This window comes from Anastrepha obliqua, chromosome 5 (genome assembly GCF_027943255.1).
Source record: "Anastrepha obliqua isolate idAnaObli1 chromosome 5, idAnaObli1_1.0, whole genome shotgun sequence".
NCBI classification, from domain to species: domain Eukaryota; kingdom Metazoa; phylum Arthropoda; class Insecta; order Diptera; family Tephritidae; genus Anastrepha; species Anastrepha obliqua.
This window is the reverse complement of record NC_072896.1, coordinates 40796711-40939726: the sequence shown is the minus strand read 5'-3', so window position 1 is coordinate 40939726 and position 143016 is coordinate 40796711. Positions and strand designations below refer to the sequence as shown.

Below are 143016 nucleotides of genomic sequence, written 5' to 3'. Positions count from 1 at the left end.
CCGGTTATTTTTTGAAAATGGTTTCCATTTACTACTTTTCGGAGCGATGTCATTGGAAACTCCTTAATTTGAAGAGCAACACACCGGCGAGACAGAAATAGACGGTTTTGTAACGTGATAGTGCGGTTATCAAAAAATCATATTATGATTATTGTCATCTTTCATCTTCCTCCAATGAAGGTGCACGCTCAAAATTCTACGCTGAAATATAAAAATTCTATTGTAAAAAAATTTTTGGTTGCGCCTCAGAAATAAAAATAAATATGTATGTATGTATGTATGTACGTAAATAGACATAAAAAAGAGCCAAAACAACAACAAAATCAACGGTCATAATAACAATGGCAACAACAACGTCAACTGCCACCAGACAGCAGCAGCTATAATACAAACAGCCGCAAAAATAATGCTAACAAATACAAAGAGGCGAGGCTTGTAGCATCTGCACATTTTCTGGTTCTGGCACTGCCACTACTGTCACTTTACCTTCCCACTTGCCAACCGTCGTCGCATTAATACTCGTACTCCCGCTTACGTTGTTGTTGATGTTCGTTCGTTCGATTACTCCAAGTGGCTGGCAGTGAAACGACTGACTGGCTAGCTGACATTCTGGTCGTCTGTCATCTCTAACGACCGTCAACGACGGCGACGACGTGCTCCCGAATACCCCAAAGCGTGCAGCATACGAGATTATCGTGCGGCTGTTGATGGCCGTGCGCTTGTGTATACACTTGTCGTTACTGCCGTGGTTGCTGATGTTGGCTTGAGTGTGTGTTAAAGTATGTACGACTTACAGTTTACGTGTATGTTCGCAACGCCTGACGAAGGCGACTAATTGGGTGTGGATGCGGGTGCTTAAATTGGTTATGGATTGGGGTGAGAAAAGCTTGACGGCAGCAGGTCGTCAGTTGGTCGCATACACACAGGAACAAATAAGTACATACATTATCAACAGCAGCACGTAGAACCTTGTGGTGGCAACCAAGGACGCGCGGGTTGAGCTGCCATTTGGCAAGCCACAGTTGTTGCCAACACCAAGAGGTTTGCACTCCGAGCCCACCAACTCCTACGTGAGTAACTACGACTATTTTTTTGCGGTGGTGATGTCGATGTTGATATTACTATTGCTGCATTGTTGTTGATGTTGCTCTTGTTTTTATGGCTGCCACTGCTGCTACCGGCTACCCACTGCCATTTGGGATTTGCGTTGTGCTTATGCATGGACTGTTTTGCTTTTCGTTGCTTCTTTTTGCTGAACTTTTATTCCATTTATGTGCCCCTTCGCTCTACTTCAACCCGACTGTCTACTGCACACAGACTCAGTGGTTTCTACGTACTTGTTGGAGTTGGAGCACGTAACTGCTGCTGTTGTCGGCGTTATGGCGCTATGTGGCGTACAAAAAAAATCAAAAAATCACTTGGTACACATTTATTGAGCAGTGTGGGATAACAACACCACAGCAATGCTTCGGGGTATATCCGAACAAAAAAAAAAACCAAGGAATAAAGAAACAACTTGCAGGAAAAGGAAAATAATAATAAATAAAAAAAACAACAATGGAGAATGCGACTTTCGAATTGTGGCGAATGCTATAGCAGGTGCTGGAAACGCGCAGTTTGCCTGTCAGCCACGAAATTGCTGTGGGCGATTGTGGAGCAAAGTGGAAGTGGTGGTGTATTCAAAAGTTAGAAACTTCACATCAAGCGTACCATCTTCTTTTAAACATACATATGCACATAAGTATGTGTGTATATATTTGGGAGCTTAAGCGAGTATGTGTGGCATAGAATTAGTCGGCCTCCATTAAACTTTTATTCTACTTGTGAAGCTTACCTTCAAAGGATTTGGAGACCTTGATTTTTTTCATGACTTCTGCATTTGTTAACTAATTATTATATCACATTAATGCCGGCGTTGTGCTAAACTGCACGAGTTTAGCATTTTATTTCATCCCATCTATGTACTGTAAATTCCAAACAAAGCTGAAAGCTGCAAAAACTCTATCACCACCAGAAGCTGTTATCCGCTACTGGGTGGTTTTTATTGAACCGCTATTGTGGTTAATTACTTTTATGGCGAAACTATTCCTATTCCATGGACACTATCAACTATAAGCAGGGTACACTTACATGTTTTCTAGAATTAGATACCCCAACAATGGGGTAGCTCCTTATTAAGATGGTACCAGAGGAGTTGAGTAACGCAATATTTTTTGACTATTGTATTCATTTGATTGGAGGCCAAATTAATGCAATAATTTTTTGTTAGTCATGAACTACAAAAGTTAGTCTGTCTTTATTTTTTTAGCCATAACTGAGAAGTCATCAATTTATTGCAATCACAAACTTATTGCAATTTTATTTTTTGTTTTTGTTGGGGAAAAATTTGGGAATCATTACTAAATACAGATTTATAAAAAAAAATACCATGAAATACAGTATACCATATATGATGGCAATCACATGCAGTGTCAATATATTAGTTTGAGGAAAAAGAATTCCATTATTTTTACGTAAAATGTTTCGTTTTAAGGGCGATACTACGACTACTAACATGCCGGTCAACTTCAATTATTTCTGTAATTTTATCGACATTATCGACATTTCCTTTAACATCAAAAATGACTGAACGGAATCGGCGAAACCGAAATTGCACGTAATTACAAGGTCCGGTACTCGAAGTGTAACCATAAATTTAGTTTGGAAAATTATTTTATTATTTTGCTCGGTGTGACCACCTTTTGCTTTGACTACGACCTTGGGACGGTCCAGAAACGAATCGCAAGTTTCTCCAATGTGACTTGCAGGTATGATATTTTGGTCTATTCGCGGACAATGGCTTCTTTCAGCGCCTCGAGTCTGGTGAATCTTTTATGGTACAAATAGAATAATCCATCGGATTCGCATTTGGTGAATTTGAGAGCCATTGTGTGAACGTTATGAAGCTCGAAACGTTGTTTTTTAGCCATTCTTGGTTCACTCTAGCTTTCGTGAGACGGTCCTGTTGAAACGTCCATGGTCTGCCACCGAAATGTTTGTCTGTCCACGGCTTCAAAGCAACCTCCATAATACTTTCCCGATGATATTTCGCATTTACCTTAACGACAGGCTCGATGAAAACGATTGGAGAGCGCCCATCTGCAGTTACAGCGGTCCAAACCATTACCTGTGGCGGGAGGGTCTTTTGATGACCACCTCCATGCCATTTCGCAATGCTACCAGTATCATTTCAACGAGTAATGGTGCGACAAACAAAAACTTTATTTACTTTATGGTACTCGAGTTCACGAGCTCGAGCTGCACAGGCATCAGCTGCGCGAGCGGTCTGATGTTGGTTACACTTCGAGTACCGCACCTTATAGATGTTACAGTATTGGGACCATAAGCACCATTCTCAATTTTTTGCAGCCTGGTTTACATTTTCGCCTTTATCAAAGAAAAACTGTAAAATGTATCGATTTGTCTCTTTGTTGACTTCCATTGTTAACACCCTGTAACTCATAACTAAATGGAACAAACAAAAAACAGCAAAATAATTTTTTTAGTGTGAAATTCCATCTTGAACTCTAAGTTTTTTTATCGATACTTTAAACGATGTTGATCATTACAGCCATGTACCTAGAAAATAATGGATTTCTTTTTCTCCAAACTAATTTATGCCGCAAATCCACGGTAATGGTTAAGTTAAAAATACAAATAATTAAGTAGCATTCATGAAATAACATAATTCTACAATATTATTCAACGGTTTAAATCGGCCCTTTTTCAATTTTTACTTCCTTACTACCTTTTCGGAGAGAGGACAAACTTATGCCCCTTTTTCCCTTACTTCCTAATTGCATCATGGATTGAGTAGCATCCGAAATCAGTTGTCAAACTTCGCAAAACATTTTATTATTGAATCATGATCAACGCTATAGTTTGAACTTTCGTTCTGAACATGTGTCTAATTTGCAAAACCGTAGTAAATAGCAAAACGAAACAACCAGAGACAACTAATTGCAGATTGGAAAGTGCATTAACTCATCATTTAAAATATAAGTATTGGGTTGGGGAATAAGTTCATAACGTTTTCATATATTCTTTTATTTTACACGGATTTGTTTACTGTTTGGCAAAAGACAAACCTGCTCTTACTTGCTTTTCATCGAGGTCAAATAGCTACCGTCGCCGAAGCACCACGGGATATTTGCAACGTTTATGAAGAAGATGTCGTAAATGGTTTGCAAAGTTCAAAAATGGCAACTTTGACGGGGATGACACGTCGCGCAGCGGAGTTCGCCGAAGAACGTCTCAAATCACATTTGAAGGACAACGGTCGCCGAACCAGTCGTGAATTGGCGGAAAAAATGAACTGCAATCATAAAACGATTCTCAATCACCTTCATTCATTGGTATTTACCGAAAAATTGGGAGCCTGCGTGCCTCCCTGTCTCCTGCTCAACGAAAAAAAACAAAGAAAGTCACCTTCAAATTGCTTCTCAGCATCTCGCCCGTCATCGAGCAACACGGTCATAAAAAGCGCTTTTTGTATCGAATCGTCACGGAAGATGATAAATGGTGCCTTTACATCAATATGAAGGAAAGATAGGAGTGGGTGGCATTAGAAGGTCATAATATTTGTTTAGTGGGACTGAGAGGACATGATGCACTGGGAAATGCTCTAAAAAAATGCCGCGGTCAACAAGGAGCTCTACATTACCCAGCTACAACGCGTGAATGAGGCTGTTCGACTGAAAAGACCTGATCGACATGGTTAAACCATACTCCTTCACCAGGCCCCATTTTGCACAAGTTGTCAAAACGATACTCCAAGAGCTCGAATGGGAAGTCCTTAACCATTCGCCGTATTCTCCGGACCTTGCAACGACAGATTACCATCTTTTCCGCTCCCTGTAAAACCATACGCAGGGCGTTACCTTCCATAACGAAGAGGTCTTTAAAAATTTTCGGCGGAACGGCATCAACAAATTGGTCGAGAGGTGGGAAGAGGTTGTAAACAGCAACGGCGAGTATATAATTGATTAACTTATTGATATAATTAATGTTTTTTGTTTAAATAAAAGTCTTCGGTAGAACGCTACGAATTTATTCCCAACTCAATACTTATGTAACAAAACGTATATTCAATAAGATTCTTTATTTATTTTAACTATTTTCTAAATTAGTTGACAAAAAATATTATATTTAGTAGTAGTATTTATGCGAAATTGCAGCCGATTTAAAGCCATTTTTTTCATTTCTAAAAACTAGGGACTTTTGAGTTCATGCATTTTCGAAGAACATTTGTGGTATTACGTTTCTTTGTCATACCCTACGTAATAATATACTTTGATTTTTAACAGACTTCCAGATGTGTGAGATGTGCAATTCACCTTTACAATTTTCAGCTACAGTCGAACATCTTTTTTCATTTGCTCCACAATTAAATACTCCTCGTCGTCGAACGCTTTCTGACAAAATTTTGAAAAATATTGCTCGAAGTAAAATAGGCGCTTGTATTAGTTTTTACCTACTTTATTACATATCTTTCATTTGAAAGAGAATCAATTAAGTACGACTCTGAAGAAAATTCAGACGATGTAAAATAAATCAGCAATTCGTTGATTTGTTAATTATCACAACCTAAAAAAGCTTTTAAATATGCAAGTATGTAAAATAAATGCTGCTAAATACTTGAGGTATAATATAGTTTATAAGTCTTTTAATTTTTATTAAGGGGGAAGTCTACTGTGAATTTTTCAAAAAATCGATTTTTTTTTTATTATATTAGCTTAAAAAATACTTTGAACCCTCTTAAATAAGGTGCAATATGTGTTACAGCTGGCTAAATTTTTCTTCGTTGAAATTTCGACCTTTTCCCGAAGCGCTCCAAAGCGCGTACCTGCGGCACATGAAACTTTAAACGCATTTTTCTCGAAACTAAGTTTTTGTATACGGTGTACACGATATCTCGAGTTCTGATAAATGAATCAGCTTAAAAATTTAATTATATTAATAGGACTATGAATAAGTTCGTGCGGTTTTTTTCGAAATTTGAAACTTTATTGACGTAAAATGGTTACAAATTTAATATTCAAAGTATTGTCCATCGCTTACTACTACTTTTTCCCATCTTTCTGGCAATTCACGGATTCCCTTTGTGAAAAATTCGGTCGGTTTTGCCGCAATCCACGAATCGATCCATTTTTTGACTTCATCGTAATTACGGAAGTGCTGGTCAGCCAGGCCATGTTGCATCGATCGGAAGAGATAGTAATCGGATGGCGCAAGGTCTGGACTATACGGCGGGTGGGGTAGGACATCCCATTTGAGCGTTTCTAAGTATGTTTTGACCACTTGTGCAACATGTGGCCGAGCATTGTCATGTTGCAAAATAACTTTGTCGTGTCTATCGGCGTATTGCGGCCGTTTTTCTCGTAGTGCTCGGCTCAAACGCATCAATTGTCGTCGGTAGACATCCCCCGTAATCGTTTCATTCGGTTTCAGTAGCTCATAATACACAACACCCGTCTGGTCCCACCAGATACACAGCATAACCTTCAGGCCATGAATATTCTGCGCCGACGTCGATGTTGAAGCATGGCCAGGGTATCCATACGTTGCCCGACGTTTTGGATTGTCGTAGTGGACCCACTTTTCATCGCCAGTCACAATTCGATGCAAAAAACCCTTTCTTTTGTGCCGTTGAAGCAGTTGTTCGCATGCCATAAAACGGCGTTCAACGTCTCTTGGCTTCAATTCATACGGCACCCAATGGCCTACCTTTCGGATCATTCCCATGGCTTTTAAACGTTTGGAAATGGTTGATTGATCAACTCCCAAAGTTTTTGCAACCTCTTCTTGCGTTTGAGCCGGATCTTGATCGAGCAATTCCTCCAATTCGGTATCCATGAACTTTGGCGGCGCACCCTCGCGTTCTTCGTCTTCCAAGCCAAAATCACCACTTTTAAAGCGTGCAAACCACTTCTGGCACGTTCGCTCAGCTAGAGCATGCTCACCATAAACTTCCACCAAGATACGATGACTTTCGGCTGCTTTTTTCTTCATATTAAAATAATGAAGAAGAATTCCCCGCAAAAACACATTATTTGGCACGAAATTCGACATTTTCAAGTGTGGTAAAAATATTGTTGTTTACGCTTCAAATAAAAAACTTATACTGACGTTTGTGCCTTACGACAGTAGCTCTCCAATGAATGTTCGGAAATGTGGATCGATGGAATAATAATCAAGTTACGCCATCTGTTGTAAAACCGCACGAACTTATTCATAGTCCTATTATATATTCTCTGTAATAGTGTCTCTCGTCTGACATAGGATTTTTTTGATATCGTTATTTGTTAAATTGTTATAAACAATAGTAACATCAATTTTAGGCAAAAAAAAAAGAAAAAAATTTCAAGAATTTTTTTTCAACGCCAAAATTTTTTATCGACATAATCCTAATAGGACTATCGATAAGTTCGTGCGGTTTTACAACAGATGGCGTAACTTGATTATTATTCCATCGATCCACATTTCCAAACATTCATTGGAGAGCTACTGTCGTAAGGCACAAACGTCAGTATAAGTTTTTTATTTGAAGCGTAAACAACAATATTTTTACCACACTTGAAAATGTCGAATTTCGTGCCAAATAATGTGTTTTTGCGGGGAATTCTTCTTCATTATTTTAATATGAAGAAAAAAGCAGCCGAAAGTCATCGTATCTTGGTGGAAGTTTATGGTGAGCATGCTCTAGCTGAGCGAACGTGCCAGAAGTGGTTTGCACGCTTTAAAAGTGGTGATTTTGGCTTGGAAGACGAAGAACGCGAGGGTACGCCGCCAAAGTTCATGGATACCGAATTGGAGGAATTGCTCGATCAAGATCCGGCTCAAACGCAAGAAGAGGTTGCAAAAACTTTGGGAGTTGATCAATCAACCATTTCCAAACGTTTAAAAGCCATGGGAATGATCCGAAAGGTAGGCCATTGGGTGCCGTATGAATTGCAGCCAAGAGACGTTGAACGCCGTTTTATGGCATGCGAACAACTGCTTCAACGGCACAAAAGAAAGGGTTTTTTGCATCGAATTGTGACTGGCGATGAAAAGTGGGTCCATTACGACAATCCAAAACGTCGGGCAACGTATGGATACCCTGGCCATGCTTCAACATCGACGTCGGCGCAGAATATTCATGGCCTGAAGGTTATGCTGTGTATCTGGTGGGACCAGCTGAGTGTTGTGTATTATGAGCTACTGAAACCGAATGAAACGATTACGGGGGATGTCTACCGACGACAATTGATGCGTTTGAGCCGAGCACTGCGAGAAAAACGGCCGCAATACGCCGATAGACACGACAAAGTTATTTTGCAACATGACAATGCTCGGCCACATGTTGCACAAGTGGTCAAAACATACTTAGAAACGCTCAAATGGGATGTCCTACCCCACCCGCCGTATAGTCCAGACCTTGCGCCATCCGATTACTATCTCTTCCGATCGATGCAACATGGCCTGGCTGACCAGCACTTCCGTAATTACGATGAAGTCAAAAAATGGATCGATTCGTGGATTGCGGCAAAACCGACCGAATTTTTCACAAAGGGAATCCGTGAATTGCCAGAAAGATGGGAAAAAGTAGTAGTAAGCGATGGACAATACTTTGAATATTAAATTTGTAACCATTTTACGTCAATAAAGTTTCAAATTTCGAAAAAAAACCGCACGAACTTAATCATAGTCCATTACGTCAGACGAGAGTCAATACTATGTATATGATAGCAATATTTTGTTTTTTTGTTTTAGATCACCGAAACGTAAGATTTCATGTACACCGTTTAGGCACCTAAGAAAAGCGGACCTGCGCTTGCAGAAGTGCCACAGCGGCCATTTTGAATATTTTGACTTAAAATTTTTTTTTTCAAAAACTTAAATATATAATAAAGATAAGAGTTTAAATAGATTTTATGTACGAGCAATATTTTGTTAGAAATAAAATCCGGAAAATAAGCCTGTTTTTTTCCTTGTCACAGTAGACTTCCCCCTTAATAAAATATTATATCATATCTTGTGGCAAAGTATACCAAATAACTGCTTACAAATATCGTTATTCACTTATGACTGCAAAAGGCTTACCACTCATGAATAATGACTACAATTCTACAGTCTTTATGCAAAAAAAGTAACTGACTACTAGTACAGGCTGCCGTAGCCGAATGGGTTGATACATGATTACCATTCGAAATTCACAGAGCGAACGTTGGTTCGATTCTCAGTGAAATCAAAATTAATAAAAACATTTTTCTAGTAGCGGTCGCCCCTCGGCAGGCGATGGCAAACCTCCGAGTGTATTTCTGCCATGAAAAAGCTCCTCATAAAAATATCTGCCGTTAGGAGTCGGCTTGAAACTGTAGGTCCCTCCATTTGTGGAACAACATCAAGACGCACACCACAAATAGGAGGAGCTCGGCCTTGTTGATGAATACTAGCGCTTAATATAAAGGAAAGTTTACTTTTACTTTTAATAAACCTTCTTGAGCAAATTATTTAGATAATACCCTTTATATAAATACAAATTCAGCTAATTATATACACAAATATTGTATTTGTATCACACCATGAAATAATTCATACGCACATGCAAAATACTGACGGTAAGATGAGAAAATATGCAACTCAAAAAGCGCATCTTCTGTTATCTTATTTCGCCTATCACCAAATGATGTCACTTTACGCTCATGAGCAAACGCCATCCATAATTCTCTTGATTACGCTCAGCTACATTAACTAACCAAAAACAAGATATGTAAATATGAATGAATTGCTGAATATGGATTTTTACAAGGAAAAACAATAAATTATTTGTTAGCTTTTTTCTATTAGATTGAGTACAAATTAGAAATTTGTATTGAGAAATTTAAAAATATTTTCACATTATTGACATGACCTTTGACATTTAATTTTTAAACATCTATTATTCCGTTATGTAAGTTATCTTTCTAGCATATACTTAAATATAGAAGAATAAAAGTAGGTTACGCAATTTGATAACAAATTCAATTGACGGTGGCTCATAGTTTATTTCGTCTGCTCATTTATTTCAAAGAAAATGTATGACACTTTTTGCATAAGTTTTATATTTGTCCGCCGTACCCAAATGGGTTGGCGCGTGACTACTTTTCGGAACTACACAGGCTAGAAACTCCATGCACGGAACACCAGTTGGTAGGGAATGTTTTTTCCAATAGCGGCCGCCTCTCGGTAGACAATGCCAAACCTCCGCATATATTTCTATCATGAAAAAGCTGCTCATAAAAACCATCTCCCATTTGGGGGCAGCGGTAAAGACGTACGCCTCAGCTCGACCAAACACCCAAAAAAACTGTGTAATCATCAATTATTTAAAATTTAAGTACATTATAGTCTTTAGAATTGTATTTAATTATTTATTTCATAATTTTTATTGCTGCATTTAACATGTACCTACACATCCGTATTTAACTTTTATTAAATACAAACTTCTCGCCCAACAACGTTAATCAATTAATTTTTCAATTCACTTGTTAATTAAAAAAAAAACAATTAACCTACTTATCTTTACGGAATTCAGCTACAAGCCTTAGAAAATACTGTTTATATGCCCACATCAAAGCTACTTAGCCGATTTTTCACATTCCGATACAATAGTCAGTGTTAAGAGAATAATGATTACAGTTATACTTATTTTTGCCAGCACTACTGGTCAAAATACGGTCCCGGATTTTAGGTACATTTTCTAATAAAATGGAAACATGATTTTAGAACATGACTATATGATAATATTTTCAATTAAAAGCAAATGAAATATTACGAAATAGGTATCAAATAGCGATACCAATCCCGGGATCCTGGTAATTTTCAACTCCCGGGAATCCTGGAATTAGCTAGTATTAATCCCGGGTTTACTTTTAAAGATCCCGGAATTCCGGGATCAAATTCTTCTGCAAATGTTGGCATCCCTAGCACCAAAAAAGGGTTTGAGAAAGCTTTATCAGAAAAATTCTTTCAAAATGATTTAAGGGTTTTTCCAACAGTTCACAATTTCCTGGGTTGTGATTTAGTTTAAATTAAGTCAGGATATTAACTTTGAGTTATATTGCCCGCAGGCAGCACTTAGTGCACTAAGCAAAATTGTACTTTGCTGGATTCCGAGTCACTCTGGAATAAAAGATAATGACATTGCTGATGAACTCGCTTTGGCGGGATCGGAAGTAGATTTTCACGGCGCAGAACCGTACTGTGGTATCAACTGGGCCGAAGCTAAAAGTTACATTTTACGAGAAAATAGAGAAATGATTTTACAACATGATTATATTAACATGAAATATTACGGCCGTTGGCCACACTCCAGATAAAAAATTATTAAATATATATATAAGTAGTTTATGAATATGTAGAATATTAATAAATCAAAATAAAAACTTAGAACAATTTAGTTTGATACTAGGCAGTACTCTGTTAATATCACATTTAATTTGTTTGCATAAATAAGTATCGAAGGGCAGCAAGAACGAAACGTTATATGTATATTAAAATTCAAATATGTTCCGAGGAGTAAAAGCAGATAGAATCAATCTTAAGATATTTGCTAAAAACATATCTATTCTTAAAGGCTGTGTATGAAATCAAATACGAGTATGTACATATGTATATACGTATATATGGCGCGTACACCCTTTCATGTGTTTGGCCGAGCTCCTCCTCCTATTTGTGGCGTGTGTCTTGATGTTGTTCTACAAATTAAGGGACCTACAGTTTCAAGTCGACTCCGAAGGCCGATATTTTTTTATGAGCAGCTTTTTCATGGAGGTTTGCCATTGTCTGCCGAGTGGAAACCGATATTAAAAAACATTTTGGTCTTTCACCGAGATTCGAACCTACGTTCTCTGTGAATTCCGAATGGTAGTCAACCACCAACCCATATTACATATGTAATACATACTTCCATATTGGCAGTTTCAACAAGTGCAGTCATCAAACATTACCGAAAAATATATAAAAAAAGAAAAAGAAAACCGAGCAATCGTTTATCAAAAATTATACATGAATTTACTCACTTAAGGGGTTATATACCTACCTTGTGTTGGACTAAAAAATCGAAAAAATTTTTATGGCATATTCTAGAAGTACATCATCTTAAAAATATACATTCAAAAAATCATAAAGTTCGGAGCACCAGAACGAAAGATACAGACCGTGGAACCGCGCGACCTTTCTTGGAACGAGGCTTAAATGAAGTGCACGCAAAACTTTAGACGCTATTATCTCGAAGTCGTGTTTTTTGAAAATTACCGTCGCGGTGATCATTATTTATCACAAACTATTTGACCGATTTGCATAAACTTTTTATTTTAATTATTGGAATTAATTTTTTTTTTTAATTTTACAACCCCTCAAAATCGTTTTTTTGGTGCAAAGCGGTTTTCATATCGAGAAAATTTTTTTTGGGTAAATAAACCGTTCAGATTCACTAAAAAAAATTTTTTTACAATAATCATTTAATTTTTTTGATTTCAGTTGAGCTGCTCATGCGCTACCGTGGTCACCAAAAGCCTCTTCTAAAACACGGCGTTTCGGGGGAGGGGTGATATCAACAATAAATAATAACATTTTTAAAAATAAAAACACCAAAATGTTTTCTTCGAGAGTTACCCTTCAGTGTCATATATGCCTCATTTGAATAAAAGTTCTAAAACATATTTTTAAAAAATTATGGCAATTGTCCATTTTTTCAGGCGACCACGCTTACATGACATTATCCTTGTCATGAAATTTTCCATAACCGAATTGAAAAGTGGCTGCCCTATGTCCTCGATAGCCTCACGAATTCCGTTTTTGAGGTCTCGAATTGACCCTGGGCTGTTGGCGTGGACCTTCTCTTTCACGTGGCCCCAAAGAAAAAAGTCACAAGGTGTTAAATCACAAGATCTCGGTGGCCAATTGTGATCCCCTCTTCGAGAGATAACACGGTCCGGAAACGTTTCCCGTAAAAGATCAATGGTTTCGTTGATTGTGTGGCACGTAGCTCCGTCTTATTGAAAATAAACGTTGTCCAGATCAATACCATCCAATTCCGGCCATAAAAAATCGTTATTCATCTCTCGATAGCCTTTTATAACAGGTGGCGCAAAATTAATCAATTATGGAAAGATTTATAATATTTGCAAATATCGTCCTACGGCAATCATATTTGACACTTGTGAGCTAGACAGCTGAGCATACAAACAGACAAGCAATGGAGCACGTAAGGGTCAAAATAAAGATTTCCGTCATTCAAAATAATTTTTTTTTAGTAAAAAGTTGAATGGTTAATTTTGCGCCACCCGATTAATTTTGCGCCACCCGTTATATTTAAATAACACCTCTTATTGGAAAACCCTTTAGATAACGACTTAAGCTTCCAGATAGCTTCCTAAAATTTAATTTTCTATATATTATATTTATGGACCTTTTAAAAAGGATCTTCGAACAGGACGAAAATTGATTTCGAAAAAGGTGAGCAACGGAGGTTAAATGTATTTGTCACACATGTTCACAGGTACTAACCGGTAAAAGCGCAAAACGTAAATTTATATCTATCAACTATCTCCCTTTGATTGCTAAATCCCTTAATTTTTTAAATTGGCACTTCAAAATTATTATCCACTCAACCAAACAGTCATCAAAGCAAAAATACATTTTATGGAGAATGTTTATGCTGCTACAACAATGACAACAACAAAAGATTCGAATTTTTACAAAAACAAAAAAAAATTATTCCTATAATTAAACAAACATATTCGTAAAAACAAAAATGTATTATTTTATGTTGTGGATGTTGTTGTTTTAGCAGCAAAAACATTCCCCATACATGTATGGGGAGTGCTGCTGGAGTGACATCCTTCACCGAAAATAGAGTAAATCCGGGTCGTTCCGTTAACGTAGAACCGGTGCCGGGGGAATGACATTATTTTATGTATTTTAATTTACTTTTTTTCAGTTAGCAATAAATGAATACTCTTTTTTACTATTTTAGTAAATTTTACACTTTTAAACGAGTTTTTATTTCAGTTTTTGTTCTGAGAATCGTTAATTGATCGTTTATTGAAATATTTCGCGTTTTCTTTCAACTATTTTTTTTAAGCTTGCGATTATGTAATATGGCAGCCGCCGTAGCCGAATGGGTTGGTGCGTGATTACCATTCGGAATTCACAGAGAGAACGTAGGTTCGAATCTCGGTGAAACACCAAAATTAAGAAAAAGTGTTTTCTAATAGCGGTCGCCCCTCGGCAGGCAATGGCAAGCCTCCGAGTGTATTTCTGTCATGAAAAAGCTCCTCATAAAAATATCTGCCGTTCGGAGTCGGTGTCACACCACAAATAGGAGGAGGAGCTCGACCAAACAGCCAAAAAGGGTGTACGCGCCAATTGTATATAATATATATAATATATTATGTAATTAGTCTGTAAAAGACTTAATATTAATGAAATTAATATTTCTTAACTTAATAGCAAAATTTCTAGCATCTTAAGAAATTTAGTATAGTTAAGGACCCTTAACAAACCTTTCAGATAAACGACACTAAACTAAAAGAGGAGGTAGTAGATGAGCTCTGCCATCTCGGAAGCGACATCAACAAAAATGGCGGCTCTGCAGCCGACATTCGGTGTCGAATATCTAACACTAGTAGAAGCAGAAGCGCTAAGAGCAGGCCGCACTTGGCGACAAATCGAATTCTTAGCTTTTAAAAAAGCACTCTACTTACTGTATTGCTGTTCTCGAATTCCGTATTTCGTTCCTCCAAACTTGAGTCCTTCCATCCGATTTAAAAATGTCGAACTAACGCTCATCGCAAAAAATAACGTTATACCAGAAATCAAGTGGCTTATTTCTATATTCCTTTATGATATCTACCTTGTTATTTTTATTGAATTTGCTGACGAGTGGTTTCCTTCCAGCCATTCGCGAGCTATACCCGGCACGTTTCAAGGCCCTGCGAACTTCTTTATTAATCTCTTCATGAACTTATACTACCACTTGCGTTAATGTGATTCTATTTTATTTCTCTTGTAATATGGTGTTCATCACCGAGGTCAGTTTGCGACGCCTTCCAGTATTAATACAGTAGGTTCTGTTTTTATGCGGTAGATACGTTCCGCAAGAAACAGCATAAAAAAGAAACAGCATAAAAAAAGCTACTAGTTCTATAGTAAAACTATAGATACGTTTCAAATGCTAAAACCGCATAAATCTGAAATAATCGCATAAAAAAGGGCACTAGTCCCATATTATTACTATAGATACGTTCCATAGACCGCATGAATCTGAAATAATTAAATAAAATCGCTTAAACAAAATATTGTATCTTTGAAAATTATATCTTTATATATCTTCCATACTTGTAGGGTTAGCATTTCTGATGTAATCTGTGATGAGTTTTTGCTTAGCTGGTTTAGAATCTTGTTTATATGTACAATTCCCGATAGGTCGACATGCATTTTGTAATTTAAAAAAAAACCGCACTATTTCAAAACCGCATAAAAAAAAGCCGCATAAAAACAGAACCTACTGTATTTGTTTCCCCTTTAAAACCCTCTATTGTGCTATAAATAATAAAACGAGTTTAATTCACCGTTTAACCAATTTCTGCAGATGATTTGCCTCATTATGCATATGCAAAGATATTTTTCTTTTAGCTTCAGTTGTGCCTGCTTGTTTCCAACCCATAAAGTACTAATACCGCGAAAGCAAGACTTGAAATGACCTAATAACAACAACTTATTCGATGGTTGCTTTGCTAGAAAAATGAAATCAGTTAAAATTTAAAATTCATAGTTCGTGTGAATAATTTTGTCCCTTAAAAATTTTTCTTTCATGGAGCAAAGTTTTGTTAAGATTATGTTAATTTTAAATAAGGGAAATTTATTGTTTTGAATTTTCTTAAAGTATAATATCTTAAAAATATTGTGTGAGAATTTGAAGTGAATCCGACAAATACTTTTCAAGTTATTCAACAATTAACAAATGGTGATCGGGCGCTCCGAAGCGTTCGAGAGCAAGTAGCTAGCAGCACACTCATATGAAAGTGGCAGATAAGCGCGCTAACGATAACACTCGAGAAGGTAGAATGCTACGTAGGCAACATCAAATCCTATGGCCCAGGAATGTAAGTAGTTAGATAATTCGCATTCTCTAACTCTACATAAATCGATATCAAAACTTTAAATGCGGTTTTCTCAAAACTATGTTTTCTGAACTGGTGATCACTGTGACTTAAAAACCGCTTGGTAGACTTCAATATAAACTGCTTTTGCAAAACATAAAATACTCGTGCCTGATCGAAGGATTTTTTTTCAAAAATTTTGATTTTTTTTAACAATTAATTGTCGGTTTTTTCTCGAAAATCTGACATTTTTTTCCTGAGGCCGCCATATTGTTAATTTGCTTTGATCAACGAGGTCCACACCAACAGCGATAACTTTTACAATTATTAGTTGTTTTTTTAAATCTTGCTAAAGTCAAGTCGAAACGTGATTTATTAATGCTATGTTTTTATTTTTGTAAAATAAAGCAATTAACTAGCAAAAAATGTTATTGAAAATCATAATTTTTTCGGACCTCTGGCTACCCTAACCCCTAATACATTAAATATGTGGATTTTTCTTAGAATAACAATTTTAATTACATTAATATTTTCTCAAGATGCAGCTTATTGAATGAAAAATTAGTTGCTGTGTGAATAATTTTGTCCGTGTGTGTATTCTTAGAAATAGTCACACTTGTGCTTCTTGTAAATGTATGTCACACTTCGCCAACAAAATAACACGGTTAGTGCAAACAACTACACGGACATACACACAAAAGGTCGTATTTTATAGTAAAAATCAAATGGGCACTAATTACTTAAGGTCGTAGTGATTGCACGCATTAATTATTAACAATTATTGCATTTAGTCCCAAAAAAGAACTAAATCAAGTTAGACCTTGTGGAGATTACATAAGGTATAATTGCATTACTATACCTGATTGATATCCCCTACCCCACATCTATGATTTAACTCTTTACTTAAAGAACTAAATTTTTTTTTACAAATTGATATTGTTTACACATACCAAGCAACTACCCATGAATTTGTTTATATCGATGAAATTCAACTAAACATGGTATTTAAAAGACTAGAAAAATCAAATGTAAAGTAGGTTTAATAATGCATTTTCGGAAAAAAAGTTATATTTTCGCAGTTATGAGGTTTTAAGCAAAGGAATCGAACGAATTGCAACAATAATAAATTTCGGAAAACCACTTTCAATAATTTACAAAATTCTTTAGATACGATAAATAATTTCCAAATATACTTTAAAATGTTAGTAGCATATCTTGATGTGTTAAAATGTTAACATTCGTAACTACAAATAAACTTAAGCAATCAAATTGGACAGAAAGACAACTACTGCTTCTGAGAACGCGAAAAAACTTCATGCACAAATCACGTTACTCACTAAGATGAAGTTATACTCATATGTAAAAATAACCTAAACTACCGTTTTTAAATTTGTTGTCTGTCTATATATCCGGACTAGTCTCCGAAGCCGCTTAACTGATTTTTTTCCCCAAAAGTGTGTGCAAATAGACTCCACTTACTTTAATGGGGTTGAAGTTTCTGAACCAAAATTTAGTTCCAATGTTATTAAATGCTTTTACAATCTACTCTAAAATGGTAAAGAAACCCTGAAAATTGAGCTACCAAATAAGGAGCCGATATTCATTTTGCAATTTGCACAGCGTCAGGCTACGATCCGTATAATATGCAAATACCAGTAATATTCAATGCAATTAAAATATATTTAATTTTCCAGGAACGAAACAAAATCTGTTAATTTTAAAAGCAGATCTTCAGAACTAGCTTTAAATTCTGCTGTAGGTTCAGGCTTTTTAGGAATAACGACTGCTTTTTGGTCTCCATTTTCGAATTTCCAGTCCAGCGCCAGACATCTTTGCCTCAATTCGTCTTTTGATAACTGAGTCATTTGCATTAGCTCTTGCTCGAAAATGGATATATAAGCTTGACCTACTAAAGACAGCACATCTCGTCGCACTCGCTCTAAAAATATAATTGAGTATGAAATCGTATAAACTTCAAATTAGTTGAAAAAATAATACCAAAAAGATCGTTCATTATTTGCTTGATATTACTCGACCACGGATAATCCATTTGTTTGAAAAATTCGTGAGAATTATTAACTATAAGCGTACACATGACTATATTCAACCTTTGCAATTCGTTGTTGTCTTTCTTCAATGCTTGCGGTATTCGTTTCCATAAAAATTTTGCATCGGATCTATAAATGAATATAAATATTTTTTGCATTAACAAATTTACGAAACACTTACAGTTTATCCTGATAAAGGTAAGCTGCCAGCAGCTGCGCATAGGATTCCGCATCGATGCTTGTCTGTTGAGTAAAGAACACACTTTTTAGAGTTAACAAAACAACTTAAAATGTTTAATGGTATAATTTAAATACCGTACAAACTATTTCAAGCAAATTATAAACGAAACAGAAAAAAACGTCAATAAAATCTTTCTCTGCCGTAATTAATTCCTGTCAAATTCTAAGACTTTTGGAACATTACGCCTTTTATCTAACGGATTCCGGCAAAGGGAATGTTTTGTTAGCCCTCAACTTCTTTTATAATGACGCCAAAGCCATTTTTGTTATTTGGCAAAGCCCTTATTCCTTGATACCAATCATGTATCCTCCAAATGGCTATAGAATAACCCAGACCTTTCTTATTACTTGTAATGCAATAATTGTTTCAATGACGAAATACCGCCGGTTGTTTGATATCTTATTTTTAATTAAACTCATTTTTAATGCATATTATACGTACACTTAACTCCTCCAATTCGAGTTTCTGCATTAAATCACTATATTTACGTTCCTGCATCTCAAAGGACAAACAAACTGTATTTATAAAACTGGTGAACTAGCAATAAAGAAAAACAAATTCGAATAGGGGTATTCATACCGAACTCGGTAAATTTGCAGCTGGGCCAACATGAATTTATACCAGGTGATTTCGCTAGAGCAACAACTACATTTACATGCAGCAAAGAAGTAGGACGCTTTACCATACAAACCGGAAAAACAAACCAGCAGCTATATCAAACCCAATTTTTTAGATTTGGCTTCAATTGAGCAACCGGGAATCAAATACAAAATATTATCCTTTTGTAACAACTCCGAATACCACATAAACTTAATTAAAGTATTTTTAGGCAATATGTCTGAGCGACTGTAACTGTCAGTTTTCCGACATTTACGTAATTGCAGCTGTCTGTCGAATTCACAGTATTTAATTCACTATTTAAAATTACGTTCCTTGAAATCAAAACAAAGCAAACCTAGATGCTTTTCTATCTGAGCGTCAGATGAAAGTTGAAGTATTCCTATAAAGAATACGTCAGCTAGAAGAAAAAATGAAGGTAGTATTATAATATTCAAGTTGATTACAACGGTGCTAAAATGTTTATTTAAATTAATGATGGCATCAAAAGTCAATTTTAAGCATCTTAAAACGTTAATATCTTTACTACCGACACTTTGAAAACCCATCAAATCCAGTCCATTCTGTACCATGTGTGCATTCATTTTTAAAGTATAATTGTGAAACTCCTGTTCAATTAAAAATTGCTTCGTGTACTCGGTATACACAACTTTCAACTTCAACAAATCGCTTGTGAAAGTTAAATCATTTATTTGGCCTTTTCCTGAACTCGATATGAAAACCCTAATTGCAAATTTGCTAAAGATATCGATAAATCGATTACGTCATCATTTCATTATTAAAAGTCTACGATATTGTACGTAAAATATCAAATAATAATAGTGTACACCAAGAATGATTGAATACTCAATTGCACCTTCCGAGTTCGCCGTAGAGTAGTAACAAGAGTAGGCGAAAGCTATGGAAAGAACCAAACACAAGAAATTATTCACACATGCACATACTTTCTTGCCACGGCATCTTCCGCATAAAAATACAAACAAACTGAGCTTGGAGGCTTTATATTAATTAATGCTCTCACAATTTAACACTTTGCTTTTTGTTTTCATTAGTTTGATTAGTTTAAATCTCACAAATCACAATATTACCAAGCCACTCACTGAATTTTTACAACATGTACTTTTGTTTGTTTTGTATTGCGAGGACAGTTGACGTAAGTCTTGTCAAAATCACGAAAAATAATGTAATTGTTTTTTAATGGCGCCACCTTAGATACTCAGTTCGCTTTGAGTGTACACAGCTTTGGAGGCGCTGTTTTTCTACTTTCAATGTGCAGGAGAGCAAGGAAACATTAAGCTACCTTTTATGTTCATGTTGATCACCGTGTTTATATTGGTAATTGTAGAGTTTACCCACCAAAATGGAATTTACCGACCAAATCATTTTCATTAAACACGTAAAATTTGGGTGCACTGTTATAATCTTGACAATATATTATTGCAAATTCATAAATTATAACAATTACATGCAGTGTAGTTAATAGTAATGGATTTTGGAAAATATATGTGTGAACTATGCGGCGAGGAACAACATGAATGAAGAACACAAAAATATCATCGTCATCAAATTAATTTAAAGAATTCATGAGCTCGACAATAGTGGCCTTTAAAGAAATTGTTAGGGATCGAACGAGTTATAACCTCGTCAAAATGAGTCCGTTCCGTCCAATGCTCAAACGAGCTCAATTGATATAGTACACAATTAACATTGTAGTAAAGTAACTCCACATTTACACATTCTAATAAATGTGTCTTGATATCTGTCAGATTTTTGTTTTGACTTTGCTCCGTTCTCTCAGGCGGGCTCCATTTAATTTTCAAAAAGGCATCATTGCACACGGAAATGACACGGTAAAATGAAAATTGAGTTGTTAAGCTTTAAAATAACGGCTGATATTAAGTCAGTGATGGCGAGAAACTTAGAAAGAAAAATATGATTTAACAGTGGAATTCACGGTTTAAACTTGATATTTTTGTTTTGACAGAACTTTATGAATGTAATCTATAGATTTGGGGTAATGTGATAAAGGATTGAAATTAAATACAGCAGGTTTTTGGAGTTACCACAAAAATGATAGGGAAACAGATTACGCCTTCTGAATTCGCCGTGTCGTAAGAGCGGATTAATAAACAAGCAAAAAGAAGAAGAGTTTTAGCCGACTCCGAACGGCAGATATTTTTTATGAGGAGCTTTTCATGGCAGAAATATTCGCTTTAATGTCGTCTAGTTTGCGGAAATCGACAATTTTGGATAGTTAAATTTGTTTCATCAATTTTTTTATAAATCGCGAACATCCAGCATGGATACGTCGACCAAGAAAAAGAAATATATTGGTAGTCTTACTTATCAAGCACCCAGCCGGTAGTTGACTGGCATTTTGATCGCAATTGGTCTGTATATCTAACTGTTTAACCGGCGGCTCTAAGATGTTATATTGTGCGTAAAAAGTCTGCAGTGTGTTTGAGCCCTAAGAATATATCGATAACAAAGACGAGTATTTCATTATGCACACTTATATTCGGAATCCGACCCTTCTTCGGGTTTACATCAAACGTAAAATATCATAAGAATTCACAGGTAGAAAATTTATCTGTGAAAGTCATTAAAAAATTTGAGATTAACTAATAGATATTCTTTCATAAGAAATCAATAATAGTTATTCGCGTCTTATATTTTGTGGGTCATTATAACATAATATACTTTAACCACTCGAACTTTGTATTTGAGAAAAAATGGCAGCAAGCGACAAGTCTGTCGATGACTCCCTTTACCCGATCGCTGTACTAATCGATGAGTTGAAAAATGAGGATGTCCAGGTTTGTAAACTGCGATGATTAATCAAGTTTCACATTATAAAATTATTTTTATTTGATTTAGTTACGGTTAAACTCGATTAAAAAATTGTCGACAATAGCACTTGCGCTGGGAGAGGAGCGTACACGTTCTGAGCTAATTCCATTTTTGACCGAAACAATTTATGACGAAGATGAAGTACTTTTAGCATTGGCTGATCAACTTGGCAATTTTACAAGTAACTGTTGCATTTCTCACTTATTATCTTGCTCATTAGTATTTCTTTTTTAGGTTTGGTAGGTGGGCCAGAATATGCCATGTACTTGATACCACCCCTTGAGAGCTTAGCAACAGTTGAAGAAACTGTGGTTCGCGACAAAGCAGTAGAATCCTTACGTACAGTAGCAGCAGAGCATAGCGCTCAAGATTTAGAAATCCATGTGGTACCAACATTGCAACGTTTGGTTTCTGGTGACTGGTTCACTTCACGTACTTCGGCCTGTGGACTCTTCTCGGTTTGCTATCCGAGAGTGTCTCAACCTGTGAAAGCCGAACTGCGTGCAAATTTCCGTAAGTTGTGTCAGGATGAAACACCAATGGTTCGACGTGCTGCTGCAAGCAAATTGGGTGAATTCGCTAAAGTGGTGGAAATAGAATATCTGAAGTCAGATTTGATTCCGAATTTTGTGCAATTAGCACAAGACGATCAGGCAAGTATTTAATGATAAGTAATGCATAATTATTACTAACAAATTTTTTTCGCTAAAGGACTCCGTTCGTTTGTTGGCAGTAGAAGCCTGTGTTAGCATTGCCCAATTGCTACCTCAAGAGGATGTGGAACATGTAAATAAACAAACTATAACTAATCATACTGTTGTTATGTTTCCAATAATATAATTTTTAATGTTTATAGTTGGTTTTGCCAACACTACGACAGTGTGCTAGCGATTCTTCTTGGCGTGTGCGGTATATGGTTGCTGAAAAATTTGTTGAATTGCAAAAGGCCGTTGGCCCGGAAATAACCCGTGTCGATTTAGTACCCGCTTTTCAGGTGCGTAGAATTACTATTTCTTAGTATCTAAATTAACTATCAAAAATTACTACAAAAAACGATTAAAATTTTCATAACAAGATTATTGTATAATAAACATCGCATTAATGTATACAAATAACCTAAGAATACATTCTAATTATTTTATCTTATTGGTTTAATTTTATTTCGTAGTATTTACTAAAGGACGCTGAAGCTGAAGTACGTGCAGCAGTTGCCACAAAGGTAAAGGACTTTTGCGCCAATCTAGACAAAACCAATCAAGTTCAGATTATTATGACTTCAATATTGCCATATGTGCGCGATTTAGTGTCTGATCCTAACCCTCACGTAAAATCAGCCTTGGCATCGGTTATTATGGGGTTAAGTCCTATGTTGGGCGCATACAATACTGTTGAACATCTTTTACCCTTATTCCTCACACAACTAAAGGATGAATGTCCTGAGGTTAGGTTGAATATAATTTCAAACCTAGACTGTGTTAACGACGTCATTGGTATCCAGCAACTCTCGCAGGTAATGCATAGTTCATATTGTTGATCTTTTTTTAATCTAATCAAGTTTTTTCTATATTAGTCGTTATTGCCAGCTATTGTGGAACTAGCTGAAGACTCTAAATGGCGTGTGCGTTTGGCTATTATTGAATATATGCCCGCCTTGGCAGGCCAATTGGGCCAAGAATTCTTCGATCAAAAACTTCGTGGCTTATGTATGGGATGGTTGAATGATCATGTGTACGCTATTCGGGAGGCGGCTACATTGAATATGAAAAAACTAGTTGAGCAGTTTGGTGCCCAATGGGCCGAACAAGCCATTATTCCTATGATTTTGGTTATGTCGCGCAATAAAAACTACTTGCATCGTAATTATATGATTCATTATTTAATACAATTTACTGATATATTTTATTTATTAGGTATGACGTGCCTGTTTTGTCTAAACATGCTTGCCGAAGTTTGTGGCACAGATATCACTACAAAATTGCTTCTACCAACAGTGCTCCTATTGGCGACAGATCCTGTAGCAAATGTTCGATTTAATGTTGCTAAAACTCTACAGAAGATATCTCCGTTTCTTGAGGCTAGTGTTATCGACTCCCAAGTAAAACCAACACTTGAGAAACTAAATGCTGATCCTGATGTTGACGTAAAACATTTCGCTTCAGAAGCCATTGCGGGTATCGCTGCAGGTAAATAATTGTCCACATACAACATTTAGCAATGAAATTCATATTATTAATGAGTTATTCATGATTTTCTACAACACCTAGAAATGGAATTAGACATTTTTAGATCGGTTATCCCGCCAGTTGAGGGCAAAGCGAACTCTGCGTCCTTAATGGCAAAATTGGCTGTTCAGCCGCCTCCAGAAAGTATTACTGAGGAAAATGCATTTAACTGTTAGTTGAGTGAAATTCAGTTCAATTATACCTTGATTATATATGTAATTCTATTACATATTCGTTCCCCGGAATGAATAACATATATCATTCTATTTGTGAACATATTCTCATTTGAAATATTGCAATCAGTCTTGCAATTACGATTTAGTTGTTTTGTGTAGTGCACTGTCTCCCAGTTGCGTATGTGTGAATTATTGTTCAGGCCAATTCATTATTGGATTTTTGAATTCTGTAGTAAAGGAATTCGCAAATGGATTTGCAAAAAACGTTAATGTGGTATTAAATAATATTACATATATTCAAATATACAATTCATTTGCGTAAAACACTTTGGAATTCGTAAAATTTTAATTGAAATATTTCTATTTCATAAAATATCGCGTTAGAATCATAAGCAGTTATGTAAGTTATAACAATATAGTGGGTATAATGCTTATTCCACGATTATCTGCGTTGTCATATACATTTCTAATCAAAATACACGTATATCTGTTTATATGTATAGTAATAGTAATGGGCATGGTAAAATTTTCACTACATTACAAATCATTAAATATGTCTCCCGAACTATGTCTAGTTTTTTTTTAAATGTGTACGTTTTTATAAATGTCTGTTTTAATGTTGTTTGTTTCTTTTTTCTATTTGCAGCGTAATCACTTAAAATTCAACATTTTCATTTCAACTTTTTTATCATTTTTTTAATTTAGCCGAAGTAAAAAATGGCAAGGATTAAATATTAATGGCTCAAAATGATCAATAAAGAACTTAAAACATCATCTTCAAGTCAACAAACATTAAGAGCTGGCTATTTGAAAAAATTGCAGATTATTACTGTGCAAAGCAAATGATAAGAACATAACATAATTTAAGCATTACATCAAATTAAAAGTAGATACACGGATTGCACATGCTCTTGATTGTTTAATATATATAAAAATAAATCATCAGTTGTAAGGAGTAGTTCACTCGAGTGCATACAATAATACAAATAAAATTAACTATACCTTGATGCTACTTTTTTCATGTATTATTTTGTAATGATTGCGCACATTTTTCAGATAAATTTTTCAAGAATCCATATCCATGCAAATAAAATATTTGTCAAGGCAAGAGCCCAATTGATAGAAAAAAGTTTTTCTATTACAATTGCAACTGGATATGCAATGGCAAGTCTCCGAATATATTTCTGATTTTCGGAGGCACACCACAAATTGAAGGAGGAGCTCGGCCAAACTTCAGGAAAATTTGTGCGCGCCAATAAGATATATACATATATCTTCTATGATACTTCTTGATTGGCCGAGTTTAATAAAACGCGCCAGTCGTTTCTTTCTCGTGTTAACCGGCGCCAATTGGACACACCAAGTGAAGCTAAGTCCAACGCAAGAGAGGTATTCCTCTTCCTCTGCCATCACCAATTGGCAAATATTTTTTATGAGAAGCCCTTTCATGGCAGAAATACACTCGGAGGTTTGCCATACTCTGCCGAGGGGCGACCGCTATCAGAAAAAACTTTTTCTTAATTTTGGGTTTCGCCGCGATTGGAACCAACGTTCTCTTTGAACTTCGAATGATAGTCACGCACCTACCCATTCGTCTACGGTGTCCGCCGAGAAAAACGCATTTAAAGTTTTTCTATCGATTCCGGAACGCCCGAGCGCCCTTTGTTAATTGTTGAATAACTCGAAAAGTATTTGTTGGATTCACTTCAAATTTTCACACAATATTTTTAATACATTATACTTTAAGAAAATGCAAAAAAATTTAATTTCTTGAAAATTCTGACTACCCGTAACTCCTTAAGGGGGGACCCTCATTTATCGGGTCAAAAAAATCGATTTTTTGGAAATAATTTTAATCTATTCTACAACTATTTAAGAATATACTTTCAAAATTTCAAGTCGATATCTGTATTTTTGAAGGAGTGACAAAATTTTTAACAGGACGCGACGGGTGGCCTGATCGCCTGTATCCAAAACTTTAAACGCGTTTTTCTCGAAACATCATTTTTCGATTTTGTGTACACAATTGAGAACGCTGTATTGAACCAATCAGGCTTTACAATAGCTCATTTTAAAGATAATTAAATTGTTTTCAATGTGACACTAAGTGTTTTTTTAAAAAAAAAGATTTTCATATTTTTTTGTAATTTTAAAGTCAATTTTTATGCATGAAAAATCACTTTTAACATAAAACTGGGTAAAAAATATCAATTTCGACATTTTTTTTTTAAATCAAAATGTCACATCGAAGGTATTATCCTAAAGTTTTAAAAAAAATTTGGTTTTTTTATTTCAGAAAAAAATTCAGAGCGCTAGAATGTACACAGATAGAATGAGGTGCCATGGACGAGGTGTATATTTCCATACTTAAAATGTTTTTTTTTCTTCTCCGAAAATTTTTGTAGACAGTCAAGACATTTATTAAAGTACTTTATGAATTACAAAACGTTTGAAGTTATTTTACCTGAGAAAAAAATTCCCAAAAATGATGCATTTTTCGACCGTCTAAATGAGGGTCCCCCCTTAAAAACTCCAAAAATCTCCCCTTTGGTTAATTTTTTGGCAGATTTGAGCGATGAACGAAATGGATAGAGTGAGTAAACTCTTTTTGACAACTCAACTAAAAAACTAAAATTCCGAATATTCTATTAATAAAAATCTAAATTTTTCGCTTGATAAACTCTTAAATTAACGACGGGCAAAATTTGATGCTAAAAAGTTGTATCAACAAATCAGAGGTAATATTTACATATATAAATATATGTACATATAGTACATATTATTGTTGTGTAGTCAATAGCACCTATCACTTTTGGGAAACGGAATTAACGGTAAGATCTGCAAAAGATGATAAATTCTATAATTATGTATCTTTTCATATTGTAAAAAGCTTGCTTTTGATTTACTGTACGCATGTCTCCGGCTGATTTGGGAATTTCACGTACTTGGCCATTATATTGTCAACTCCGCTCAAGCGTCTGCTAATGATGTTTTGTGACACATTTACCAAAAATTTTTGTCCCACTGACCCCTGGTAGCTTCCTGAAAAGAATATGAATATTTGCCGCCCTTTCTCACAGGATATCCTCGAAAACATTGGTACAAACTTCTCGCCTGAAAGAATCCGTGACCTTCTCAAGGATATGCGCCTTGCGAATCTGTTGCAATACCGCGCGAATATATTTGTAACGCACTCTTGGTTATGCTAAAGAACAAAAAATATAATAAAAATTGAAGCCACATTTGTTTTTACTATTTATCACTTTTCTCTATTAATATACATATATACAGTGACTTAAACGCTTAATAGCGCACTTACTGTTCAACCTTACAACAGAATTTAGGAAATTTAAAATACATAATTAATTTTCCAAAAAAGCATTTGTCATTTATTTAAAGTCTTCTCCATCACATTCACATAAATAAATTATTTACATTCAACATTTTTATACTCTAACTAAGCGTGGGTGCGACAGGGTGGGCAGAATTGCCATTTTTGACGGATATTTGGCATATTTGCCAAATATGCGGATTTTAGTGGTAGCGAAAGTTGGAATCCCGCTGCTGGTCTGATTAATAGCGTAACATAGTCACCTATGCTATCCCCAGCTTTATATCATTCAGCCACTATCGCCTCGATAGCCATAATAGCCGCTGGTGGCAACTGGAAGGATACACAACTTGCCAGATATATCACAACGACAAGGTGGCCATCAGCTTCAACGGTTGCACTTCGTCGGACGCAAAGAGATGCGCGAGCTATTTCAGCCGACTTTTCACACTGCATCCTCCGGCCGACAGAACCAAGCGTCGTGCCTCCAGACAGCTGCACAAGCTGACGAAGGATAGTGCGGCACTTACTTTCTTCAGTGATGAGGTTCAGGGGGCCATCAACAAATCAAAGCCCTGACGGACTTAATATACTGATGCTGAAGCACCTGGGACCATTGGGAGTAGGATTTCTCACTAGGGTCTTCAATCTGTCCTTAGCCATTCTCATTACCCCTGACAAGTGGAAACCATGGAGAGTGGTCCCACTACTGAAACCCGCCAACCAAAGGGAATCTTTTCGCCCTATAACTCTCCTTTCCCCAGTAGTGAAGACACTTGAAGCCCTCCTACTCCCACTCTTCCCGAAACACCTGGCCCCAGCCCCACATCAGCATGATTTCCGATGAGTGCATAGCACCACCACTGCGCTCACCGTCATAAACGCCCCCCTGAGAGAGGACTGTCCTAGTAGCGTTGGACCTAAAAAAGGCTTTCGATACAGTCAGCCATGCCACGCTACTAGATGACATCTTAGAGTTTACACTCCCGCCAGGGCTGAAGAGGTGGTCGGCCAACTATCTGAGCGGTCGTCACTCGTCAGTGATTTTTTGTGACCAAACAGAGAAAGATCAGGCAAGGTGTTCTGCAGGGTGGTGTCCTTTCCCTCTTGCTGTTCAACTTCTATGTCTCGAAACTCCCGCAGCCACCAGAGGGAGTCCCCCTGGTCTCATACGCTGACGACTGCACGATAATGGCGTCGGGCAATGACATCGATACCCTGTGCTCCAAAGTGAACAACTACCTCACCGAACTTTCTCGCTTTTTTACTGCGAGGAATCTCCAACTTTCCCCCACTAAGTCCACGGCGACCCTCTTTACCACCTGGACAAAGGAGATCAAACTGCCTCTCAAGGTAAAAGTCGATGACACACCTATTCCGACGGTAAACAATTCCAAACTTTTGGGTGTAACCGTTGACAGTTTGCTCTCCTTCTCTGCGCACACAACTGCAATTGCCACTAGAGTCCAAAATCGCAACAAGGTCCTCAAATCGCTTGCCGGCAGCACTTGGGGCAAAGACAAAGAATTGTTGCTATCAATATTTATGGCAATTGGCCGGCCGGTTTTAAACTATGCTGCGTCTGTGTGGTCGCTTGGAACCAGTGGCACGCAGTGGATAAAGCTTCAGACATGCAAAACACTGCCATTCGGACAGCGACGGGTGCCTTCTGATATCTCCCCTTCAACACCTTCACAATGAGGCACAGATGCTCCCTGTAATGGAGCACAACAAACTGCTCAGAAATCAGTTCCTTGCAGACACCTGCTTGAGCCAGAGCCGCCTCCCAGGCACGTCAGGAGACACCTATTCAACTACGCCGACGAGATCCAGGACAAAACCAACAGACATCTACTGGACCAGACAGTGTTTAGACAGTCATTAAACGGCATTCACCGGGAGACTGTTACCACCTTATTAAGCTCCCGACCATCGAATGCCGTAATCGGAGACCAACCACCGCGTAACACTGGCAAAATTACGTTCTGGATATTGTAACAGGTTAAACTGCTACCTATCCAGAATTGACCCCGACATACAAAACATACATATGTCCGACATGTGAAGGCACTCCGCACGACACTAACCACCTTTTCACAACCCCCTTAAAACCTACTCATGTAACACCCCTCTCCCTCTGGACCCAACCTGTCGAAACAGCATGTTTCCTGGGCTTACCTTTAGGTGAGCCAGACGAAGACGACTGGTGATATACCCTACACTGACGGGGCTTGTACAATATTACTGCTACAACAACAACAACAACTTGCTAGACAATAGTGCGACACTTACTTTTACCTACGATGATGTTGAGGGGCCCAATAGGGAAAACCTCCAAATACATGGAGGTTGATGCCGAAAAACATAGGCCCAGTGGGAGTAGCTTGTTTCACCAAGTCCTTCAAGAGTGTTCCAACAACTGAAATCCATCAACCAAACGAATCAATCACATGTTCTCTCTCCTTTCCTCAGTAGTGCAGACATTTGACCGACCCCAGCTACACTTCAACATGGCTTTTGTAAAGCGCACAGTATCACCATTGCATTTAACACCATGATAACCAAGATAAGCCGTAAACTTAACCAAAGCCGCCTCGATAAGAGAGCAGTACTAGTAGTGTTGGATTCGTCCAAGGCTTTCGTCACAATTAGTCCTGCTAACATAGTTGATATTGAACAATTCATTGTTGGCAGTGATTTTCACGATCAAATCTCCAAACAGAGGAGGACAAAGCGAAGGATTTTGCAAGATGGTGTACTTTTCCCTTGCTTTTCAACTTCTATTTTGAAGTCCCTTGTTCGATATTAGCGTACGGCGATGACGTCGGCGGCTTGTGTTCGAAAGTAAACGGTTATCCCGCCAACCTTTCTGGCTTCTTCATAGCTTCTTTTTTCCTTTTGGATGAAACAGCAAATTATAGAAAAAGGTTTTTCTAATAGCGATCGCGCCTCCGAGTTTTTTTTTTATTACAATAATTTCAAAATATAATTTATTTATTGAGTCAAAGATTGTAATTTATACTGCTACAAAAAAAAAACAACATTACAATTGTTTTAACGTTAGCCCTGCTAGCTGCGCTACTGACGATACATGTGAGTTAATTAGTAATGGTGGCGTTTTAGATGATCTTCTAGTGCAGATCCTCTTTAAACTCATCTGAAGCTGAGTGGATTACGTTAATCCGTTTTAGGTTTGGAACCGAGTGGATGGCAATATTGCGAGTAGTATTAGGTCAACTGTATCTTCTAGTTTCAGGCTGCTTGGAATTTCTAGCAAGGTGCTGTGCAGTCTTTCGACTTTACCGTTTGAAATGCTGTCTATGCCGCTTCCGAACAACAGATAGTTTCTGTTTTGTTTTTTTCGTTAACGAGCTTTTCATGGCAGATATACACTCGGAGGCACTACTGGAACTTGTTAATACGAATTCTATTATTTCATTAATGGTTCACTCACTCTGCACATCCCCCCACATTGACGGAATCTCGGCAATAAATAAGAAATCGCTTATTTTTTACAATTAAATAAATACATTTACGAAAGATTTTTAGGAATTGTTAATTGTTCGTTCGCCGTTAAGATGAATCTATACAAGGTGTTAACACTAGAGCAACAACAACACTTACAGACATACTTATATTTTGTTTTTGAAATTCCGTACTTGATTTGCCATGATTTAATCAAAATGTAAACAAATGAACAAAGCAACAACAAAGAAGCAGGTCACATTGACATTCAAAATACCAAATTGCAGAGGTTCCCAAATGCCCAAAGACGTCGCAAGATGGCATATACATACATATAAAGTAAGTATAAATGAAGGAAAACCTTCATATCAAATATGCCTAACAGGAAATTCCAAAAAGGTTGCGATCCAAGTAGCTTCTATTGTTGCTCCTGTTCATCACAACTACTAACAATTCTTTAGAAAAAATTAATACTCAATAAACGGCTGAAGGGAAAAGGAACTGAAATATAAGAAACTACATATGTACATACATATGCATGCTGAGAAAAACAGCCTGATCTTTCTCATTGATGACGCTGCAATAATACGAATTCAAATTCTATCATTTTTAAGAGCTCTATTTAAATTACAAATAAAAACATTATAATTCGTCCTATAACACGAAGGTGTCGATGTTTTCTTTTAGAAGCGCGTCGCAACTTGGTAACCCCTGCAAAACATAAACTAGCTTCTCTAAGCTGGGTCAAAGATCTGCATTTTTGACCTTATAACATTTTTTATACACATACTTTCATATATACAAACGCAAATGTATTCATAAATATATAAATATAAGTGTTTATTAATTACAACTTCTCTGAATATTTTTGGATCGTTCAGCTTGAGAAAGGTAGCGGCCCGTCCATACGTATGCGTTTGCAAATTTGAAGCGTAGGTACGTATACATATGTATGTATGAATCTGTTGAGTGAGTGTTTCGCAGCGAGAGAAGGCAACTACTCGCGATAAACAGAATACGAAAGTGGAGCTTATCTAGCAAATGTACTTATACGAGTATGCATAGTAGAAGCACATACATATGTACATACATGTATACATTAGTGCGGTTCATACACGTGGGATTTTTATGGCACATTAATATTTACTGAATTGTCTAGCTGCTGAAAGTATTTTAACGTAGGCGGTAAATCATTTTCTTCTTACCCCGGTAGACAGTAGTGGCCTCTATGGTTTGTAGCCTGACTTAGAATAACTTGGAGAATACGCTGCAATCCCTGGAAATCCCTATCTGGCCCTTTATCATACATAGCGCGAACTTTGTTAAAGATTCCCGCCAAATGTTCTACTATATAACCAACCATTCGCTTGCCTTTCTACCATGAACACTAGGTACGATTTTACATATACTGTATCGAGAAATAATACTATATCGAGAAATATGTTCACCTTAATGTATGTATATACAATGTACATAGATGTGCAAACACATGATTAAAGCTATGTATGTAAAAACGTTTACGTTCTCTGAAGAGAGCTCCCTGTATGGAGCAACAAACTCTCGTCGGCATTTTGCGCTCATTCCACATAATACAATACGATCAATGTTTACACAAGACCGCGATCGGAAATATTTGTTTAGTTAAGCGTGGATATTCGGCTAAACAAGTGTTGTGGTACAAATTTGTGTAGCGCATTTTCAAGTGAGTAGTGTTCATTTTCACTGAATTTGTTGTTTGCGAAATCGGTATCGAAACACTTTGAAGCTACATTGTGCAATTAAGTATACTTACATACATACTATGTATGTATATATTTAAGTGTTTACTTCTGTCGCATGCATTTAAAAGCATATTTATGGAAATTAATATAACTTTTTATTCATATCATGATAAACACAACTTTGATTTTACATATGACAATTGGGGCTGGGTTTAATAAAATGCTGCATAAGCAATTTTAGGCAAAGTGTAATGATGTCTTTAATACGACTTAGTGGACATGTTAAGGAGAGGTTCCTAAACAACTTTAGCCTTCAAAATGTCTTTAGCAACTTAAATACAGTTTGGCACATTATACTATATTTTCTTCTAAACTTCAATTCAATTCATAAATATTCAAAATATTTCAATGAATATTAATTTGAAATGCCTTTAACAAAATCATCATTTTCCAATTTTAAACGAGAATAAAACAATTCATTGTAACTGCCAATAATATCGTGTTGCCAGAAGGCTGCAAATGAAAGTAAAAATACGAAGTGAAGCATTTCAGTTAAGTGATGGAGATCGAGGTTAAAGCGCCTCCATACTACACACGTACAAATGACGTTTTAATTTATGACGGTACGTTATTGAAACGCGGGCGAAGACCCCTACGTGGAAAGGAGTTCTACGCAAAAGTTTGTACTGTGCACAGAGCGTAACCTGGTAGGATTGATGAGGCTTACTTCTTCAAGCGCCCAAACGGCAAGCATTCAAAGCATCAAAGATACTGCGGACTCACCCTGCTAGTCAACGACTCTGTAAAATTGGCTAGGTATCCTTGTTCGTTTTGTGAGAAATATTACGAATTTTCCAATGAAACTCACAGGAGATATTGATTTAGTACTTATTTTGCTAAAACTAGCACCAACACTATTCAGTTATTAATAATTTTTAAGTTATTTGTTTGTAAAATTTGTATTTTACCTTCACCGAATTTTAATATAATAAGTGAACTTGTCACATTTATTTTAATCATTATTACAACAAACACGTTTCTAAATTTTTTTTGTTTTTATATAGCGTAAATTAATATATAATTTAAATTGCATTTTTAAGTTTCAAACTGCAGATATGCCAGTCAAATTAACAATAAATAAAAAGCATGGCTGAAATGGAGTACTACAAGAAGCAAAGAAAACAATGTGAATGCGAATGAAAACATAGGAACATAATTTCCACACACTCTTTAGAATAATGAGGGGATTTTCGCTTACGGCGCTACTTATTAAAAAAAAAATATATGTATATATATACATATATGTATCAAATATTAATAATATAGTGAAAATCGCGTGATTTTTTATTCCAAATTTTCGACTGCAACGATTTTTTTTAAATAATCATATAGTGAAAATTTGGAAAAAAATCGCGCGATATCTATAATATATATGTGCATAGGCCAATATAATATAGAAATAAATCATAAAATTTCTTATCTTCTAAAGTGTTTTATATTGTTTATTTTTAAGATGGCAGCACTTCAGCTTGTTGAAATAAACAATATAGGAGAATTGTTGTTCAATTTTACAAATTTTGAAATCAAATAACTTAAAAACTATACCTCCTAATGGTGAGGTTTTCACTTTTAGAATGTAACCCTTATAACCCTTTTTTTTAAATCAAAAAAATTAAAAGTACCTGTATACGAACTTTGTTCTTTTCACGTGTGTGCCAGCACTAACTTTTCACTAAATTACACAACCTTAATAGCAAATTGTTAAAAAACTATAAATCTCCGGAAGGTGCGATTTTCAATTTTATGACTTTGATACACCCCCCTACCCCCCTATACTTTTTTTTCAAAGCGTGCGGTGTTATTCCACTCATTCCCGGCAACTGAACTAATAGTTCATTTAATTACTTTACATGCATACATACATACGGATAAGCATGCATATATGAATGTACATACATATATACAATACTTAATAGTTGGCAAAAAGTGTAGTTAAACTTTAAATCTGAACAAAGTTCACCGTTTTAGAAAACAAAATATAGTTTCAGTTAATGAAGACCGGTGAAAAAACACACTGTTTTATACATGCATATGTATGTACAATGTACACCTAAGTGCTTTAGACTAGTCAAAATACAAGTTTCTACAATTCTTTTTTTGGCTTCACTAAACAGGGTAAACTTTACTATTGTATATGGAATTCATTGCTGAAGCTACCTTGGCTGGCTTCGTAGTAGTTCGAATATATACACACTACCTAATTTTCCGTAACAAATAAATCGACCGATATTCACATTAAGGACCTGAACCATTACTTGGCTACCTACTAAAAGAATGTAGCGGGATTGTTGTTGTTGTAGCACTATTACTTTACCCTGTCAGTGTAGTGTAAATTACCGGTCGTCTCCGTCTAGCTCATCTAACGTTAAGCCCAGGGAACTTGCTGTTTCGACAGGATGAGGCGTGTGAAAAGGTGGTTAGTGTCGTGCGGGGTGCCTTCACATGCCGGACATATCATACAAACATACATATGTTTAGCATAATGTAGCGGCGTCAAATCCATTGCTACCAATTGGCGCCACTAACAAAATTAGCAACTCGGTAATGCCGAGTTTGCGGGCAAAACCAAAGTTTTTCCAATTTCAGGCAACAAAAATACAGTATCTCGGTTTAGTTGCGCTGAGCTTTAACCAAAATGAGGCCATGAGAAGCAAGAATAAGTTGTACGGATTTCACAAAAAATATGGTAAATTTTCAAATTTCGCGGGCTACGTACATTCGACTTTCGATTATTATTTTATTATGTTGGTAACTCGTCCCGAAGATAACATACTCTGTTAGCAATATGTTTAGCAATATAGCATGTTTAGTTTGTTTGTGAGAGGCATAAATAAGACAAGTGTTTTGCCATTTTCTGCTTTCGAAAAGTACTGCTATCGGTGAGAGTACTCTGAGTCCAAAAAGAAATGTTTACAAGTGGTACAAGCTAGAAGGTCCAGAAGATGTGAATGACGACGCTCGCTCTGGGCACCCAAGAACATCAACAACAGATGAAAATGTTGAGAAAGTGAAGAAAATTGTTATGGAGAATCGTCGAATCACAATTAGAGAAGTCGACATATCGGTTGGCTCATGCCATGATATCTTTTCGGAAATTTTGTGCATGAAGCGTGTGGCAGCGAAGTTCGTTCCAAAATTGCTGATTTTTTACCAAAAACAACGTCGTTCAGGGATTTTTGATTAGTTATGACATCGAAACCAAAGCCCAATTGTCCCAATGGAAGAGTCCAGGAGGGCCAAGAGTCGATAGCAGAAAATCGCCGAACACGTAAAACACTTGCCTTATTTATGTCTCTCACAAGCAATCTAAACATAAAAAAATTATAATCGAAACGGAATGTACGTTGCATGCGAAATTTGGAAATTCACCTTATTTTTGAACTAACCTCGTATATATGTAAATATAAATGCAGAGATCAGAACATAGTTCCTATTTAAAATGTATTATATGTACATAAGTTTGCTCTCAATTCAATTTCGTGGAGAAGGGACTATCAGGGAGCTGCATCTAAAAGCACCTGAAAGCAATGAAATTGTAATATATGGCCATTTTTTTTGACATAGACTTAAATTTACAACGCTATTTAAAGTTGCTGAAAAGCGATTTAACCCAACATTACGTTTGTTCACATCGATTTAATTTTTTACTACACTGTTAATGACGCTGCCACTTTTTATATTGGAAATATTTGAAGTTTATGCATATTAATCCTAGAACTTCCTATTATCGGCTTTGTGAGTATTATATGACTCTTGGTATTTCGCCTGGATACAAATACATATGCAACACGTTATTAAAATTTATGTTACATACTACTGTGGGCGAAAAGTAAGGTGAATTTGGTTGTAAAATGAAAGATCTTTATTTATTCTTGTAAATCAATTTCATCCCCTTCAAAATAATCCCCTCTCGATGAAATACACTTATACCAACGATTTTTCCAATCTCCGAAACATGCCAAATAGTCCATTTCCGGTATAGCCATCAGCACCTTCTTCGATTCAGCTTTTATCTCCTCAATCGACTCGAAACGCGTTCCCCGGAGTGGTCTCTTGAGTTTTGGGAATAGCCAGAAGTCACATGGAACCAAGTCAGGCGAATACGGTGGTTGCGGAACGATATGCGTGGAATTTTTGGCGAAATGGTCACGAAGAACGAGTGCAGTGTGAGACGGTGCATTATCGTGATGCAAAAACCAAGAGTTGTTGGCCCATAATTCTGGTCCTTTTAGACGAATTGCTCCACGTAAACGACGCATAACGCTCAAATAATATTCCTTATTAACAGTTTGGCCAGGTGGAAGGAATTCACAGTGCACCACACCACGAAAATCGAAAAAAACTGTCATCATGACCTTTATTTTTGAACGACTTTGACGTGCTCTTTTCGGTCTGGCCTCGCCTTTAGCACGATATTCGCTTGATTGGTCGGTTGTTTCAGGGTCGTAAGCATAAATCCAAGTCTCATCTCATTCCGCAAACAAAATTTGATGGCACTTCTCTGTTCAATCAAATCAGACATTGTAAAAATCGAAAAATGCACTCTTGGTCGTTTGGTAAACACAAGCGTAAATATATTACTGATAATGACATTCACATGAAAGTTGGCCCAGATGTTATTAACAGTGCTGCCAACTCACGAAAAAAATAACTAGAGCGAAATTTTAATCCCGCGAAGTTTGACAAATAAATTCACCTTACTTTTTGCCCACAGTAGTATAAAATTGGTGCCTCCAGAATGTATCATTTGCCAGTTGTTAATTGGGTCAGTGAAGGTAGTGTCAGATATAGCCGTGAAGAAAACGTTATCGTGAAAAGAGTGCAACACCTTTCCGACTCTTAAAACAAGTTCGGACAATAAATATCCGCCGAGTAATTTAGGTTGCGCAACTTTGACATCTAGCTTGTTTTTTGCATCGTCCACGGCATTTCCGCGTAGAACACCTTCCAGCGTAGGCAGCCTGTGGCCGGCGCTATCTGAAGTATTTTTGTTTATATGTCATTTTCGAACAATAAATAAATAATAACTTCATCTACTATAACCATTGTCAGCGGATATTAAATAGGGCATTGTCTAATAAGAATGCATCTAATCTATAAAAATCATTAAGATAGAGAAACCAAATATCACCTCCTACGCAATTGTCCCACGCTGTGGGCAAGACTTTCCGTTAGCGAGTATATAACTATACCTCGTAAAACTGGTATAACTCAGTATTTTACAAACAAATGTAACTTTGGGCAGCTCTATTCCAGCGCTGCCGAGAAATGCTTATTTATACTAGTTGCTTCATGTATTCACCACTTGCTAACGCTTGTCGAAAAGAAGAGGCCTTGTTTTGCATTATGAGCATGGTGGTTAAAAAAATCACCAAAACCACGTTTTTAAACCAAAAAAATAATTATGCAATATATTACATACGCATATACATACTACGTGCAACAACTTGTAAGGTAAACCAAAATATTTACCATATGTGGCCAATCATCACATTGTTACTTTTTATATGTAATTTGTAAATGTTACAATATATTAAGTTAGTAAACGACAAGAAAAACTGAAATGCAAATAAAATTTAAAAAAAGGGAAATTGAAAAACTGAATATGACATATTTTATTTCAAATCAATGCATCTAATATTTGCATTCTTCGGCTTTCGCCTGCCATGCCATTTGAGTTCTCATTCAATGGTTCCGACGAAATCTCTGCTTCGAAAACCATTTCACCATTTTCAGTATCATATGCTTTACATTTTTTACAAATATTGCACAAATTACAGTAAATGTTGATAACGCTAGTCACTTTCACTATGTACAGAATTTCGAGGTGTGACCAATATCAGACCGTTAAGGGGTGAAATGAGCGGGAAGAATTTTGCCATCGAATACCCGGTGACCTGGGTACCGGTGTATATTTTCGCTTGTCTAATACTATAAAAAAAAGTATTAGTCCGGCGGATTACAATCTCATTCCAACAATATTTCCGTCATTATTATCATATTTAGTTCTCCAGCTCTTAAAATAACACCCAATTTATATTGGAAACTCTTATCTAACCAACCTTTCTAATAAAAATGGTTAATAATAAAATCCTATAAAGAGATAATCTCAGATTATTTAATTTTCAAATATGCAAAGGAACACACAATCGTACGAGTATGTATGCGCGAACTAAGTCCGCTTATTTAAATGCCTTAAATAATGTGCATATACATATGTTATAAACTAATAAATGCTAAAAAACGTTTGCGTATACAATTATGCATTTGACAGTTCCAGATAAAAGACAATAAAAAGAGCTGATTACAATGTTGTATATGTATGTGTTTTCCCATCCAAAAGAGTTCATATTCTGTTATAAATATATACTTATTTTTTATTTTATTGGTGAAATTGAGGAAATGTACCGAAATGATATTATATACTACATCGCTTTTTTCTATGATATAGGATGAGCTCTGAGACCAACTTCTTTGGCCCGGACCCCGTTCTGCAACTCACTTCTGCAGCTATCAAAGCCACGATTAACAAACGAGTTACCTCAAGCCACATGCGAGCTTGGCAGGCTGAGAGACGCTGCAGATGAACTAAACTGATGTTACCTGTCATGTCCGACCGACTGTCGCAGATCCTCCTATCATTAAGAAGGTAGACATCTCAGACGAGTGCCCAGCATGTGAAGAAGGGGATGAGACGGCGGACCACTTTCTGTACGTCTGCCTGGCCTTCGCAGATTTCTTCGGAGGTTGGGCAGATTTAAAGAAAAATTAAAAATGGGACCCGAGAGCAGTGCAATGGACTTAATGTTGTTTGAGTGGTGTACTTGCTAGTTTGTTCCGACAAAAAAAAAAACACTGCAGCTGTCTAGTTCACAAGTGTCAAATATTAGTTTGGGCAAAAGAAATCCATTATTTTCGGAAAGCATCTCGGAAAGTATCGATCAAACAATTTAAAATTTGCAATTTTGGTTTCATCGAATTGACATTTTTGATATTAAAGATACATTTAAGAAAGTAGGTCCATTGTCACTTTCGATCGATTAACCACCTAAACAGGGCCTCGAATCATCAACATCAGTGAATTGATGAATGAAAAAAGAAAGAAAGACATTATATGCTATCAAACCTCCTAGCAGAGATCTTTCGATAACGTGTTGTGAAAGTTGATTTCTTTTAATGAAAAGAAAATCGGACTGCTTATTTGCTCAAATGACTTTACTTTAAAGTTATGAACCCTGTACATTTAAGAAAATTAATCATCTTAGAAACTCAGTTTACCCATATAGGGTCGTAATAAAAATATCTTCATACCTGTATAGGGTTGGGGAAAAAGAAATGTCGTATTTGTGATCGAAATTTGACGCTTTATTTAACGTACTTAGAATTATCCAGTTCAAGTCAAATATACCACGTTTTGTTCGCAAACTTCTTGCCATTTAGAAGGCAACTTCATTATCCCCCCCTTTATAAACCTTTCACCGGGATTCGAACCAACGTTCTCTCTCTGAATTCCGAATGGTACTCACGCACAAACCCATTCGGCTACGGCGGCCGCCTGGATTTATGTTAGGGAATATAAAAATCATATTATTTCAACATCGACATTAGAAGAAATAACCAAAATTGATCGAGCTTTCTTTTTCTTTTTTTGGGATATAAGTTTGAAGTCATACTCATAACCATATACATACTTATACATATATACATCATCATTCTCCCTACAAAGTAATCGGTTCTGTTTTTTCGGTATTTTCAAATCGGTCCAGTTCACATAAATCCCAATATTTTGGTGGAAGCTTTAAAATATAATAAATTTCATAATACCACAATTTTGTTTTTGTTTTGCGACTTACCCTAATGTACATAATTGCATTAATTCTAATGTACATAATTGCATTAATTCCTACACGTAAAATTTTTCAATACATATTTTTTATTATAAATACCTATCATTTTTGTTTACAAATATGGGAGCATACATTGTATTATAATAATAAATCTTATGGTATATTTCTTCTTGATACGCAGAATGCATGCATAAACACAGTATTTACCTGTCGATTTTTTTCTATTAATGACGCCCGTTGCACACCTGCTAAAATCATATTAAACAGATGTAATAAAATATACAAAAACAACGCATTGACATTTCTTAACTTAAGTTAAGTCTGTATTATGATTATTGTTATTTAAATTTACGAAAGTGGAAGTGAATAGGCCACACACTGCGAAAAAATTTAACGGAAGTCTGTCGACAAGCTCTTGATTGGAACCACCTAAGACTGCATGGAGAAAATTGCTACAAAAAGAAGTCGATGGATGCGGGAAATCGTAGAACGGAGTGAAATTTCTAGCCAAAAGTAGGATCAGGTGGAAATGCTTTATTAAGGCCCTATGCTCCAATGGGATATAAAGGAAATTTTCATGTGTAACCTGTAACTTCATATTTACATAAAAACAAACAAAAATTTTAAATGTTTGTAAATTTTTTCAATATAAAAAATTTCACCAATTCTCAGTTTTCTCCATTTTTTCGGGATGCGATATTATGGTGAAGAAATAAAAATGGTCAAATTTTTATAATTTATGGTTCGTGGAAAACATAATTGAAAGTAGTTTATTTTCATAAAAACACTTTACATAAATAAGTCGTTTAAAATGCTACTCAAAATAAAAAATAAAACTTTTTTAACAAATAAATAAATATAAGGTTTACCTGTAACTAGACGTGAAAAATTGGTTCTTCGGCCCTGTGTTCAGTATCAGAGTATCAATTCAATATTACCAGCATACATTATCATTACTTGACTGGATCTACAGTTTGATGTACATACAGTGGCTCACATAAATATTTTGCATAGTCTCTTGCATGTACAAATTTCAAATTCTTTATGTATTATATATACACAGGGTTTGATTGAAAAGTAATGAGCCTTATTTTTTTTAAGCAGTTTTATTAAACCTTTGGGAATACGCTGACTTCTTGGGCGGAAGTAAGGATGGGAAGGTTTTGGGGGTTAAGGAATGAATTCTTTTTTTGGCGATTGTGCATGATGTTTATGTTTTTTTTAGAAACTAGGAAAATAGGTAAGTTTGGAGTGCGAGGACCGTGCTTTACGTGGGATTCGAACCCACAACCTCTGGGATGGCAGGCTAGTACACTTACGCTAGACTACCGAGGCCGCGTCTAGTGAATTAGATTGGTTATTGTTATTGTAAGAGAAGCCCTGTCAGTGCAGAGTATATTATAGGTCGTCTTCGTCAGGCTCATCTAAAGGTAGGCTCAGGAAACTTGTTGTTTCGACAGGTTGGGTCCAGAGGGAGAGGGGTGTTAGATGAGTGGGTTTTAAAGGGCATGTGAAAAAGTGGTTAGTGCCGCACATAAGTTTGGTATGTCGGGGTCAATTCTGGATAGGCTTTAGCTGCTACAATATCCAGAACGTAATTGTGCCAGTGTTACGCGGGTCTTACGGGGAAGCTGGAAGCTCTTCATCAGCAATGGTTGGTGTTTGGACTCTGATTACAGCATTCACTGGACGGGAGCTTATGAAGGTGGTAAAAGTCTCAGGGTGAATGTCGTTTAATGTCTGTCTAAACACTGTCTGGTCTAGTAGGTGTATGTTTGTTTTGGATCTCGTCAGCGTAGTATAGTAGGTGTCTCCTGACGTGCCCGGGAGTCGGCTCTGGCTCAAACAGGTGTCTGCAAGGGTGAATCCTCCGATAGCACCCTAACAGGAACTGCTTGATGAGCAGTTTGTTATGCTCCTCAACAAGTAGCATTTTGCCCTCGTTGTGAAAGTGTTGTATTGGGGACATCAGAAGGCTGCCCATCGCTGTCTGTAGTACTGGCGCAGCATAGTTTAGAACCGGCCGGCCAATTGCCATAAATGTTGATAGCAACAATTCTTTGTCTTTGCCCCAAGTACTGCCGGCAAGCGATTTAAGGACCTTGTTGCGATTTCGGACTTTAGTGACAATTGCGGTTGTGTGCGCAGAGAAGGAGAGCAAACTGTCGAAGGTTACACAAACAATTTTGGGATTATTTACAGGTGGAATTGGTGTGTCATCAACTTTTACCTTGAGAGGGAATTTGATCTCCTTTGTCCAGGTGGTAAAGAGGGTCGCCGTGGACTTAGTGGGGGAAAGTTGGAGATTCCTCGCAGTGAAAAAGCGAGAAAGGTCGGTGAGGTAGTTGTTCACTTTGGAGCACAGGGTATTGATGTCATTGCCCGAGGCCATTATCGTGCAGTCGTCAGCGTATGAGGCCAGCGAGACTCCTTCTGGTGGCTGGGGGAGTTTCGAGTTATAGAAGTTGAACAGCAAGAGGGAGAGGACACCACCCTGCGGAACACCTTGCCTAATCTTCCTCTGTTTAAATGTTGGTCACGAAAAATCACTGACGAGTGACGACCGCTCAGATAGTTGGCGGACCACTTCTTCAGCCTGGGGGGAGTGTCGACTGATAAATGTCATCTAGTAGCGTGGAATGGCTGACTGTGTCGAAAGCCTTCTTCAGGTCCAACGCTACTAGGACAGTCCTCTCGCAGGGGCGGTTTTGGTTATGCCCGCGGTTTATCTGGGCGTTTATGACGGTGAGTGCAGTGGTGGTGCTATGTACCTATGGGGGCTTGGGCCAGATTTTTCGTGAATCATAATTTGACCTTGAAAACATGGCACATTTCTGGCGCGCTGTTCAAAATTAAGAGAATATAGAAAAGGTTTTTTCGATTGAGAAAGGCACATACTTTTTTTATTAGGACCTTTTCTAATATTAGAATAAGTGATTATCAAATTTTGTATATTTTACTTTTATTTGCAATAAATACCACTATATTTATATACCACTACTGGACAAAAGCAAAATACTTCTGTAAGAAATAAAATCTGTTTTTTTTGCGTGTTGTTTAGTTTATACGAAAATAAGGTATTTTTTATTTTTGCTGAATTATTTATGTAGTTTTTTAACCTTCAATTTTAATAACTTGTGAAATAACTTATAAAAAAATACAAAAATGTAAATATTTACTTAATAATCATCTTCAAATTTAAAATATTTATGAATGTGGGGCCCTGTATGGATTTTTTTCCCCCAAACTAAGGCTTTTTCTCGCAAAAATCAAAATTATTGTAGTTTCCCGAAAGAAGGCGCCAAAAAATAATATTTATTTTTATTATGAGTATAATTCATCTAAATATTAAATGAACCATTTTGATTATGGCTAATATAAAACTACTTGCATGCTATAAATATATTTTAAGTTCTAAACTTTTGTTTTTTATTTTTTTTCAGCCAACATGTTTAAAGGTGTCAAAATAAAGTCAAGTAAGAATAAAAATTTATATACATATGTAACATATTAATGAGTTAAATTATGATTACTTACCAATATCAATCTTAAGTTAGGTTGGGTTGTAGTGGCTGTCACTTGGAACACACTCAGGTGTATAGATCATTGTGATGGAGTCCTTACCCCTCCTAAAACCAATGTAAATCATTCAGAAGCTTTAGAAGGTCGCAAGTTTCCACCGGGCTAAGATCTTCTAGTACATTGAAAAATTGTCTATCTAAAATAGTAAATGTGCATCTGGGTGGAGAAGTACAGTGGACTACAAGGTGCAAAATCGTATCTTCCTCTTCTTCATTTAGACAGCTTCTACAGAAGTCATGTGCCCGCACGAAATTAGCCTTCTTGTGTTGGTGTCAAGTCTCGCTAGTTTATCGGCCCTGCAGTCCCCTCAATATTGCAGTGACCAGGAACCCATATTACTTTTGGGCTATCTCGTTAAGACATGTGCGGCATTTCATGGCTGTCTTAGAGGTTTTCGACTGCTTTATTTAGGATTTCATCGCCACCTGGCTATCGATGGCAATCCCAGGTCATTACACATTACCAATGTCATGGCTCTTATTATTGCCATCAGTTCAGCCTGAAAAACACTGCAGTAGCCGGGTAGCCAAAGGAGATCCGCAGATGTTCGGAATATACACCCTCGCCAACCATACGCTCGAGATTTGAGCCATCTGTGCATACTTGGATGGACTCGCCCCGTCTTACATATTCAGTTTAGTAGGTAGTGAACATTGTGATGGCAGTCCACCAGTCCGGGAAGCTCGGAAATGCTAGTGAGGGTCTTACCGTGGGCGTAAACCATGTTTGCCGCACTGCTAGCGAAATATTTTGCCCGCAGATCTACATCTCCCCTTTTGACTTTCTGCAACTGTATGCCCCCAATTTAGCTTCCCATCCAACACAAGGCGTAGATATTTAGCCCTTCCTTTACTCCAATACCCAGTGCTTTTTGAAATTTTTAATAACTTTTGAATAGTCCTCCACCATTCAGTGAAAAATCCGCCAAAATCAGTTTAGCCGGAGATTAACCTAGAAAACAAACAATTTTAAAATGCTTCTTTATGCTAAGTTCGCAAACCCGTAAGTGCTTTAAAAAATACTTTTAATGAATATGATTTTATAGAAGTAGATAATTTTATACTTATGATACATATGCATATGTACATATTTGTATTAATCTATAAATGTTAATAAAAATATATGCCCTTTATTTAATAAAATTGAAAAAAAATTATATTATATTGTATTTCAATTCATAACTAGTTATCAATTTGATATGAAAATTGCTAGCACAAACATTACGTTATCTTTGCAATATTCGAAATAGCATCCAAAGATCATTCTTATGTGAACGAAAAAACAGAACAGAACAGAATGCGCTCACATAAATTAACTTTGAATATATGCTTCTACGCGCACTTGGCATATAACAACTAAACAAAAACCATTCACTGCGACAATATTTCCCTCGCACGTACCCATATAAAAACCGACATTCATATGTATGTATATATGAGTTTACATAGGCAGCGGCAGGTATTTGACATAGCAAAAAGATCACGGTTATTCATTTCGCGGCAATAGGAATTTTCGGTCAATCTCCTATGATTTCTTCAATTTTAGATTTAGATTTTTTATCTTCGTCCACATACATATGTAAATTGGCAAGTGGGCGGTTCAGGTGCTGTTCGCATTTTATGAATGAACGTACTTTCCTTTAAGAAATATACTTCTGCTTATGAATGAACTTGTATGTGTTGTAATACTATATACTAGGGCGGGTCGATTTAAAAATCGCTCATTGCTCTGTGAAAATCGTATTCTAGGGATCAAAATAAGAAACTTTGCCGAAGGAACCATACCTCTAAAACGAATTCTGATGTCCCCCAATTTGGGTCGAACTTTTTAGTTTCTTTTCTATAACTCACATAAATTAATTTTTTCATTTACATATGTTCTGACTAAATAAATTTCTTAAGAGAAAAAATAGATATTATTATAAATAAATAATAAATATTATTATAAATAAATAAAAATAAAGAAAAAACATAGCCATTTAGTTGATTTTTTCATGTAAAGGCCAAAAACGGGACATCCTCCCAAGAACAATGGGTGAATGAATGGTGGCAATTTTTTTGCCTCCCCACAAATCGACCCGGCCTACTATATACAATGTTTCAGACTCTTCAGCGTCGCCGCGACTAACGAATCATGCCATTGTGTCTGCGCCTATGAATGTATAGTATAATATTTGGTTTTTGTAATCATAAGGCTTAGAGTTTGTATGTATGTATGTGCATATGTATTTCTGTTAAATAAAAAACGAAAAACCTATTAAATAATAAAACAAAATATTCATCAACCAAACAATTAAAGAAAGCATAGGAGACACCTTTTATGTATTCACCCAGCTCGCCTTCAGAGCGCAATATCCAAATTTTATGTTCTGCCTACTCATCTTACCCGGGCATTCTTTCTTATCATTAGGCGTTTAAGTTTTTTCAGTTTACGAATTGCGAATGACTCAACTCTACTAAAGAATTATGTATATTCATATATTTATATATTTATTCACAATACGCCAAGTCTTGGAAAGTAACCATGAAAGGAGAATCGACCCACACTATCTTTTTGTCGATTTTAAAGATGCAATCGACAGCAGTGGCCTATATTCCGGGATTTCTGAATTGGTACCCCCGTAAAACTAACACGGATATGCAAAATGACGTTGCATAGCCTCGTTGATACCGTCGAGGTTCCAGACAAGTCACCCCTGCTGCCGTGTGACTTCCTCAACCTGATGCTGGAAAAGATCGTGCGAGCCGCAGAACTTAATCGCTCAGGTACAATTTCCTTTTCCAAACCGAATAAAGAAGGAAAGCGAATGGGTCTGGTGGTCGATGAGGACAAAACGAAGTACCTCCTCTCATCGAACAAACATTCGCCGTACTCGCGTAGCGGCACCCACATTACTGTTGACAGTTATGATTTCGAGGTTTATCTAGGAAGAAGCGTTAACACGTATAACAATATCAACCTTGAAATCCCACGGAGAATCTCTCTTGCGAACAAATCCTTCTTTGGACTACGTAGGCAATTGGAAGTAAAGTCCTCTCTCGACGAACTAAACTAACACTCTACAAGGCTCTCATCATGCCCGTCCTAACGTATGGCGCAGAATCTTGGACTATGACAACATCCGGTTAGGCTTGGCTTGGAGTGTTTAAAAGAAAGATTCTGCGGAAGGTTTTTGGACCTTTGCATGTTAGTGATGGCGAGTATCCCAGGCGATGGAAGAATGAGCTGTATGAGACATAGACATAGAGCAGCGAATACTAAAGGTCCAGCGGTTTCGTTGGCTGGGTCATGTCGTTCGGTACCAGCTGGCGGGAGCAGAGGAAGAAGAAGACCTCTTCTGCGTTTGAAAAATCAAGTGGAGAAGGATTTGACTTCACTTGATGTTTCCAACTGATGCCGGTTTGTACCTATTTAGCGCTTAAGCGGTTATCGCACCAATAAAGAAGAAGAAGAAGCTACTTTGTGACTTTTCAATAATCGTTCCCAAGACAGTCGGTTCTACGTAACCGGAACGACCCGGATTTATATGCATCCAAGGACTGTCTCCTTAGCAACATTCCCCGTATATGTAACAACAACTTTTCAATAATGTTTGCACGCATGTTGCAGATCCGATTTCTTGAAGTATTTTACCAGCTTCCTGTAAGCAAATGCTAAGTCTGCTACATTAGAAAACAGTGGAGGTATACTGAAGTTTCGGAGTCCATGGAGTTTACACCTAAAACTTTTCTTTTTATATTAGAACCGCCGTACATAAAAAGTTTCTTTTCATACATATATTTAGTAATTGCTGGGGCAGAGATCTGTTATTACAGCACCACTTCCTTCATCAACTCTATTTTTTAAGCAAAAATTTAATTGATTTCCTTTTTCTTTCCTGCAGTCATTGTACGACTTTTAATCCTTCGCGAGACAGCTTTGCATTATCAATCAATAAACAAACCCTTCCAATTTAATGTCTGTCATCACTTCTACCAACAGGCCCAAAACTGCACTTTTACTTTGCTTCTTCGTCATTTGATAAGTATGCGGTAACGTCCAATACGGCAAGATGGCTTAACGACGATTCTATACTCCGAATTGAAGCTTTTGATGATGTTGACTGGACATATACCGCTTATGTACTATAGCTTCTACTCAAATATGAACGAGACGTTATCAATAAAACGGTCCGCGGATGACAAAAATAATTAAATTTTTTGTTTTTTGGTAGGACTGTTATAAGCTTACATGGAAAATTTCAGCGTGATATGTCACATAGTTTGTTTTCTGTGCTACTGTAAACAAGTCAAGCTCGAGTTTGGTCTTCGAATTTAACGATGGAAATTCAAGTTGAACAAAGAATTTGTTTGAAATTTTGTTATTCCAACAAAATTTCGGCTTCAGACGCCTTAAAAATGTTGCAGACAACCTATGCGGACTCTGCTCTATCGCGTGCACGTGTTTTCCAGTGGTACAAATCGTTCAAAAAGGGCCGTACATCAACCCAAAAAACCACGCCAAAGTCGCTCAAAAATTAAGGTTATGCTGACTGTTTTTTTCGATTACGAAGGTGTGGTGCACTCGGAGTTCCTTCCGCAAGACCGATCGGTTAACGCTAAATATTATTTAGACGTTTTAAAGCGTTTGCGCGAGAACATTCGTCTTAAAAGGAAGGAATTGTGTCTTGTTCGTGATTATTTGAACAAAAATAATGTTAATATCATTCCGCAAGCACCGTATTCGCCTGATATGGCTCCATGTGACTTTTTCCTGTTTCCCAAGCTCAAGTTGCCGTTCCGTGGAAAACATTTTGAGACAATTGAAGTCATAAAAGAGAATTCGAAGAACAGACTCGAGCTTGACTTGTTTACAGTAGCACAGAAAACAAACTGTATGACATATCACGCTAAAATTTTCCATGTAAGCTTATAACAGTCCTACCAAAAAACAAAAAATTTATTTTTTCCATATGTCATCCGCGGACCGTTTTATTGATAACGTCTCGTTCATATTTCAGCAGAAGGTATAATGCGGAAACTAGGTCTCTCGAAATATGTCAACGAAAATACTTCGTTAGCTTTGATCGACTAAGTTTCGTAAGATGCTTTGAATTATTTTTTGCGATAAACTTAGAGTATTTATTATCTTAAAAATTGCATATTAATATTCATGCTTAAATGATTATACAAAGATTTTTTTGAAAAAAAATATAGCGGCGCTACAGCTGCTCAAACGTGGCTCCTTTAATTTGCGCCGTGGACTGTACAGCCTTGTAGTCAACTGAAAGCAACCAGACAAAAATTTTTCATTAAAATAAGTTATTCCACTTTGCGCTTTCCTATTTTTAACGAAAAAAAATGAAAGTTTGAAGTGAAAAAGAAAAAAAATTTCACTTTTTTAGAAATAAATTGATCAAAACAATATTTTTAGTTTGTTTTGTTAATATAAAAAGTTTATGCTAAGGCTAATATTATATGTTAAAGAATATCCTGGTATTATTTTAAGTTGATATCTTGATTACTTTTTGAGTTCTATTGGACGGCGCGGAAAAAAACGTATTTCGAGAAAAACGCGATTAAAGTTTTCGTTCGACGCTCATCACTTCACTGACTTTTTAGACTTTCTATTAAGCTTGAAACATTGAAAAGATATTCTTTAGATTGTAAATGAATTTTTAAAGTATAAAAAAAATATGGAAAATTTGAAAGTGCTGGAGGAGCTGCCCCCCTTAATTCCCTAATGGGAATGTTCAAACAATATTAAGGAACTGAGAACAATTCTTCAGTTCTAATGGACATTTAACAAAAACTAGTCGAAATTTTATTATAATAAAATAAGTCAATAAAAAATTAAGCATAAGGGGTGCATATTTGGTTTTATTTAGAAAATATTTAAAAAAGTCGGAGGTACATTTTGGTACATTTCATATTAATATTATATGGCTTACATGCCCATAAATATTTCCAGCTCATATAACATACACTATAAATCATTTGCCATGTAGTCAGATCAGGGCCATAGAGAGCATATCCGGGCCCCGGGGGAAAATTGCAAATGCGGGCCCTTTCCAATGATGTCTAATTCATATAAATACGTATAATCTCAAGTCCGGGCCCCTCTGAAAACTCCAGGCCTGGGGGAAAAGTACCCGATGCCCCCCCTCTCGTCGGGCCTGAGTCAGATGTACAATTTTACACGATGGATCAACGTGTTAAAATTATTGAAACTTATTATGAAAAGAGTCGATCTTTAAGAACAACATATCGCAAAATTTGTAATTTTTTTGATGGAAATAATCGCCTGAATGAGTCGACAATTCAAAGGTTGGTGAAAAAATTTCAAGAAACTGGTTCCGTCGAAGATAGAAATTCAGATGGCAGATCAAAAACTGGATATTCTGTTGAGAATATTGCTGCGGTAGCGCGAAGTGTTGTTGAACAATCTTCAATCATCGATATCTCGACATTCTCGGAGGATTTCACCTGTAGACGTACTCATGGTGGTGATGATGTTATTTTTCACATATAATTGATAAGAGCAGTATTTTGAATATAAATAGCGAAAGCTGTTGTTTTAAAACAACATCTGGGCATGTCCTTCGAAAAATCCCTTACACAGTGCCGCAAAATTTATCAGCCTATCGGAAGATTTACAGTTTGTGCAATCTTCCGATAATCATATTTGACTCAACTTTTTGACAATTTGGCGATTTGAAAAACTCGCTTAGGTCAAGATATCGATTTGTCCTTTTTCGCGATCTGTTAAACCGTTCTGCCTTCCCGTTTTATTAGAACTAAGAAGTTTTCAACCAAACACATTGAATGCTTAAAAAACGATCGCTTTTCACATTTTACCATTTTATTCGGTAAAAATTATTGCCTCTAATCAAGTGAACTGTAGATAGATATTTCGGAAAAACAAAATGCAACATATTTCAATTAGTGTATTCGAAAATATAGATACACAAAAAAGGGTGATGATGGAGATACATATAAAAGCATTCGAATTATTTATCATTGTGCACACTATGTGTGCTTCTCTATTATGAATTCAAACAAATATATTTACAAATATGAAAAATAAAAAAACATTTTTCCTCTCTATTTTCAGGATTATTGATGGGTTTAAAATCGGCCCATGCTGATCTGACAATTGCTAAATTTATACTTTTTTACGGGTACGAACATTTACTATAATCCTATGCATGCATGATTTACAAGTACTAGCTAGTTCACTAGCTCATAAAATAAACATTTTTCTTAATTTAGGAAGAACTGTTATATTTTCCATTAAGTTTATATGAAATCAAATATTTTTCTCTCTATCATTTCATCATTATTTTTGTTTTTTGTCACAATGCTAAGAAAGATTGACTGCCATTCTAAATATCCGGGTATGTCGATTTTTCCTCACATTTAACATCGCCGCTTTAATCGGTACATGCATATGACCTTTTTTTTGCTGTATTTCAATTAACCTCTTTACAGTTCCTCATATTCGTGCTACAATTAAGATTTGCCCTACTGTAAAACTAAAATTATATTCGATTTCCATATAAAACTGTGGCAAGTATTGCAATAACCAAGACATGCTACTTGAGTGGCTTTGCTTCCTGAAATGGGAAATATCTAATGCCACAGTGTTATTTCCTATAGCCACTCCGTTGTGTCTAGAAAGAAAAGAAAAAAGTTAAGGATTAGTTTGCCAAGCGCCGGACAATTGCAAAGCTTCCACAACTACAGCATATAGGGTTGTTTAATCTAGTCGCGTGCTCCCTAACTTCCAGTGTAAACCTCGGCTAGTCTTCAGATATTCTGTTGACCGCACCTAGTTGTTCGATCTTTGATACGTTATAGTCAGGTCATGGCATAGTCAGGTCCCTTTCATCGTCTACGTGCAATGATTCAATAGCGAAACTCTAGTTCTAGTTCCGCCTTAGTCCTTACCCTCGACATTCATGCGACCTGGAACCCATACTAGAGTGATATCGAGCCATTGGCTGATCGATTTGACATCCTCTATACACTGAATTACAAGTTTGGAAGTTATGTTGATTAAATTTACCCCCATCATAGCAACCTGACTATCCATGAAGATAGCCATCTGGCTCCGGCTTGCATTATGTCAGAAATGGTCTTGCAGCTTTCCCTGATCGCTATCAATTCTGCTTGCAATATGTTGTGTCTGTAAGGCGCATTGATTAGGGCCATTGTACGGATTCAGAGTGGAATCTTGGGCCCGTCGGCGCAGAAGAATCTCTAAAGATTCGCCTCCTCCGATCTGCTCTAAATGGAAATACCACAAAAAAATGGGATTGGGTTAGGGAATAAATTCGTAGCGTTTTTACCGAAGACTTTTATTTAAACAAAAAATTATATCAATAAGTTAATTAATCATATATTCGCTGTTGCTGTTTACAACCCCTTCCGACCTCCCCACCAATTAGTTGATCCCGTTCCACCAAAAATCGCCTGGTTTGGTGTCAAAGAAGTTGTTGAGCCAGTTTTTAAGGGCCTCTTTGGTTCTCAGGGAGCTTCATATGATTTCACAAGAAAAGATAGTAATCGGTCGGTACAAGGTCCGGAGAATACCGAGTGCGGCTTTGACGACTTGTGCAACATGAGGCCTGGCGTTGCGTTAAGGAGTATGGTTTGACCATGTCGATCAGGTCTTTTTAGTCGAATATCCTCATTCCGTGGTGTAGCTGGGCAATGTAGAGCTTCATGTTGACCGTGGCATTCTTTTCGAGCATTTCCCAGTGCACTATACTCTCCCAATCCCACCAAACACATATCATGATCTTCTTTAGATGAAGATCCGGCTTGCCTCTCGGCTTTGGCGTAACTCCGGGAGCCACCCATTCATGCTTCATGTTGATGTATAGACACAATTTCTCATCTCTCGTGGCGCTTCGCTACAAAAAGCTCTGTTTATGACCGCATGTTGCTCGTTCCCACGAGAGTCGGTTATATCCACCCAAGGACTGTCACTTCAGCAGCATTCCTCGTATATGCATGGGGAATGGTTATGATGCTACAACAACAACAACAATAACCGCGTGTTGCTCGTGGGCGGGCGAGATGGTGAGAAGCAATTTGAAGGCAACTTTTATTTTACCGCCAATTCTGACCGTTCTCCAATTTGGCGACCATTCTCCTTCAAAAGTGATTTGAGACGTTCTACATTGAATTCAGAAGGCTTTCCGTCCGGCGAAGTCGGAAGAAGAGCAGATATCGAAAATGTTGATTTTTGCCTCTTGGGTATTCCATTTCTAAGCCTCAAAACTACAATAATAAAAAATTAAATAACTCAAAAATATTATTAACATAGTTTTATAGAGCAGAAAAAAGACCCTTTACTAAACAGCAAACAAATCGTTGTAAAATAAAAGAAAATATAAAAACACCATGAACTTATTCCCCGACTCAATATTTAATGAGGTGAAGACTTGGTAATAGGTAGTTGGTGATGGTCTTTATATTAGAAAGATCTTACTCAAGGCATCAACAAAATGTAATTGACAACCAATGGCCTCTAAATATAATATTAAAAACATTTAAACAATCGATTAACTCTTAATGGTGGGAGTGTCATTTGATGGAATCCAACAGCCGTTAAAATAAAATAAATTTTAAATACATATATTGGTATAGGTTCCTTTATCTCCTATTTGGAGCATATTCAATTCATTCCCTATTAGTCCGAGAGATTTCATTTCTACATACATATGTCTGCCAACACAGGTCCTGTTTAACAACTTGTCCTCACTCTTTCTCAGTGTCTGGTCGATCCAAATACTCCTTTATATAAATATAAATTAAACAAGTCTTATGCATTTGTGTGTTTGTAAAAATCACCTAACGTATGTGACGAAGTTTGTGTAATAAATTTGAGCTTTTGTTCCTGTTCTGTTAGAGGTTGAAGAATTATTATGAAAATTAATGAAATATGTTCAATATTACATATATTTAGTGTTCTATAATTCATTTAAATATTGTAAAATCTCCTCCGGATAAAAATTAAGTGAATTTCAGCCTCTGTAAAAATTATATATATCACATTGCCTTTATCGTCTATTCCATAACAAATCATTTAATATATAATTTATAAAACGATTGAATCAATTAAACTTATTAGTACATGCATCTCAGTGTTTTTTATTCCAATTGAAATTAGTTATTTCGCTCATACGTGCTTTTTGCAGTTGCAATTCGTCGATAACTCTCATAATTGAGTGGTTTAAATAAAAATAAAATAAATAATTGGCACGTACACTTCTGTTAGGTGTTTGGCCGAGCTCCTCCTCCTATTTGTGGTGTGCGTCTTGATGTTGTTCCACAAAATGGAAGGACCTACAGTTTCAAGCCGACTCCGAACGGCAGATATTTTTATGAGGAGCTTTTTCATGGCATAAATACACTCGGAGGTTTGCCATTGCCGAGAGCGACCGCTATTAGAAAAATGTTTTTATTAATTTTGCTTTCACCGAGATTCGAACCAACGACGTCTCTGTGAATTCCGATTGGTAATCACGCACCAACCCATTCGGCTACGGCGGCCAGTGGTGAGAGGTTTACCCATCGAAATTGCGCCTCCTCACATGTATCTTACTCCCTGATATTGGGAATCTGAGTGTACTGCTTATGGCACAGTTAATTCGAAAACTTTATAAACTACCTTGCGAGACAGGTACCCGTTAGTAAACGCGGGTTCAATCAGTTTTCTTGCTCTGGTTCGAATATTATTTTGCAGGTTACTTTTGCTCTGGCCGTAGGAAAAATAACATGTTTCCGCGACTTGCTATATGTACATGTCGTTATTGCTCTTACTCACTCTATCCAATTGCTTTTCACAATACTGACCTCAGAATTACGTGGGTATCTGAAGTTGTGTAACAATATGCTGCAACTTATACCAAAAGGCTCGAAAAACATACCAACCCTGCGGCTCAGATGAGCAATTCCAGAGACTTAAACGCAAAAAACTCATAATCTTGCTCCAGAAATTTGAACGGGCGGCCAACAGATGTAAATTTCGGTCAACTGTCTTCCAGTTTACTTAGGTATTTCCTGTCGGAAAATATTACTTGATAGTAATTATAATTGAATGGAATGTGTTTAAGAATTTATAACAATTTAATAAAAAAATATGTATGTACCTTAGGGCGGGTCGATTTAAAAATCGCTCATTGCTCTGTGAAAATCGTATTCTAGGGATCAAAATAAGAAACTTTGCCGAAGGAACCATACCTCTAAAACGAATTCTGATGTCCCCCAATTTAAAAATATCACCATTTTTGGCTTTTACATGAAAAAATCAGCTAAATGGCTATGGTTTTTCTTTATTTTTATTTATTTATAAAAATATTTATTATTTATTTATATGGTAATAATACTTATTTTTTCTCTTAAGGGGTTAGGTGGGTTTGAAAATTTCCAAAAATCGATTTTTTTTTTTTTGTCTTACTAAATAGTATAATATGTTTAAAATATTCTCCTAAAATTTCAAATTGATCCGAGTAAAATTCTACGAGATAGACCCTTCAGAAGTTCCGCCCATCAGGCCATGTCAGTGCAGAGTTTCGCAGGTATACGCGTTTATCTCAAAACTCGATTTTTTAAGTCGGTGGACACGATTTCTCGAAAAGTTATGAAGCGATTTTGTTCAAATTTTGCACACATCTTTGGAATAACATTATCAAGTTATTGAACGAAGGATTTTTTTTTATTTTTATTACAACTAATTTTTTCGAGCCAACACATGACGAAAATTTGACCAAAAAATGTGTTTTTTTGTTCAAAGTCTGTCAAAAATTCAAATTAAATTTTATTTTTTTTTCCTTCGTCCAGTAACGAGATTTATCCATGTACTAACGAAATATTTTTGGTTTTTTGATTTTAAATGAACCAATAATGAGTTATGCTGTCCACGGCAAGAGCATTTTTTTGTGAGACGTTAAGGGAGATGAGGTACCAACGGCTGAGTTTTCGGAATTTTTAAATAAAAATTTCACAAAATACTGTTTAAATATGTATCTTTGATATGCTGAATTGTTTAAATAAAATATATGATTGTATATATTAAAAAAAAAATAGTAAAAATATCCTTTTTTTGAACCTCTGTAACCCACCTAACCCCTTAAGAAATTTATTTAGTCAGAACATATGTAAATGAAAAAATTAATTTAAGTGAGTTACCCAAATTGGGGGACATCAGAATTCGTTTTAGAGGTATGGTTCCTTCGGCAACGTTACTTATTTTGATCCCTAGAATATGATTTTCACAGAGAAATGGGCAATTTTTTTGCCTCTCCACAAATCGACCCGGCCTAATGTACCTATTACAAAGAAAATTTTAATCACATAAATCGTTAAGATCAAATTTCCATCTGATTCCGTCTACTGTTACAAGCTATAGCTCTCATCTTATATGAATTTGTTTGATTTAAAAAATTAGCGGCCAGCCCAAACTAAATTTTATTAAATTAATTAAATATTAGGGAATACAGAAATGTGCATTTATATTTCAGACCGACCTATGCCGACAGCGATATTTTTGCTCTGGATGACTACAAATCACTACTGGAAGATTCAAATTTCTCAAAAACAAAGAATACCGTAATATATTTGCATGGCTACCTAGAAGACGCGGATATTGAGAGTGTGCACGTAATTGTCGATGCCTATCTCCAACGGAACGATGTCAATCTTATTGTATTGGATTGGGGAGAATTGGCCAACGGCAATTACCTTTTCGATGCTGTCATCAATTGTAAACAGGTAATATCGGGGTACTCAAAAACTTAATCCTTATATATAACTTCGTATCATTTTTGTTTTTAACAATTCTAACTGAATTCAAAGCTTGGATCAGTTCTTGCGAGAACCTTGGTTGCCATGTTTGAGTTGGGCTTAGATATAAACAAACTCCATTTGGTGGGCCATTCACTTGGAGGTCAAATGGCTGGTATAATTGGCAGAGAAGTGTACAGACGTAGCGGCAAAAAGAAAAAAGTTCCAAGGTATTTTGCTCAGAATATAAAAATCTGTGGACTTTAGGCAAAACAACTTATTTGATCAACAATGCTTGCTAATAGATCAATAAATTTTAATTTTTGATTCTTTCATCGAAGAATTTTGTAATGCAATTCAACTTGTCTTAAGACGGTTGTTCAAGAAGTCATTAATATTCGGAAAGCATCAAATCAATTTAAGTGGTATTATCAAATGTTCACAGTTTATATAAACGTGTGTATGCATATACATATATATGTATAGATATATTTACCATATATATATACATACATGTATGCTCTATAAATTCATATGATGTTGTAAAGTTGTATATCATAATCAAAATTTTAAGTGGTTTGAATAAGAAAATAATTACGCAGGGAAATGTTGTATGTAATTTCAGCTGTATTATTTTGTGGAGTCTAGGCTAATCTCTTTAAGGTGATAACGGTAGTTTAAAAACAAAAAAATGTTTCTGCTTTGCTCTAATACAATTTTTTTTAATACATATGAGAGTGCAAAGACAAAACATCTTAAGACATGTACCTTATTAAATTGTTGACGTCTAAGTCCGACAAAGAGTTCGAGACTCTCGAACAGTGGTTTGCCCAGGGTTGACATTCTCTCCTTCCATAAGGCAGGGCATTCACAGAGGAGATGGAAAATCGTTTCCTTTTTCTCTGGTTGTTTACAGCTGTGACAGTGTGTGTTGTGATTGATGCCCATTTTCGCTGCTTGTTTGCCGACAGACCAAAAGCCAGTTACGACCACCATGAGCCTCCAGGCGTCCCGCCGTTTCATGTTTATCAATGTTGACATCTGTTTCAGGTTGTAGGTGGGCCATAACGTTCTGCTAATTTTGCATGTCTTCTGGTCTCGCCATCTAGAATCCGCGATTCGGAGGTATTTTGAGAAAATTGTATTCTTGATTGCACCCAGTGGGGTGAATCCAGATCCTTCAATGTTATTAATGGCAGATATACCTCTTGCCAGTTCATCTGCTTTTTCGTTACCTTCAATGTTCCGATGTTGCGGGCCCAGATTAAGGTAACGTTAGGGTTCTCACTTTAGGGGATAAGGTTATTCCTACTTGCAGCTGGCTATCCGAAAGAAATCCTTTGAAAGAAAATCTGCAATTAGTAACCTACAAGCTTACCCAATTGGCAGTACTTCCGCTTGGAATACACTGCAGATATTAGGAAGATGTACAGTATTTTCAGTTCTAAGAAGTTGCATAGTGAGAATGCCTTACTGCATTCCTCCTGAGATGGAAAGATATTAGCAAAATTCCTGTGAATGTTAACGTCGGGGCAATGTAATCAGTCCTCTCCGAGGTGTACTGAGTTTGTCGCAATAATAGACTTACATGACCAGGGTTCAATGTAATTTTAATTAGATTATACAAATCTGTATTGCTAACAGTCCCGAAAAATATTTAATTTCGATCAATATATAATATTTATTGAATTGTTTTCTAGTATTGCTGCCAATCATAATATATGTACATATATAAGATACATATGTTGTATTCCTGTGCAGATGATGGCACAGAGAAGAAATAATTATGCAAAATCTCATTTTTTATAATTACTTTAAGAAATGACACAACATTTTTTGAAAAAAAAATTGCCTTCCTTGAAGACAAATTTCTCAAAAGTATGTAGATGAAACATTATTATAAGTATTATAATTTTTCCCAAAGAAATTTTGAAATACTCAATACATCGCAATTTGCCCTCGGCCCGATGAGTTGATAAATAAATTGTCAAAACTCGGTCAATTATGGCCCGATTGATGTGATGATCCGTATACCATATGTTTATACCCTGAGAACGACTTTGTCGAAAAATTGCCGAAAACTCAAATTTCCTTGCCTATTTTTTGCAAATGAAATTTCGGAGTAGGGAATTTGAACTTTTGTTTATTTATATCGCTTAATCTCCAAAAATTAATATTTCGATCGGCTTGCCGGCAGCGCTCGAGTATATTCAATCTGCCTTGAAAAAAGCTGATCGATTGATCGATAATAATTGGCCGAGTATTCGCAATTTTAGTTTAATTCGTCACTAATTTAATACACATTTAGCGTTCGTACTTTATTTATCACCAATCAATGATTCATCATATCCAAAACTGTGACTTTAGTGTGTACTGTGTGATAAATTTATAAACACAAGCAAAGTTATATCAGACTGCAACAAAAGTTGGAACCCCCCCTAAATCTGAGGGTATGCGCACGGGCCTGTTTGAACTTTTTGTTTACTCCAGAAATCGTTGTGTTTACTTTTTTAAATTAGAAACGTATAACTATGCAAGTATGTACATATGTATGTAGCTTTACTTGAAATAAAACAGATTTCATATTTTATAATAACAAAAACCACACGGCTCTATTAGTGTGTACGTTAATAAAGATTTATGACATGTGTTACAAAGCACGAAATGTACTTTACTTGATCTAGCACGAACTCAGTAATAATGAATATAGAAAGCTAAGACAAAGTTTAGTAAACCACAGATTCAGAATTTTTTGACATACATATGTACATATTTTTATAAACAGAGATCGAGAAATTGCGTATGCTCGTGTGCTCATATGCAACTTTACCACATTCTTTATACATCTTTATAATGAACCGTTGAATTTATTTACTTTCTTTCTTGTCCTTGACATTTATTGTAAATTTTATTTTTTTTGCAAGAATTTCAGCCCTAGATCCTGCATTTCCTTTATTCTATGGATCGTTTTCAAATCATTTAAGCAAGCATGACGCCGAGTTTGTGGACGTAATTCATACGGATGCTTGGATTTACGGAGCACCTGTAAGCACTGGTACGGCAGATTTTTGGCCTAACGGTGGTACTACACTACAACCCGGTTGTCCTAGAAGAAATTATAAACTACTTACAGATAACGGTAAGATTTGTTATTTAAAATAATCGCACTTACCATGATTGTACTTATACATTACCCAGTGCAACATTTTCGTAGTACTTATCAAAATGAGCAAAACTCCATTTCGGCTTTTCTGGTTTAGCTCCAAAACGGATTTTATAGTCTCATGAATATTGTGAATTTAGTTTAGGGAATGTTTTTAATCAGCTGGTATACTGGTACCACCGTTAACAGATTCGCCTTTCTATATCGCGTATTTCAATTAAAAGTTGATTTACCTGTCTTCTGAAAAATTATAGGTATTGACTAGAAGAAAACAAATGATAGCAAACTGATTTGAAAAACTGCATGTAGTGTCTTAAGATATGGAAAATGTTGAGAAAATATTATTTTTTTATCATTCATAGATTCAAACCACCCCCAAATATATGGATATTTTTTTAACATATTTATGTGTTCGCAAATTTGGGTACCACCGTCAGTCGTTGTAATTATGTTACCCTTTTTGGTTATTTGGCCGAGCTCGTTCTCCTATTTGTGGTGTGTGGCTTGATGTTTTTCAAAATGGAGGGTCCCACAGCTTTACCCCGCCGGCAGATGATGTTTCGTTCCCGGAGTTTCTAACCTGTGCACTTCCGAATGGTAGTCACGCACTAACCCATTCGGCTACGGCAGCCGCTGAAACTGCATATTCTCTTCTTCTTCTTTTTGATTGGCGCGATAACAGCTTACGTGATTTTAGCCTCACTTTCTCGTGCTAACCGGCGCTAGTTGGACAACATCTTTCCAACATAGAGGAGGTCTTCCTCTTTCTGTGCTACCACCAGCTGGTACCGCATCGAATACTTTCACAGCCGAATCGTTTGTATCTATTCGCTAACGTACAAAGGTTAAAAACCTTCCGCAGAATCTTTCTCTAACAGCACTCCAAGCGACGCCTCAATAGATGCTGTCATAGTCCAAGCTTCTGCGACACACATACGTGAGGACGGGCATCTGCATCTAGGGCCTGAAAAATATCGAGAAAATACCATTTTTCCATTTTTGAATCGACTCTTAGGTTCCAACCATATTCAACATTATTTTTTGTAGTTTATTTTGTAGCAAACGATATTTTACAGCCATGATTCAATTATAAAAGGTTCGGTAATGGCAAAGGTGTTATTATTAATATTTATTGAGTACGTATTATTGCTTAAATTTCAGACAATGTAGAAAAAGTACTGTAGCCTGTGTGTACAACTCCCATGCTACACTCGTTTTTTGTTGAGTTATCTGGGTATTTGGTGGTGTACTTGCGTTTTGCTATATGTGGTGGCTTCAATGTAAATCTTCTTATAATTGACTCTTCCGCCAGTGTAGGCCTTGCTATAATTAAAAAAATTTGTACCAACAAGATACACGTCCTATTCGAATTCTAGTTTATCAGGCCTCATTATAACCTCAAGCCTTGACCTAGTACTATGTATTACTGCTGTGTTTAGTGATTTCAAGCCTGTAAATGTTAATGAACTGTATGAAAATCTATCAAATGTTGCGTGAGATATAACATACCTATGTTGGTTATCAGAGAGGGTAAATGGGAAACCGTACTTTTTAAATAAAACCCTAACTTATTAACTTGATGCCGATAACCCTCTACGTATTGTTCGGGTTAGGAATAGGTATTGTCCTTTATATAATAGTAAGGTCAGTTGAGCCATAAAAACTCGTAATAGGTTAAGTACTAAATGGAAAAGAACCAACACTGACTTCGCTTAGTCGCAATGCGAAATTGCTCGAAACAAAGCTACCTTACCTACCCCAGCAGTGCAAGACAAGCGAAGTGGTTGTGCTCCAGCACCAAGTTAAGCCCATCAAAGGATTTATAGTTCAATTTGAAAAACTTTAATCTTCATGGAAAACATAAAACTGAGAGTAAAATTCACCCTGCCATTCTTAAGAACTGTTTTTTTATAACGCCAACAAAAGCTACGAAGCTTAGAACTTCATTAGTCAAGTTGCATCGAAATAAAATATTCAATTTAATTTCATGGGTTAACTGAAGCAGACGTTTTGATATCCATTATGAACGACAAATCTAATGTCATTGGTTAGGATGGGATATCCTTGAAGTTTGTGAAATTAGTGCTTCCATTTATTCTTAGTACATTTACACATATAATCAACCACTGCTTCAAAATTTCGTGTTTTCCAACGGAGTGGAAAAGGACTCTGATTATTCCCATCGCTACAAATAATATCGCCACTGAACTGATGACGTAAGAATACAGTTTGACAGTAGTGACTTAACTCTTTTTTGTCCCTTTGATTTTTCTAAAGCATTTGTCGGTGGCCGCCGTAGCCGAGTGAGTTGATGTGTGAGTCACATTCGTTAGAGCGTAGGTTCGCATCTCCGTACATGAAACAGCAAATTTATAGAAAACGTTTTTCTAATAGCGGTCACCCCTCGGAAGCCAATGGCAAATCTCCACCATCTCTTCTGCCATGAAAAAGCTCCTCATAAATAACCATTTATCGTTGGGACTCCGCTTAAAACTATAGGTCTCTCCATTTGTGGAAAAACATCACGACGCATACCTCATTATGTTTCTAGACGTAAATTAAGAATAAAGTCACGCTGCCCATTTTAGACCAATAGCCAACACCATAGTGGCCAGTGCTTTAGTTTCATTTACAAACGCAAAACGAAGTACCTCCTGTCATCAAACAAACGCGTATCGGCACCCACGTCACTGTTGACAGTTATGATTTCGAGGTTGTAAGAGACTTCGATAATGTAGGAACCAACATTAACACCGATAACAATATCAGCCTTGAAATCCAGCGAAGAATCTTCCTTGCCAACAAGTGCTACTTTGGACTAAGTAGGCATTTGAATAGTACAGTCCTCCCATCATGCCCGTCCTACCGTATGACGCAGAAGCTTGGAGAAGATTTTTGGGCCTTTGCGCGTAAGCGACGGCGAGTATCGAAAGCGATGGAACAATGAGCCGCATGACTTTTACGGCGCCATAGGGAGTGCAGCAAATAAAGATCCAGCGGCTTCGTGGGCTGGGTCATGTCGTTCGAATGGATACAAACGCTTCGGCTTTGAAAGTGTTCGGTGCAGTACCAGCTGGTGGTAGCAGAGAAAGGAACGACAAAACTTACCTCGGAAAAGGGACATTGTGTTTTGCGAAAATAAAGGGTGTTTTTTTAGAGGTTAGGTTTTCAAGTTGGCACTACTTTTTTCGTAGATGGTCTTTTTGACAGCTGCACTTGATTTATGCTCAGTTTGGTTTGCCATTTCATAATGAATAGACTTACACCTGAACAACGTTTGCAAATCGTTCAAATTTATTACGAAAATAATGGTTCGGTTCGCGCGACGCATCACAAGAAAATTTTGTTCAGCGATGAAGCTCACTTTTGGTTGAATGGGTATGTCAATAAGCAAAATTGTCGCATTTGGAGTGAACATAATCCACAAGCCATTGCTGAGACGCCGTTACATCCTCAAAAAGTCACTGTTTGGTGTGCTCTATGGGCAGAGGGAATCATTGGTCCATATTTCTTTAAAAATGAAGCCGGCCATAATGTTACAGTCAATGGAGAGCGCTATAGAGCCATGATTAATGACTTTTTCGTGCCTGAATTGCAACAATCGATTTATTGAAGGAAACTTTTGGTGAGCGCATTATCTCGCGCCGTGGACCTGTGGCGTGGCCTCCAAGATCGTGCGATATAACACCGCTGGACTATTTCTTGTGGGGCAATGTGAAGTCGCTTGTCTACGCAGATTAGCCCGAGACGATTGACGTCTTGGAAGAGAATATTCGGCGCGTTATTGCTGACATACGGCCCCAATTGCTGCAAAAAGTGGTCGAAAATTGGGCCTCTCGGCTGAAATTTATTCGAGCCAGCCGCGGCGGCCACTTACCCGAAATCATTTTTAAAACATAATGGCAAACCCTTATCTTTATAATAAAGCTAAATTCTTGGCCATAACATTAAATTATATACGTTTTATTTCATCTTGAAAACCTAACCTCTAAAAAAAACACCCTTTAGTAGTTATCACGAATGCAAAAAGAGGGAGAATGTAATGTCATTTTGAAATACATTTTCTTCCAGCAAAAACATTGCTAATATTTTTTAGCTGAAAATCTACAAACAAGAGTCAACTAGAGTTACACGTAAATATGATGCAAGGGAATCCTTGAACCGCGAGATTTTATTTAGTAGGAGGTTAAACAACCAAAATATGACCTAACCATTGTACAACGTGGTTGTCCTAATAAGACCATGATGTGTTAGCAACAATATTTATTTTTTTTTGTGAAAGAGTTTTATTTAATTTAATTTAATTTTTTTTTTTATCACCTAGTATCAAAAATGAACAATGATAATTTTAACAAATAACTTTTTTTCTCCATTTTCTTATTATTAGAAAACTAACCCGCATTGCTGCATTGAAAATTGTCGTCATTGATCTAAGTCTAGCTGAATTTAATACCAAGAATATCTATCAACGACTGTAAATTTAGCTTATTTAGGAATAAGTTTCTTCTCTGTTTTATTTCACCAATACAGATTTTCAACAAACATTTTCTCTTCTACTATTTTCAGATTTATGCAGTCACCGCAGGTCATGGTGGTTTTGGGCTGAAAGCGTGAAAAATGAATTTTCGGAACAATTTTTTGCTGTCAAAGCAATAAACTGGACGGATTTCAAAAATGGCAAATACATAGAAAATGAGGATCACAGAGTTGTCATGGGTCATGACTGTCCCACGAAGTATACATATCGCTAAAAGAATCAAATAAACTTATGTAATTGGTTTATTTTTAAGCATATCTGGTGACTACTATTTGCAAACTAATGGCGTGCCACCTTATGCAAGAGATCTTGCTGGCGTTACCTATGTTCATCCCACAAAACTTACTGGAAATTGTTACGTCGAATCTGAGACAGTTACGTCAACAAAAACATAAAACATGGATTGGATCTCTAGTTATTAGAATGTATTAATATTCTCACTTGTATATTAATATTCCGTACTTAGTTTACACAAATATATAATATAACATATGGATGTACTTTTGGGTGGCTGATTGATGCCAGTCCTTAAATTTTGTATATGGCCAAAAATGAGACACCTACATTTTATTTTATTTTTAAAGTTCCAATTGAATTCCCATAGGAAATAGTCACTTATTTAATTTTATTAATCTCTCTAATAATTTCACTAATCTTCTGAAATACAAAGACGAGCTCGGGCAAACACTCAGAAAGGGTGTAAGAGACATTTAAATACATAATATAATGGGTGATCAAATTGGAGGTACTTTTCCCAATTTCTTAATAGGATTTTTGACTACTAAATACTAAATACAAGATCGTGTGATATAACACCTTTGGACTTTTATTTGTAGGGTGTATGTGGATAAACTGGCCTCGATTGAGGCATTCAAAGCCAACATTACTAAAGTTATTTGCGAGATACCGACCGAAGTCCCCCAGCGAGTCATTCGAAATTGGTGTCTACGGATACCAACATTTAAAAGGGATTACCTTTAAAAATATATAAATGGTGCCAATAAAATTAATGCTTCTACACAAAAATAATAAAGATTGCCCAATCAATTTAAATGTTCCTGGTTTTTATATCAATACTCTACGATTTATTTAAAAAATTAACTATTTCGTCTATTTTGTATAGACCCTGAAAACTACCCAAAATTAAAAAAAAATATATCTAACAAGAAAAATATATTATTGCATTGTGTTGAAATGTTTTTTTTTTTTTAAATTCTTTGAACAATGTATTGTATTATTGATATTCAATAAGTTTTGTAGCTTACCCTTAAAGCTGTATTTGTTTCTTATTTTGTATGGTAGTACAGGTATTAAAACTAAGAGCAAGATTTTTCAGTACTTTCTTGCACAGCTAAAGATTTAACCCTTAGAGTACGGAGTCTATTTTATAACTAAAGTCCCCCACACAAAAAATGTTTTGTTTATAAGTTGGCATATTAATATTACAAAGACTGTTAGTAAATTAAAAAAACGATAAGTTTTTATACATGATTTAAAATAAAACTCAACCACCTAAAAGAAAAAAGGTAGAAAAAAATATTTAACGAAGTTATTAAAGAAAAACGAATCTTGAGACCCTAAAGTCCCCCACTCCGTACTCTAAGGATTAAAGTAACTGCTCCGCAGAATATTTCCATTCGCTTCACTTGTTTGCATTTTCGAAGCGCTTCGTTTTGAATACCTAAACACAATAATGATAGAGTAAGAGATTGCGCCTTCCGAATTCGCTGTGTCGTAAAAGCCCATGAATAAACAAGCAAAAGGAAGGGGAATTACTTGTATGCGAATAAGAAGAGTAGGCGAAAGCAATGGAAACAACCAAACACAAGAACGCACACATACTTTCTTACCACGGCGTCTTCCGCACAAAAACGCAAAAAAAATGCATTTGGCTTTATATTAATTTGTGCTTTCGCAATTTAAATCGGGGCTCTTCCCCTTCATTACAAGGCCTTTCACTGAATTTTCACAAACATGTTATTTCTCCTCCTTTTGTTTGTTTCATATTGGGAAAGAAACTACCGTCACTCTTGTTAAAATCGCGAAAAATAAAGTAACTTCTTTTTAATGGCGCCACCATAGACCCTCAATTCGCGTTGGTAAGATTGACGCAAAGTTTTGCTAAGTAAATATTATTAGGTGATTTCATATATGTAATTGTACTAGGGCAACAGCAATGTATTTTATTACTATTTTTTTTTTTTTTTTTGATTGCCAAAAATTTCAGTGAGAGGTAGCAAAAAATTAGTAGGGCAGCAGATCGTAAGAAAAAAACATCAGGTGCTATAGCGAACTCACCTGGTGTAGATTCGCCATGAGTGCTTCATATTCACTCCAGGCGAATTTAAAGTTATAGTCTTACCAGAACAGCTGAGATTTTCGCCTGGTTGATTCTTATTGTCAAAAGTATGTTTTGTTTACACCAAATTGTTTACATATGGATTTGTGAATCTAGTTTGTGACAATTTTGAGTAAAAAGAAGGGGCCGTGATAGCTCGTCCCAAATAAGGATTACTAGTCGACACTCGCAATAGGCATGAAAAAGAACTGTGAATGTAAATATGGTATATAGAAATAAATTTGTGATAGAAGGCCAATGTAGCTGAAGGCCATGTATGTCTAACCTCCGGAAGACACACAGGGGTGTGCGTTACCCCGCAGAATATCATACTTGATTGATTGTAGTTTGTTTATTTCTAACATCTATTTTCACGTCTCTTACTCTTCCCATCCAGCCCGTCAAAAGGAGCATTTACTTTGATCCTCCACAGTTCTGTCTATTTCTGAATGCAACCACCCGAGCTGGGCCTGTCCACCCTTTTCCCATCATACTTGTCTCACGCCGACTTAAGAGTCGGTTTCTTTCTTAAGTATCGTCTGTTTAGCTGCCGCTGACTTCGTAGACGTCTGCCAGCTTTAATACATGTTGCATATTGCTGATTGCTAACCAAATCTTATCGCACGCATACGTTGAAGTCATCATGATGACCACTTTATGTTCTGGTACTACCGGATCTTCTGATAGTGTAGCTAAATCCCGTCTGCATGGACATAAAAGCGACTCAGGTATGTAGGTACTTCTGATAGGAACCATGACATGTCAGGAATTGTGTTAGCTGAAAAAAAGCTCTCCATAGCTTCGATTTAACCATTTTACGATATTTGGGACTTGCGTACAAGTCCACCTTTCTTTTATTGAGTTTTCCAAACGCTGCTGTCATTTTAGTAAGGATTTAGCCTTCTCTTTTTTCTATAATCGCTGATAGGTTAGTGTGACACTGCTCCTTTTAATTTTAAAATCACAATATAACCAAGCCATTCATTGAATATTCACAAACAAGTAATCTCTCTTGTTGTTGTTGTAACAGCATAAACATTCCCCATACTTACATACGGGGAATGCTGCTGGAGTGACAGTCCTTGACCGGATATAAATCCGGGTCGTTTCGGTAACGTAGAACCGACTGTCGTGGAAACGCAAGTAATCTCTCTTCGATTTGTTTGTTTTATTTCTTTCAATTGTATTCAGTACATTCATCTGAAGAGAGGAGCATACGACGATAATGAAAATGGAACTGCTTTTCGTTACCTGATTTTGTGCTTGTATACGAATGTACACGAAAAAAACCAAATCAGCCGGTCTACTGCTATCACCTTTATTGAATTCGCCTTACAACAAACTCATCACTGATGCAGCTTCTCTGTCAAAAGTCTAGTTAAAGCTTTTAAACTGTCACCCTGCGTTTTAGATTTACTTTGTCAATGAAACACTCTGTGTTCCAAAAATCACTCTACTTCCTCATCATACAATAACTTATCTAGATCCGAGATTTCTTATACTGGCGATTGTTTACATCGTGTAAGGATAAAAATGAAAATGAAGCTTGTTGATTCCGTTGTAAAAAGTTTTAAGGTTGCAAAGGTATTTCGTGAAAATACTGACAAAATAAATGCAATAGACTTTTCTCCAAACGGTGAGCATTTGATTTCATGCAGTGAGGATGACCAAATTGTTATATATGACTGTGAGAAAGGAACGCAGAGTCGAACTGTTAATTCAAAGAAGTATGGCGTTGATCTAATACGTTTCACCCACGCCAATAACACCGCAATTCATAGTTCAACGAAAGTAGATGACACTATACGTTACTTAAGTCTTCATGATAATAAATACTTGAGATATTTCCCTGGCCATACAAAAAAAGTTATTTCACTGTGCATTTCGCCGGTTGAAGATACCTTCCTCTCTGGCTCGTTGGATAAGACTTTGCGATTATGGGATTTACGTTCGCCCAATTGCCAGGGATTGATGAACTTACCTGGTCGTCCTGTTGCCGCATACGATCCAGAAGGATTAATATTTGCAGCTGGTGTAAATTCTGAGAGCATTAAGCTATATGATTTGCGCTCATTCGATAAAGGACCTTTCGTAACGTTCAAATTATATCAAGAGAAAGAATGTGATTGGACTGGTTTGAAATTCTCAAGGGATGGTAAAATAATTCTTATCAGTACGAATGGATCCATCATACGTTTAGTAGACGCATTTCATGGAACTCCTTTGCAAACTTTCACTGGTTATCCAAACAACAAGGGCATTCCCATAGAAGCCAGTTTCAGTCCGGATTCGCAATTTATTTTTTCGGGAAGTACAGATGGCCGTGTGCATATTTGGAACGCGGACACTGGTTGTAAAGTATGCGTTTTAAACGGAGATCACCCAGGACCCGTGCAATGCGTACAATTCAATCCCAAATACATGATGCTTGCATCGGCTTGTACAAACATGGCTTTTTGGTTGCCGACTTCAGAGGAAGATTTATAAAATTTGTTTGTTTGAAATGTTTCCCTGCTATTTGTGCTACTAAATCTTAAACTCATGTATTAATTTTAGTTGATAAATATATGTCTATGAACAAAAATAAATAAAATATTTTTTCTTTATGCTTTATGTTTTTACTTTTATGTATGTTGCTCGCAGTATTCCCGCATGATTGATAATAGTTCAGACAGATTTTCGCCTGTCTTTGCACTAACTGCAATAAGTTTACCATCGAATTTGCTTTGAAGATCTACATAATTATGTCTGGCCTCTGGCAAATCAATTTTATTCGCTACAACTATTTTGGGGCGCTTCGCTAAATTAGGGTTAAATTGTTTTAGCTCATACATTAATTGTTCATAGTGTAGCATAGGATTATCTAAACTGGCGTCCAGAACAATAAGCAACACCTTACAACGTTCTGCATGCTTAAGGAACTGTATTCCCAGTCCTTTATTGAGGTGCGAGTCCGGTATTAAACCCGGTAAATCAGCGACTGCCAATTGAGTTAAGTCATCATATTGCACCATTCCAATGTAAGGACGAAGCGTTGTAAATGGATAGGGAGCTACTTTTGGCTTCGCTCGTGTAATTGCATTAAGCAATGAACTTTTACCTGCATTGGGATGTCCAATAAAACCTACATCGGCCATAGTTCGTAATTCCAAAACGTAAGTAGCATCTTCGCCCTCTGGACCATACTCGCATATTTTTGGGGTTTTTTGAATCGAAGTGGCAAAAAATCGATTTCCTTTTCCACCGACGCCTCCTCGCGCAGCAACAAACATTATATTCACTTCACTTAAATCCCCAACTACACAACCCTCTTTATTCCGCACTACCGTTCCGATAGGTACTTTTACAACTGTGTGTTGTGCATTCTTCCCATGACAATTCTCACTCCGGCCGTTTTCTCCTGGTAAACCACATATTTGGCTGAGTATATGATTAAAATTGTGTACATCTGTAGTTGATTGGAAAATTACGTGGCCACCATTTCCGCCATCTCCACCGTCGGGACCGGCACGTTCATTACACCAAAGTTGTAAAAAAGATATGCAACCATCTCCGCCTTTCCCACCGATTACATGTACTTGTTTTGAGTCCACGAAGTAAATTGGCTTTTGTAATGAACCTTTGTCAACATATTAAAACTTTATATGTATAAAATGAAAACAAACCTCTTTTCTAGTTGATTTCGATTTAATGGGGCGCAAAGCGTTTGGCAACGAATGTGTTCTTCGTAATACAACATGTAAACCATTTTCGACTACAAAAATTCTTCGAAAAGCCGCCAAAAATTGAGAAGCAACCATTTTTTAGGCCCAGTCAAAGCAGGTAGATCGAAAAGCTGTTTTGAATTAAAATTTTGTTTGGGCCGTGTTGTTAAAATATTATGGGGCAAAGCATTAAGGTTAGGACATATTTGGTAATTGGAAAAAGATGCGAACGAACAGCTGATTGCTGTGACGAAATTCGTACCATAAATTTTTACGGCTTTCCATTACATCCACCACATTGTATTTGGGCGGAGAGGGATGCTAGTGTCACCGCCTACCCCCCAAAAAAACATTTTATTGTAAAATGTGTATATGCATGTCTTATAAAAAGAACTCCGCAGCCGAAAATTTGGAATAAAAAATTCTCGCGGAATTTTCACTAATTATCAATATATTATCTTAAATTTATATGTATACATATATCCTGAAATTGAAATAAACAAATAATGCCGATGTCGGCCTAGTAATATAACCTCAATATAATTGATTACAATTCCTTTTCGTACCGCAGTGTTATCTAGTTATATTCCCTGCCATTTTTTCTTGTTTCGGATTATTCTTTCCGCACTATCGTTCCTTTGACAGTTCGTTTTGTACATTTATTCTGTTTAGACAAACATTTAGAATAATAAAATTTTAATAATATATAAAGTATTATTTAGTACATTTATTAAATGTACAATCCATAAAGATAGAATGTTGTTCCTTATCGGTGTTTATATTTAAGTAAATGAGCATCTGAGAAATTAATGCAAAAAATAAGATTTTTTAACATTAAAGTTTCACGTAAAACTCTTACTGATAATTTATAAAATTACTACAGCAGCATTCCCCATACATGTACATATATGCTGCTACAACAACCGGTGTTTGCAGGTTTTGGGTTTGAAAGAAGCTGCAAACCCTATAGCAAGCTTTAGTGGCAAGTAGTGAAACGGTGCGTTTTCTTTATGGTACCTACACTCACCGACGTTATCGTAGTCCCTGTCGTTTGTGTTTGGTTGTATTGACACAATGTTGCCATTGATATATTTGCATACACTCTTTTACATACACCCGCGTTATCACTTACAAGTTTTCATTGTTTAATAAACCAAAGTCAAATGCAATTAGTTCATTTATCTACAATTAACATCATTTTAAGTTATTTTAATACAAATTAAAATTTTTCTAAGTTTATTTTGTTAATGATTTCGAAATGTACTGTTTGGCAACACTGCGTGGTAAGAGAGCAATGAGCTGACACATTTTTACGGAACAATCCAAAATTCTTCATTTACCCACGTACACGATCTACGATACCTCGTAACGGAACGATGGTGAGTTTTCATTATATGGGGCTTTCATTAGTTTAATCGTGTCAGCTGACACGGAACGTACGTTTACGTTGGTGAGTGTGAGCACCATTATTATTATTATTTATAGGGGATATATACAATATAACCCTAACTTAATTAGCATACTGGCTGCACCATTACTTATACGGGAGTCATATAAGCTTATTTGCCCAGAAATAAGAGACATCATATTTCATCAAGATGTTTGTTTTCTTAATCGTGAATTGCCCTATACAAAGTTGGGGATGCGACACTGGGGAAACTGGCAATCTTCTAAAAATTCCCCCCTTTTTAGAATAATCGAAAATTATGTATCGGCTACCAAAACGAATTTATCTGCATATAAAATAGCCTTATCGGTTACTATGTACGCCAGATTTGTCAGATGTAGTTTTAATAAACGTTTTTTATCCCAAAAAAGTATAAACATGTCCATAAAGGCTGCTCTTATAGACTTAAGTGGGACTTTGCATGTTGAAGATGAACCCACTCCTAATGCTGTTTATGCTTTGAAAAGGTATCTATTTATTGAAAATTGTAATAAAAAAAAATAACTTTTTGATATTGTCAGATTACGTGAAACAAATATTCATATCAAGTTTGTAACGAATACCACAAAGGAGTCGAGAAAAACACTTCATGAGCGATTACAAAAGATGGGGTTTGAATTGGAAACATCTGAAATTTTTAGTTCATTAAGTGCTGCGGCAAACTATGTTGAAAAGGAGAAACTTAATCCATTTTATTTGTTAAGCGAAGATGCGCGCCGAGACTTTGTTTGCACGGACAAGGAACGCCAACTCGACTCGGTAGTAGTTGGACTAGCACCCGATGAATTCTACTACGAGAACTTAAACAAAGCATTCAAGTAAGACATTTACTTTGTAGGGCACATGGAAAAATTGATCAAAAAAGTCATATTAATGCTTTTGCAACCGGTACACTACTGTTGGTACTCCCTTAATTTTTCCATATGCTTCATAAACTGGATAAATAATTTATAGTTAATTATCTAGTTTGAAGTTCAGGTATCGAAATTTATCAATAGTATATATGCAGACAACTTTAAATTTGTAATTGCAGTTTGCTCATGGCAAACAAAACTAACCGGCTTATAGCCATACATCAAGGCAAATACTATAAGAGACGTGATGGTCTTGCACTGGGTCCCGGAGCTTTTATTAAAGGATTAGAGTACGCAACTTCCGTACGTTCAATACTTATAGGAAAACCTAATGAATACTTTTTTCGAAGTGCCATACCTGAAGGAATACGTCCAGAGGAATGTGTTATGATAGGGGATGTAAGTACATAGCTGTTTTATGTTTTCAACATTATCAATAAAAACTTGTTAAATAATTCATTTATGTTGCAGGATCCCAATGATGATATTGCAGGCGCAATGCAATTAGGATTAAAAGGTATACAAGTCAAAACAGGAAAATATTTAGCAGACATAGTCGTTACTCCACCTCCAACCGCTCTTGTTGAAAATTTCTCAGAGGCAGTAGATTGGATAACAAAAAAAAATTTAATGTAAAAGTTTAATTCGATTAAATAATATGTACATATGTAGATAGAAAAATATTGACGTTTATAGGTAATAAATTCAGAAACCACTAAAATAAGCGCGGCTTTTGTCTGCTTTCTAATGCGATTTAAAAGTTCCGTTTTCTTTTTACCAGATATAGCAGTTACTTCACTTCCAACTGTCCTAGTTGAATGCCTCGCAGAGTTAATAGATTGAATACCAAATAAAAATTCAGCTCACAAATCATTTGTCTTAATTACATAATAGCAGCATAACTTATTGCGAAATTTTTACTATTTTTTTAAATATAGTTCATACCAATATGTTTATACTGCAACAAAAAACATATAACTCAAAGGTTAATATTTTAAAGAATTTAAAAAAATTTTAAAGTTTTTAGTTAGAATTTTTGGAAAAATCGTTTGTATACAGTTTTATAGCCCAGTCGTAGCCATTTGTGAGATTTTGAGCAATTTTTTATGTTGCTAACTATGTACAATAACGCCATTGCTGCTTGTCTACTTCCAATGACAAATTTCCTGCTCAATGCCACCGCAAAAGAAACGATCAGAAAATATGTCTTAAAAAGTGGGTACTTTAAAATGCGTTCGACCAAATATGTTGAAAAGCTTGGTATTTTTTAATCCAAAGTGTTCTAAAATAATTTTAAATTGATTTTTATTTAATGCCAAAATGGCCGCAAACAAAATATTTTTAAATTAATAAAATAAATAAGTCTCAAGTTTTAGTAAAACGTGTGTCAGATATTAAACACCAAGTTTAATCTTTGCGAACTCTGTAGCCAATCTCATGATTTCATCCACATTTTCGTAGTTTGAACCAGACGCCTGTGCAGATTCTGGCTTTCCACCTCCTTTTCCACCAATGGCATCAGATAACTTTTGTACCCATTCATTTGCCTTAAGGCCCTTGTCTACAGCGGACTTTGGAACAGAGGCCAAGCAGAATATCTTGTTAGAATCGGCGTCGACGGAAAGTAACAATGCAGCGGCGTCGGGGCACAAAGTACGTACCTGCTTTAAAGCCCCATCAAGGGCCTTAGTATTGTTGAAAGCCTCAAACTGTTTTACTAACAATATGGCACTTGGGTTTGCTTGGCAAATCTCTTTCGTTTTTTCGATCACGGTAACAGCAACAGCTGCTTTCAATGTTCGTTCCTTATCGTCGAGTGTCTTTTTCAATTGTTTAAGCAAATTACGCATTTCATCTTTTTTCACATACGGTATTACGGCTTGCGACACCTCCTCTGTTAATTCCACAATTTGCTTCACATAGCTCTTTGAATTTTTACCATCCTTATCCTCTTCTATTGTAGATTTTAATGTTTGTATTTGCTTTTGAAGTTCATCATTTTTCTTTAAGGCTTTCACTGCTTCAGGACCAGTAAGAGCTACGATACGCCGTATGCCTTTCGCGATGGCTTCCTCACTAGTAATTACAAATTCCATCATATGGCCCGATCGCTGTAAATGAGTACCGCCACAAAATTCTACTGACGTTTTTTCTCCTGCTCCGCTTTCGGGATTATTTTCTAACTCTTCCACTGGTACTCCAAACGAAATTACACGCACAGGGTCTGGATAAACCTCATCGAAAACTGAGCGAAGTCCAAGAATTTTTTTGGCATTGGCCAATTTTGTTTCTTTCGCAAATATAGGTATATTCTTATAAACAATATCTCGCGTTAATTGTTCGGTCTTAACTACCTGTTCAATTGTCATAGCAGACTTGCTACTGAAATCAAAACGTAATTTATCTGGCACCACCAATGATCCCTTTTGGTCAGTCTCTTTGCCAAGTACTTGAAGCAGGCTATGATTTAATGCGTGAGTAGCGGAATGATTCTTCATAGTTAACCAACGGCGCTCAATGTCGATTTGAAGCTCAAGCTCATCACCTACAGCGAATTCTCCATCTGCAACTCCAATGTGCAAAATATACCCTCCTCGATTATAAACTGCTTCAACAAAAAACTTATCACCAGCACTATTTAAGAAACCCTTGTCATAAATTTGACCACCACTTTCTGCGTAAAAGTTTGTCTGGTCTAAAATAATGCCTGCTTTACTACCAGGTTCAATCTTAGTTACAAATTCGTTTCCAAAACGGAGTGCAAGTATAGTTGCTTTGCATGAACCAAAATTATAAGCAGAATCAAATTTTTCAGATTCAGCTTGATATTTGTATTTAAATGAATCATTTGTGATTGGTATTTGTTTTGATTGTAATTCGGAAATGGCATGCACATCTAAGCAAATTTCTTCCGCTTTCAAGGTGCTCTTTCCTTGTGACATTATATAAGCTGCCTGTTTCGCTTTTTCGTATTCTTCCATATTTATTTGTAAATTCTTCTCTTCAGCCATTAGTTGGGTCAAGTCAACTGGAAAGCCATACGTGTCATACAATTTCCAAGCCAAATCTCCAGGAATTATATTTTGGTTGTCCAACTTTGCGACTGTGCGATTGAAAAGATCTCGCCCGCGGGATAATGTTTTTAAGAACTGCGCTTCCTCCTCGTTAATAATTTCAATTATTTGCTGAGGATTCTTTTTCACTTCAGGAAAAGCATCACCTAGCAAATCCACAACAGTGTACACTAGTGACCCAAAGAAGCCTGGTTTCGCGTTTAGTTTTTCCGTGGCATATCTAAGAGTATAAAGAGAAACATTAGCTATAAAAGTTTCCTCAAAACGATTTATTTTAATTTGTTCAAAGAATAGTATTTGTCTCTTAAATGTAATGCATAAAACATACAACTATATTCAAATTCAAGAAATGCCTAAATTGATGTATAACTGAACAATAAAACATCGCATTATATATGTACATATATAATTGCGCGTACTCCCTTTTTGGGTGTTTGGTCGAGCTCCTCCGAGTTATGGCGTGCGTCTTGATGTTGTTCCACAAATGGAGGAGCCTACAGTTTCAAGCCGACTCCGAACGGCAGATATTTTTTATGAGGAGCTTTTTCATGGCAGAAATACACTCGGCGGTTTGCCATTGCCTGCCGAGGGGCGACCGCTATTAGAAAAAACTTTTTTTTTCATTTTGGTCTTTCACCAAAATTCGAACCAACGTTCTCTCTCTGACATCCGAATGAATTGCATTACTGTCATCTAAAATTTCCCGGCCGATTAATTTCACGTAATGGCTATATAAACTGACAACCTAGGTCATGCGATCTAACTCTACTACTTTTTGTGGGGTTTGTTGAAAAGTTATGTCTATGTGAATAAGCCAACAACGATCCCAGAGCTAAAACACAAGCGGGTCCTTGAAAAATGTAATTCTCGTGCTCATGGCGGACATTAGAATGGTGCCATTTATCACATATAACTATTAAGAGCCGTATTTTGAATTATAATAGTAAATCCTAATTTCGTTTCACGCTTCTTTAATTCAGAAGCATACATTTAGGAGGAATATACACATATTTTGGCATTTGTAGTAGCGATATCTTTTAATTGATTTGTAAGCTTTATATTTATTACACCAATTTGAAATCCGATTAATTTACTTCCCGTCAGCATCAAAATACCTTTCGATCGATAAATATATTTTATATATTAATTATTCATACCTTAAAAATATTTTTTATATATAGATAAGATAAAACACGGAGATCTACCACAAATAAAATTAAGATTAAAAAATTTCACTTCACAATTTACATTTTTAGGTTACATGCAGCGCCCCCTTTTAGAATACCGCCCACTTTTTTACTTAAAATGGTATTGAAAAGCGTGCCCGACAAAATTAAAACATAGAGCTCCGCATTAAAAAAAATTTAAATGTTAAATAGGCGCATTCTTTTCGCAATACGCGTTGTGCAATTTGTTAGTTCTGAGAGAAATTTAGAAAGCGTACGTTGTTTTTAAAAATCAGTTCCGCCTATGAAAAACGATTTCAAGCAGTGTTCCTATGTCCACCATATAGGTCCAAAAATGTCACATGGATCTGCAGTAAAATATTTGAAGAAGTCAGAGACGTTCATAAATAAATGGGTGCAACGGTATACCGAAGTTAAATAATTTTTTTGTGACAAAGCCAAACTTAACCCAGTTCCCTTACTAAACGATTCTATTAGACAGACACGGGATTCCAGTGGCTTAACATAATCTGTTTCAGGGATAAACGATAAGAAAGTTGTGGATGGTATCAGATGTTCGCTTCCGATAAATTGGGATTAATATTTCAACATTTGAAATAGATAATAGATTTAGATCGATATATTATATCTTTCATTAAAGTCGGATAAATGGAACTTCAAAAAAGGGTGTTAAGGTGTTTAATGTGACGTATTTATATATAGATAAAAAAATAAGGCATAGGTGAAATTGTGTTTTTATATAATATTTATTATCAATGTTATGTATATTGCAACCAAGTTCGCCACTCATTTGGTTGTGGCTTTGTACACCTTGTACTATTCATGCTATTCACCAAAAGGGCTAACCCAAAAATCAAAGTGGAATCATGCAAAAAAAAAAAAAAAATACATTTAAATGCAAAACATACATTTTGATAATTATTCTTAAATACTTCGTATGATTGATAAGTAATCACTCTCAAAATTTCAGTAAAAAACAGTGCGAAAATGGAACTCCATTTAGACAGCTAAAGCCTTGAAAAAAAAAAACGAAAAGCTCAAAAGAGCCGCTGCTGCCGTACCGTTTGCAATTTTTGGAATAAATCCTATAAGATATTCCTTTCGGAGAGATTAGTATACCTGTTGCTGGCTATTTATTAATAATTATAAAATTCTGCTTCGAAAAGCAAATTTATCGTTTTCAAATAAAATGAGTTAATTATATAAGTACAGACATATTGATCTCTCGCGAAACTGACTCACTTTATCGCAAAACATAAGAATAGTTAAATCTATCACAGGATTGCTTTGAATTGTACGAATCTATTAATTAAAAAAACTTAGTCGTTTTGTTGAGTGTTCTTATGGAAATTATAATTTTTTAATCTAACTAATAATTCATACACAATTGGCGGCCGCCGTAGCGTATGTGTTAGTGTGTGACTACCATTCGAAATTCGGAGTACGTAGGTTCGAATCTCTGTGAAGCACCAGAATGAAGAAAACGTTTTTTCTAATAACGGTCGCCCCTCGGCAGGCAATGGCAAAACTCAGAGTGAATTTCTGCCATGAAAAATCTCCTCATAAAAAAATATCTGCCGTTCGGAGTCGGCTTAAAACTATAGATCCCACAAGATTTGTGGAACAACATCAAGACGCACGCCACAAATAGGAGGAGCTCGGCTAAACACCCAACAACTGGGTATAATCGCTAATTATATATATATATATATCTATAATAATTCATACTAGCATAAAAAAATTAGATGAAAAGCTCACCTTACAGCTCGTCGTAGAATTCGTCTAAGTACATATCCTCGCCCCGTGTTATCAGGTGTACCTCCATCAGCGAGAGCAATTGTTATTGTTCGTGCGTGATCCGCCAATACCCGGTATGCCATATCAATGCCATCCACGTCATCAGCGCCTACTCGTCCTTCATACTCTGGTGCACCCGTACCTTCTTGTATTGCTTTGAAAAGCGGCATGAAAAGATCAGTATCGTAGTTTGACCTTTTGTTCTGAATCACTGACACCAATCGCTCAAAGCCCATTCCACAATCTATATGCTTCTTTGGTAATGATTTAAGAGTACCATCGGGTTCTCGATTATATTGTATAAACACTAAATTCCAAATTTCTAAGACATCTGGGTCATCCATATTTACTAGATGCGGTACACTACGCCCGCCGATGCGATCAAAATGAAGTTCGGAGCATGGACCACATGGACCCGTTTCTCCCATTTCCCAAAAGTTATCCTTCATGCTACCTGGTAAAATGTGCTCTGGGAGGAGCCCAAGATCTAGCCAAAACTGCTTACACTCTAAATCGGGTTCAAGACCAGATGCCTTATCGCCTCCAAAGTACGTCACATATAATCGGTCTTTCGGCAATTTCATACGTTCCGTTAAAAATTCCCAGGCCCATGTGCAAATTTCCTTCTTAAAGTAGTCTCCAAATGACCAATTTCCCAACATCTCGAAAAATGTGTGATGGTAAACATCTTTACCTACATCATCAAGATCATTATGTTTACCACCCGCACGTATACATTTCTGCGTATTTGCTACACGAATCCACTTGACCATTTCGCTATTTGGATCAGCTGTACCCAAAAATATTGGCTTAAATTGATTCATTCCAGCGTTAGCGAAGAGCAAAGTAGGATCATCCAAAGGTATGGTACTGGACGAATGCACATAAAGATGACCTTTCTCTTTAAAGAAACCCAGAAAGGCATCCCGTATTTCTTTTGCTGTTAAAAATTTCATTTTTCCTCGATTCAGTTGAAAGCCTAAAAAAAATATTAACGAATTACAAGAAATAAGGACAGCTTTGCCACGTGATTTTGCATTGCACTTTCTTTGTGAAAGTGCATTCGTGTCGTAGCATAAATTCAAATACTATCACTTTGATCTCAAGGGCTGTGAAAAATATGTAGCTGCCACAAATAAAAATCCGTATTATGTTATCTCTTTTTATACCTTTAAAATACACTGATAACGTTCGTACTTCAATTAATATTCTGGCAACCTAAATATTGTGATAAATTCAATAGACTCAAAAGATGACTATTCGAGCAATTGTATTACGGAAACCGCAATCAGTGATGTGTCGATTTCTAGTTAAACACACCAATTTGGTTATTTTTGTGGCTGGTTACTCTTGGCTTACTTGGCGTTTACACGAACAGTTTACACAATCAAACTTTTTTATAAATATATTAATACATTCACAATTCTCTAAATGTCTTCGTCACTCTCTATAATTTTTTAGATAACAGTAACTTTGACAAATTATTTGACGTAAATAACTAATTCGGTGGGTCGCGAAAGATTCTAAGTCAGAGCAAGATCAAATATATCAATATTACAAATATAAATATGCATAAGTCTACGTAAGCTGTAGTCTCCTTCACGCGATGTACAAAATAATAATATGAGCGAAATATTCTACATGAGTTAATATAATCGGTTTATATAACTGTATGCGCATACATACAAAATGTTATCAGTATAATAGCTGTTTTATTATTAGCGATTTAGTGGTTTGAATTTTTTCGTTTGGTTTTGATTTTTGTTTCGCTAGCTCGTAAAATTTTTCACAATGTCCTAAGTGGACCCCCCTTTACACCTTCATGGAGAGTGGCAAGTAACCGTAACCTTCGCTTGTTTGCTTACAAAATACTTTTCCATTTTTTACTGACAAAATTCAACAATCAAATAAGCCGTTTACTATATTCCAATACTGCTACCTGTCCGCGAACAATTCCAATTAATTTACTGAAAAGCATGGGTAAAATAATGTGCTGCCAGACGCAAAGCAAACAAATTGAATGCGAATAAAAACAAAGCAATATAGGAACGCAATTTACATACAAACTCTTCTGTTAAAATTTAATAACAACCTCTGAAATATATAGAGTGAGTTTGAAAATATTTAATTAAATTATCAATTTGATTTTTGAAGAACAGCTGAAGTTCAACTTCGCCCAAAAATACTGTGGGCACGTAGTTGGTGTTGGATTGACGAGAATAATTTTTTGGAACGCGGCCCAAGGCCGCCTAAGTAGGTCATACTTATAAAAACTTTTTTTTAAAACGTGGGCCATTAATTTAAAATTTTCCCAGTAATTCATTTGAAAATTCCATCACGAAAATTAGCTGATCAACGTATTTTGAAATAGCATGGGAACTTGCTATTATGGGATAAAATCGATACTCAATAGAAGAAAACGATTAGTGGTTTTAAAAGTAGACTATCGGCTCTATCGCCGTTTAATGTTATTTAAAAATGTCAAATTACCAAAAAAAGTCCCTTAAGACTTTAAGTAAAAATTCAACGTGTCGAAAGAATGTGGTTAATCCCAGCAGTAGTATTATGTGCAAAAACAAACTGCAAGCACACTCACACAGTTCTTGCCCATCTGCTAACCAAGTGCAAGCTGTAAAGGTAACCGCGAGCATTGGTTCTAGTGGAGACAAAATTGTCAGGAAATATAACGCACCCCAACTGAACAGCGTTTTGCGCGAAGTTAATCAAATAGAGAACATCGAGGCTATGCGACCTCCATTATTTAAGCAGGATATTGATTTGACACCCCGCTCGAAAGCGATCATCGCACCAAAAGTAAACCAAAATAACTTTATAAATGCATATTTTTATTATATATTTTAAATACTTCAATTTATTTCCGCAGGTAACCCAAAGGCTGAATTTTAATACTGATCAAGTAGTCTTTAAAAATCTCACACCTATTAACGTTAATGATTCAATATTGATTCAGAAACACAATGCATGCCCTAATAAGTATAAGAAACTTAATAAGGTACCATCCCCAGAATTGTATCACTGGCTAGAGCCGTTGCCGGCATTAAAACATACAATTGATGAACCAGAAATAACGCTAGAATTTTGTGAAGAAGAACTTGACCCTTTTCAAAGTTACCTACGCCTATTAAACTGAAAAATATTTTGTAATTTTAATTTGTATATTTCGTAAATACCATTTTTTTGTATTTGATTTATTTCAGTGACATTCTTATCCAATAAAATTCATGACAACCAAGTGTAATATAACGTGTGCAAAAATGAAATCAGCGAAACCGCGTTCCGGTGAAATACCCGCGAATACTGCTTTATTTTGCGGATTTGCTTGAAGCCGGAGACAAACGCCGAGTACAAAACAGCTTATTGTACTTATGAAGCCCGACAGGAAAGAATTGAATGGGAATGTGCCGACTAAACAACAATACACGAACTGAATAACGCCGGTTAGAAAGACGTATGCCAGGTAGGTATCCACTAATTTCAGCTTACGAGGAGTGTTTTCTACATAATCATTGTAGAATTTTCCAATCACGCCTTTAACACTGGTCATTTTAATTATTTATTTACTGGTATTGTATAAAAAAGACACGTCGAAGTCTTCAAATAACTAGAGATGTGTGCTTGCGAACAAAATTTGATTATCGTTTACGTCCTAAACCAAAGTATAAACGTAACAATTTTTGGATATGTTTTGGCCTTTATGAGGCAACAAAGGCGAATTCATATAAAGTGATACAAGTAGTACAAAGACAGAATTTAAATGTACTTTGTTTTTGCTTTTGGAGTATGAACTGGCAAAGTGAGCTGGCTTCTGCGAAAAGGTGAAAGGAAACTGAATTACAACACAGCTCGGCAGTCGGCTGAGAAATTTTGAAACTAAGTTTTTCTGAAAGTCAGGGTTGTATATAGAAAAGTTCTTTCCCAGTTTTCCAAGGTTGGGATTTTACCGTTTTTTGTGGTTTTTATTTGAGGTTGTTGGTCGCAGAAGCGTTTGACAAAAAAAAAAAAATACACATAATTTAAATATAAATAGTTTTACTAGAAGATTTCTCTGTGATTTTTTGTCCCTGTTGTGCATCTTTGTTCGCCATTTTAAGCGAAAACTAGTATTAACGCTACAAGTTAATAATAATATAATAATAATAAATTCGAAGTGATATAAACATTTTCTTCTTGACGGAATGACACCCAGCCAACGGAGCCGCTGGATCTTTATTCGTTACACTATGTCTATGTGCTCATAAAGCTCATTGTTTCATTGTCTACGTTACTCACCGTCGCTAACGTGCAAAGGCCCAAACATCTTCCGCAGAATCTTTCTCTCAAACACTCCAAGTGACGCCTCATTAGACTTGAACCCAAACGTGCTCTGTCTCGCTGTCTGGTATCCTTATCAGGACTATTTCGTGTTTTTGTTTTGGCATCTCATTTGTTCCCTATTAGGCCTCTTCTATTCGTTCATTTTATCGCTTGCTATCTCTATGCTCGATTAACTTGGCGAAATGTTTGCATGCGAAAGCATCAACAAGCTATAGCTCATTAGACTGGTATAATTCACTGCCTTACAAACACATATAATTTATGGCAGCTCTATTCCCAATATGGTATATGTTCTTTCATATCAGTTGCTTCATCTATTCACCACTTGCTAACGCTTGGCGAAAAAAAGAGACCTATTGTTGCCAGTCCATTTTTCGAAACTTCACCGTTCGTAAGAGTACCTTGCAATCTCAAAATTATAACTATGAACAATGACGTGGGTGCGCCAACTGTTTGTTTGATGAGAGTAGGTACTTGGTTTTGTCCTCGTTCACCAGACCCAACCGCATTGCTAGAACAAAATAATCACCTACGAAAATAAAACACTAGAGTTTGAGGAAAATAAGCAGCTAAAAGAACAACTCACAAAGAGTAAAGAAATAGAAATATCATAAATATGTACATACATACTATATGTAGATATAAAAACAATTATTAAAAATGCAATAAATGTACTAGTTGATCAAACTTGTAATGGAAACCAATCAAGCATAAATGGAAACTTTTTTATAAAATATGTTAAAGTAAGTGTAAAATATGAAGACATTCGAAACTTTACAAAAAAAAAAAAAAAAAAAAAAATTACGTCCGATCAAATAATAAAAGGCAATAAATCCAATCTAAAAAACATTTTCAAGTTGAATCTTCATAGCAAATTATTTCTTATATGGATACAATTTGGTAAGTATAGTGATAATAATAAGAATTGCTATTTTTGTTGCTTATAAACATAAAGGCATAATTGTTAATTTAAATGAGCGAATTCGGGAGACCTAATATATACGAATTATGATAAATATGATGGCTTCAATTAGTATCCAAAATATAAGTAACTAAATAAACAGGAAATATCACAATATAAATTGTAAACAGTTCAACGCAGTAATCAGTAGTAAAAAACCTACTTTAAATATTGAGCAAGAAATCCGTTGTCCATGCAGCGTTTATATTATATTACATTCTAGAAAATAAGCAAAGTTAGCAATAATGAAGTTATGATAAAATAAATTAGTCTTGTTCAATAGTCAAAACCTGTTTTTAATTCATCTTGGAAAACTAAAAACGCTCTAACGCAAGGTGTCAAGATTCTTATAGGATATCTGAAAAGTAACGCGGTTTCGCATCTTATAGTATTTACGATCTTGTAATTAATTAATTTATGTATTTATATTATAACATCAAATGTATTATTTATTTGAAACACGGCACAAGAAGTACACGTAAACAATTGTTTACATTTTCTATTAAATGTGTCTTAACATATGTTAAATATCTTTCAAATAATAATTGAGTAGTAAAATTGCGAAATGACAGCTGGCGTTAAAACAGTTATGGCAAGAAATCAGGTAAGTCAAATATGATTTAACAGTGAAATTTGCCATATCCACCTGACATTTCTGTTTTAGCAGAGAATTTTTTAACATATTCTATAGAAGCCAAGTTCGATGTGAGTGATGCTGGGTATAACCTTTTAAATACTTGGGAGCACTGGCTATTTTTCGTGTTTATTTGTGGGAGTTGCGATTATAACAAAGCTCATTGTAAATATTGGATGGATTACGGTATTAATTTGTCGCCAATAATACATATATATAGCTACAGGCAAAAGTGATGCTTTGACGTGCACAGATAACGACAACGCCACTATTTGTGTCGATGAAATCTGTATCAAGGAGAAATTTTCCACTTACCAATAATATCAGCACCAGTCACTGCTCCGTTTAGTCATCGATCAAAAGTCTACTCGTTTCATGTTGAATAAAAGCGTTGCAATTAATGTAAGTGATTTATAATAAACATCTAAAATAAAGCAGCTGTGGAGTTACATTTAATTGGTGAACGGATCGTTCTTGAGTTAAGGACATCAGTAAAATATTACCCATACTCTGAATACGAAGAAAAATCAATGGAAGATATAACACCTCTTACGAATCTTCAACAGGTTGGAATATCTAATGCTACATGCATGCAGACATTGAAGTTATCAAGTTTATGTTATTAATTTATTTCTTTAATTTCAGTCATAAATACCTAATTGTTCAGTGATTATTTCCTCTATGAGTTTCCGTTTCTAAATATTTCGAATCAAACAATATACATATGTAAGTTTTATTTTGAATATTTTTTCTTTGCTTTTATGTGTTTAATATGTGTGGAGACAATTACTGCATAAATACTATATTGACAAATCAATCAATATGTTCTTGACTATTTTTAAATGTATGCTCTGAGTTTCGATGCACATCAACTTAACTTCTGGGTTTAATCCAATGAAACCCAAGTCAAACTGCATTTACCTATTGGTAGTATCCACCGACCAAGAATATTGCAAAATCACTATACCAAAATGTTCAAAACATGTGTATGTTCAAATTATACAAAAAAAACGAGATTTTTCAACATATTAAAACAGGGAATCAGAAGAAAATAACTTCATTCTCATGCAGCCGGTTCTATGTTACCAGAATGACTCGGGTTTTTCCCGACCAAGGGCTGCCGCACAGTAAGCTAGCCTTGTCTAGTGAACCGTTTATCGAGAAATTAAACCTTTACTTGAAACGGGATAGTTTACTAAAATAATAGTAATTTTAGGACTTTTACAGAAAACCAAAGAAGTTTTTAAGCGAATGCAGCTGCGAGTAGGCGATTTTTTTTTTATATAAAACAACCAATAGTATTTATGGTATACTTGAATACGGGTTGCGAAGCCATTTGCATGGGCTGAGGATATGACCTAACGACTTAGGTTCTGTAACTCGTCCGAAAGAAATCTGGACTTAGGGTCAAAACACCGTTTTTCGGGATTATTACAAACACGTATTAAATGATGTACGCGTCAATTGTATATACATACTCCTGGGTTCACAAATATCAGCGCGATATTTGTAAAGTTTTGGCTATTTATGTTTTATTTATTATTTTTTGATTTGTTTACAGTAAAGGGTTTTCCAATAAGATGTGTTATTTTGAATAGCCTGCTATTTCGGTAGATGTCACTTTTGAAGATGTCATTTTTTAACAAGTAGAATCTACGCCATTAATAAAAATTGAACGATAAAAGCTTAAACAATGCATTGAACTTATTAAAATTCACTATAAAAATGGTGAAAATTTGGCAGAGACGGTTGGTACAACTTTTTTTAGGTCATCGTGAAGCACCTTGTCGGGCCGCAATACAGAAATTGGTGAAAAAATTCGAGCTGTGTGGACAAGTTAGTGATGTAAAGAATAAAACCCGTGCACGTCGCTCAAGAACAGCCGAAAATATTGCTGTTGTAGCCGAAAGTGTTGAAGAAAACCAATGTTTGTTCATTCCTCGTCGTTCTTTGGAATTAGGCATTCCACAATCGTTGTTACACCGTATTTTGCATAAAGATTTGAGTCTTAAGGCTTATTAAGTCCAGTTAAAACAAGAACTCAAGCCGGCCGATCATCAACAACGTCGTTTATTTTCAACAAGACGGCGCTACGTGACGCACAAGCAACGAAATCATTGACCTTAACACCTCTTATTGGAAAACCCTTCAGTTTCTACAATAAAAACCAGGTGACTTAAATTTTCTAACTTTACAAATTTAAAGCAATGAGCATAGTCCATTAAATTTTGGTATAATTTTGATGGAGCTTGAAAATCGCATCGGTTTTGGAGAATTTTGTTTTGTACAGTAAGTTTACAGTAAATTTTTCAACTTCGAGAAAAAAGGAATAAAATTGTAATTTCGCGTAAATAGTTTTTTATTATTCACTAGATTCATAGTTAAAAATCTTTTTTCCAAAAGCGGTCGTCCCTCGACATTTAATGAGCATGAAAAAGCTCCTCATAAAAAACAATCTGGAGGCGGTATACTTATCTCATAAATCTCTATTAACACAAATTGAGACAACCTCATTGGTTGTTGTTGTAGCATAAACATGTGCCATACATGTTTGGAGAATGCTGCTAAACTAATAATCCATGGCCGGATATAAATACGTGTGATTCCGGTAACGCAGAACCGCAGCAGAGAAGTGGCGAATCGAAGTCATATTATTTTTAACTTCATGACATTGTAACTAATGGACATCTGTATGTAATTGTATTCGTTTCATTATGTTTCTGTAATCTAAAATGAAATTGTATCCTTTTGATTTTTATTTTAATACAATTTTCGAAAATATTTATGCATTTGTTAATTTCCAAACCTCATATTTCACTTAGCCAATTGTAAAGAAAAAAATGTCCGAACGTCAACCTCTCTTGCTTCAGTCCGAAACAACTGCATCGGAAGAACGGCAAGTACCCCGCCCAGACATTCGAAACTCTCCAGATAATACACTGGTGAATGTTCAAAGTGATGACAGCATTGGTGGTATGTAAAATTTAACTTGAAATATTTTTATATTATTATATTATAATTTTATTACAGTAGACTCAAATGAGAGTTTAGACAAGTCCTCATATAATCCTTCTTTGCATCGGACATTGGAGCATCCCACCTCGAATTTTGACACCTTAGTGCATTTGCTGAAGGGTAACATCGGAACAGGAATTTTGGCTATGCCAGATGCGTTTAAAAATGCAGGCCTATATGTGGGACTGTTTGGGACTCTCATCATGGGAGCAATTTGTACGCATTGTATGCATATGCTGGTAAAATGTTCTCATGAGCTTTGTCGAAGACTGCAACAGCCGTCACTTGATTTTTCCGAAGTAGCTTTTTGTTCGTTTGAAACGGGACCTATTGGCTTGCGACGTTACTCCCATATTGCGCGGTAAAGTTATTATTCTATTGTATATATAATATATATTAATGCAATTATCAATTTTTAATTCTCAGCTTGTAGTGCTATTTTATTCAAATGTATATATTTATATATATTTGTCTTTGGGTTTCAGACGCATGATAACGACATTCCTTTTTATAACTCAAATTGGGTTCTGCTGTGTTTACTTTGTTTTTGTGGCCTTTAATATCAAGGAGGTGGTGGATCATTATTTTCCACACAATTATATAAATGTGAAAGTCTACCTGGTGCTAATCTTACTTCCAATGATACCATTAAATTTAGTGCGCAACCTTAAATATTTAACACCTGTTTCATTGGCTGCTGCAGTGCTCACTGTATTAGGTCTGGCATTCTCTTTCTTCTACATTCTACAAGATTTACCTGATACGGATACTGTAAAGCCGGTTGCATCATGGGCTCAGTTACCATTGTACTTTGGGACGGCTATTTACGCTTTTGAAGGAATCGGCGTAGTCTTACCACTTGAAAACAATATGAAAAAACCTGAAGATTTTGGAGGCACAACGGGTGTATTGAACACTGGAATGACTGTCGTTGCCTGCCTCTACACCACAGTTGGATTTTTCGGTTATTTAAAGTATGGAGAAAATGTAAAAGGAAGCATAACACTTAATCTACCACCTGATCAGTTGTGAGTAGCCAGTATTTCATATTATTCTATATATGTTTCAATATTCTATAAGTCGTATGCAACTTTGGAAAGTTTCTCTAATTAGTTTTGTAAAAAAATGAAGCTAGATATAAAAATTGGAATTTCCATCTACAATAAATTTTGTAGTAAAATCAAAATATTAAAACACCAAAAATTTAGGATCAATATATAATACTGTGTACTCGTATGTATATATGTAGAGGTTATTGCAGTTTACACTTATTATTTTAGCTGGAAATAATTTTTTATTAATTCTTAGCACATCGAATCCGATATTTTAATTTGAGCTAAATCTTTGATATTTTTAGCGGAAACTGTAGCATTATTCTGATTAATTGGCAATAAATCCACAAAATTAATCTACCCGTTCACATATGGCAGACTACCTGCAAAATTGACAATAAGCTGTCAAGACTGTTTTGAAAGGTTTTTCTTCATAGAAATTGCTTTGGTGGAATACTTTGGTTCATTTAATTATTATTCACGATATGAATAGGAGAAAAAATAGCTAATTTAATTGCATAACTGGCTGCTAGTATTAAACAGTTGGGAAAATACGTAAACGATGTTTACTGAGGTTTAACCTGTTAAGTGATTATATCGTATATATGCGTCAATTTCAAAAGTTCATTTTTTAGTTAATGTCATATATGTGCGTCATGCCGAAAAAGAAATTGCATTTGCTATGAAATTTAAAGTTAAGCAAAAAACGAAAATGTCCCTGTTATTTTGACATTATAAAGTAATCATGAACACTGAATTTCCTGATAATCGTTCAGCCAACGCGCACGGTGAATCCAATATTGGGTGAAAACCGGTTTTGCATCGACAGTCTTCGCTTGAAATTAATTCAGCACAGTACATCGAGCCGTCTAAGAAAAACTAATCGCTTAAAAGGTTAAAAAAATTATATAATATCAGCAATACGCATGGCAAATTCGATATTACATTTTATAATAAGTAATAAGAGGACAAAGTGTTTATGGACCCGTTTTTTCTGTAATATGAATGCATAATCTTTTTATATAAAAATGAATGTTTGTCTGTATGTCCTCGATGAACTCAAAAACTATATATATGGTATATATATGTATTTTTCCACGGAGAAGGTTTGTAGAATATGCTCATTGCTGCCACTCGCCACCAGGTGGCAATGCAGAGTAGCAACTTCTGCCCTGTTCAACCGATTTTTTCGAAATAAACAAAATCAACAAAATGATTTTTCTTTAAAGTTATTTTTCTTAACTTTATTTTAGTTGTTGGCATAGCAACGCGCGCCCGGTACAGCTATTTAATAATATTAAACAAAAAATTTGTTAGAACTACGTCTACAAACCTGTTTTCTTACCCGGTGTATATTTTATTTATAAAAAAAATTATCGATAACACAGGGTTGTATTTAAAAAAGTGTGGTATTAATCTAGGATTATTTTATAATCTCAGATTTCGGGAAAGAAATTTTGTATGGATAATTTCGCTTTTTAATTACGGATTGGGAGTTAAGCACGAAATAGTAGATAATCTACTTTAATGTGAACGTATTATTACTCTCTGCACTTGATAAACAGTATTTTTCTTATTTATGAATTTTGATTATTTGTCAAGATTTCGGTAAACCCCTTTCTTGATGAATTGTCAGGACAAATAAAAATCTGTTTTAGTCTTTGATTAAAACTATTTTGTAAATATAGAGAAGATATTTTACTTTTATTTTATTGTTAGACGAAGAGGCAAATTAAACTATTACTAAATGCCGATTTAAAAAAAATAGTGTTGAGAAGAAATTAGGGTTTCATATCTTTGTGTAATATAAACAGTATTATTTTAAAAAATAGTAAAACAAGTGAAGGTGTACTTACACCACTGGAAATGTCTAATTTTGAATTTTGTCCAATCACATCAGTGGATGTCGAAAAGTCGTCTTCCGTATATTCAACGCACTAAACGACCAGTGCAGATCTTTATTGCTTGAGAATATAAGGGAACGTTTGATTTTATATTTAAAATTTTCAAACCTCGAAAAAACTAAATGAAAAACATAAAATATTGAGCTGTACTTAAATATATTATATTTACCAAAAAATATAAACCTGCACTTTAAAGATAATTATGCAAAAGCGATTCTGGGTGGGTAATAAAAGGAAGGTGGCTGTTCACTTTTTGAAGAGATGCCAGAGTTAAGGGGTCCTGCTGGTCTAGAGCCCGAAAATTAGGGTATTTTCAGGAGTTTTTTTTACAATAAAAAAAATATTTAAATTTTTAGCCTTTTTATTTAACTTCTTTTACATACAAAAAAAATTTTATTGTTTTTTAATTTTAAATATTTAAAAATGGCGCTAAAGTTGACCCTCCCGAAAAATTGGAAAAAACAAATTATAAATCAGTGTGACTGTAGCTATGTCCCGTACTAGAATAAAAAAAATTTGAAAAAATGGTGCGGTTTTGAATTTGACACTCTAAAAATCGGTTTTTTCAGTTTTTTAATGAAAAAAATACGAAATAATTGAAATAATAATATGATTCTAGTACGGGCGATAGCCATTGATGTTGTCAACAACATATTAAAATTTCAGACGATTCGGTGAATAGTTTTTATTTTGACAACACCAGGCCGAAAAAAGGAGTTTTGAGATAATTGAGTTTAAAGTTTTGACCATTTAAATGCGACCATTGGTGCCGCCGCGTGACGAATCTGACTCTACGTGCTAAAACGGCAATAGAATCGAAAATACTGGGAATATCCTTCCAAAAATTTTACAGAATAAAAAACTTTTTCTAGACCACCGGGGACCTTAATAAGAAGCCTTTACTTAATTTATTATTTAACCGATTAAACACAAAATGTTGGCGAACCTTGTCGGCATCAGGAGAGTTGTATGCACGAATACAATTTTTTGTACATTTAAAATTACATTACCCTTTTCCCACATTTGCCTGTTACTGTTGCCGAATTACTGTTTTAAATAACTCAAGTTTACCTAAATTTTGAAATAATTATTGTAGTTTCTGGGAAGTTGAAAATATTACCATAAAAACGCAATGAAATAATGGAGAAAATAAAATACATATATTATACTAATAATTAGAACTCTTAATTAAATATAGTAATTTAAAAGCATGTATTTATTGCAATTATTTGATTGATTTTAATAATTGTTTTCTATAGTATTTCACAGATGGTGCGCATTGCCATGGCCGTAGCGATTTTCCTGTCATACACTCTGCAATTCTACGTGCCTGTTAATATTGTTGAGCCTTTCGTTCGCAATCAATGCGAAGAGCAACGCACAAAAGAATTGGCATCGACAGTTCTGCGGATTGTATTGGTTGTATTTACTTGTAAGTTTAACATTAGATTTTGAAAACATAAAAAAAAACAAATATCTATAGTTTATTCATTACATAAATTTATTTTAAAATTCTCAATAAGTACTTAAATGAAGTACTAAAACTCATGCGACCATCCCTCATGACAAATAACGACAGGAAATAAAAAGAATGAACGAAGGAAATGGGAAGAGTTTTCCATCTCTGATGATATGGTCTGTAAAATAACATACTTACATACATATACAAACATATCGCTCGTTTTCTGTAAAACCATCGTAACCCCAAAAACCGCTTTAAAGTTTTCCAGTACAACTTGCTATTTAAGGGGTTAGGGGTAGTCAGAGGCCCGAAAAAATGATGATTTTCACGAATTTTTGTTTGCTACTTAATTAATTTATTTAACAAAAATAAAAACATAGCATAAAAACATCATGTTTTAACTTGACTTCACCAAAATTTCAAAAAAAAAAATTAATAATTGCAAAAGTTATCGCTGTTTGTGTGAAGCCCGTTTCTCCAGAAGTCCCTTGCGGTGAACATCACAAGTCCTTGCAGATTCATCTAAAACCAATCGGACAAGAAAAATTAGTTTTATTAATAGATAATCTTGTGCCTGATCGAAGCTTTTTTTTTTTCAAAATGAACAAAATGGCGGCCTCAGAAAATTTTTTCCAGATTTTAGAGCAAAAAACCAACAGTTAATTGTTAAAAAAAAATCGAAATTTTTGAAAAAAAAAATCCTTCGATCAGGCACAATTTTTTTATGTTTTTCAAAAGCTGTATAAATTTTATTGAAATCTACGTAGCGGTTTTTAAGTTACAGTGTTCACCAGTTTGAAAAACATAGTTTTGAGAAAAGCGCATTTAAAGTTTTGCTATCGGCTCCGGAGCGGCCGAGCGCCCTTTGTTAATTGTTGAATAACTTGAAAAGTATTTGTCGGATTCACTTCAAATTTTTACACAATATTTTTAAAACATTATACTTTAAGAAAATGCAAAAAAAAAAATCAATTTTTTGAAAATTCTGACTACCCCTAACCCCTTAAACTAAAAGTAATTAAAAAACTATTCGACCTAAAAACCCCGAAACTTTCATAAAAAGCTATTACGATTTTGAAAGTGAAAAAAAATTTATTATAAAACTTAGAACTTTTTTAATTATTATAATAATATAAAAAATATCGAAAGAAGAGTTACCTTAAAAGGTGAGCAAGCAGTTGAAAAGCAAAGTATTTTCCCGCCTTCCAAGTTTTTCGTCAATCTTGTCGTTTTACATGGCGCAGAGGCGTGAGTGATGACTATCTTGGATAAAATATATGAGAAAGTTTTTTTACCTGAAAGCTTAACATTAATTACACATCCACATCGACTCACATATACATACAGAAATTTTTTTTTAATAATTATATTCTAATGAAGTCTAATAGGTGCCGGGAATTATGTAAAATTAAAACTTGCAGGCGCAGTTGGTCCGGTCGCGCGTCCTCAAAAAAGCACACAAAATTACTTAAAAAAAAATTATTTACCCAGTTTATGATATGCACAACAAAGAAACTTGTTTTGAATTTTATTTTATATCAGCTTGCATATTTCTTCCAACGGTGTGGTGTAGTAAAACGGCGCGGGTGCTGTAGTCGACTGGGTGGGTGCGTGACTACCATTCGATTGTGCCCGGGTTCGAAATCCTTGGCATGAAACACCAAATAATAGAAAGTGTTTTCTCATAGCGGCCGCCTCTCGGCAAGCAATGCCAAACCATCGAGTGTATTTTTGCCTTAAAAAGCTCTTCATAAGAAAAACCATTTGTCGTTTGGAGACGGCATAAAACTGGAAGTCTCTCCATTTATAGAAAAATGACAAGATGCACACACAAATAGGAGGAGGGGCTTGGTCAAATACTCAAAACCCAAAGGGTATAATCGCCAATTATATCTATATATTAGTTTGAGGAAAAATAAATCCATTATTTTAATTTTTTATTTTGCGCAAACACGTTCAAAACTGTTTTATGGTCGATCTTTAGCTCCTGGGCGATGCTTAGTAGTCGTAGCCGTTCAACTTCGATTATTTCTGTGATTTTATTGACATTTTCAACGACGGGCCTACCAGTGCGAGGTTCACCTTTAACATCAAAAATGCCTGAACGGAATCGGCGAAACCAAAATTGCACATAATTAATGGTTACAGTACTGGCACCAGCAACACCATTCACAATTTGCCGTGATAAGGCAAATTCCTTTCAGTTTCTGCTTAACTATTGCCCAAAAATTTTCAATAGGGTTGGCATCAAGCGACTATGAAAACCATTCCAACATTTCAATCCATTTTTCCAAAAATCTTCGCAGCTGATGGTAAATAAGCTTTTTGGTGAATTTTATTCATTAAAAGTTCGTTGATGTGGGTTATCAGCATTATCAGTATCAGATTCACCCAAAAGGAATATTGATCCGTGAACATTACGTTTGCCCAATTCCTTTATCACAAACAAACAAATCCTCTGATCTTGCTCTGGAGGTTTTTTTTTGCCTCGTCCGGGAAGTTGTTAAGGTTTTTAACTTCCGTGTGCTATTTCACCCTTTTTTTATGAACGTATTCAACTTCTTGAAATATTTTGCTGCAGATGCACGTGACATTTTTGGATCTTTATGGTGTGTACATAGGAACACTTCTTTCTAAATTTCTCACAAAACTAACAAATTGCACAACGCGTACTGCGAAAAGAATGCACCTATTTTTTAGCATTTACATTTTTTTATAGCGAAACTCAAGCTTGAACTTTACAGGTCACGTTTCTATTATGCTTAAGTTAATAATATGGAAACGATTATAATTTTCCTGTAAAATATTTCGTGATCATATTGACCAATAATATTTCAAATTTGTTACAACTGTGGTTCGTCAAGCACTCATCTCATATACATTTATACAGCATCTATATTGTGGTTGACTGCACACCTCCTTTATGATAAGTAATCTTTCAAATGATCAACATTTTTTTAATCGGTATCTCCAATAGAGAATCTCAATAAACTCACCATTTTTCATGCCAATCATTAAGTTGAGATGAGGCATATATAATATATTGTAATTAACCCAAATATTAACCGTTTATTTAACACATTTGTAATTTTTTATACTTATTTATTTAGAAATTGATTTCCAATTATCAAATAAAATTTTTTAAAAGCTTGAAAATGCTTTGCGAATGTATTTAATTTCATAATATTGACCATCTAAATTTCCTATTTGTGATTAGTTAAAAAATGTATATAGCTAAAAATATATTGCGTGTGTTAAAGGTGGATGGCTATAGTAAAATTCTACTATTGCGAATACTAATTGTTTTAAAATACAAAATAGCTTAATAGCCATACAAATATAATATTAAAATAAATTGTGTTTCGCTCTTTTTCAGTTCTTTTGGCTGTCTGTATACCAAATTTGGGTCCGATAATCTCATTGGTGGGCGCTGTTAGTAGTTCTGCATTGGCACTGATTGCTCCGCCAATTATTGATGTAATCACATTTTATCCAGTGGGTTTGGGCAAGTACAACTGGATATTATGGAAAGATATGGCGATTCTAGTATTTGGCTTGTGCGGTTTTTTTTTTGGCACTTATGCAAGTTTAGATCAAATTCTTAACCCAAGTGCCAATTAGTGATATTTTCCAAGGAACATTGAATAGAAATGAATCATTACGGAATCTGGCATGGTATATAGATATAGGTATGTAAGTAAAATTTCTCGACCATATAAAGCTCTAAGTGTATATGTTTTCATGGTTTGAGGTTATATATTACTATACAAACAGTAAAATGTGCTGAATTTGCTAATTACTTTGAGCTGTGAAGTACTATATGTAATTATTGTAATTTTTATTTAAATTGTTGCTAAATGTTTATGAAATGTTGCCCAAAAAATAATTTAGAGTACAGAATTGCAGAAAAGCACAAACACAGAAAACTTATTCAACTCAAATTATATATGCATATAATATTAACTATATTTTTAAAGAGTTAAAGCACCATTTTTTTTTTCAGAAAAAAAATTGGTTATGTTTGATTTAGTTTTTTATTTGACGCTTTGTATTTTTGTTTGTTTTTTGTTTTTGTAGAAATTATGTGTAGAGAAAATTTTTAGATTTTTTAGGTGTAAAATGTAAAGCAATTACCGAAAATTTATTACCCTACAAACACAAATAGCTAAGAGAGATGAGAAATTCGTCATGAATATTGCAGTGTACATTCTTTGCTATGGACAATAACAATTAGAGAGCTACATATGTTCCAAAAATAGGGAATAATTACTAAATAATAATTTATTTTAGGTAACCTTAATATTACTAGGTCGTCCTAGGTCTGCTACCTAAACTGTCGCAAACAGAATTAATGGTATGTACTGATTAAAAACCTCGAAGCTCTTCTATTTAATTATACTTGTATAAACATTTTTCGTATCATCACTCCTTAACTTAATTTTCGTCAATTGTTCATTGCAATTTTTTAAATTTCCCAAAATAAGATTGGACTTAAGGTCACATGGAGCAAAGTTTCCCCCTCTTCTTAGTCAACCTTGTGCTAGTAACTTTTCTGCTTCTTCAGAACACCACTATGGCCCGGAACTCCGTACAGATTAACACTGTACTCTCGAATTGCTGTAAACTCTTCTTTAAAGCACTTTGAGTTTGCCTTTATCGGCTTAATTATCTGCAACGAATGCTAGTTTTGAAAGAAAAAGTTCCTGCCACGTCAAGATTCACACTGCGCACAATATTAGAGTTGTAATGCAATACTAGTTTGGTTCTTTTTATCGAGTAAGTACATGCATTTTCACAGTTCTTCACATTTTTAACTTATAACCCTCCAACTATCCGGAGCGTATTACACCACGTATGTGAGTTATCAGGTGTTAGAAATCGGAAAGGTCTAACGTAGTAAAATAATGACTACCATGAATCCTATTAATGTAATTAGATATTAGCGGTAACGGAAATTTGTTGAGATAGTGTTATCACTCAGTTCCTGATAATCAACGCCATACGATCTGTTCCACCCTTTTTCTTCGTCAACAAAATTGCATTCCTTTGATATTATGAATGTTTCTTTGCTTTAAAATATAAAGTTCAATGCTGGCATAATAATAAATATCCCTTTTGTTTTAGTTTTTTTTTAGTCAATATTTAATTTTTCGATTGATTTGATTTATTACATTTTTATAACAATAATTGTATTAATTATAATTTTTAGCTGGGCACTTATGATTACGTTTACATTTCAATTACATTACAATACAATTACCAGTACTTTAATTGTAATCTTAAAATTTTCAGTAGTTCTTGAATACAATCTTTTCTAACGGTGGCCCCCAAACAGTGACTGTTTTCGATGTTTCAGTTGCAGTTGAGTTTACGGTGTGGAATAATCCCGAGATGTTGTTGTTGTAGCAGCACAAACATTCCCCATACATTGCATATTTTGGGTTGCCCTACTCATCACACATATGCATCTTGAAGCAGCTTATTTGTGTCCAGGCTATTAATCCTCGATTGATATATGCCTGCGAATTGTGGTGTTTGGTGATATTCCTTTCCTCACAGTCACGCACAGCAGAGACTTGATTTCCCCCATATAACACCTTTGTATTACAGTACTAATCTCTCTCGTGTAGCTTTTGTTGTTACTTTTTCTGTTAGTCTTGCGCGATACTGATTATAGTTAATATATGTAAATTCCAGTACAGAGAATTCCAAAAATTAAATAACTGTCCAATGCAGCCTCTCTACATATTTTGTCAATCTCACGGCTATACTATTACGCAATTTAAAAATCGAGTATCACTTTTAGCAAACGTTAGTGGATTGAAATAACCAATTTATAATAAAACCCGATATAAAACGAGTCTGTCAGTGATAACATTTAATCATTAGCAACGAATAATACCAGTGACTGGTCGAGATCAGTCTGAAGAAGAGTTTTAATAACAACATCCGAGTAGAGTTGGTTAAAAGCTCCTTCTATAACGAGAAATATGCCTAGTGTAAATCCCTTGAAGGCAAGTTAAATAACAATTTCATGTAGAACTGTGCCCACCGTCTTGTCGTTATGTGTTGCGTGAAATGTGGACGTTCAACACTCTTTCAAAAACTTTGAGAACAAAGGAAGTGAGGTTTGTAGATCTAAAGTATTTTGGTTTGTTTTGATTTGTAGAAATGAGCAAAATGCTGACATTTACTAATTATATAAAATAGGTTGTATTAAAGAAAATTAACAATACTAGTATTTTAAATCGTTTTCCACTAATTTATGAATAAACACGGCTATCAGAACCCAAATAATTTAACAATAGGTCCACCAAACCGTTAATTATGGATAATGTAAACGGTAAAATTTATGAACTTCGATCACAGAGACAACCTTAGATGAATGTGTTTATGTGTGACATTCCGGCGCTGACATTGGCAGCGGGAATATTAAGCATCAAAATATAATATTTTTTACCTAAAATTTTCTTCCAAAAGAATTATTTGCTTTCGGAGGTGATATAAATCTGTATGACCCACCATATATTGGAAAACATTAAGACACACATTAATTGTAGAAGTTCGTCCTGAACACTATTTAAGGATCACTTTATTATATACATAATTGTATTAGTACATCACGTACTACATACATTTTGGAAAATCGTTAAATGCTTAAAAAGTAAAAAAGTAGTGATATTATTATATCTAGAGCGAAATATAACCGTACTGCCTTAAATGTATTCGTTGTAGTCAAATTTTTTAACAGGCTATTTTTTATTTGCTTCTTTCTTTTTAGTTTTTGATTAAAAGTTGTATGTATTAAATACATTCCACTGATTTCTTCGTCAATTTATATTAATATATGGTATATATACTATATGCAATTGTAATAGGTTTAATAAGAGTGGATGTAAAAAGTGTAACCCTTGGTACTTTAATAAGAAGTTAATGACAGAAACCTCGAAAGATTTACCTCACAATTCAGTGACACTCACATTACGCTTGATTTAAGTTTAATTCAAAAGTTTTCTAACTTCGGAATTTCTTGTTGGGTGTGAATCGGTGGCATTCTAGGAACATTTTTCCCTCAAAATAAAAATCGGAGAACGGGCCATTTGCGAGAAAAAGTCGATTTTTAGAATCGGTGACATATTATATTTCATATGATCGAAATTCTCTCGTGCAGCCAATCGATTATATACCCTATGTTTGAAGTTGAAATTGTGGAAAAGAATCGTCGGACAAAACGTTTTCAAGATTCTGAGGGGAAAAAGCATTCAATACTTGGAGTCATATATTAGGAGTCATGTCTGTCTTTTAGTAGCTTGAACGCGATGCTACACTTCAAACGATAATCTTCGCGGCATTGCCTTGACACATTGAGACGAATAGGTAATATTAAGCCTAATTATATTGATTGCTGTGATGCAGGAGTCTAGAAAGGATGTGCGAAAAATATATGTGCTGCATACATTCGCCGATCTTCGATAAAAGTTCTTCAGAAACATCTGTTCTAAAAGTTATTTCACCTCCTGAATTTAATTTAATGTTAACTCTATATCGTCCCCTTAGTATAACAATAGCCTATGTGCTCATAGGCTATTATTTTTTTTTTTGAATTTTTGGATTCTCCATCGTCGATTTTATATGTGGTCAAAATTTTGTCAAATTCTAGTTCCACAAAGTGGGTCAAAACGTCAGTCAAAAAATAATAAATATTTACAGACATAACGAGATTTGAGTGAGAGCTACTTTCGACAAAAAGTTTGAAATTCATTTTCTCAAAACAATTAAACAATCAAAAAATTTATAGGCTATTTTAATACTAAGGGGACGATATATGTAATAGCACGTTGCAATTATTAGCAAAGTCGTAAGCAAAATTATGTAATGGGGAATGGAGCAAAACAAATGGAGGAGCCAATTTTAAAAAGAACTTGTTCAAAAACATCACAATACTGGGTGCTTGAAATTTTAAGTGATTTTCGAAAAAGTTTCAATACGTGATTTGAAACTAGTGTGAAAAAAACACATAATAAATGTCAATTATTCATAGTATGAAAGCACTAGTTACGATCTAGTTGTGAGTATAATAGCCTTCATATTTATTTAAAGAAACATACTTGCTATTCCACTTCTTTAACCAAATTATTTAGTTTTTAATATTTTTGTTATGTAATAACAAATATTAACTGTAAAATGAAATATCATTAAAAAAAAACTTCAATCATTTTATAGATAGGCTAGTCCATAGAATTTCAACTATATCGAATACTTCGCCGACACTACTATTCGATTTCTCACATAAATGGCCCGTTGGGAAATTTTGAATTTGAGGGCAAAATGTTTCTAGGATGCTGTATACCATCACACCTAACAAGAAATTCCGAATTTAGAAAACTTTTGAATTAAACTCGCTTCAAGCACACCGTGATTACTAAAAAGCATAAATGATACCAGAGAAAAGGTGAGATAAAACGTTATGTCTTTCCATGCTAAACTAAAGCCAGTATTATTCATTTGCTTCGAATTGAATTAAATTACTATAAATAAGCCAATTGAATTCTACAGTTTAATTCGCATATTGGGCTTACTTTAACATTAATGATGGTAGCGAAAGATATAAAACGTTATTGTAGGTATACATAAATGTCTATTCAATTATTATTACTCACATGTATTAATCAAATATTAAAAGTTCAAAAATTTAATTGATAAATTATTTTGAATAACCATTACGCTACAATATTTGAAACGTTTGAAACATACTATTAAATGAAGTGTGCTAAGATTAAGTTTTTTAGGTTTGATTACAATAAGAAGTAAACTGAAACAATGAAAAAGAAATGTAATAATTTTAAGATATATGTAGGTATTCAATGTTGATAAGTTATGGGAATCTCATTATGAAACTTGCAGAGATTACTGAACAAAGTCCGCGCTGTTATTAAAAAAATTTGAAAAAAATCTGCGATGTTTTTAAAAAATTACCAAAAATTTTGGAAACGAAAAAATTTAATTTTTTCTCAAATAATTTTTTTAAATGTAGATTATGTCCCCAAAAGTTAAGAAATAATTATAAGAATTTTTAATTTAAAACAAAATTAAACTTTAATAATCTCAAAATTAAAACACAAAATTTAATTTTTCGAGTTTACTTTTTATTATAATCAAAGCCAATTAAATAAACCAATTGTTGCAATAATTAACGGCAATGTCCAAAATACTAGGATCCCTCGAGTGCGAGGTATATTTATGTATGAATTTAGGTGCACGTATTACCAAATATACTAGCAAAATATGAGGCCAATAATTTTGTTCCACACAGCCAAAAATCTAATTATCTAATTAAGTTGCTTAAATCAAAAACACAAACTCTACAAACTTTATTTAGAAAACTCTATAAATACTTTTGAAATAAAAAAACGATTACCTCTGTCTTTATTTAAATTTATATTGCCATGTATAAAGGTCAGATCCGTACTTTTAAAAAATATAGAATTATTGTTCTTGCTTAACCATATTGTAAACCTAAAAGTTATAGCAAACCAACTAAATAATTTCAGTAAGATTTCGTATGTTGCATACGCACGCAAATTTCGTTGTTACATACGTATATAAGACAACTGACAATAACTTAATCCAAACTAGTATACCAACTGTGGAGCCAATGTATGATAATGTAGTTATAATTGCTAACATAATCTGAGACAATAAATTGAACATATAATAAGTACATAAATATACACGTATATTGTAAAAAATTCGATGTCAAATTTACTATATAAATAAATATATTATTTTCAACGATAATTTACCAACCGATGCTTTTATCTTGTAAAATTGAGAACAGCAGTTTTTGTGTAATAAATCTGAAAAAAAGTGTTTTTTTTTAAATAAAAAACAAAATTACATTTTTGTAAAAATATGGGCACTCTACATCAAAACATCTTATACAGTTTCGAAAATCTAAACACGTTGATTTAAAATAAACTACCTATTTGAAAACAGGGGAGCCCCCAAAACCAAGTATATATCGGTTTTAAATCCCTATTACGGATATACACCATCAAATTATCGCTCGTGAGCATATATTGATAATCTCAGAGGGGCAATCACATTTGCTTATTGCGTTTCGTACTGCATTTTCCGGTGGCCGAACCAAGCGCCATGCAACTAGAAAGTTGGACAAGCTGCTAAGCAACAGTGCACCGTTTGTTTTCACTAGCGATGAATTTCAGGTAATCATCAAGAAGGTAAAAAAGCTCCAAAGCCACCCATCACGAGGGACTAAACATGTTGATGTTGAAAAACATAGGCACAACGGGAGTCGTATGATCCCTGACTAGTGAAGGCACCCCGCACGATACTAACCACCTTTTAACATGTCCAATCAAACCCACTCATCTAATACCCCTCTCCCTTTGGACCCAAACATTCGAAACAACAAGTTTCCTGGGCCTACCGTTAGATGAGCTAGACGAAGACGACCAATGATTTGCAGTACACTGACAGGGCAAAGTTAACTGCTATAACAACAACAACCGTGTACTAAACTAAAACCGACCCTGTGAGAAAACATTCCTAGTAGCGTTGGATTTGTCACGCTACTAGTTGACATTGAACAATCCACTTTCACACAGGGACAAGTCACCAAACAGAGGCAAATAAAGCAACCATGCAAAACTCTCAAACACCAGGAAGTTCCGTCTGGCGTCACATCGATAAATCGTATTCAAAAGTGAATGAATTAGATTCTGTATGAGGTTTTCAATTCGACTTCATGGTCTTTTGTGCCCTCTACTCAGCACAGTACCTCATCCAGTCCCTTTTTAGGGCAAGAAATCTCAAAGTTTCGCCCAGTAAGTCCAAAGCGGTTCCATATATGGCATTGGCCAAGGAAGTCAAACTATCACTTACAGCCAACGTCAATGATACACCAATTTCCACGGTAAATAACCCCAAATTACTGGGTGTGAATTTCGATAATTTTTTTGCTTCTCGACGTATACAATCGCGATTGCCACTAAGGTCAGAACCACAAAAAGTCTTCGAATAGCTGGCCGGTAGCACTTGGGCTCGAGAAAGAAACGTTACTGGCGACATTTAAGGCAATCGTTTAAAATTACGCAGCGGTGATCTGTTCGCCTTAAACTAGTGATAGAAAGGTAATGGAATGCCTCCAGATGTTTTCTGTACAAAACCAGCTCAGTGAAGCATATATGCTTTATGTCAAGAAGAATAATATTATGCTGAGGAAACAATTCCTAGTGGGGTGCTAGCATAGGAACAACCCCGGTAGGCACTTGGTGGAAGGTGAGCCACCTCTTTGGCACGCCATTTCCATCACATCACTAACGAGATCCCCAACTATATCTAACAACCATTGCACTCATTTACCAAGAGTTCCTTCGTTTCACGACAGTCGGTTCTACGTAACCGAAACGACCTGGCTTTATATCCGGCCAAGGACTGTCACTCAAGCAGCGTTCCCCGTATGTAAGTATGGGGAATGACTATGCTTCTACAATAACAACAACCAAGAGTTCCTTACTACTTTCGTGAATTTTCGTTATGTCGTTATCGGAGTCCAGCCACCACCCATTGCAGACAAATAGCTTCAGTTGCTCGTAACACGTGTGCTAGTTTGACACAATTCCCACCTTGATATTGAAGTCTATTTATCTGCTCATACTCAACATATGTCTGGCAAGTGAAGGAAAGGGGAATAAGTGGAATGCTACTGGAGTGGCAGTCTTTGCCCGGAACATAGAACCGATTGTTGTGGGAACACATTGCATTGCGCCATACAATACGGTTATTTAAAAAGCAACTATATTTGTCGATATATTCTCCAGGACCATCACGGGCAAGGTGAAAAGTGGCGGCAAAAAAAGTGAGATGTTTATGGACTTAATGCAATGAAACCGAGTGCAACAGCAAAGTGGCTATTCCAACTGTTCCGTTCTGGTAGGCTAATCACCGAAAATGTTGATAAAGTCCAAATGGCATGTGAATCCTTTGCATAAGGATAAGGATAATTGTAATTGCATTAACTTCATCCCCGAAATAAGGCGAAAAAAAGTTGGGAACTTTTAACTTTACCTAATATTTATATGAATTTGTCACAAAAAATATTCCTTACATAACTACTTTTGGATTCAAAACCTTTCCGCTTTGATGTGAAACACCCTTATAAATATGATACATAAATAGGTTTGACATATATGTAATACCTCATTGCAGGAGTTGGTATCGAAGAAGTAAAGAGGATGAAAATAGTATTTCCAAGTTGATCATAATGTGCATAGCACTTATGGTAATCCAAACACCAATACTGGTCCAGCGGCTCCAAATATCGCGAATGCAATTCAACTTCTTTACTTTTGCCATTAAGAGCTTTATTATATTGTAAAGTTTGATCAAAAATTTTTTTTATGAAATCTAAACGCAAAAGACCTCCCCCTATGGTTCTCTTTCCTCCAGAAGTTTGATTTAAATTATGTGCCAAAACGCATTTCTTCACTTTTACATTAGCTACTATAATAGCCAGTACACACTGATCAATTTCAAAATGCTCTGGCAAATGGCGTGTCATACATCGCTCCACGTTCTGAAGATTTTCTGAGCCGAATGCATCCTGCGCCATAGTCCGCAATTCGCGAAAGCTCGGACCTGCTCCACATATAACACATACGATACTACTTGGAGCTAATGGAATAGTCACGAATCGATATGCTAGCTTTCATTGGATTATACATAAAACAAACAAAAATTAAAAAAAAAAAAAAATAAGATAAAACACATCCTTTCTACCGTTGCATCCCGTTTAGGCAAATACACAGGAACATCATTCTGTAGAGTACTCGCCGAATTTAATAGCAACAAAAGCAATTCTCGATCGATGGGGTCCAAATCCCACCAACCTTCTGTGCCTACCGCTACACTATTTCCAACTACAAGGCAACAAAAAAGCGAGCCGCAAAGCCCACTAAAATCGTTTAATCGTTGTGTCAACAGTTGGTTCTCTACCGACAATATACACTCAGTAAATCCCAATATACGCGTAGTGCAAGCTTCCAAGGCGGCATCTATTAAAGGTACATAATTTCTTGCCTCCTTCTTCATTCGATCTAACAAAGTTAAGTCAACTAACTCGTTATAATTTACAAATAGTGCAATTGCTCCAAAAACAATTTCCGCTAATGACTGCAAGATCCCCTCAGTCATTGAGCGGCCACAAACTATCAACGTGACAGCGTTGTGAAAATCTTTCCAAATATAGGTCCAATCCTCGGAATATGTCACTTGCAATGTTATACCCAGAGATTTGAAAAACATATGAAAACCATTTAGTGAGGCTACTGTCGAAAAAGGTAACTGCAATGAGCAATAAGTAAATAAAAATAATTAATCTTTGGGTTTAAATTTAATGCACCCAGCAGCACACACATTATCACAGTCCCCTTTTTTGCGGGTAAACACAGGTAGGCCACCATTTGTTGTTAAGCAAAGTAAATAAATTGACATCCTTCTAACAAGTAAATACAAATAGCATCAACAATTTACTTAAAAACAAAAAATTAGGGGGTTGCCAGACTTCCTGATTTAGTTCACAACTTTTATTTGGATGCACAGTTGCAAGGCGAATTCATAAAAGGTGAGTTCGTTACCGCAACCACTACATATACGTCAAAGCGAAGTGGATCTGACGTCAATTTCCTTTTCAGTACAAATCAAACGAACAAAACAAACAAAAGTAGGAAAAATTACATATTTGTGAAAATTTATTGAATGGCTTGGTAATATTGTGATTATTGAGATTTAAACTAATGAAAACGAAGTGCCGTGTGTTAAATTGTGAAAGCGCAAACTAATGTAAAGCCTCCGGATGCAGTTTTAATGCGGAAGACACAGGGTTAGAAAGTATCTGTGTGTGCGTATAATTTCTTGTGTTGGTTGTTTCCATTTCTTTCGCCTACTCTTCTTCTGCACAAACAAGTAATTCCTCTTCCTTTTGTTTGTTTATTCATTGAATCTTCTCTATCATTCTAGCTATAGATACGCGTCTTCTCAAAACTGTTATATTAACTCAAGGCGAATTGAGTATCTAAGGTGGTACCATTAAAAAACAGTTACTTTATTTTTCGCAATTTGGACAAGTCTGATGTCAGCTCAATTCGCAATACAAAATAAACGAAGAAAAACAAACAAAAAGAGGAGAAAATATGCATGCTTGAGAAAATTTAGTGAATGGCTTGGCAATATTGTGATTTGTGAGATTTAAACTAAACAAACTAACGAAAACGAAATGCCGTGTGTTAAATTGGGAAAGCACAAATTAATATAAAGCCTCCAAATGCAGTTTGTTTGCGCTTTTATGCGGAAGACGCCGTGGTTAGAAAGTAAGTGTGTTTGGTTGTTTCCATTGCTTTCGCCTCCTCTTCTTCTTCACAAACGAGTAATTCCCCTTACTTTTGTTTGTTTATTCATGGACTCTTAGGACACAGTGAATTCGGAAGGTGCAATCTATTTCTCTATCATTCTCGATTGTAACCATATTAAACTAATGAAATTTTGAGAAGATATCAAAAGCCACAATCAAATTTTCATATGCGATAACTTTAAGTTTCCAAAAAATAATTGACATTGCAAAGATATCGAGATTAAATTCTCATACTTTTAATTGGTTTACAGATGGAGAAAGGAGCAAAAACTATATTTTCACGAATTTTGTTACTTCTAAATCCAAATAAATTTCTCACAATAATTCCTCTGCGTTTCCTCACCGGATTGTCAAATAAAAGTCGCAAGCGACTCAAATTGTTTTACTTTATTTTCAACATTTAACTGCTTTACTTTACATGTGCACATTCACCTTACGACTGAATTACTTTATTACTTCTCGTTTACTCGCCTACGCGCTCAACCTACGACTAAATACTCTATGCGCATGCACCTCTGCTTAATAACTATCGTAATTTTTACATCTGGCAACTCGTATCTTCTGGCGACTTCTGTCCCGCCATCTGCATCGCCATCAAGGCGAATTCATGCGTTTGTTTGTTCATCTTATTCGCTTTCTATTGTTGCCACTCGCGAAGTTTCCTGTTCACAACATATTCATTGAGATTTAGTTTATATATCTTGCACAATTAGCCCTAACTAGCCAATCTTTCATTTCTGCCGAATATTTTAAGGTGATAATAAAAATTTGCATTAATCTAAATTTTGGAATATTTTGCGTTTAATTAAAAACCAAATAATTAACAATTTGAGTTAACTTATCTCATTTGTATAAATGAATTTTCATGCAAGTTAGCTAGTTCATACAATCCAGCTAGTTTATACTGTTGCATTTGTAAGATTTATGAGGTTTACTTGGCTTTTACACGGTTAGATAAATTCCATTATTGCAAACATGTTGAAGTTTTATTTTTCAATTTGTACACCTGCACGACCTATAAAAAATCACTTGAATTAAAGCCTACAACATACATAAGCTGCAAACAATTTGATGGGATATTTCAATTCCAAAATGTAGTTATCTTGAAAATAATTGAAGATTCTCCCAGAGTATTGCAAGTCAAATTTGCCTATCGCCTTGATAGAAAAATTGTATACAAGCTTTTGATCAATTGGCAAAGGAGTAAGCTTGTTAGTAAAAAAGTGTTTAGTATGTTGAAAATTTAGAGACAAATCGCCTCAAAACTTGCGCATCTAAGCCTCACGTAAAGGCTTCCCTGTATTTATGAATTCTTCTTCAGCAGAGCATCTAATTATGTTCTTCTTTTTTGGCTATTCTTCGCGCATGGCTATTAAATACTGTGCCAATGTTGTAGTGCTAAAAGTTGAAACCGAACCGGGTACCCACCAATAAGCTGGAACGTATGAGAAATATATCTTTGAGAACGAATTTTTTTAAAGTAACTTTCGTAAATATACTATAATCGTTAAACCAAAATGTTTTATACCGAAATTGTAATATCTGAACTCTTATTGCCTATGCAATGAGTTTTGTCTAATACTGATATAACGTGTTCAGAGATCATGTACAAATTTATGCAACCCTGGGACGCGTTATTCTTGGTATTATGTTAAAAGACGAATTTAACATCAAAGTGAAACGGCGAAAGTGAAGATTTTCTAAGTCTGAGGATTTGTGTGAGTTTCGTTTTGCGGTCATCAGCGATTTTTATCTGAAAAATTGCTAATATTTTGTAAAATTTTATAAATTGTGAGTGTGAAAGAGCGTAGTGAGTTCACTTAAGAGTTTGAATGAAAGTTTACGACAGAAGTTTCGGTGTCTGTTAAGAAAAAATATCGCCCATAGGTTTGCTTTTACTTTCGCATTTTTAATTAAATTCGAGGCGAGCGCTACAACGACGGCTGCTGCTACTTGGTAGGTAAGTGCGATACATAAAGCAAATAAGAAGAAGAAGAAGCGATTTGATGGATGTATTTTGCGGGACACGCACATTTTCCTGAAAATAACATTCTTTACAAAAGTATGTAGCGTGGAACTGATATTAAACGTATTTAAAAATTTGTGTGATAAACTATTGAAAAAAAGAAATTCAACGGGAACACAATATACGCAAACAAACTTGTGGAGATTCTATAATAAGGAAAATGTCGCATGCGACGCAATTGCCTAATTGAGGAGTTGAATAGAATAATGTACCTACTCTATTAAAAAATGAAAAATATATATGTACCTATCTATATATACACATCGAAACGCTTTGCACGTTATAATAAAAAACTTTCCAATATTTTATATCGTTTTTAACTTTCAGGCTCTGGACCAGTGATTAAATATATATCTAAAATACGGAAATAGCACTGATTTTTCCTCAACAACAAAATTAATCCCAACATAAACGATAGACGCAGACGAGAGCGCTGCTTTTATTATAAGGCAATGGCGATGCTGTCGACGGAGGAAGCCAGCAAACTGTTGGACTTTTCTCAAAAGCTAGACATCAGTTTACTTGACAAGATCGTAGAGTGTTTGTACACCTCTCAGGGGGAGCAGTTGCGCCTAGCACAAGATATCCTTACAACGTTGCGTGAGCATCCAGATGCTTGGACTCGTGTCGACAGTATTTTAGAGTTCTCTCAAAATCAGCGTACCAAGTTCTATGCACTACAAATTCTCGAAGAGGTTATTAAAACTCGCTGGAAAATTTTACCCCGTAATCAATGTGAAGGAATCAAGAAATATGTTGTTGGGCTTATCATCAAAACATCTTCAGACCCGGAAACAATGGAGGCCAATAAGGTGTATTTGAACAAATTAAATTTAATATTGGTGCAAATCTTAAAACGTGAATGGCCTCGTAATTGGGAAACATTTATTAGTGACATTGTAGGAGCGTCAAAGACTAATGAAAGTCTTTGTAAGAATAATATGGTTATTTTGAAAAACCTTAGTGAAGAGGTTTTTGACTTTTCTGCTGGGCAAATAACCCAGACGAAAGCAAAACATTTAAAGGATACCATGTGCTCTGAATTTTCCCAGATTTTCCAACTTTGTTCATTTGTTTTGGAAAGCTCTATGAATGCACCACTAATCCAAGTTACTTTGGAGACATTATTACGATTCTTGAGTTGGATTCCATTGGGATATATATTTGAGACAGCGTTAATCGAGACGCTTATTTTTAAGTTTCTGAGTGTTCCCATGTTCCGAAATGTTACGCTGATGTGCCTCTCTGAGATTGCCGGTCTTACCATGGACAATTACAATGAAAATTTGACCAAAATGTTCAAGGACACAATGTTACAGTTGGATCAAATGATTGGTCAAAATCCCAATATGAGTCATATTTACGCTAATGGCAGCAGCACTGAACAGGTATTTGTTCAAAATTTGGCAATGTTCTTGTGCACATTCCTCAAGGAGCATGGAAAACTTGCGGAGGATGTCAAATTAATGGAGCATTTAGATCAGGCTCTCCATTTCTTGGTAATGATATCGGAAGTTGAAGATGTTGAAGTTTTCAAGATATGTTTGGAGTACTGGAACAATTTAGTCGAAGATCTCTACAATAGCGAAACCTTTGTTAGCACTACAGCGTATCTAACTCAAACTGATGCAGTATCATTGACCAAGCGTAATGCTTTTCCTCGTCGCCGCTACTACGCTAATATATTATCGAAAGTTCGTTACATTATGATTTCAAGAATGGCCAAACCAGAAGAAGTGCTGGTTGTCGAAAATGAAAATGGAGAAGTAGTACGCGAATTCATGAAGGATACCAACGCCATTAATTTGTATAAAAATATGCGTGAAACACTCGTGTTTTTAACTCATTTAGATTATGCCGACACGGAACGTATAATGACACTTAAGCTGATGAACCAAGTTAATGGAACTGAGTTCTCATGGAAAAACCTTAATACGCTTTGCTGGGCTATTGGCTCAATATCAGGTATGTACGAAATTTGTACGATGTGTTTTACGCCACTTTTAACATCCATTTCCTTCATAGTTGTAGCATAAGTTATAAAGCTTAGATTTAATAAAAGTTTTGTTGGTATTATATGTACCTAAGCATCGCCATTCGTTAATCTATGTCGTACGTCATGCAGCTTGGTTGTTAAAATTGTCACTTTACTATCTCTTTTAAATATTCAGCAAAACAACAAGAATATTTCACCCTGAGTGAACTAAACATCTGAATCTCTCAGAAGGAATATATCTCTCTTTATATACAGCCTTTTTAAAACCGTAATTCTAATACCTCGCATTTCATTATGAAAATATCAGTCCTGTGCAACCCCCAAACTTCTTGTCTTCATATAAAATTTTGTATCATATGCCTTGATCCTGACCTAAAATATTCCCCTGTGCGAGTTGGACTAAAAATAAACATTTTGGACTCATATGTCCAGAGAATATTGCGCCATTTAGTCGGAGTTTGAGGCGAATATACAGTAGCTATTGAATTTAGATGGAGACTAGTGCGCTGGAATTTTTTTTTGTGTGCCAATTTACATACCTTTGTTTTGGACAAACTATTACTTTATAAAATATTCTAATTGAAGGCTATTAAAAGCTTATAAAGTCATTTGATAAATTACAATACAAAATATTCTTTATAATGAACTATATTTTTATAAAAAAATTTATGAAAATTAGAAAAAAAAACAGTTTTATATCGCCTGTGAACGACAGACGGATTTTTATTATGAACTTTTACATGGCAGAAATACACTCAGCGGTTTGCCATTGCCTGCCGGGGCAAATAAACCTATTCGGCAAATACGGTTTATGTATCTATAGTATACAAATATATATAATCGTCACTGAATATCTAATGTTACCATTAGTTTACTTGTAGTATGGAAATACCCGCAATATTCTAGTGAAATTAATTAAAAATATGGGAATATTTATTTGAAATCCATTTTTTATAACAAACCATCTATTAAAAATATCAAAGAATTCGTATGTAAAAAAAAATAATACAATAAAAATGTATTATTTTTAATTATATTATATTTAATATGAATTGTAGTTTCTGGATTTTCATGCCAAAAAACTATTAGGAACTATTAAAATTGCTCATATCCACTCCATTCCTTCATTCTCGTATAAAAATGTCACCCAGAACGGGGAGATGTAAAGGGTCTTTCAGAAAAAGCGCCCAGGTGTTGTTTTAAAATAAAATACGAAAAAATTTGGTTTCTTTCATTTTTATGCAAAATACGGATATTTATTCAAAATACGGCTGTTAAAAATTATATGTGAAAAATGACATGATTTAAATGTCCACCATGTGTACGTTTACAGTTCTTTGTTTTCCACAACTTTTTCTATCGACAGAACAAGTTTCTTGAAATTCTTTCAACAACCTTCGAATTGTCGACTCATGCGCACGATTATTTACAGCAAAAAATCACGAATTTCGTGATATGTTGTTCTTAAAGATCGCCCATTTTCATAATAAGTTACAATAATTTTAACGCGCTGTTTTATCGTGTAAAATTATGCATTTGTCTACTTGACAAATGCCAAAGTTGACCTCCGTTCTTGGTGCCGCTCACTGGAGAAGTAATATCGGGATGTCATTAACCTGTCGAATGACATTTTCTTTTAGTGCTGAGATTATGGTGGCTGGGTTTGTTTCATAGAATGTACTTTTGAGGCCATACTTTACCAAATATCCATAGGGGTAAGATCGGGTGACTTGGGTGGCCTTCAATGTGTCATCGAAACGGCTTATCAGTTTGTTAGGGAAAAAGTCATGCAGTATCGTCATGGTCTCTCTGCCGTGTGCAGCGTTGCGCTATTGTCCTGAAACCATGTGTGTATCCTGAAGGAAGGATTGTTGGCAGAAAATAATCGTTAAGCATGCGCCGATAAGACACCGCCGCAGAAATTGCTTGTCTTCGACGATTAAAGAAAACATATGGTCCAATTCTTTCACTGCTTGACAATGCACACCAAACCGTATCTTTGGGACTGTGTAGTGGCTGTTGATGTTTTAATAGTCTGTTCTGTCCTTTAAGTGACTAAAAACGGTAATTATGCTTATTTACACCTCCATTTAAATAAAAATGTCCTTCTAACATAGTCCCGCAGAAATTTGTACGCAAATTATAGTCGTTAGGCGTAAGCGCTTGTACGATTTGAATTTTGAAGGGGATACTTCCTCAATATTTCATGCACAATAGTTTTTAGAAGCACCAGAACAGCCGCTCGTAAAAACTTGTAGCGACGAGTTCACTATTTTCATATGTTCTCGATGTCCGGCTGGTCTCCGGCCATGGGCTGTGTACCACCGATCGTGTTGCCCGGAGCCTTCGTACCCATGAACGAATCAAATCTTCATTTGGGGCATCACGTAAACGTCGGATATTGTAACGTGAACAAAATCATGAGTCAAAGTCTATGAGCAATTGTACACAAATCATTAGGCTTGAAATACGGCTCGATTGCGAACGCATTTTGTTCACCCGCCCAGTGCAACATTACAAACTAACGCGGTTTCCTCCCCTCTATAGGAAGAAACCTCCGTTTCCCCTAAAAGCTCATAAAACTATAAAACTGAGGGTCCCTATACATACATACTTGTCCTCCCATAATTAACACACCTTATCTTTTTAAAATATTCGCAATATTTTTCATGTTCACTTTTTATCGTTAAGGTTTTGTTGCATAGCAAGAACCTTATAAGTCAAACTTCCCGACTTTGGGCAAAATTATCAAAAACTTAAAGAATTTCTAAAAATTGTTATCGAAATTTTAAATTTTATAATCAGAATCTTTAAAAAACTTCTGGATATATTATGTTGCACTTGACGATGTCGGACGCGCAATTAATTTCACGAAAAAGTTTAAGGTTATCGGGAGACAGGTCCCAGGTTTGATAAACAGGAAAAACAAAGAAGGGTTTCACCAGAAGATTTAAAACGCTCAATTCTGACAAATAAAATTCTATTCGATTAGGTTAGGTGGTAGCGGCTGTCCACTAAGAGTTACACTCAGCCTCATAGTCCATCGTGATACCGCATGGGGAAACTTGTCCTGAAGTCTCTAAAACCAAAAAACTTTCACATTTTAGAAGATCCCTGATTTCCACAGTACTGAGATCTTTTAACTCTTTAAGTAAGCTAGCACGTTGTGCCCGAGCTCTTGGTTGTTTGAAAACAGTTTTCGATTTATACGATGCGGGGTGAATCCTTTTTTGCAAGAGAGGGAAATGCATTGTCAGGAAAACTTAAATGATAAAAGACGCTTCCAATGTGAGCGTAAAAAAATACCAATTGGCTGTCAAACATGCAAAATGACAGTCCATTGCTTCACATATGCTGGCAATATATGACTTAAATATTTTATGACATGAATTGGCAAATTCATTCAATTTGCTGTGTCGATTGGCAAATTTCATTGAAATTGACCATTGAAAGCAATTAAAAATTGAGTGTCGAAATGCCTAGTAAGATCAGCTGCTTTTTCGTAGTTTGACAACTCAATTTTTTATTTTACCGCGCAATTTGCATACGCGAACACACCGATCCAATTTGCTTGATACTAAGGTGGCAACATGAGAGAACGGGGCAAAAGCAAAATAGAAATTTTGCAGATGTTAAGACACATTTAGTGGACGGTGCAGATGTGAGGTTATAAATGTTGGAAAGGGAGAGCAATTGTATAGAGCTGTCTATGAGTGTATAAAAGTTGTATGAAGCGTCATTCGGATAGTGTCATTTTAGGTTTGTTCATGTACAAATCATCCAGTAACATAATTTCCGAGGATTCGCTCTCAAAGAGAAAAATATCAAAAAAGTACATGAACGTAAAACCAGTAACAATTTGCAAGTTTTAAGAAAAATCACAAAAAGTAAATTTTATTTCATTCCCTGAATCCTATTTAATATAAATATTCTTCAAATAAACTTTATAAAGTTTATCTAAAATACAGGGTGAACGAACAAAACACCATAACTTTTTTGTGTGAAATTAGTTTTTATTGACTTCAAAGACAAAATTGTTGAAAAATGATTACAATTTTAACATATATTCACTTTAGCTCGATATGACCACCTTTTGCCTTAACTATAGCCTTCAAACGGTCAAAACATGAGTTGCATGCTGCACGAATGTGATCTTGAGGTATTTTGGCCCATTCTCGTATAATCGCTTTTTTTCAGCGTATCCATACTGTCATATTTTTTAGTCCTCACCGCGCTCTCCAAAATGGACCAGGTGGAATAGTCCATTGGATTTGCGTCTGGCGACTTCGAAAGCCATTGTGTGGACGAAATGAAGTAAGGAACATGATTTTTTAACCATTCTTGGTACACATGAGCTTTATGAGACGGTGCCGAGTCCTGTTGGAACGTCCATGGTCTACGACCGAAATGTTTGCGTGTCCACGGCTCTAAAGCAGCTTGTAAAACATTTTCCCGATAATAAGTCGCATTCACTTTGACACCAGGCTCGATAAAAACGATTGGAGAGCGTCCATCAGCGGTCACTGCGGCCCAAACTATTACTTGCGATGGGAAATTGCTTCGAGTGGCCATATGTAGGCTCAAATTCTCGTATGAGCGTTCGGTCAAGTAAACACGATCATTTTGAGTGTTTATGAACTGCTCAATTGGGAAATTTTTTTCATCAGAAAACACAATGTTAGGAAATTAGCCACGTTCTGCAAACGCAACAACTCCTTTGCTCTTTCGCACCGAACTTTTTTTTGCTGGGTGTAAAGATCGTGTGCTTTTTGGAACTTGTAGTCCTTGACCTTGAGCTCATTTTTCAATATGCGTCGAATGCTTTCTTGCGATGTTTTCAGTTCTTTGGCCATTTTTCTTCCACTTCGACTTGGGTTTCGTTCAAGTCGAGCCTTCACTTTCCGAACCATTTCTGGCGTTGCGGGTTTTTTTTAGGTCCACCTCCATAGCGTTTTCCAATGCTACCAGTATCATTGTAACGTTTTATAGTACGATACACAAACATTTTATTCACTTTGAGGTAACTGAGCTCACGAACAATGACTGGTTGTGATTATCCAGCCAAATATAACGGAATCACATTATTACGTTTGAATTCCATCACAGAAAAAAAAAAATCAACAAACTTCAATTCAAACTGAGACGCAAATGCTTTTGATGGCTTATAAACAATATATTGAACTGTCATTAGAACAATTTTGACGTTGATGTCATGAGCTGTTTTACAGATACAAGCAGTGTGAAGTTGGTAACACTTCATATCGTTCACCCTGTATATTTACATTCTTCATTTTAATCACCATTTTTATTTAACTCAACTTTGACTCAATTCACAAATTTGAATTCGTGTTTATTTTTACTTTGCGATCAGTAAATTTTTGCAAGTAAGAATTTATCCAGTAAAAACTTGCAACTTCCCCTCAAAATGAAATGCCAATTTGCTCTCTCACTTTCCCCTACTTTGCAAGTTTTTTGGATACATGAACACCAAAACTTCTTACAATTTATTTGCTTCATGACCAGACCAGACCTATTATTATTTAAGAGGTTTCGAGGCGCGCAGGCTTACTTGGCACATATAAAAACTATTTGGAGGAACTTAATTGAAGCAAAACATAAAAGCAAGCAAACTTCACGAACATATACGGCGCTTTTACCTTCACTTGTATATAAGTATATTAGATTGATTTTTTTTTCTATTTGCACACTATTCCACAGCATTATTATAAGGTAAATTTCAAATACGATGATTTATAATTGCTGGCACAAAAAAAAGTATGGTGAGAAAACGGTTTACGTTTATCCTGGTTATGCCCAAGGTGCATTCATTGAAGGTGGTGGGACTAGACCAACAACAATTTTTTTAGGTTTGATAGTCAAAGCAAAGTATTGGCAAAGTAGAAAACAAAGAATGGACACGGCACGGCGAAAGAAAAAAAAACAAATCAATTACCAACACCACATTTAATAGATTCGGCTTGGTTATACTAGGGGGTTTTTTTTTAATCGAAAACAAAAAAAAATTATCTGCGCTATTTATGGCCATTCTACAGCTATGTATATATTATATAAAATAACTAACGAAAAACAATTTTTTTCTTTCAAATAGAAATTATTCCATATATTGCATTATGGTCATCAGATGGCCACCAGTAATCCGTACACTGTCGTGCTGAATAAATACTCACAAGAAAGCTACCATTGAAGCAAACGAAACATTTCAAATCGTCTATTGTTCATAATCCCAACTTAATGGCTTTAATTTCGCTGCTTTTTAACATATTGTTATAGCAATTTCTTTGTAAAATTATCGAAATCACGCACTGAAATGCATACATATACATATGTGGCGTACGTCTTGATGTTGTTCGACAAATGGAGGGCCTACAGTTTCAAGCCAACTCCGAACGGCAGATATTTTTTATGAGGAGCTTTTTCATGGTAGAAATGGGCGAAGCACTATTAGCTTTTTTTATGAAGATGATACAATCCGCGAATGCAGTGACAATAATTATGAGAACTTTGTTGTTGCAGAATTTCCGGATGATAGCAGCCCCATATCCGTATATGAATATCCAGCTAATCTGGCTGAGCTTCGTGATGCAGTTAATTTAGCCTCAATTCTAAAAATAAATATTTGGTGTGTCCGTTATGGTCTATTAGAACAGAAAATTCTAAGTCAAGAAAAGAAAATATAATTCCAGGAAAAAAACTCGAACTACCTCATGGTAGAGCACATTTATGTAAAGTTATATAGAATTAAGCGTTTGAACAAACCATTAAAACAAAATGAGTCACGCAAAATTTGAAATAACTAACAAATTAGCATCTAGAGTTATAATAGTTAAAAACTAAAAATGAAAATAAGGAAATATGCGTACATCAAACTTGCTTCATACGCTTTATATTATTTCACTGTGATCAGAAGAAGTTGCTTACTTTTTTGCGAAAACAACAGCACCTAAAAAGGTTTAGATTTTTATGTAATCGGTTATCGCAAAACGAACCTAATATGGGAGCGTGGCTGATAGATAATTTCTCCTTAATCTATTGTTAAACCGCTTTTATGATATGTCGTTATAGGAGAAAGCATACCTGCTTTTCAATTGTCTACCTAGACCGAAATAGCAGCTGTTGATGAGTCATACTTTATTTAATTTCCAGGCTAACACTGTTGGTGGTGTTAATACTGGAGCCTATGTAGAAGTCGTGCTTTTTCTGACGGTGAACTAGCGTCAGATCAACCTCCTCCCCCCTTTCGAATGGGTCAGAATGAACCTTCCCGATTTGGACATATCCAAAGATAATTCTATATAACCATATAAAAGTTAAGGGGCATTCCAAAATTAGCCGTGACGTCGTATAAGCAGCTTATTTTTGAGCTGTCATAAGCGGTTTTAAAATCTCTGTCGATTTGCCTGTCCAGGGTCTTCTTCAAGATTTGGCGAACAGCAAAAATCCGCACTTATACGTACCAATGAACTCAATCCTTCACACAATATAATCAATAGGGTTATGTAAGCCATATTGAAGAGATTTATCTCGCTGTAGTTGACGCGAACTGCAGAATCAACCCATGGATCGGGAGAACACACCAGCTCTAAGCATCCGGATATGAACAGCTCAACCGGAATATCGCCGGCTTCAGGAAGCTTGTTGCTTTTAAGACGCCTTATTGTTGTTCTCCTCTCGTTTTGGTCGAGTGGAGGCACGTGAGTTATATGTATATACCTATATATAATATATAATTGGCGCGTACGCCCTTTTTGGGTGTTTGGCCGAGCTCCTCCTCCTATTTGTGGTGTGCGTCTTGATGTTATTCCACAAATTAACAGGTGGCAAAGAACCTGCACCACCGATGTGTGTTTCTATTATTTTCTTTGAATGTGGAACCGAGTATGTACTTTTTTTTTAATTTGAACGATATCCTAGATATGAATTAAGCTCGGTCATGCTGAAATTTCGCATAATATTGGGCTAGCATTACATAAATATGTGGTGAGGTACCTATAATATATGGAGTATTTCAATAAGCATTTCCTATGTTTAAACTGCCATAAAAATTAGCAAACAAAATTCAAGGTAGAATAGAGTTTATTTTATTTCTCTTTGTTTAATGATGCTGTCAGGGAAAAAAACTATCAAAAAACAACGGCAATTTTGTACCATTTCAAACTTGCGTTTTATTAGACTACAATTTACATTCACAAATCTTGTATAAAATTTGAAACTTTGATTTATATAAGTATGGTATGATTTTTGTTGCATGTGGAATAAATTATATACATATTTATAAAGAAAATAATGAAAATTAAAAAAAACGAAAAAAACGTAGTCGAAACAGCTCAAAATATTGCGATTCTATTTATTATTTGCCAAACAGATTTTTTCGAATTATGTAAACTGGACATCTATATTTTTTGTAGGTGCTTTCTGCGAAGAAGACGAAAAACGTTTCCTTGTCACAGTTATAAAGGATTTACTCGGCTTGTGTGAACAAAAGAAAGGCAAGGATAATAAGGCTATAATCGCCTCGAATATAATGTACGTTGTTGGGCAGTATCCGCGTTTTCTGCGTGCTCATTGGAAATTTCTTAAAACCGTGGTGAACAAACTATTCGAATTTATGCATGAAACTCATGATGGTGTACAGGATATGGCCTGCGATACATTCATAAAGATTGCCATCAAGTGTAGACGCCACTTTGTGACCATACAGCCCAATGAGGCGTGTACCTTCATCGATGAAATACTAAGCACTATGAGTAGCATAATTTGTGACTTACAGCCCCAACAGGCAAGTAGCAGTATAAAAATCTTATTTTTATGTTGCCAATCTAATTTTTTTATTAACGTTATTAGGTACATACGTTCTATGAAGCAGTTGGTTATATGATATCAGCACAGGTGGATCAAGTGCAACAAGACGCCTTAATTGAGAAATATATGTTCTTGCCAAATCAGGTTTGGGATGATATTATCTCACGTGCCTCTAAGAACGTAGACTTTCTGAAAAATATGACAGCTGTTAAGCAGCTGGGTAGCATTTTGAAGACGAATGTAGCGGCTTGCAAGGCATTGGGACATGCCTACGTGATTCAGTTGGGACGCATATATTTGGATATGCTAAACGTTTATAAAATCACATCTGAGAATATTATTCAGGCGATTGAGGTTAATGGTGTCGTTGTAAATAATCAGCCGCTTATAAAAGCCATGAACGTTGTAAAGAAAGAAACTCTAACTCTAATATCGGAATGGGTATCGCGCTCTAATGACAATCAATTAGTGATGGATAACTTTATTCCCCCATTACTCGATGCTGTTTTGCTAGATTACCAGGTAATTATTTCCACTCAAATTTTTCGATAAAATAGTCTGCATTAATCAGTTTTAATCAATTTTTTTTTATCCCATTACTTGTCTAGCGTTGCAAAGTGCCGTCTGCCAGAGAACCAAAAGTGCTCAGTACAATGGCCATAATTGTGCACAAACTACGTAATTACATCACAAACGAAGTACCAAAAATATTTGATGCCGTCTTTGAGTGCACACTCGACATGATTAATAAAAATTTCGAAGATTATCCGCAGCATCGCACTAGCTTTTACGAGCTCCTGCAAGCCGTCAACGCGCATTGCTTCAAAGCATTTCTCAATATTCCACCGGCACAATTTAGGCTTGTATTCGATTCGGTTGTTTGGGCCTTTAAGCACACAATGCGCAATGTTGCTGACATGGGCTTGAACATTTTATATAAAGTATGGTTGACATTTACAGCAATGCTAGTTTAAAAATATAGTTTAATTTTACTTCTATTACAGATGTTGCAGAACTTAGAACAGCACCCACAGGCAGCGCAAAGTTTCTATCAGACATATTTTACTGATATTTTAATGCAGATATTCTCCGTTGTCACTGATACTTCGCACACAGCCGGCCTCGCTAATCATGCCACAATATTGGCATATATGTTCTCGTTGGTAGAGAATAACAAAATAACCGTGATTCTTGGCCCAATACCGAACAATACCATTTTCGTACAAGAGTATGTGGCCTCTTTGCTGAAATCTGCTTTCAATCACTTAACCGATAACCAGATAAAAGTCTTTGTTACTGGTCTTTTTAATCTGGACGAAAATGTGCAAGCATTTAAAGAGCATTTGAGAGATTTCCTAATTCAAATTAGGGTAAGTTTGAAGTTTAAATTCGAGTGAATTTGTTTGCCGTAATTGATCAGTACTAATGCTGTTTACGTATGCGTAAATAACTATAAAGGGGTGTTTTAAACTCTTAAATAATTTGAAGATTTGTCGCGCATTTGCTGCAAAGAGTGTTATAATACAAAAACAAAAACCAACATGTGATGAAAGTCGTCTGCAAAGTTTTCCGCTTACTATATCTCGCTAAATAAAAGTAAAAACACATCAGCTAATGAGATACTCTTAATTGATATCCCTATGCCTGTTTGACACAACATAATTGTTTTTTATCATGACACACTTGCAGTAAATGGGCGATATTGCATTAAACATGATCTGCAGCTACGAAAAATCAGTAGTAAAAATTTTTCGTACTTGTACAATGTCGGTCTGTTTATTTACAAATTATTTTTTTGTAGGAAATAACTGGCGAGGACGATTCCGACTTATTCTTAGAAGAGAGAGAGGCAGCACTACGGGAGGAGCAAGATCATAAGATTATAATGAAGCGCAATGTACCGGGCATGATGAATCCGCACGAATTGCCGGAAGATATGCAGGACGAGTAAAAATAACACAACAACATCAACAGTTGAAAGAAGTTATGAGTGAAGAGCGAATGTTTTGATTTACGTGAAAAAGAAACAAGTGAAAACAACACAAACAATTATTATTCAAATACATCTTTTTATAATTAATACCCGTATGAGAATATTGAATAATTCTAAAGTTATGTTTGAAATGAATATTTGTCGTCGAAGTATGAATGTTTAAAAAATCCAACATCATAAATCTATATAAATATTATTAGACTATTTAATATAACCAACAAAGCGAATGATTGCGTTTCTTTATTAAATTTAGAAATAGTTTGTACATTAAAGAAAAAAATGAATGAGAAGCAAATGCAAACTACATAAAAGAAAATGGGCAAAAAGCGTTAATTGTTATATTAATCACAAATGATTGTACGAGTATGTGAGTGAAAATGAATTATGCCAACAAATATATAAAACAGATGCAGACAAAGGGTTTTGAAGTAGGTGTTTGGTACTGTAATTTGTTGGTACAGCATGGTATGCTACAAATAAAATCAAACTTAACGAAAAATTGTGAAAATTATGCGTTATGAAACATATTCATTTGCATAGAGAGTGATGAGATGACATAAATACAATAGTAAAAATACGAATGCTGCTATTTTACCATTTGAACTAAGCAATTATAGAACGGAATAAACCTTTGAAATTAATTTCACAACTTAAACTGAATATTCTTATCATTATTTGTTTTATTTATGTTTAATTTATATTAAAGCCTACATATCTTTTGCGTTTTATATTAGAACCGGGCGAGCTCAATACTTGCTTGGAATAAATAAAAATGGTGTTAACCGAGTGACGGCAAATTGTGCGAAATTGTTATTTTGAACATTTTTATTTGGGGGTTCATGTCCAAGCAAATGCATGCAATGAATAAGAATGTGTTCGAGCTGTAATAATTTCGGCAGTGCTCCTCTTAATGAGATGGCATTACGTTCTCTCACAAAATTCTGCGAACATAACGTAAGTAAGCTTTTATTTGAAAAATGCTACCTTGAAGCTTAATATTCTTTATTTATTGTTTTTAGCCCCATATTTTTAAACGATACGTTCGACTCGAAATAACTTCTTAGAATATGGAGATTCGATTGGCGGTAATTATAGCGTATGCGTCTCTCTTGGAATTCTCACATTTTAGTCTGTTCACGGCCAGTTTGCTTTTATAAGTGATCAGAAATGTTTTCTTCATCAGCGCTTTTAGTGATTTGTCGTCTTCATAAATAGTAGCGGCAGTGTAATTTATTATAATTAGACTATCTTTGGTACATTGGATTTTACTGACTGGGGTTGACTAATTGTTAATTTCTTTGGCTTCTCAAATTTTTACAAAATATTTGATATCATTTTTAATTTTGTAATAATAACAAAATCTGATATACATACATATATATATATATATATATATATATATATATATATATATATATATATATATATATATATATATATATATATATAATTGGCGTGTGCACCCTTTTTGGGTGTTTGGCTGAGTTCCTCCTCCTAGAGAAATACATTCTGAGGTTTGCTATTGCCTGCCGAGGGACGCCGCTATTAGGGGAATTTTCTTCATCTTTCTTCATTTTGGTCTTTCACCGAGATTCGAACCTACGTTCTCTCTGAATTCCGAATGGTAGTCACGCACCAAGCCATCAAAATCTAATATGGTCATTGAAGTATTTTATTTATTTTCAAAAAAGTGAAAATCATTTGATATTGCTATTTCATTGAGAACATTGTTTTAAGTCAGATTTTACAATTATAAATATTTCTTATAGCAGCTAATTCCATGATAAAATTAGTCTTTCGTTATTTTATTGAATGGAATATTGTCCATTGCACTTGAGGTCATGCGAGAAGATTTAAGGGTTAGAGAAGGACATGTGGAGTGAGGATTCATTATTCCTCTGCAAATTTCCCAGATTATAATTTCGTGTACACACTTTTTGGGTATTTGGCCGAGCTCCTCCTCCTATTTGTCGCGTGCGTCTTGAAGTTGTCCGACAAATGGAGGGACCTACAGTTTCAAGCCGACTCCGAACAGCAGATATTTTTTTATGAGGAGTTTAATTGTTTCGTGAACAGTTTTTGAAGAGGTGTGAGTGGTTTCTTTAGAACACCTTAGCTGTCACTACAGACCCTGCTTTTATGTACTAAAAATCATCCGAAGTTACTATCCGAATGCCATTCGATTCCGGTACCACTTTCAGTCTGTACAATGTTCTTACTGAATTGCTTATGAAAGTGTCTGGATCTCTCTCTAAAATATATTGCAGGCATCGGTTTGTCTGTAGATGCCAAAAACAAAAAGTATTACTCAGGCAACCTTTTGAGCAACTCCGTGTATCCGTAAGAACGCAGTCGACACATTATTTTCATTGCATCCTCTTGAATCGCTAAGTCCAGAGGTAGTAAATCCAACAAAGCGTTAAGGGCCGTTCCTAACGTTGTACTCAAGGCACCCACATTTGCTATATATATACTAGAGCAGAGTACGAAATGATTGCTTTGAAACGTTCTCACGACAGTCGGTTCTACGTTACCGGAACGACCCGGATTTATATTCGGCCAAGGACTGTCACTTCAGCAGCATTCCCCATATATGTGTGTTTATGCTGCTACAACAACAACAACGATTGCTTTGACTAAAGATATGCATCCACAATGTCATAGGCGGTCTCAGACCTCACCTCTTACAAAAGGTTCTCCTACACCGTCCGAAAACTGTCAGCGCTCAATTTACGTTCAGCTTAAGGTGAGTTTTCCATGTCAGCTTCATTTCCAGAGTTTCCCCTTAGATATTTCACTTCCATGGACAAACTAAGGGTTACGCATGTAAGCACTGAATGGTTGAGATCTTACAGTTTTCTTTTCAATGCTAACAAAACTAGGGTTGTCTTGTTGTGAGATTGATAGCAGGTCTTGTATAGGCGCACCATCCATCAATCCCATTCAAGGTCTCTTGTGTTTTCTCACAAATCTCTCTGAAAGATTCCGAAGGATCCCCGCAAGCTTCGATGTGAAATAGAGAGTCCACTACCAAACACCGCAAGAGAGGTGAGAGTACTCCGCCCTGAGGACAACCTTTCCCCACCTCAGTCATAGTACAAAAGCCTGTTTGCTCCCGATTATCAATCACATAGATAGGATGAAGTGAATTCACATTATGATTGTTTCGTAAACTCCATATCTCTTGGCCGCAGAGCACATAGATTCGAAGCTAGCGCTGTCAAAAGACAATGCTGTACCCACGCTAAAACCAATGCGAGTACTCGATGTGCAATAAATTGATTAATATGTAGATTTTGGCGCGTTCAGTTTAACAGTGGATGATGTAGTTTTCAGTATTATATTATATATTTGTCTATAATTGGCGCCTACACCCTTTTATTATATTTATTGGCCCAATTTGCGGTGTGATGTCTCTGCACAAATGGAGGGACCTACAGTTTTATACCGCCTCCGAACGGCAGATGGTTTTTAATGAGGAGCTTTTTCATGTCAGAAATACATTCTGGGATTTGCTATTGCCTGCCGAAGGGCGACGGGTACTAGACAAAACGTTTTCTATCGTTTGGTGTTTCATGCACCGGGTTTCGAACCCAGGCACTACCGAATGGTAATCACGTACTAACTAATTCGGCTAAAGCAGCTGCAACAGTATTAAGACACTTAAAATATCTACAAAATGAGCTAATGACGGTTTATTCAGTTTCTTAATTAACACGTTCACGCCGGCGCGTACCACCGGTGGCTCGCACAAGTCTGCTTCATGAGGCGGCGTGTACCAGCGGTGGCCCGCACAAGATTGCTTCATGAGGCGGCGTGTACCATCAATGGTACTTTATTAAACGGTACCTATGAGATGAGATGCCATAAACGACTACCCTTATGAAAAAATTTCGTTTTATGACCTGCAATCGCTTCCGATAGAGCGAAAAGACTTAAGGGGGGAAGCTGGTCTAGAGCGCAAAAAATGGGCATATTTTATGAATTTATTTTGACTCAACAAAGGAATCAATCGAAAATCTGTGAAATAGGTTTAATAATATAGCTTTCATGGTACAAATACAAAATTTTTCGTCTGAATTAATTTCAAAATGGCCGCTGTCCAGCAGTTCTCCTAAGGCGCCTTTTTTTCTAGTGGGTCCATTGCCGAAGACGTAAACTCCTTAATTTTTGTCCTGGATCAAAAAATAAAATTTTTTTAGTTTCTATATAACAACAGAAAGAGACGTACGTAGGATTTTTTCGATATTTTGTTTTTTCGCGAAATGGTGCACGTTTGAACAAAAAGTTACAATTTTCACTATAAAGAACGACATAAAATTGTTGATTAAAAAAAAAACTATGTAATATAAATAAAAAATCCTACGTACGTCTTCGGAGAAAGGTATTTCGAATGTATTGTCAAAATTTCGTAAGAATCGGTAAAGATTTGTTCGAGTTATGTCTTCGGCCAGTTTAAAAAAAGTGATTTCGAGAAAAACGCGTTTAAAGTTGTAAGTAGCGTTCGGGGCATACCTGCGAGGCACTGCCGTCGAATGAAAAATTTGGGCATTTAGACATTTTTGCTGGCATCCCTCATTTGGTATATTATTTCTAAGACCCTAAAGCACCTTTTAAGACAAACAAAAATTTTTCGATTTTTTCAAAATTCTAGACCAGCTTCCCCCCTTAAACATTGCCGTCTGTGGGCGAAGACCATGAATAACAGCGCCGGCGGGAACGTGTTAAAATGTGTGAAAGCTCCTTACCCTGACTAACTACTTCGATCTTTGATAAATCCATATATATGGATCTAACATTTTCAATTATAGATCAGTCTCTAAACGTATCATAATATCAAAGCTTTTTGAATTAGCAGCCAAGGATAAATTATATTTTGCAGTCAAAAATGTAATAAGTTTTATTCAACATAGATTCGTTTGGCGTGGTTGTCAAGTGGATACTATGTATATACACAGCCTTTTCCAAGACATTTAGAATTTTAATAGCAAAGTTCTCCAAAATTGAATTCCATTCCACATTTCTTGATTGGCTTAAATCTTACCTTAGTAACCGATATTCGCTAGTAGTTGTGGATATTGTTAAGTTCTATCCATTCGTGGCATCGTCACGTGTTTCACAAGGATGTATTCTTGCACCATTAACGATTCTTTTGATTATTGATGATATTTCATCATATTTTGGAAACTTTTTTATCCAGCATTGATGAAATCCTGGATTTGGGTGTTGTTTTTTATTACCGTTTCACATTCATTGCCCTCTTAAGGGGTTAAGGGTAGTCAGAATTTTCAAAAATTTGGATTTTTTTTGTATTTTCTTAAAGGAAAATATCTTTAAAATATTGTGTGAAAATTTTAAGTGAATCCAACAAAAACTTTTCGAGTTATTCAACAATCGCTCCGGAATCGATAGAAAAACTTTAAATGCGTTTTTTCTCAAAACTATGTTTTTTGAACTTGTGATCACTGTAACTTAAAAACCGCTTGGTAGATTTCAATAAAATTTATATTGCTTTTGAAAAGCATAAAAAACTCGTGCCTGATCGAAGGATTTTTTTTTCAAAATTTTAATTTTTTTTAACAATTAATTGTTGGTTTTTCTCGAAAATCTGAAAAATATTTCTTGAGGCCGCCATATTGCTAATTTTGAAAAAAAAAAACTCGATCAGGCACAAGATTACCTGTTATTAAAACTAATTTCTCTTGTCCGATTGATTTTAGATGAATCTCCGCCACAAGGAACTTCTGGAGAAACAGGCCTCCACTAACAGCGATAGTTTTTACAATTAATAATTTTTTTTTTTAATTTTGCCAAAGTCAAGTCGAAACATGATGTATTAATGCTACATTTTTATTTTTGTAAAATAAAGCGATTGACTAGCAAAACAAAAAATATTGAAAATCATAATTTTTTCTGGCCTCACCCCTTAAACTACAAAAATATCTAAAGCTTATGCAGTAATAGCATTCACAAGAAAATTGTGCACTTCGCCGTACATTATTTACACTTGCATTCCCGGTAATGTAGACGAATTTAATTTTTATTAACAAGAAAAAGTCACGGGGTGTGTTGTTTTTGGTCAAAAAGTCGCGCCCAAGCAACGATGTGTGAGCAGGGGCGTTATCGTGATGGAAGAGCCAATTTTTGTTCTTCCACAAATCCGGGCGTTTATGATGGATTGCTTCGCGCAAATTGCGCATAACTTGCAGGTAATATCCCTTATTGACCGTTTTACCCTGTGGCAAGAGCCCTGAAATCGAAGAAAACGGTAAGCAAAACTTTTACATTCGACCGAAATTGGCGCGCTTTTTCCATTCATTCAAAATGGCCGAACTCGTCGGCATGAGTGAGAGAGTACCATGAGTACCAACATATCGCCACAAAAAAATCGATTTTCGAATATACGTAACCTGCGAAAATTCAAAATTCACAATATTTTTGAACACACCTCGTATGTATGTTCTCAGTTTCGAGAAAAATTCAATAACAAATATTTTATTTGTTCTCTTACTTTTTGGCCGTTTCAGTAATCTGCAAGGGAAAGTTTGTAAATGGACTAGAATAACTAACTATTTACATATTTACGCTGTGTTTGGGAGTGTCAAAGGATTGCTCTTTTCTCTTAGCTATCTGCGCACTATTTTTGCATCTCCATTACTTTCATTAGAATTCATATTCAAAAAAGTCGGGTCCATGGCTATATTTTAGTTGTACTTATTAAATTTTACAACAGTTTTGACACTTCCACGTCATTGTGACTTAAAAATACGATCCAAAGCATTGTGGAACTCGAAAACTATTGTGAATTTTAAATAAGTTACGATCCGTTTCCGTTCGTTGGTTTGACTGCGATTCAGCTTATACGGTTGGCGTATCACGAAATTTTCTTTCGTATGGGTGTTGATCGTTGCACGGATGTGATGATTCGACCCCAGAAAAGCCCCGGAGTGTCTAAAGGGCAAAATAAAGATTTCCATCAGTTAACATCATTTCCTTTTATTTTATTTTACTATTTAGATTTTCCACATTTCAGTGTGTACCACTTGGAGACTGTATTCCTTGCGAGCTTAATTTCATATTTTTTATCCGTAGCTCAATTAGACTTTGGGGTGAATTAATATTTTGTTATATTTTAATTTTTTTTTTTGAAGTGAAACTTCTTTTGTCTCGAAGGATGAAACGCTGTGAGGAGTAAAACCATAGCGTTTCATCGATATGTGACGCTACGCCAGCGCCATCTGTTAAAAGCGTGGCGTGGATGAAACGCTGTGAGGAGTAAAACTACGCTAAACTACGTAAAACTCACGCTATGCCAGCGCCATCTGTTAAAAGACTGGCGTGGCGTGTCGTCTTATCGAATGTAATTTGTAAATATGACATTTGATTGATGGCCGCCGTAGCCGAGTGGGTTGGTGCGTGATCACCATTCGGAATTCACAGAGAGGTCGTTGGTTCGAATCTCGGTGAAAGCAAAATTAATGAAAACATTTTTCTAATAGCGGTCGCCCCTCGGCAGGCAATGGCAAACCTCCGAGTGTATTTCTGCCATGAAAAAAATCTGCTCATAAACATATCATAAAACAAATTGAAATAAATGTATAAAAAAAAAAAAAAAAAAAATTTTCTTGTGATTCGAACCAAGGATTTCGGATCGGAAGCCCACATTGCTAGCCGCTGGGCTATCGCGCTGTGCTGTCGCCGCAAAATAATGTATCATAAATCTGTTTACCATACCAAAGACCATACACTTTGCGAACGCATTTCGGTGGAAACAGTTGACAGTTATCCCAAACACAATATTATTAGTAACGCGAGACGCGTCATAGAGTGTGTGTGTAGTTTTGAGCAAATCTTACAAACATATTTTGTTTTGTTGATTGATTTCTGTTAAATATGGCATCAAATCAACAAAAACGGAAACCGAAAACAGGTGCTGAACGGCAACGTGAGTATTTGGAGCGTAAAAAATTAAGAGCTACTGTTGAACACCGTGACAGTGAATCCTCCGGTTGTACGATAAGTGATAATTTGTAGTACCAACAACAAGATGCGGAACTACCATTGATGCAGTATTTCATCGATACCTTGATAGATTAGAATGTAGATCATTTTTTACGTATTTCAGTTACCATAAAGCCCTTGTTTCATTTTTGGAAAACGAATCCAATAATGATAATGACAATGCCGAGAACCAAATGTAATTGAGTACAATAAATTCATTTCTTTTTATATTAAAATAAATAAATAATTCTGTTTAATAAAATTCCATTCCATGCTTTCCATGACTTCTGCATGCATTATATTGAAATAATAGTTAAATTATTGATTTGTTGATAAAAGAAGTTTCACTTCAATCGTGCGGGTTCCGTGAACTACCACACACTTTCTTTTTTAGGTTTAAGACTGAAAAGATACTTTTTTGGACGGGACCGGCGAAGATGGCAGGCTTTGACTGGAAACGTTTCGGAAGTCTCCTCAACGTCACGTATGCCGCTTGCAGGAAGTTTTGTGTTGAGGTCACCTACTTGCACATCTCTGACAGAGATGTTTATGTTAATAGAGTGATAACTTACCAATCTATTCTCTAAATATAGAAGGAAACACTTTAAATTTTTTTTTATTTTATACTCAGCGTATGCGGTTTACAATAATGAAAAGTGCGTTCATTATTACAGCAATAACAACAATAATATTAATTTTAACGTAAACAAGAATCGTTGAATTTCATCTATTGAAAGCTGCCAAACATAGAAGTTTTTCTTCTTAATTTATTGTAATAAAGTCTGAAGTATGATAAGTCAAGTGCGCTTAAACGATTATGTACCACTGTGTGTTAGATATCGCCATGAATTTCTTACGCAACATAAAATGAAGACAGTGGTAATTTCTACGTATTTATCTGTATTTATACCAATGAGCTCGATGTATTTCTATAAAATAAAATAAAATAAAAACTCCCGGCGGCAAAACAATTGTGTTTGTTTTTTCATTGGGGGAGGATTTTTAAGTGGCGGGTCCCAAACCAAGCGCACAACCAGATATCCTGGGTTGCTTCGCCTTCTTATATTAGCGCGGTCTCAAACGGATGTTCGCAAGCTAATCAGAGGGCTCTTGGGTGAAGCCCGGAAGTTGTGAGTTGTTTGGACCATGTGCGGAAGAATCGTCCTTGTCACTCCTAAGTGAAAGGAAATCAGGGACTTTCCCCGCTGGCGTGGATTTCTACAAACAGAACCATCCTCGGCCTTAACAACCGCACTATTAGTTCTGCCTTTTCCAAACTGGATATAGAAACAAAGTGAAGGTGGTGAACGAGGACAAAAGCAAGTACCTCCTGTCATCAAACAAACAGTCGGCGCACTTGTGTATCGGCACCCACATCACTGTTGACAATTATGATTTTGAGGTTGTAAGAGACTTCGATAATGTAGGAACCAACATTAACACCGATAATAATGCCAGCCTCGAAATCCAATGCAGAATCTCTCTTGACAACAAGTTCTACTTTGGACTAAGTAGGCAAGTCATCTTTCGACGAACAAAACTAACACTTAACAAGGCTCTCATCATGCCCGTCCTATCGTATGGCGCAGGAGCTTGGACGATAATAACATCCGATGAGGCATCCCTTGGAGTGTTTTATAGAAAGATTATGTGGAAGATTTTTGGACTTTTGCACATTACAAACGGCGAGTATCGCAGGCAATTTAGACATAGCGCAACGAATAAAGATCCAGCGGCTTCGTTGAGTGGGTTATGTCATCCGAATGCATACAAACGCTCCGGCTTTGAAAGTATTTGATGCGGTACCAGCTGGTGGTAGCAGAGGAAGACGAAGGCCTCCTCTGCGTTGAAAAGATCAGTTGGAGAACGAAATGGCTTCACTTGGTGTTTCCAACTGGATCCGGTTAGCACGAGAAAGAAACCACTGACGCGCTTTGTTAAACTCGACCAAAATCGCTTAAGGGGGAGCATGACAAATGACAAATGAGCCCATGACAGAGTTTTTTTGGAGATATGTTTTTCGAGAGGTGCTCTGCGGTGCCAATCGGCATTCGTCGTAGAATCATCTGAAACTAAAAAAGTCGAATTTTTCAGTTAAAGTATGACGTAATGCTCCCCCCTACATTAATAAAAACTTTTTTTTTTCATTTTTGTAGTTTTGGTGGCAAAAAAACGTAAAACGAGCATTTTTGGCGAAAAATTTCGCCATATTTGTAAGTGAAAAACAACCTTAAAAAACAAAAAATAAAAAAAAAACAGTGTAGGGGGGAGGTATTTTTGATTTAGAAAACGTGTGCCAAATTTGAAAAGAATCGGTTGAATAGTTTCGGAGTTGTGATTGGCACCGACTTTTAAGAAGTCGTTTCGGGAAAAACGCGTTTGAAAAAATGACTCTGAGAAATTATCGATGCTCCGCATTCGAGGTAGAGTGCCTACAAAGGCTATAACTTTGAGAGTTCTGCTCCGATCCACTTAAAATTTTGACACAACATTCTTGAAATGATTTACTATAAGATGAGTGAAGAAAAAAAATTTCGATTTTGTGACCCTACCCCCCCCTTAAGCGGTTATAGCGCCAATCAAGAAGAAGAAGAAGAAAATAATTGTGATGAAATTAATAAGGCAGAAAAGGTGTTAAAACTATTGATTAACTTATGTGTAATGTATATCGAAATATTGCAAACTTACTAATTATCAATTCCAATTGACTTTTCGGACGCGTTTTTACCACTTCGAAAGATTTATAGCAGAACAGACCGATGAATCTTTATTGAGCAAATTTTTTAATCAAAAACCCGATGTGCTTCATTATGCAACCCCCCAACCCACCCCCTTATAACACAATGAAAAATACAACTTTATAGCTTGAGTACTTTAAAATTATTAATCGAGCATTGAATACAGTCATTGTTTTAATTGCTGTGTGGTTCTACGAAAACGCTTGCTTGGATTGCCCTTACGGAATCACTACTATGGTCAATGAAAAGCGTATCTTTCATATAGGCAGTCCACTTGTGGAAGATTTGCTGAGAAACAGTAATGCTATCGCCAACCGGCTCCAAAGGATAGACTTTAGAGCTGATACTGAACGGATTCTCGATCTCCCGACTAACGGTCCGTTTAAAAGCTTCCTCATTGAACTTTTCATTTTGCTTCAAACTTGTTTGTAGCATCTGCAAAAATAATGCCCAACGCGGAAGATAATAATCTGTTACAACGCCAGACCACTGTTTAGTTGCATAATCCAAAATTTGTCCATCAGGACCCCATGCAGTGATTTGATTGCGCGCATTCATCTCATAAAGTTGTTTCTCTACTGGCCTGCGTCCCAAATTCTTGGCAGCTTCTAACCATTGACCAAGCGAGAAATCCATACTGGTGGCTAATATTCTTTCGAGATCATTTAAGATTTCCAACAACTTATCAGATATATTAATGAATCGGTCAAATTGTTTGTTTTTGTAGGCATCCATTAGGTTTACGTAAAGTCGATCGAATGTTATTTGTAAGAATTGGCGTGTCAAGTCGACCAGATCATGTAAGAAAAACGGCAAGTTGTATTGCGGAACAGTAGTGTTTCTTTCCACATGTAGTAACTGCTCCCAAGCATCATAAACACTTGAAGCATTATACCAAATCCATGGACTGAGATTCGTGGACGGCCTTCGCGCTATGCAATATTTACCTCGGATTTTCAACAATCCTTCATAGGAATAAACAGAATAACGGAGCAATTGCCAAACTTTATGCAGTCGTGCATCACTTACGCCATAACGCACATCAGCATAACTATCAAACCATAATTTCAAATCGATGTCATCCTGCAACCAGCCGCGCTCCAAAGCCAGCGAGTACATAGCGTAGTTTTGATGAATGCCCTCCGGTGTAATGCCGACACCAATCATGGAGCTATTAGCCATGTTGCGTGCTAAACGAATTCTCGTATTCACTATATCAACTGATCCATGCATTCCAAGAGTCCCACCGAAATTGTGCAGCATGCACCAAATAAATGGTTGGCCATGAAAAGAATGTGTACGTTCATATTGTGGGAACTGTTCACTTTGAAGATCTAGCACTAGCATTTTGCCACGCGGCACTGCTAATAGAAACGCTTTGATCAATTCATCGGTCCAAAAAATATTCTTAACAAACATCCATCCCTGCAATAACCAAACAGCACTTGCATCTACTAAACTCATTGACTGGTAAATATGATATGCAGTGGCGTTCAGGTATTCAGCGTTTGCGAGCCGCGGCTGTATTTCATTGAACGGATCACAAAAATAAATGTTGTCACTTCCGTAGATTTTAATGGTTAAATTGAGAAATTCAGTTGCGATTTGATGATATAGCGGTTCGCTTGGGTCTAGAAAAAGGCCGCAGCAGTATTTATTAGGGAAACGATTCCAGCGTTCAATAGGTGTAAAAGTTGCGTTGGGAAATAAGCGTGCCATAGCAACTGGTACATGTCCTGCGAAAGCCGGCAAAGCTACGCGCATACCAAGGTCACGTTGTGCTTTCAGAATACGTTGCTGCAGTACTTTTTGCATACGTCTATATGATTGCGGTATCGGTCCGCCCCAGCCCCGAATATTCCCCATGCGCTGCCTGAAATTTTAAGAGGAATTTTGTCTGCATATATGTATGTGTATTATATTTGTATGTCTAGTATGTGTAAAATTATATATATGGGCTTAAATTAAAGTTAATAGAAAATAGGTTTTGAGCTCGTATCGATTTGGAAATTCTCAAAAAAATGTTATTTCCGTTTAGTATTTATGTTTGAGAGTAAGATTTTGCGTAAGATTTTTGGACCTTTGCACGTTGGCAACGGCGAATATTACAGCCGATGGAACGATGATCTGTATGAGCTTTACGACGACATAGACATGGCTACGTTGGCTGGGTCATGTCGTCCGAATAGATACAAACACTCCCGCTTTAAAAATATTTGTACTCGAATTATCAGGAGTTTTTAACGTATTTAGGAATCAGCTGCTGCGCTTAAGATTATAATCAGATTAATATCCTTATCGCATGATCTTTATTTGTGAAATAAAATACAATTGGACTTTTACAAGTTGCGTTTTTTTTTAGAGTTTAAAATCGAGGAATATTTGCAGACTCCGCGCAGAATAAATTTCGCTGCTGACACTCGTCTTTACTGATTTTCATTATTAAGATTATAGAAAATACTTTGATAATTGGGTTAACAATAAAGTATTAAAATTGAAATATCCTATATACCACATTACTGGCGAGTTGGAGCCCAAACTGTAACTATGGCTAACGTAGTCCACGTTAAATTACAGTACGAATTCACGCTACTTGAATTTCGAAACTAGGCATTCAAAGAATGGTGATAAAGCTTATTAAATTTTCTCGAAATACTTTACAATTTAATGGGTAATTTATATATCACCGATGATAGCTATAATGAAACTTAATGGAATTCACCATTTATAGCCTGTATTCTATGTTTAAGAAAATAAGAATGAAGAGGAAAAAGTGAAAATAATAATGGATATTTGTTTAGAAGTGAGCATTCGCCTCTTTTTGTATTCCGGGGTGCTTCCATAATGAAGTGCAAAAGTGGCATTTGAAAGCAAACGAAGTCTAGCCCATCGCGAGATAAAAAAATAAATAAATAATTGGTGCGTACACTTCTGTTAGGTGTTTGGCCGCGTTGCCGACCAGTTTTCCCAATCCATTTTTCCCAAAACTTTTGTTCCCAATAAAATAAATTCTTTAGAGGAGTTCTACGCAAAAATACGGTGGATTGCGTAGCCGGAGTCGGACTGATGAGGGTTATTTTTTTGAAGCGCAGCCGAAGGCCGCCAAGGCGAAAAGGAGTTCTACGCAAAAATACGGTGGATTGCGTAGCCGGAGTTGGACTGATGAGGGTTATTTTTTTGAAGCGCGGCCGAAGGCTGCCAAGGCGAAAAGGAGTTCTACGCAAAAATACGGTGGATTGCGTAGCCGGAGTTGGACTGATGAGGGTTATTTTTTTGAAGCGCGGCCGAAGGCCTCCCACGCGAAAAGGAATTCTACGCAAAAATACGGTGGATTGCGTAGCCGGAGTTGGACTGATGAGGGTTATTTTTTTGAAGCGCGGCCGAAGGCCGCCCACGCGAAAAGGAATTCTACGCAAAAATACGGTGGATTGCGTAGCCGGAGTTGGACTGATGAGGGTTATTTTTTTGGAGCGCGGCCGAAGGCCGCCCACGCGAAAAGGAGTTCTACGCAAAAATACGGTGGATTGCGTAGCCGGAGTCGGACTGATGAGGGTTATTTTTTTGAAGCGCGGCCGAAGGCCGCCCAAGCCAAAAGGAGTTCTACGCAAAAAAAAAACAAGTTTGGGAAAAATAGGATTTTAATTGAATTGGGAAAAATGGTTTTGGGAAAATTGGTTTGGGAATTATTTTATTGGGAACAAAAGTTTTGGGAAAAATTACTTTTGGGAAAAATGGATTGGGAAAAGTGTACGGTAACCGTTTGGCCGAGCTCCTCCTCCTATTTGTGGTGTGCGTCTTGGTGTTGTTCCACAAATGGAGGGACCTACAGTTTCAAGCCGACTCCGAACGGCAGATATTTTTATGAGGAGCTTTTTCATGGCAGAAATACACTCGGAGGTTTGCCATTGCCTGCCGAGGGGCGACCGCTATTAGAAAAATGTTTTTATTAATTTTGCTTTCACCGAGATTCGAACCAACGACCTCTCAGTGAATTCCGAATGGTGATCACGCACTAACCCATCCGGCTACGGCGGCCGCCTTGCTTTCACCGAGATTCGAACCAACGACCTCTCAGTGAATTCCGAATGGTGATCACGCACCAACCCATTCGGCTACGGCGGCCACGAGATATGCGCAAGAATTTCGTACTCTGCGTGTCTACACGGGCAAGCAGATTTTTTGAGCAGGCGAGCGTTTGACGCACGTGACGAAATCAAGGAAATGAGATACAACAATTAATAATAGTTTAATAAAATTAATAATTATTAATTTATAATAAAACACTAAATTACCCGTATATTATAATGCTTATTCATACTTACCATGCTTGGAAAGCCGGCCCTGCAAAATGATCGTCTATTTCATTTTTTGTGAGACCCATATTGGAATATATGTCATACCAAATGTACTCCTGAATAGGTGCTATAGTCAAAGTTACACCCATCATTGCCATCCAATCGATGTGACGCCGCCAATTAGAAAAGGTCCACCACGCAAAACTGTAACTCCATGTGCAAACGTTTTGGTAATAAATGAAGTCACTTGCCGATATCGAAAAAAATGTCACATTTGGAAGCTGAATAGATAACGGCAATTCAACTTGAGTATGGGTCCAGTCAATATATTTATGCAAATAATACTTAAGATAGTGGTGAAAACCTTTCGCCACCGAAACGCCATCTGACCCAATTATGCTAATTGTTGAGTGGGATGGTTTTGTAATCTAAAATAAGCGATAAAAACAAAAAACAAAGAAATTGTAAAATATTCAACAGAAATTTAAATGAAAATTAAGAATAAACCCACTTGAAAACTTCTAGGAGGCATTGTTTTATCAACTTTTACTGTGAAACTTTTGGAAGCATCTTCACCGATTGTACGTGTAATTAGACCACGCACAGCCGTTTCTTGTATTTTTAGAGTTGTTTCCACATCTTGCTGATCAGTTACATTACTTAATGAGCATTCTGTAAAATACATGAAAAACCGTCACAAATAATCAGCATCAAATTTCTCATTTAATTTTGTTAATCAATAAGTTAAGCTAACGTAGCTAAATAAAAAAATGTTATAACAGCTTTGATCCGATGGTCGGGATAATAATGCAAATTTTGCTCGCAAGTGAAATAACACCAATGTGATCCTGACAGAGATCTACAGGCCGCTTCTGTAGCTATTCTCAAGATCTCAATTAAAATAATCGATTTAACGTCACAATCAAGGATTACAAGCAAAATTGTTGGGGTAACTTCGGCTGCCACGTCATAGGTGATTCGGCAGTAGAATTCTGCTCGCTCATTTCACACGTATTCTTGCACTCGTCCAATATAAGTGATTGTTCACATAGTGTAAAGATTTCAGAGCTGTGGCCAATATCAGAATGTTAATTGGCCGGGGTCATAACAGCGGTTTGTTTACGAAAGTTATGTTTGGTGATATACGAAAGAAATCAGCACATACAAGGCTCATATTGTTCGTCATTGGCGTCACACAATTTTGTTTTTCACCAAAGCGGATGGTCAGCCCAAGCGCTGAGCAAAGCATAGGTAAACGTAAGAATGGCATGTCGATTACCCGGTTTGGCCAATCTGGTTATGGCAGGTTATGGTAGTCAATCAGCTTATTCTTCTAAATTCGCTGAGAGCCGGTTGAAGGTTCAATCTTAACCACACCTTCTATATTCTTTTCACCAATCAGTTGATCCTTTCAAATTCTATGAAAGCCGGTTAATGTGTATGTACTTCACCATGTATGTATGTACTTATGCACCCTTGATGTCCTAAAATACATATGTACATACATACAAACTCTAAATCGTGTGACTACTTACGCCTATGCGTAGACGCAATTACATGATTCGTTAATACAACAAATACAATTTCATTCATAAACGCAAGCGCATAGTTCTCAAAGTACGTTCATTCATAAAATAAGAGCCCCACATGTCGGAGCATAGGGTGGAACAAATAAAAGTTGAATATCAGTTAATTTAATTGTCTAATAAATTAACAAGTTTATTGAAAAATTAATAAATTAGCGCCTAACACCGCCCAACACCAATCTCAGGCAGAGGATCAAATATTTATTCCGTATCTAACCCATATGGAGCATATCTTCTACAGGATTACATATCCAGCAGGTGAACAAAGGATCAAGTAGTATTTTTACCGATGATAAGGATACCAAAGAAAATACCTTTAGCTTACCGACCCATTAACTTCAGCTCATTTTTCCTTAAAGCCGTGGTGCAAATCCACGGAGACTGTATATCTTCAAAACCAAGTAAAAAAGTAAAACCGTGTACAAAACGTAGTTGGGAAAATTAAAAAAAAATATAGCATACAATAGGACCGAGTAAAAAGAGCAACAGGTGTACACTAATTACAAACTAACAAGAAGTGGATTTACATTTCGTAGAATATTACCGGGTTAAATTAGCTCACCAGTTGATCATGTGAGAGAATAGTCGTGAACTAGTTATGGTTCCAAACACACTAGAAACGCTCCAGTTTGTAACTAGTTGATGTCCCACAGGATGCACACTAACATATATAACTTTATATATAACATTTTTGTAAAGTAGATGTTAATATTATATGTATTATTTTCTAATGTAGTGTATCGTGCATAAATACAGTGGCTCACAGGTGTGTTCGTGTGTTCATTTATTTCAAAGAAAATGTTTGGTATTTTCTATGTAAGTTACATTTTGAAAAAAAAAAACTGAAATCTATATTCAATTAGAAACATACAATAATTATAAGATATATGTATATATATGTAGGTATATAATTATATATATATATATATAATTGGCGCGTACACCCTTTTTGGGTGTTTGGCCGAGTTCCTCCTCCTATTTGTGGTGTGCGTCTTGATGTTGTTCCACAAATGGAGGGACCTACAGTTTCAAGCCGACTCCGAACGGCAGATATTTTTATGAGGAGATTTTTCATGGCAGAAATACCTTCGGAGGTTTGCCATTGTCCGCCGAGGGGCGACCGCTATTAGAAAAATGTTTTTCTTAATTTTGGTGTTTCACCGAGATTCGAACCGACGTTCTCTCTGTGAATTCCGAAAGGTAGTCACGCACCAACCCATTCGGCTACGGCGGCCGCAGGTATATAATTACAAACACCAAAAAATAAATTCAAAATAACTTTAATTTAAGACGCGCTATGGTCCAAATTGGAGTTAAAGGATCGCATGTATGTATATTTAATTTAGCAAGAATATTAACAACAAAACAACTTACGGCATAAAACGACCTCACAGCTTGTGTTTAGGTAAACTTCAAAATTTATGAAAAATTGTACTAATTTTTTTTTAAATAGACTTTTTGTTTAAAACTGATTTCAGCCGAGATTACATAGAGCCTACAAGTTCTTTGATATATTCTAGTGCCATTTTTCTTCAACTACTCCATTTTTAAGTCCGATCGGTTGCATCTGTCATTTTGCTCAAGAACACTCCATGAATACTCAATTGCATTGCGCTGGTGTTTCAACCACATGGAGGTAGTTCCAGATAAGTAATGATTGAACAATATTTGTAGTCGTTGTCTTGATGGAATCGAAATACCTATATGCCGTAAACTCAATTTTTCAGCACCTTCAGCAATAAAATAATTGTTCGCTAAATTCAAATAAATATTAATTTTCAAACAAGTGGTTTCGTCTATAAATGCTAAGTTTCTGCCCTGCTGATGACATGCAACCCCAAACGATAATGTGAACTCCACCGTGTTTTACAGATCTTCGGCTGTAGCTCTCAATGGGGTTAGATAAGCGAAATTTTACCGGAGGCAAAAAGATTAAATGTGTTTTCATCAGCAAAAATAACGTCTTTGGAAAATATTTCATCGTCTTCTATTAGCAAACTGCACTCTGGACTTTCTATTCCACGCACTAACAAATGGTTCGTTTCGAGCTGAAAATCGGCATAACGAAGAATGTTTCTTAGAGTTTCTGGATTACAAGACTTTCCGAACTTCTTTTGTCAAAGCTGGTGCATACATGGTTGGGTCTTTCTTGATGTTCCTCAATATCCACCTTTCAGTAGCCTCTGTAAAAAATTTATTTGACCCCTCGCAACTTTCGTTAACCACTTTTTCACAGACAAAGAGTTGTATTATATACTGAACTGTGGACGTGCTTACTTGTAAATTTACATTTTCAGCTATCTAAAGGGTTTTCCAATAACAGGTGTTATTGGTGAATGGATTGCGCTATCGATAGATGATTAACGATTTTTTATTGGATGGCATTGATCTGGACAACGTTTATTTTCAACAAGACGGCGATACGTGCCACACAAGCAACGAAACCATTGATCTTTTACGGGAAAAGTTTCCGGACGCTGTTATCTCTCGAAGAGGTGATCACAATTGGCCACCGAGATCTTTTGATTTAACATCTTGTGACTTTTTTCTTTGGGGCCACGTGAAAGAGAAGGTCTACGCCAACAGCCCAGGGCCGATTCAAGACCTCAAAGATGGATTTCGTGAGGCTATCGAGGACATAGGGCAGCGACTTTGCAATTCGGTTATGGAAAATTTCATTAAAAGAATATTGACCTGTAAGCGTGGTCGTGGTGGTCATTTGCCTGATGTTATTTGCCACTGATCTGCCGATCATTTATATTAAAAAATAGCATTTTTCTTTGAATATCAAAATAACACCTCTCTCTCATTGGAATTATTAAATTATTTCTACAGTTGTACGGCGATCCATCACGGTATATTAAAATTTATATTAATGTATTACTTTAAGAAATGATTCACAGTAGCATTAATAATTTTTCTTAGATCTCAATATTGACGCCAGTAACGATGAAAGTTCGTACACGAAATAAGCTGTGAAGTCGTTCTACGCACTTTTTTGTTTTTGTTGCAAACATCCTTCTTAAATGAAAATTACTTTGAATTTATTTGTTGGTATATATAATTCAGATACATATCTATATGTAACTTTGAATATATCTTCTTATATATGTACATATATTATATTCTTATTCTATTATATACATATCTTTGAATATACATACATACATACATATGTAACTTTTTTACTTATTTTAAAGTATACATACATATATTAAATAAAAATATAACACATTTTTTTTAATAAAGGATCACACGAAATAGCTGTTAGCCACTGTACATATAAGCAATGTCATCCGTTATAAAAACATATGTACATACATACATACATACGTAATAAGTATACAAATAAATTAATAGGTAAAAAATGGGTTTTCGAACGCCTTATATTGTATAAATATCTACAAATACATAGATACATACATATGTACATATTTATAGAAGTATTATTATAAAGATCGTCGATATGAAAAGAGCACAACATCATCCCAACTCACAAAATCTGAAATGTCGAAAAGACCTGCCCCAAAGTTTCCAATCGTCATAAAAGTTTTTTAAAGCTACCGTCCGATTTGCTTGCAAATTTCATTAATTGTTAATTGAGTTTTCTTATAATTTAATACACAAAACGCGGGCTGTAGCAGACGAATAATATAAATATGTCCATATACATATACATATGTACATACATATATACAAACTGTTGATTTTCCACTTATTATACATATTATATATACATATGTTTGTAGGCTCTAAGTTGATTACTTTCCTTTATTTATTGTTTATTATTTATACATGTACATATTTATGTTTGTATACCTACTTACCGGGGAAAAAGAAAACTAAAAATACTGCAGCAAGAATTGTGCTAAACAACCGCATCGTACTGTAATAAAATAACATCTGAAAAAGTTCGCCGAGAGTTGTTGTATGTAGGTGTATATGTGCATGCATATACAAATGTCAAGACAGAATATTGCTAATGATATTGGTGGTGAGAGAATTTTCTATGTATTCAAGTTTATGCTTTCACCATGAAGGAAAATTCACCAGTACAGGGACTGGTGTGCTCCTAGTGGATTTAGACGTATTACTAGTTCACAATCCCTCTTTTTTTTTAATTTAACAATTTGTAAACTTTAAACGAAGTCTGTGGAAATGATTCAGTTTATTATTGTTTAGACAATTATCCGAATAATTGTACTTTCGTTTTTAACGCCAATCGCTTACATTCAAATGTTTAATGTAGTGCACAGGCCTCGCCCTAACGAGCGATCAGGTTTTCAGTAGTGGCACCACTCTCCCTGATGTCCACTTGTTCAGAATGATGAGAGTGGCCATAGACAGATTGAAAACCCTTGTGAAGTACCCTGCTCGCAATGGGCCCAGGTTTTTCAGCAGCAGCATGTTAAGTCCGTCAGAGCCAATGGCTTTTGATGCTTTTGTTTTTTTGATGGCCCCCTGAACCTCATTACAGGGGAAAGCAAGTAGCGCACTGTTGTTCGGTAGTTTGCGCAGCCGTCTGGTGACACGACGCTTGGATCTATCGGCCGAAGGATGCAG

At 35.7% G+C, this 143016-nt stretch overlaps 13 protein-coding genes across 22 annotated transcripts; 7 read left to right on the top strand and 6 right to left on the bottom strand.

The window, feature by feature from the left end:
- Positions 1 to 17830: 17830 nt before the first annotated feature.
- Positions 17831 to 19007, bottom strand: LOC129247546 (COP9 signalosome complex subunit 8). Its single transcript, XM_054886705.1, has 4 exons — positions 18900 to 19007; positions 18399 to 18460; positions 18168 to 18346; positions 17831 to 18108 (listed from the first exon to the last, which is right to left on the bottom strand). Exons 1-4 carry the CDS (start codon positions 18954 to 18956, stop codon positions 17852 to 17854), a joined length of 555 nt encoding a protein of 184 aa, XP_054742680.1. The 5' UTR covers positions 18957 to 19007; the 3' UTR covers positions 17831 to 17851.
- A 2586-nt stretch (positions 19008 to 21593) lies between these two features.
- Positions 21594 to 25336, top strand: LOC129247545 (serine/threonine-protein phosphatase PP2A 65 kDa regulatory subunit). 4 transcript variants are annotated; one of them, XM_054886700.1, is made up of 10 exons: positions 21594 to 21892; positions 21954 to 22107; positions 22161 to 22579; positions 22638 to 22712; positions 22783 to 22920; positions 23095 to 23436; positions 23497 to 23782; positions 23837 to 24109; positions 24191 to 24319; positions 25030 to 25336. In XM_054886700.1, exons 1-10 carry the CDS (start codon positions 21809 to 21811, stop codon positions 25053 to 25055), a joined length of 1926 nt encoding a protein of 641 aa, XP_054742675.1. In that variant the 5' UTR covers positions 21594 to 21808; the 3' UTR covers positions 25056 to 25336. The 4 variants fall into 4 exon arrangements, with proteins under 4 accessions (XP_054742675.1, XP_054742676.1, XP_054742677.1 ...); XM_054886701.1 differs by having other exon boundaries at positions 24971 to 25336; XM_054886702.1 differs by lacking the exon at positions 24191 to 24319.
- Positions 25337 to 32747: 7411 nt separating this feature from the next.
- LOC129247543 (lipase member H-A) lies at positions 32748 to 65316 on the top strand. 2 transcript variants are annotated; one of them, XM_054886698.1, is made up of 8 exons: positions 32748 to 32822; positions 44192 to 44224; positions 51423 to 51489; positions 56842 to 57091; positions 57176 to 57333; positions 60028 to 60242; positions 64833 to 65001; positions 65057 to 65316. In XM_054886698.1, the coding sequence occupies exons 2-8, from the start codon at positions 44197 to 44199 to the stop codon at positions 65196 to 65198; spliced, it is 1029 nt and encodes a 342-aa protein (XP_054742673.1). In that variant the 5' UTR covers positions 32748 to 32822; positions 44192 to 44196; the 3' UTR covers positions 65199 to 65316. The 2 variants fall into 2 exon arrangements, with proteins under 2 accessions (XP_054742673.1, XP_054742674.1); XM_054886699.1 differs by lacking the exons at positions 32748 to 32822; positions 44192 to 44224 and having other exon boundaries at positions 51431 to 51531.
- A 3256-nt stretch (positions 65317 to 68572) lies between these two features.
- Positions 68573 to 69747, top strand: LOC129247542 (WD repeat-containing protein 82). The gene has a single exon (XM_054886697.1). The coding sequence runs from the start codon at positions 68675 to 68677 to the stop codon at positions 69626 to 69628; it is 954 nt and encodes a 317-aa protein (XP_054742672.1). The 5' UTR covers positions 68573 to 68674; the 3' UTR covers positions 69629 to 69747.
- On the bottom strand, positions 69667 to 71014 carry LOC129247541 (mitochondrial ribosome-associated GTPase 2). The gene is made up of 2 exons (XM_054886696.1): positions 70807 to 71014; positions 69667 to 70746 (listed from the first exon to the last, which is right to left on the bottom strand). The coding sequence occupies exons 1-2, from the start codon at positions 70939 to 70941 to the stop codon at positions 69766 to 69768; spliced, it is 1116 nt and encodes a 371-aa protein (XP_054742671.1). The 5' UTR covers positions 70942 to 71014; the 3' UTR covers positions 69667 to 69765.
- A 1554-nt stretch (positions 71015 to 72568) lies between these two features.
- On the top strand, positions 72569 to 73870 carry LOC129247540 (haloacid dehalogenase-like hydrolase domain-containing protein 2). The gene is made up of 4 exons (XM_054886695.1): positions 72569 to 72759; positions 72814 to 73110; positions 73326 to 73545; positions 73618 to 73870. The coding sequence occupies exons 1-4, from the start codon at positions 72608 to 72610 to the stop codon at positions 73780 to 73782; spliced, it is 834 nt and encodes a 277-aa protein (XP_054742670.1). The 5' UTR covers positions 72569 to 72607; the 3' UTR covers positions 73783 to 73870.
- Positions 73871 to 74434: 564 nt separating this feature from the next.
- On the bottom strand, positions 74435 to 80509 carry LOC129247539 (alanine--tRNA ligase, cytoplasmic). The gene is made up of 3 exons (XM_054886694.1): positions 80374 to 80509; positions 79166 to 80183; positions 74435 to 76440 (listed from the first exon to the last, which is right to left on the bottom strand). The coding sequence occupies exons 2-3, from the start codon at positions 80158 to 80160 to the stop codon at positions 74541 to 74543; spliced, it is 2895 nt and encodes a 964-aa protein (XP_054742669.1). The 5' UTR covers positions 80161 to 80183; positions 80374 to 80509; the 3' UTR covers positions 74435 to 74540.
- Positions 80510 to 81575: 1066 nt separating this feature from the next.
- LOC129247537 (protein PPP1R35 homolog) lies at positions 81576 to 82457 on the top strand. The gene is made up of 2 exons (XM_054886691.1): positions 81576 to 82018; positions 82089 to 82457. The coding sequence occupies exons 1-2, from the start codon at positions 81683 to 81685 to the stop codon at positions 82353 to 82355; spliced, it is 603 nt and encodes a 200-aa protein (XP_054742666.1). The 5' UTR covers positions 81576 to 81682; the 3' UTR covers positions 82356 to 82457.
- On the bottom strand, positions 82362 to 82858 carry LOC129247538 (dolichyl-diphosphooligosaccharide--protein glycosyltransferase subunit DAD1). Its single transcript, XM_054886693.1, has one exon. It carries the CDS (start codon positions 82767 to 82769, stop codon positions 82431 to 82433), a length of 339 nt encoding a protein of 112 aa, XP_054742668.1. The 5' UTR covers positions 82770 to 82858; the 3' UTR covers positions 82362 to 82430.
- A 2397-nt stretch (positions 82859 to 85255) lies between these two features.
- Positions 85256 to 100305, top strand: LOC129247536 (proton-coupled amino acid transporter-like protein pathetic). 3 transcript variants are annotated; one of them, XR_008582564.1, is made up of 8 exons: positions 85256 to 85700; positions 85780 to 85860; positions 87957 to 88107; positions 88165 to 88510; positions 88635 to 89177; positions 92365 to 92537; positions 95944 to 96256; positions 99349 to 100305. XR_008582564.1 is itself a non-coding variant. In XM_054886690.1 (7 exons), the coding sequence occupies exons 3-7, from the start codon at positions 87975 to 87977 to the stop codon at positions 96186 to 96188; spliced, it is 1437 nt and encodes a 478-aa protein (XP_054742665.1). In that variant the 5' UTR covers positions 85256 to 85700; positions 85780 to 85860; positions 87957 to 87974; the 3' UTR covers positions 96189 to 97638. The 3 variants fall into 3 exon arrangements, 2 of the variants coding, with proteins under 2 accessions (XP_054742665.1, XP_054742664.1); XM_054886690.1 differs by lacking the exon at positions 99349 to 100305 and having other exon boundaries at positions 88168 to 88510; positions 95944 to 97638; XM_054886689.1 differs by lacking the exon at positions 99349 to 100305 and having other exon boundaries at positions 95944 to 97638.
- Positions 100306 to 101986: 1681 nt separating this feature from the next.
- Positions 101987 to 106103, bottom strand: LOC129247535 (protein fuzzy homolog). The gene is made up of 4 exons (XM_054886688.1): positions 106005 to 106103; positions 105369 to 105932; positions 104789 to 105294; positions 101987 to 102424 (listed from the first exon to the last, which is right to left on the bottom strand). The coding sequence occupies exons 1-4, from the start codon at positions 106080 to 106082 to the stop codon at positions 102367 to 102369; spliced, it is 1206 nt and encodes a 401-aa protein (XP_054742663.1). The 5' UTR covers positions 106083 to 106103; the 3' UTR covers positions 101987 to 102366.
- Positions 106104 to 108680: 2577 nt separating this feature from the next.
- Positions 108681 to 122632, top strand: LOC129247096 (exportin-1). 4 transcript variants are annotated; one of them, XM_054886019.1, is made up of 7 exons: positions 108681 to 108954; positions 109352 to 110989; positions 119447 to 119817; positions 119883 to 120362; positions 120449 to 120781; positions 120845 to 121210; positions 121642 to 122632. In XM_054886019.1, the coding sequence occupies exons 2-7, from the start codon at positions 109477 to 109479 to the stop codon at positions 121789 to 121791; spliced, it is 3213 nt and encodes a 1070-aa protein (XP_054741994.1). In that variant the 5' UTR covers positions 108681 to 108954; positions 109352 to 109476; the 3' UTR covers positions 121792 to 122632. The 4 variants fall into 4 exon arrangements, with proteins under 4 accessions (XP_054741994.1, XP_054741993.1, XP_054741997.1 ...); XM_054886018.1 differs by having other exon boundaries at positions 108681 to 108958; XM_054886022.1 differs by lacking the exon at positions 108681 to 108954 and adding an exon at positions 109007 to 109060.
- Positions 122633 to 132699: 10067 nt separating this feature from the next.
- Positions 132700 to 142381, bottom strand: LOC129248555 (alpha-N-acetylglucosaminidase). Its single transcript, XM_054888147.1, has 4 exons — positions 142281 to 142381; positions 137379 to 137539; positions 136895 to 137295; positions 132700 to 134445 (listed from the first exon to the last, which is right to left on the bottom strand). Exons 1-4 carry the CDS (start codon positions 142354 to 142356, stop codon positions 132747 to 132749), a joined length of 2337 nt encoding a protein of 778 aa, XP_054744122.1. The 5' UTR covers positions 142357 to 142381; the 3' UTR covers positions 132700 to 132746.
- Positions 142382 to 143016: the final 635 nt, after the last annotated feature.

What these genes read in the sequence shown, in the direction of transcription:
- LOC129247542 (XM_054886697.1), top strand. Translation starts at nt 68,675, where the DNA reads ATGAAAATGAAGCTTGTTGATTCCGTTGTAAAAAGTTTTAAGGTTGCA.
- LOC129247536 (XM_054886689.1), top strand. Translation starts at nt 87,975, where the DNA reads ATGTCCGAACGTCAACCTCTCTTGCTTCAGTCCGAAACAACTGCATCG. An exon ending in AAGTGATGACAGCATTGGTG is followed by an intron (nt 88,108 to 88,164) that starts GTATGTAAAATT and finishes ATTTTATTACAG; the next exon opens with TAGACTCAAATGAGAGTTTA. An exon ending in AATCTACCACCTGATCAGTT is followed by an intron (nt 89,178 to 92,364) that starts GTGAGTAGCCAG and finishes TGTTTTCTATAG; the next exon opens with TATTTCACAGATGGTGCGCA.
- LOC129247538 (XM_054886693.1), bottom strand. Translation starts at nt 82,769, where the DNA reads ATGACCAGTGTTAAAGGCGTGATTGGAAAATTCTACAATGATTATGTA.
- LOC129247537 (XM_054886691.1), top strand. Translation starts at nt 81,683, where the DNA reads ATGTCAAATTACCAAAAAAAGTCCCTTAAGACTTTAAGTAAAAATTCA. An exon ending in AAGCGATCATCGCACCAAAA is followed by an intron (nt 82,019 to 82,088) that starts GTAAACCAAAAT and finishes TTATTTCCGCAG; the next exon opens with GTAACCCAAAGGCTGAATTT.
- LOC129247543 (XM_054886698.1), top strand. Translation starts at nt 44,197, where the DNA reads ATGTTTAAAGGTGTCAAAATAAAGTCAA. An exon ending in AGGTGTCAAAATAAAGTCAA is followed by an intron (nt 44,225 to 51,422) that starts GTAAGAATAAAA and finishes CTCTATTTTCAG; the next exon opens with GATTATTGATGGGTTTAAAA. An exon ending in AAAAAGAAAAAAGTTCCAAG is followed by an intron (nt 57,334 to 60,027) that starts GTATTTTGCTCA and finishes TTTTTTTGCAAG; the next exon opens with AATTTCAGCCCTAGATCCTG.
- LOC129247546 (XM_054886705.1), bottom strand. Translation starts at nt 18,956, where the DNA reads ATGCAGGAACGTAAATATAGTGATTTAATGCAGAAACTCGAATTGGAG. An exon ending in TACCTTTATCAGGATAAACT is followed by an intron (nt 18,347 to 18,398) that starts GTAAGTGTTTCG and finishes ATTCATTTATAG; the next exon opens with ATCCGATGCAAAATTTTTAT. An exon ending in AATAATGAACGATCTTTTTG is followed by an intron (nt 18,109 to 18,167) that starts GTATTATTTTTT and finishes TTATATTTTTAG; the next exon opens with AGCGAGTGCGACGAGATGTG.
- LOC129247096 (XM_054886019.1), top strand. Translation starts at nt 109,477, where the DNA reads ATGGCGATGCTGTCGACGGAGGAAGCCAGCAAACTGTTGGACTTTTCT. An exon ending in GCTTGAACATTTTATATAAA is followed by an intron (nt 120,782 to 120,844) that starts GTATGGTTGACA and finishes CTTCTATTACAG; the next exon opens with ATGTTGCAGAACTTAGAACA. An exon ending in ATTTCCTAATTCAAATTAGG is followed by an intron (nt 121,211 to 121,641) that starts GTAAGTTTGAAG and finishes ATTTTTTTGTAG; the next exon opens with GAAATAACTGGCGAGGACGA.
- LOC129247535 (XM_054886688.1), bottom strand. Translation starts at nt 106,082, where the DNA reads ATGTCAATTTATTTACTTTGCTTAACAACAAATGGTGGCCTACCTGTG. An exon ending in AAAAAGGGGACTGTGATAAT is followed by an intron (nt 105,933 to 106,004) that starts GTGTGTGCTGCT and finishes TGCTCATTGCAG; the next exon opens with TTACCTTTTTCGACAGTAGC. An exon ending in TGCCTAAACGGGATGCAACG is followed by an intron (nt 105,295 to 105,368) that starts GTAGAAAGGATG and finishes ATCCAATGAAAG; the next exon opens with CTAGCATATCGATTCGTGAC.
- LOC129247540 (XM_054886695.1), top strand. Translation starts at nt 72,608, where the DNA reads ATGTACGCCAGATTTGTCAGATGTAGTTTTAATAAACGTTTTTTATCC. An exon ending in GCTGTTTATGCTTTGAAAAG is followed by an intron (nt 72,760 to 72,813) that starts GTATCTATTTAT and finishes TGATATTGTCAG; the next exon opens with ATTACGTGAAACAAATATTC. An exon ending in AATGTGTTATGATAGGGGAT is followed by an intron (nt 73,546 to 73,617) that starts GTAAGTACATAG and finishes TTTATGTTGCAG; the next exon opens with GATCCCAATGATGATATTGC.
- LOC129247539 (XM_054886694.1), bottom strand. Translation starts at nt 80,160, where the DNA reads ATGAAATTTTTAACAGCAAAAGAAATACGGGATGCCTTTCTGGGTTTC. An exon ending in ATTCTACGACGAGCTGTAAG is followed by an intron (nt 76,441 to 79,165) that starts GTGAGCTTTTCA and finishes TTATACTCTTAG; the next exon opens with ATATGCCACGGAAAAACTAA.
- LOC129247541 (XM_054886696.1), bottom strand. Translation starts at nt 70,941, where the DNA reads ATGGTTGCTTCTCAATTTTTGGCGGCTTTTCGAAGAATTTTTGTAGTC. An exon ending in CGAAATCAACTAGAAAAGAG is followed by an intron (nt 70,747 to 70,806) that starts GTTTGTTTTCAT and finishes TCATTACAAAAG; the next exon opens with CCAATTTACTTCGTGGACTC.
- LOC129248555 (XM_054888147.1), bottom strand. Translation starts at nt 142,356, where the DNA reads ATGTTATTTTATTACAGTACGATGCGGTTGTTTAGCACAATTCTTGCT. An exon ending in TGCCTCCTAGAAGTTTTCAA is followed by an intron (nt 137,296 to 137,378) that starts GTGGGTTTATTC and finishes CGCTTATTTTAG; the next exon opens with ATTACAAAACCATCCCACTC. An exon ending in GGGCCGGCTTTCCAAGCATG is followed by an intron (nt 134,446 to 136,894) that starts GTAAGTATGAAT and finishes TTAAAATTTCAG; the next exon opens with GCAGCGCATGGGGAATATTC.
- LOC129247545 (XM_054886700.1), top strand. Translation starts at nt 21,809, where the DNA reads ATGGCAGCAAGCGACAAGTCTGTCGATGACTCCCTTTACCCGATCGCT. An exon ending in TGAAAAATGAGGATGTCCAG is followed by an intron (nt 21,893 to 21,953) that starts GTTTGTAAACTG and finishes TATTTGATTTAG; the next exon opens with TTACGGTTAAACTCGATTAA. An exon ending in TCAACTTGGCAATTTTACAA is followed by an intron (nt 22,108 to 22,160) that starts GTAACTGTTGCA and finishes TTTCTTTTTTAG; the next exon opens with GTTTGGTAGGTGGGCCAGAA.